Source organism: Meles meles, chromosome 9, assembly GCF_922984935.1.
Source record: "Meles meles chromosome 9, mMelMel3.1 paternal haplotype, whole genome shotgun sequence".
Taxonomy (NCBI): domain Eukaryota; kingdom Metazoa; phylum Chordata; class Mammalia; order Carnivora; family Mustelidae; genus Meles; species Meles meles.
The window spans coordinates 104,173,038-104,290,097 of record NC_060074.1 but is presented as its reverse complement, the minus strand read 5'-3'; the positions used below and the strand labels follow the sequence as shown (position 1 = coordinate 104,290,097).

Here is a 117,060-nt window from a genome sequence, read left to right as displayed (position 1 = left end):
CAGGGCACTTCTGTTATCCTGTGGTTTGTGGTCTACATCTTTCAGGACAAAGATGGTGTCTGAATTATCTTTAAATCCTAGGTTCCTGAAAGAGCTTTGCTTAATTTGTGGTCTGTTCTTAGCTTCTCCATGTTCTTTTGAAAGAGATGTCATGTACAATCACACAAATAAATAAGAGAGGAAACAGTCTGATATCCTCCTTGGGAGCTCCCAAGGGCAAGAGGCATTGTCTTGCCTTGACCCAGGCCCCTAGGGCACAGCTCCCCTAAAGCCCACCTCTGCTGGTTATTTTTCCTGGCCTGTCCTCAATAACAGACAACTGTAATTTAATTTTAAACACCTTTAATCATCTGGCTACTTTAAACCACCCCCTCACAACTTCCCAGCCTGGCTCCCATCAAGCCAGCCATTTCTGGGTCCTTCAGTTTCCCCTCCTCTGGCTTTCCTTCTTATCTACACAGGTCAATGACCTGCTGCTCAACCCCATTTTACTGATGAAGAAACTGAAGCTTACAGAGGTGACCTAACTTGCCCCATGTCTGTGGCTGAGCCAAGTCCCCTAGTGGCCCCTGCTTCCCAGGACTTTGGCTCTTGGAATCACTCTTGTGTGGGGAGAACATTCTAGAATGATCCGCATTTACTTCCATGGTTGACTTCCCACCTAATGGAGCATGGCCAAGGTAGGGAGCAGCACTTTGTGACTCTGGGCCAGGACCTATCTGGCTGGTGGGGAAGGAAGTCTCGAAGGTGAGGATGCACAGTAGGGAAGGCCCTCAGGCTGCTAGGAAGTTGTGTTTGCCAGGCATCGTGGGACGCTCTTTACCCATTTTATCAGCCCATTTTCTAGCTGAAGAAAATATGGCTTCCAAGAAGATCCATGATCTAGCACCTGAGAGACCGCAGTGGGATTCACAGGGAAGTTTGTCACCAAAGGCAGACTGGAGGTAAGAAATACCACAGGGGTGTTGGGGATGCCTCACAGGGGAGAGGGTGAGGTCGGGTGCCCTGCCCTGATCACCCCTGCCGATCTCATTTGTTTCCAAATGACAGCTTGTGAACAGTTCCTGGGCTGTATGTGCATTTCCTAAGGAGCCATTGGAGCGGGCATGGCCCCAGAAGCCACTGGTGACATGTCAGAACACCATAGCTTGTGGGATGCCTGGGTGGCTCAGTCGGCTTCAGCTTGGGTCATGATCCCAGAGTCCTGGGATTGAGCCCCGTGTCAGGCTCCTTCCTTGGCAGGGAGTCTGCTTCTCCCTCTGCCTGCTGCTCTCCCTGCTTGTGCCTTCTCCCTCTGTCAAATAAATAAATAAAATCTTAAAAAAAAAAAAAAAAAGCAAGAACACCGCAGCTTTTTACTTTTGGAGAAACCGGTACCACTATTTTATAGTGTGTGTGTTAGGAGGGGCGGGGCATGCTCCCAAACCTGGCAGAGCCTCAGAATCACCTGAGATTCTTAAAAAATTATGGCTAAAAAAAGAAAAGACAAGAAAAGAAAAAGTGTGGCTCATTGGGGGCCCCCACTCTGGCCTGGAGGATATGATCTGCTTCCCTGAGCTGCTCCTCAGGGAGACTGGTCCAGTAGGCAGGGGCTTCACAGCACCTTCTGCCAGCCCAGTGGGGCAAGGGTCACCCCTGTCATTGGATGGACAGGGGCACCACAAAGCTGAGCGGCCGCTGGTGGTCCTGAGAGAGAATGAGACAGAAGGGGACAAGCAGGGCCTTCCTGGATAGAGCCCTGGGTTCGGATCCCTCCTCTCACCTGAACCTTAATCCCCTCATCTGAATAATGGGTCCAGTCACTGCCATCACCGAGCACTGAGGTGTAGCCTCCACTTCAAAGCACTGCAGGGTTAAATCCACCAACTGAAGTGACGGGCCTGTGTGGGAGGCTTGCCCCACAGGTTCTCAGCAAGTGACAGCTGGTAACTGGAGGCCACGCCAGCTGTGGGCCGATGGGCCTTTCCGCACCCATGGTGGTTCTCTCCCGTCTCATCCACACCTGCATCTGGGGGAGAACCAGAGTAATCCTAACACAGTCCCAGCGCACTTACCACGGATGGCCAGGCTGTACTGTTTTTATCAGGGCTTCTCTGGGCTGAGGCCGGTTCTCCAAGTCTGGCCGGCAGCTGGGCAACAACACGGACCCTGAGCACACATCTGCCTGGCTCCGGCCTCCTTTCACGGACAGGCTCCAGTACCGGACGGGCTCTTCTGCCCACACCCCTGCTGGTGTGGCCACAGGGAGCGATCATTCGCTTCTGGGCTGAGTCCTTGACTCGGATGGCCATTGCAAGGGATGTTGCCAAGGGACGACTGTTGCTTGAAAACTGGCAGGAGAAAAATTTCTGATGCAGGGTCACGCACCGAGCACCCCCGCTGGAGTTTCCCACACCATTTTCTATTTCACACTGACTGCCGCCCTCCAGGTTAAGCGAGCAGAGGCCTGACTCTGGAGCCAGGTCTGTCTGGATGAGAACCACACCCGGACTCGTGTAAGGTGCTTTCTTCTTTGATTTACCCCTGAAGCGGCCAAGAACGGATCAAAGGGGAGAAGGCAGGTATGGGTAGAGTTGAGTGGCTCTGGCTCCCTAGTGCCTCCCTTCGGGCTCGGAGATGCCTGGGAGTGCCGCGGCCTTGGCAGGCTGGGTACCGTGGGGCCGGATGTGGGATGGGGGTTGGAGGGAGAGCAGAACAGAGAGACTGGAAGGACTCCTGTCTCATAGGCCCTCAGTCACCTTAGTGCCCAGGGAAGGCTAACTCCCATGTAAATGACATTGTTGCTCAAGAAGTCACTTCACTCAGGTCACAGGTCTAGGTTTTGAACCTTCGTCCCAGTGGGAGCACTCCTTCACCTCCTGTCTACACCTGAGCTCCTGGGGTTCGTTTTCCACGAGCAGGCTGGGCTGGCACGGGACCATCACCATTCTCATCACCAGGGATGGCGTCAGGCCCACAGTCTGAATGCATCTGACTGCATCTACTTCCTAGCAGCCGCCTAGTCCCTTCGTGACAAATTCTGTTCTTTCCAACTTCGTTATCAAGGTTTCTATCGGTGCTACCTCACGCTGAAGGTATGCTGCCCTCCCTGCTGTTCCAGCTTCTCCTGTTCCAGCACAGGGCACACCTTTGAGGCTACCTTGTGTGCGGCTAGCATCCGAGTCAGCGGGATGAATGCCGGCTCTTAGGTTATTCACCAGCTGAGTGGCTTTGAGCAAGTCACCGCAACTCACACCTCCCTGTTCTGCCGGCTGAACTAGGCCTAAGCCCAAGGCATAGGCTTCGGAGGGAACAGACGGCTGTCTGGCTTTAAGGGGCTTCTCCCTTGACCCCCTTCAGCCTCAGTATCTGGCAAGGAGGGCCTGCCAGCTATCTTTTTTTCTTTCTTATTTTTCAATCCTACAACTCCCAGGGTCAGGCTCTAGCCGTTCTTCTCTATAACCTTACCCCTTGCCTCCTGGGTCCTGATTTCCTGTCTCCCTGCTGAGCACCCACATCCCTACTCGGTTTTACCTGCCCAGCCGCACGTGGGCCTGGGACCCTGCGGTTGCCCCGTGGCAGCTGAACATTTCATTCCTGACTGGGGCTTCTCGCCTTGCTCCTTCACTCTGGAACCAGGGACAGGAGGGACTTCAGACAAACCTCAAATACCTGTCAACTCCACTCTCCCTGGAGCTTGAGGCCAGCAATGTCCCCAGCAGAGGGTTGGCAGTCCCTGCGGCCTGAAATCTCAGCCAGCCCACCGGGTCAGTGTGGCTGGAAGGGGGAGAAGGAGGACGTAGGAAAGACTGTTTCTGAAATCCTTTTCCTCGCCACCAGGGGCGTGTTGCCTGCCTCGCACCCTAGCGGATTAGAGGAGGGTGAGCTCCAAGGCTTCCAAACAAAATCTTTAGAAAAAGGAAATGAGGAAGAGCACTCTGAACAGAGTAAGCTGTTTCAAGAACCCAGATTACCAAAGATTTAAAGTAACAAATGCACTTTTAATAGGTCTATGGATAAAAACTACTCAGCGCAGGTCAGGAACCCAGGGCAGCCCCTACTTCTGTTGGAGCCATGCCCTGCACGGTCTTTGGGTCCGAGGTTAACAGGCTATTTGCATTATTTCACGGGATCCACAGTATTAGAAAAACAAGGCAGTAGATCAGTTTTGATGAAATGCACTGCTGGCAGCCGAATCGGTCCATTATATTCCATATTTTTTCTTTAGTTCTCCCACTTTATTGATGTAAGCTTTCATGGCGTCTTCCTTGGAAGTCCCTGGAAGCAATCAACAGGATTATCTGTCAGAGAGGCAGCATGGTTAGAAGAGCCGCAGCCTGAAAGCCCTAGACAGCCCCAGTTTCATGCTCAGAGGCTCAGTTTCTCGCCTGGAAAGTGGGGTTTCTCTTACCTGCACCTCACAGGCAGTGGCCAGGATTCACCTTGAAATACTGAATGAGCTCGGCCCACAGTGACCGCTCCCTGAAGCACCGAACCCCTAATGTGTGTGCAGCTGTCCTGAGGCCCGTCATTGGCCTGCTGGCCATGTGGGAAAGGCTGGACGCTCCAGACACGTCAGAAAGCCTGTCCACAGGGAGCCACAGTGACTCTCCTGGCCCTGCTGCCTCAGACTCTCATGGTTGGCTCTGCCCTATCAGGCGCTCTCTGTGGGGCTCTTCTCTGGCGGAGCTGCTACGTTGGCAGGGAGAAAGCAGAGCCAGGCACCCTCTTCTCCCCAGAAAGGAGCTGTGGGAAAAGTTTCGAGAATTCTGAGCAAAAGCGGCTGGGCCGAGGAGGGGAACAAGGCAGCTCTCTGCCTTCATGCTGCCATCCAAAGGGCACAGACCATACCCCTCAGAGACAGTGAACCCCGGGTTCCTGGACGCTGCGGTGAGGGAGAGATGCTGGGAATCAGGGTGTTTTCTGAAACACTGCAGAGTGCCTGGGCACTGGTATCTGAATGGCCAGTGACAACGGGCAGTCAGCCGGGCATTCCTGCTCCTGTTCCTTGCAAATCCTAGGAGTGTATTTCTTGTATGTTGGCCTTTTCTGAATCCGAGGGTTTTTCACTCGCAGGAAGACAGAGAGCTTATTCAGAAGCTAGCTAGGCGAGAACACAAAAGCTGGCGGGCCCTTCAGTGCCAACTTGTGGGTCTTGCTGCTGCAGGTGGCACGTGATGAAGTCGGAGCTGGGATACTTCCTGCCTGCTGTTGCTCAGCATAGAAAAGCTCCATTCACGGGGCCTACGATGTGCCAGCAGCTTGCCATGCATTAGCTCATTCCTTTCCTTTATGTGCCTTTCTGGCTGGAAGGGAGCTGGGGAGGGCTGCTTGGGCTAGGGGATTGCTGCCTGCCCTTTCGAGGAAGAGGAGGGTGCGGGCAGGAAATGACTCCTTGTGAAGGTGTGGGCCATGAAACCACTCCAGACCAAATATTCACACCCCCTGCCCCTAGTCTCCAGCCCCTCCCCTCCAGAAGATACCATTGCTCAGAGACAGTGCTCTTGGAGAAGGCATACACGGTATTAGGAGAGAAAGTAGGTGGCCCAGTTTTTTTCCATTTTGGCCAGGCCAGGCTGGTTTCAAGCATGGGCCTCACCCACTCTGTTTTCTTGCCTCACCCCTTTCACTCCATAATGAACAGTATTTCGTTACTGGGCTTCACAGACTAGGGACACTGATTATGAACAATTACCTTTCAGCTGATTCCAGGCATCCCACTTGGCCTTGCCTTTGAGATCCAACAGCCCAGGCCGTTCTAAAACAGGGGAAGGAAAGACATTAGATCTGCTTCAAGTTCTAATGGGGAACGTCATTGACTCTCTTGTCCTGAACTCATCTTTCATTTCCCTGGTTCCATCCAGGCCCTGCTACGGAGTTAAATGGGTCTAGCATATTGAGTTCTGCCTCAGAAACCCAGATGTACAGAAACTGAAACTTTAAGATTTTATTTTATTTTTTATTTATCTGACAGAGAGAAAAGAGTGAGAGAGGACGGAGAGGGAGAAGCAGGTTCCCCGCTGAGCAGGGAGCCCAATGCGAGGCTCAACCCCAGGACCCTGAGATCAGGACCTGAGCCAAAGACAGAAGCTTAACTGGCTGAGCCACCCAGGCCCCCCAAGAAATCCAAACTTAAGATCTAGAGAAAACAGGAAGAAAATTGTTCTCATGACTGCGCAGTTGTCTTAAAGTTAAATAACTCCAAAATTCCTCCTTTTAAAAACCATACTTAAAGTTTTTTTGTTTTTTTATTTTTTAAACAAGCACTACATCCATTCAAATGGCTTAACATTCAAATGCTGTCAAGGAGAATACTATAAAGTTTCCCTCCTACCCCTGCTCTCAGTCACGCAGTTTCTCTCCTTCATGTGATTATTGCTATTGGTTTTCTGGGCTCCTCTTTCTGTGAACAGTCTGTTCATATCCTTGCCCCATTTTTCTACCAAGTTGTTGGTCTAATTCTTGTTAATCTGTGGGTGTTTTTTCCCCAAAGGCAAAGCACTCTTCAAGTCAGGCCATGATTTTGTGCTTCCAGACCTGTCATCAGCTGCGCTTGAGAGACACACTGGCTGCTTCCCTGCTGACCTATTTTACTGCCACACTGAGAACAAAGGCAAGAGGAGCAATCCTGGTACCCAAGCCATGGGCCACTGTGCCTGAGAAACCTCAAGTCTCCTCAGAGCCTTTCAGAGCAGCATTCCCGGAAACGCAGGAAAGGAGAAAAGGGCGCCTACGGAGTCATCACCCAGGAAGAACGAGCACACTCCTGAAGCCCTTTTTGTGATGATGGACATGTACATTTGCACTAACTCAGGAGTTAGTGAGATGTGGCCTGTGTGATGGAGGACTGAGCTCTGGATTTTATTTAACTATTTTCAATTTAAAACTCAATGTGGCTAATAGTGACGATCTCTGGGACAGCTGTCCCAGAGACAGCAGCCCTAGAATGAACTGACGCCTCCCTACTCAGGAAGCAACAGATTCCCAAGCCAGTCTACATAGTCATGTAAAAGCAGGGCAGAGACCAGGGAAAATCCTGTATGGCAGAAAAGCATGTCAGTCCCTCTGGTCACCCCCACTTCCTCTTTCCTTTCCTGCCCTGGGAGGATATAAAGTTTATAAATCCAGCGCAGAACTCACCTTTGCCCCAAGACTTCTCTCAGCTAAGCCCTTCCTGGGAACTTTGATTTGGCACTGCGCTGGGCACCATTTCCTGCTTCCAGATGGCTGGCAGCCACCGACCTGCTCCACTGCCCACCCCAAGAGCAGTGGAATTGGCCATGCTCATCCTCCTGAACAGAGGAGGGGGTGACCTCTTTCTGTGCGGCCATGGACACTGCTTCTGAGTCCCTGCCTAGACTGCATTGTGCTGTTGCCTCAGTACACATCCGAGTTTCAGGGACAGGGACTCAGGGGCAGAATAAAAACTGTCTAAAGCCGGAAAGACTGTATCCAGAATATGGTAGTCTAAACTACCACCTCAAAGCTATACCAAGATTTTTTTCAACAGGGAAGAAACGGTTAGCAGGAACCGTTGTCAGCAAAAATGCTTCTGACCGGCCACAGAAAGCTAGCTGCTTCTCTGCTCCTGCTATTGGGCTTGGCCTGGCTGCCAAAGGCTCTGACTTTGATTCTGCTGGTCTGGGGTGGAAGCAGTATGATTCAACAAAGCTACTACTGAGCTGAGAGCTTGGACTAAGTCTCTTCCACGCTGGGGTCTCTGCTTCCAAAGATGGAAAATGTTAGTGATAACCAGTAAAGTCCTTCCAAAAACTAGGATTTGAATTCTGCTCCCCGAGCCACCAGGAACAGTGCAGGGTCTGTGAGCCCCCATTCAGGGGCATGATCTTAGCCTGGTGGGGGTGGGACCCCCAGGAGCTATTACCATGTTCCATCTAAAGAGTAAGGCTTTGGGTGGTTTTGAGTGTGCAGTTCCCATAGATTAAGAGTTCCAGCACCCATCAAGGCTGCTGAGTCTGCCTTGATGAGTAGGGGCCTTCCCAAGCTCATCTCAGCATACCTGTGCTTTTTCTTTTTTTTTTCCTAAAGATTTAACTATTTGACAGAGATATAAAAAGACCCAGAGAACATAAGCGAGGGGAATGTCAGAGGGAGAGAGAGAAGCAGCAGGGAGCCTGACATGGGACTTGATCCCAGGACCCTCCTGGGATCATGACCTGAGCTGAAGGCAGATGCTTAATTGACTGACTGACCCAGGAGCCCCATACCTGTGTTTACGTCACCCACAGTTACTTGTTTGTAGTGGCCATAGATGAACAACATCTCATCATCTGTTGGCTTGGTCTTCAGGTGCTTAACATCCTCCGCAGCTTTTTCAAACTCAGCCTAAACATAAGGGAGAGAAGAGGCCTAAATAGAACTCAGTAATGGGGAGACACAGGTTGGAAAGGCAGCACTCCTGGGATGCCTGGGAGGAAAAGCAATTTGTTTTCTCAGCTCCCCAACAGGGCAGCCAGAAAAACTCAGCAAAACAAGGAGGGGAAGCACAGGCGTTCACTGGTTCGATGGACAGCTACACACTGGACACATCACCATAACAGGTATTGGAAACACAGCGGTGAAGGAGGCATGCTACGAGTGCCTGTAGTAGGCATACAAGTCACCAAAAAAGTGTGGTCAACAGCCTGACCATCCCTGGGTCAGGCCGGCGTCCCAGCAGAGCCCCGACTTGTGGAGCCAGCGTGTTTGAAAACGGTGAGAGACCGGGTTTGAGTGCGGAGGTGTGGGCAGTGGTGTTTGTTGGACCCTCCACCCCCACCCGCCCTTGGGACTGGGCATTCAGCACCGACCTCTATTTCAGTGTTCTGATTGGAGAGAGGTGAAAGGAGTCAGAGGTCATCCCACTCAGCTCAGTCTCCGTAAAGCGGCTACAATCGAAGGAGGGAAATGGCCTCTGGATCACCTCCCCCCAAGCCCTCCTCTTCCCGAACGTTGGACACTCAGCCCCTATGTCCCCTGACCTCTAAGTTGTCAGCGACGGCTTCCTCGCTTCCCCATTCTGCGTGGCGTCCCTACTCCTGCCTGACCTTCCGCATGGGGAGCTCGGTCTCTGCTTCTTCCATCCACTAAACCCTCTACCTGCCATCCTTCTACCTAGGACCCTAGCCTCTGCCCCCCGTTCCTGCTTCATCGCGAAGTACACCCCACGGGCAACTTTCTGGCAGTTGCGGGTGGGTAGCAGTGTCCAAACGCTGTAAGTTCCGCTCACAAGGTTCTGTGCAAAGAGTCAGAGCTCGGCACGAGTCCAGGAGGCACAGCGAGGCCGAAAAGGGAAAGTCCCTGCGGAATTCTGGCTGGGAGATCCCCTCTCCCCCAGCCTGCAGCCTCGCCATACCTCTGCAGTCAGGAGAGGTACGCTTTATACCTGAGACATGTTGGCGGCGTTTCGAGAAAACTGGCGAGCCCGCGGAGGCAGCGAAGAGCAGGAAACAGTAGCACACCACTCGACCAGCAGAGCCTTTAGAGGCGCAGCCGCAGGCGGCTCCAACCCCTGCCAGGCCGGCGAAGGGCAGCCAATCAAAAGCCAGCTCTAAGCTGCGGGGCGTGTCCAGCCGTTGCTGCGCCGCCAAACCCGCCCGAGCCCACGTGGGTTTGCTCGCACACGCGCAGTGAGGGACCGAAGGGGACGCCGGGTACAGGTGGGGCCCGCGGAGGACGGGCGTGTTTGTGGGGTTAAGGGCTCGGCGGCTGTGGGGAGTGGACTGCAGGGGTAGAGGGGACGGGTCTGGCGGCTAAAGAGTAGAGACTAATAAACTTGTTTCAGTCTTGTGTCTGGAGTGAGGATCCCGGAAGTAGAGCCTCTGTGCAAGTAACTTCTCAGGCCCGGGAGGACGAGTGGGCTCCGCCCGTCACGGCGGTCTAGAGGAGACCTTGCAGGTCCGGTCGGTGGACAGCCGCGCGGTGGTGGGATGCTGGACTGGTTCCCAGAAAAGCGAAGCCGAGGCCTCTTTGAGCTTTTGGCCCGTTCTTTGACCTAGTAATCTTAAGTTTGCAGTCCTACACTGCGCATTTTATTGTGGTACATTTCCTCCACCTGGTGCATGAAAGGCAATGCCAGTGCCTTATTTGTCTTTAACAAACTTGCCCTGGACCCGGTACCCAGCAAATGTTTGTTAAGTGAATAACTCTTCATTCATAAATGTTTACTGAACTCTTAGCTACCTAACTTGGTTGGACTAGCTTAGACATTGATACAGCAGCGTAGGAAACAGATAAATTCCTGCATTCCTGCTACTTATATTGGGGATAATAGTTAACAAAATAAGTAGAAAATTTGTTAGGGGGTTAGGGAGTTGGAATTTTACAGTTTTACATGGGAGGGGGAGGGTAACATCTGAGAAAGGTCCTCAGTGAGAGGAAGGAGCATTCCAGGCAGAAAACAAGTGTAAAGGTGTGAGCAGAGAGTGGAGGGAAAGAGTAGAAAGAGATGAGACTGGAGAGTTAAAGAAGTGTCAGACTGGCTAGATGATGCAGAGCTTGGCCTTTATAGGAACTATAGGGATTGGGACTTTTTTTTTTTTTTTTTTTTTTATTTATTTGACAGAGAGAAATTACAACTAGGCAGAGAGGCAGGCAGAGAGAGAGGAGGAAGCAGGCTCCCTGAAGAGCAGAGAGCCCGATGTGAGGCTCGATCCCAGGACCCTGGGATCACGACCTGAGCCGAAGGCAGAGGCTTTAACCCACTGAGCCACCCAGGCGCCCCGGGATTGGGACTTTTATTTTGAGATGGGAAACCAGAGGCTTTTAAGCAGAGGTTGATGAGATCAAGGGGAAGCACATGTGCAGAGTTGTAGAGGCTGATGCTCCTCGTGGGAACAGAAAGGAGCAGCACAGATGATGGGCAGAATTTAAAGTTGATGAGAATTTTCTGGTGGTTACAAAGCTGGGTTTAAGTGAGGTTGATTTGTTGCTTGCTTGTTTGGAATATACTCCACTTTCCCAAAAAACAAACAAACAACAACAACAAACCAGTTTTTTACATGGTAGTTTTGTGAGCCAGTAAGTCCACAAAAGTTGCTTAATGGAACTGAAGTATTTAACTGGTAAGGATTGTGGGTCTCATGGAGCATGGTGCTAAGTGGTTTTCCTTGCTACAGGGACCACTGTAGGCCAGGTTTTGAAATAACTGAAGACATGCTCTTCAGCCTGTGTCCTGCTTTCTTTCCTCATTCCTCAGGGACCCATTTTTTGTGATTTCCACTTAACGAAAGTGCTGCCTTAAGGCCTCCATTTACTGTTTCCCAGGCAATTGGCACTTAGCTTTTAAAATAAAGAGATAAAAAAAAAGAAAATTAAAGAGATAACAAGCCAGCATCTGAGATTTAATTTTTTATAGTAAATTTTAGAGAATATTTGGGGATCAATACATTGCATGAATTTTTAATTCTGTATTTCGATAGCATTGGAAAGGTAATTGCTCTTCATATCCCCAGAAAATGCAGCTATTTTTCAGCTTTTTTTTTTAAAGATTTTATTTCTTTATTTGACGGACAAGAGATCACAAGTAGGCAGAGAGGCAGGCAGAGAGAGAGAGAGGGAAACAGGCTCCCTCATGAGCAGAGAGCCCAATGCAGGGCTTGATCCCAGGACCATAAGATAATGACCTGAGCCAAAGGCAGAGGCTTTAACCCAGTGAACCACCTAGATGCCCCCTCAGCTATATTTATATCCTTGCTAACAACTAGCACGCTTCATAATAATTTTATTTACAATCATTTTTATTTATTTATTCTTCTGTCTGATTTTTCTCCCCTACATAAGCCCGGGAAAATAGGGATCATCTTGTATTGGTCTATCTATCTCCAAGTGCCAGGAACTTCTTAGGCACTGAGCAAATGGCAGGTGATGAAGGGAGTCCTTTGCTCTCTATGAGATGTTACTCTGATTAGCCATGACCTTGGAAACTTTAGTTTATGGAACTGAATGTGCAGCTAGGCTGTAGTAAAGTAGATGAATTCTGATGCAAGGACCATTAATCTCTTTGTATCACTCCTAGCTGGGAACAGAACACAACACAATTATTTAGGGAAGATGGGGAACCTGATAAGCCACTAATCAGCCTACTTGCCCCTTCCCTTTAGTAGAAAGGCTCTTGTCATTGCTGTAACCTGCCCTCACATCCTTGGGGTGCCAATTTTGACTACTCCCAGGCTACACTTGCTGGGTCTCAGTGTAAAGCCAGATGGGCAGCATACATTAACAGGTGAAAGCTGTTCTTACTCAGTGGGTGTGAATAGTTTTTTAATATTGGGTTTCTTGGTATAAACTAAACCTCTAATTTCTAAAAGCAGCCTATTCATTAAAAAAAAAAGTACTACAGTTACAGTGAAGCTTTACTAGAAGGCAAGGGCTAGAATACTCACAGATGATGAATTTTATCCCTTCGGTACTTATTTTCACTTCTTGGAATGTGATTCCTGAGGCATGGCTCAGTCGAAGGTGGGAGGAGATTAGTGTGTTTTAAAGGGAAGGAAGCACTTGGGAAATGCTTCTGGGATAGGGGGTGAGCAGAGCTGAGGGCATTTGTTTTGTGAAGGTGGAGGGAGTTAAGAGCTGAGATGGGATAAGAATGCAGCACGGCTTCCCTCTCCCCATTCGTTTCGATTCCTCTGTCTCTTTAACTTTTCTGATGGTATAATTCCTTTTCTGGCAGCTGCGACTCTTTTTTTTCTTTTTTTAAGATTTTATTTATTTATTTGACAGAGATTACAAGTAGGTGGAGAGGCAGGCAGAGGGAGAGGGGGAAGCAGGCTCCCTGCTGCGCGGAGAGCCAGATGCAGGTACAGGGCTCGATCCCAGGACCCTGAGATCATGATCTAAGCCGAAGGCGGAGACTTTAACCCACTGAGCCAACCAGGCGCCCCTGGCAGCTGTAACTCTTTTTTTTTTTTTTTTTTTTTTTTTTTTTAAAGATTTATTTATTTGACAGATAGAGATTACAAGTAGGCAGAGAGGCAGGCAGAGAGAGAGAGGAGGAAGCAGGCTCCCAGCCAAGCAGAGAGCCCGATGCGGGGCTCGATCCCAGGACCCCGGGATCATGACCTGAGCTGAAGGCAGAGGCTTTAACCCGCTGAGCCACCCAGGCGCCCCTGGCAGCTGTAACTCTTAACCAGCCCCTCCCATCTGCCATTCTCTTGTTCTTTTGGGTGTTTCTTTCAGAGGAATTGTAGCAAGCCGGGTGTGAGAGAAGAGTGTGTGTGTGTGTGAGTGTGTGTGTGAGTGTGTGTGAGTGTGTGTGATCTATGTGTGTGTGATTCGCTCCTTTCCCAAGTACTCTTTATGTCCGGCTGACATGGCGGAGTGGTCGTTTGGGCTGAGGTGAGACTTAGAGACCAGGGCTTGGGAGCAAGGGAGCAGGGAACAGGGACACTTGGGGGAAGTGTCCTGTGTTGGAAGGTGAGAAACTTCTTTTTTTTTAAGATTTTATGTATTTGACAGCACAGCCAGGGGGAGCAGCAGGCAGAGGGAGAGGGGGAAGCAGACACTCCTCTGAGCCCAATGTGGGGCTCCTCCCAGGACCCTGAGATCATGATCTGAGCCGAGAGCAGATGCTTAACCCACTGGGCCACCCAGGCACCCTGAGAGAAGACTTCCTGAAGACTTACTTAAACATAAGTAAAGATAAACACTGCTGAGACGACTCCTGTATCCCATTTGGAAATACGATTATGGACAGGAGTAAGGAAGCACCTTAGGAAGATATCTTGATAACTACAGTCGGTTACTCTAGTTCTTACTCAACCTCATTAGAAGTATAAACTCTTCTAAATCTGTTTTCATTTTGCCTGTTTCCCTGGCTTCTGATCGCACATGACAGACCCTTGGTAAAATGCTTTGAAACTAGGTTGTTAGGTGACCCGAGCCGAAGGCAGCCGCTTAATGACTGAGCCACCCAGGCGCCCTGACAATGTCATTTAAAAAACTTTATTTTTGACATGATGCACTAAAAAATGAAAACAACAAGAACAAAACAAAACAACCCAGCACCCTAATTTTTAGTTTGAGGCAATTGTAGGTTCACATGAAGTTTTTAAGAATACATAGATCTCTTATACCCTTTTCTTTTTTTTTTTTAAGATTTTATTTATTTATTTGACAGACAGAGATCACAAGTAGGCAGAGAGGCAGGCAGAGAGAGAGGAGGAAGCAGGCTCCCTGCGAGCAGAGAGCCCTATGCGGGGCTTGATCCCAGGACCCCGAGATCATGACCTGAGCCGAAGGCAGAGGCTTTAACCCACTGAGCCACCCAGGCACCCCTCTTATACCCTTTTCACATTTTTCCCAGTGGTAACATCTTGCAAAACTATAATATGTACCATAATCAGTACATTAACATTGAAATATTTAAGATAAAGAAACTTTCCATCATCAAGAAGCCCTTATATTATCCTTTGCTAAGGAAATCTGTGTGATTTTAAAAGGTTAAAGCTTTTGCAGGTGCCTGGGTGGCTCAGTTGGTTAAACGACTGCTTTTGGCTCAGGTTATGAACCCAGAGTCCCGGGATTGAGTCCCACATTGGGCTCCCAGCTCCATGGGGAGTCTGCTTATCCCTCTGAACTTCTCCCCTCTCATGCTTTCTCTCACTTTCTCTCTCAAATACATAAATAAAATCTTAAAAATATATAGTATTTTAAAAAGTACTTAAAAATAAAAGCTTTTGCAACTTTATTATTGGTTACATAAATTTGGCCATTATAATGTCCAAGCAGTTGGGGGAAAAAATCAAGTAAGTGCTTGTTTTTATAGTAGTTCTCATTAAAAATATTCATATATAATGTCTATAAACATCATCACTTTGATTATAGTAGATGTAGTATTGTGATAAATTGTTTAATGGGGGGAAAGCTTTTCCTTATTGAATATGATGTTAGCTATGGGTTTGTTGTATGTGGTCTTTACTGTCTGCTCTCTCCATTGAGAGTTTTTGTTTTAAACATGTTGAATTTTGTTAAATGCCTTTTCAACATCTATCAGATGATCCTTATTTTTATCCTTCAGTTTATTAATTTGGTTTATCACATTGATTTGTGGATGTTAAACTATAGTTGGATGCCTGGAATAAATCCTACTTGATTGTGTCGTCTGGTCTTTTAATGTACGGTTGAATTGGGTTTGTTTACCATTTTGTTTGGGATTTTTGCATGTGTGTTCATCAGGGATACTGGCCTGTAATTTTCTTTTTTGGTGGTGTCTGTCTGGTTTTAGTATCAGGGTGATGCTGACTTTGTAAAATGATTTTAGAAATATTCTGTCCTTTCAGTTTTTCAGAATAATTTGAGAAGGAAATAATTTAAGTCTTTAAATGTTTGGTAGAATTCATCTCTGAAGCCATCTGTCCCTGGACTTTTGTTTTTTGAGAGTTTTAAAATTAACGGTTTAATTGCATTACTTGTAATCAGTCTACTCACTTTTTTTTTTTTTAAGATTTTTATATAGTTATTTGACAGAGAGAAAGAAATCACAAGTAGATAGAGAGGCAGGCAGAGAGAGAGGGGAAGCAGGCTCCCCGCTGAGCAGAGAGCCCGATGCGGGACTCCATCCATCCACTGAGCTGAAGGCAGAGGCTTAACCCACTGAGTCACCCAGGCGCCCCTGTCTATTCACATTTTCTATTTCTTCATGATTCAGTCTTGGAAGTTTGTGTGTTTCTAGGAATTTACCCATTTCTTCTAGGTTTTCCAGTTTGTTCAAAGTATTCTCTTTGATCCTTTGTATTTCTGTGGTGTCAATTTTAAGTCTTCTTTCATTTCTGAATTTATTTGGATCCTCTCTGTTTTTGTTTTGTTTAGTTTTTGAAGAGTTAGTCTAGCTAAAAGTTTGATTTTATCTTTTCAAATAGCCAGCTTTTAGTATTGTTGTTCTTTTGTTTTCTTATTGCTATTTATTTTTGCTCTGATCTTTATTAGGTACTACTAAATTTGGGCTGTGTTTGTTCTTTTTCTAGTTCCTTTAGGTTTAAAGTTAGACCATTCATTTGTGATTTTTCTTGTTTCTGAAGATAGGCCTGTATTGCTGTGAAATTCCCTTTTAGAACTTCTTTGCTGCCTCCCATAGATTTTGGAAAGTTATGTTTCCATTTTCATGTGTTTCAGATATTTTTTGATTTCCTTTTGATTTCTTTGTTTGACCCATTAGTTATTTAGTCTGCATGTGTTTGTGTTTTTTTCCAGTTTTCTTCTTGTGATTGATTTCTAGTTTCATACTGTTGTGGTCAGAAAAAATTCTTGATATGACTTTAGTCTTGAATTTTGGAGACTTGTTTTTTGGGCCAACATGTCCTAGAGAATGTTTCATATACACTTGAAGAGAATGTATATTTTGCATTTGGATGGAAATGTTATATATATATCTATTTAGTCCATCTGGCCTAATGTGTTGTTTAAGGCCAGTGTTTCCTTATTAATTTTTCTCTCTGGATGATATATTCATTAGTGTAAGTGGGATATTAAAGTCTCCTACTGTTATGGCATTATTGTAAATTTTTCCCTTTATGTCTGTTGATATTTGCTTTATATGTTTAGGGACTCCTATGTTGAGTGCATTAATACTTATGAATGTTATATCCTCCTGTTGGACTGACCCCTTCATCATTATGTAATATTCCTCTTTGTCTTTTGTTACAGTCTTTGTTTTAAGTTCTTTTGTCTGATACATGTATTGCTACTCCAGCTTTCTTTTCATTTCCATTTGCATGGAATATCTTTTTCTATTTTTTCACTTTCATTCTGTGTGTCTTTAGAACCAAAGTGAGTTTCTTGTAGGTCACACATAGATAGGTCTAGTTTTTTTTTTTTTTAACCCAGTCACCCTGTCTTGATTGTTGCATCTAATCCATTTACATTTAAAGTAATTATTGATACCTATGTACTAATTGCTATTTTTGTTGTTTTTTGGTTGTTTTTGACGTTCTTCTCTGTGCCTTTCTTTTTCTCTTGATCTCTTCCCTTGCAGTTTTTTTTTTTTTTTAGTATATGTGCTGCCGAAGCGAGCACTTCCCTTGCAGTTTGATGGTTTCCTTTAGTGTTATATTTGGTTTCCTTTCTCTTTATTTTTTTGTGTGTATCTGTTGTAGGTTTTTGGTTTGTTGTTCTCTGAGGTTCATGTTTGAGATATGTTTGTTTTAACCTGATAGTGCTTATGTTTGAGTGCATTCTATAAGTTTGTTCCTTTTTATTGTTAAGTAATATTCTATTATATGGATGAACTAGTTTAACAATCATCTGCTGAAGGGCATCTGTATTGTTTCCATTTTTGGCCGTTACCAATAAAGCTGCCACTAGTCACTTATGTACAGATTTTTGTGTGAACATATTTTCATTTTTCTGAGATAAATGTCCAGGAGTACAATTCTGGGCCACATTGCTACTTCATGTTTGGTTTTGTAAGAAGCTGCCATTGTGGCTGCACCATTTTACATCCTTACTAGCAACAAATGAGAGATCCAGTTTTCCCACATCCTTGCCAGCCTTTGGTGTTATCACTCTTTTTTATTTTAGGTATTTTGATAGATTTGTAGCAGTATCTCATTGTGATTTTAATTTTCATTTCCTAATGGCTAATGGTGTTAAACATCTTTTCATGTGCATATTTTCCATCTGTGTATCTCTTCTGTGAAATGTCTCTTTGTGTCTTTGTACATGTTTTATTGTTATTTTTTAAGATTTAGACACGGCAAGAGAGGGAACACAAGCAGGGGGAGTGGTAGAGGGAGATCAGGCTACCCACTAAGCAGGGAGCCCGATGCGGGGCTCTATCCCAGGTCCCTGAGATCATGACCCGAGCTGAAGGCAGATCCCCAATGACTGAGCCACTCAGGCGCCCCTCTTTGTACGTGTTTTAATTGTGTTTTTTCAGTGTTGAGTTTTGAGAGTTCTTTATGTATTCTGGGTGCTAGTCCTTTGTTGGATATGTGGTTGGCAAATATTTTCTCACTGTTTTTAGCTTATCTTTTCATCCTTTTCCAGAGTCTTTCATAGAGCATACGTTTTTTTTTTATTTTGACTAAAATCCAACTTACCCATTTTTCCTTTTATGGATTGGTCTTCTGGCATCTAATAACTCCTTGCCTAATTCTATATCCTGAAGATTTTCCATTTTTTTTATTTTCTATTTTTTAAAAGTTTTATAGTTTTGTATTTAATAAATGCAAATAATACTAATAACATAAATTTTGTATATAGTTTAAGATTTGGGTTTTTCAAGTTTTTATTTAAATTCCAGCTAACATACAGTGTGATACTAGTTTCAGATGTAGAATTTAGTGATTGATCACTTCCATACAACATCTAGTGCTCATCACAGCAAATGTACCCGTTAACCTATCCCCCTCACCCACCTGAGGTTCTTTCCTTTCTTTTTTTTCCTCCTGCTGTCTAATTGCTTCAGCACCATGTTGGAAAAATATCTTTCCTCTATTGAACTGCTTTTCACCTTTATCAGTAGTCTGTTGGGCATATTTTTTTTATACTTTTTTTTTTCCATTTTATTTATTTTTTCAGCGTAACAGTATTCATTCTTTTTGCACAACACCCAGTGCTCCATGCAAAACGTGCCCTCCCCATTACCCACCACCTGTTCCCCCAACCTCCCACCCCTGACCCTTCAAAACCCTCAGGTTGTTTTTCAGAGTCCATAGTCTCTTATGGTTCGCCTCCCCTCCCCAATGTCCATAGCCCGCTCCCCCTCTCCCAATCCCACCTCCCCCCAGCAACCCCCAGTTTGTTTTGTGAGATTAAGAGTCATTTATGGTTTGTCTCCCTCCCAATCCCATCTTGTTTCATTTATTCTTCTCCTATCCCCCTACCCCCCCATGTTGCTTCTCCATGTCCTCATATCAGGGAGATCATATGATAGTTGTCTTTCTCCGATTGACTTATTTCACTAAGCATGATACGCTCTAGCTCCATCCACGTCGTCGCAAATGGCAAGATTTCATTTCTTTTGATGGCTGCATAGTATTCCATTGTGTATATATACCACATCTTCTTTATCCATTCATCTGTTGATGGACATCTAGGTTCTTTCCATAGTCTGGCTATTGTAGACATTGCTGCTATAAACATTCGGGTACACATGCCCCTTCGGATCACTATGTTTGTATCTTTAGGGTAAATACCCAGTAGTGCAATTGCTGGGTCATAGGGTAGTTCTATTTTCAACATTTTGAGGAACCTCCATGCTGTTTTCCAGAGTGGTTGGACCAGCTTGCATTCCCACCAACAGTGGAGGAGGGTTCCCCTTTGTCCACATCCTCGCCAGCATCTGTCATTTCCTGACTTGTTAATTTTAGCCATTCTGACTGGTGTGAGGTGATATCTCATTGTGGTTTTGATTTGTATTTCCCTGATGCCGAGTGACGTGGAGCACTTTTTCATGTGTCTGTTGGCCATCTGGATGTCTTCTTTGCAGAAATGTCTGTTCATGTCCTCTGCCCATTTCTTGATTGGATTGTTTGTTCTTTGGGTGTTGAGTTTGCTAAGTTCCTTATAGATTTTGGATACTAGCCCTTTATCTGATATGTCGTTTGCAAATATCTTCTCCCATTCTGTCAGCTGTCTTTTGGTTTTGTTAACTGTTTCCTTTGCTGTGCAAAAGCTTTTGATCTTGATGAAATCCCAATAGTTCATTTTCGCCCTTGCTTCCCTTGCCTTTGCCGTTGTTCCTAGGAAGATGTTGCTGCGGCTGAGGTCGAAGAGGTTGCTGCCTGCATTCTCCTCAAGGATTTTGATGGATTCCTTTCTCACATTGAGGTCCTTCATCCATTTGGAGTCTATTTTCGTGTGTGGTGTAAGGAAGTGGTCCAATTTCATTTTTCTGCATGTGGCTGTCCAATTTTCCCAGCACCATTTATTAAAGAGGCTGTCTTTTTTCCATTGGACATTCTTTCCTGCTTTGTCGAAGATGAGTTGGCCATAGAGTTGAGGGTCGATTTCTGGGCTCTCTATTCTGTTCCACTGATCTATGTGTCTGTTTTTGTGCCAGTACCATGCTGCCTTGATGATGACAGCTTTGTAATAGAGCTTGAAGTCCGGAATTGTGATGCCACCCACTTTGGCTTTGTTCTTCAATATTCCTTTGGCTATTCGAGGTCTTTTCTGGTTCCATATAAATTTTAGGATTATTTGTTCCATTTCTTTGAAAAAAATGGATGGTATTTTGATAGGGATTGCATTAAATGTGTAGATTGCTTTAGGTAGCATAGACATTTTCACAATATTTATTCTTCCAATCCAGGAGCATGGAACATTTTTCCATTTTTTTTGTGTCTTCCTCAATTTCTTTCATGAGTACTTTATAATTTTCTGTGTATAGATTCTTAGTCTCTTTGGTTAGGTTTATTCCTAGGTATCTTATAGTTTTGGGTACAATTGTGAATGGGATTGACTCCTTAATTTCTCTTTCTTCAGTCTTGTTGTTGGTGTACAGAAATGCAACTGATTTCTGTGCATTGATTTTATATCCTGACACTTTACTGAATTCCTGTACAAGTTCTAGCAGTTTTGGAGTGGAGTCTTTTGGGTTTTCCACATATAGTATCATATCATCTGCAAAGAGTGATAGTTTGACTTCTTCTTTACCAATTTGGATGCCTTTAATTTCTTTTTGTTGTCTGATTGCTGAGGCTAGGACTTCTAATACTATGTTGAATAGCAGTGGTGATAATGGACATCCCTGCCGTGTTCCTGACCTTAATGGAAAAGCTTTCAGTTTTTCTCCATTGAGAATGATATTTGCGGTGGGTTTTTCATAGATGGCTTTGATAATATTGAGGTATGTGCCCTCTATCCCTACACTTTGTAGAGTTTTGATCAGGAAGGGATGCTGTACTTTGTCAAATGCTTTTTCAGCATCTATTGAGAGTATCATATGGTTCTTGTTCTTTCTTTTATTAATGTGTTCTCTCACATTGATTGATTTGCGGATGTTGAACCAACCCTGCAGCCCTGGAATAAATCCCACTTGATCGTGGTGAATAATCCTTTTAATGTACTGTTGAATCCTATTGGCTAGTATTTTGGCGAGAATTTTTGCGTCTGTGTTCATCAAGGATATTGGTCTGTAGTTCTCTTTTTTGGTGGGATCCTTGTCTGGTTTTGGGATCAAGGTGATGCTGGCCTCATAGAATGAGTTTGGAAGTTTTCCTTCCATTTCTATTTTTTGGAACAGTTTCAGGAGAATAGGAATGAGTTCTTCTTTAAATGTTTGGTAGAATTCCCCTGGGAAACCGTCTGACCCTGGGCTTTTGTTTGTTTGGAGATTTTTGATGACTGTTTCAATCTCCTTACTGGTTATGGGCCTGTTCAGGTTTTCTATTTCTTCCTGGTTCAGTTGTGGTAGTTTATATGTCTCTAGGAATGCATCCATTTCTTCCAGATTGTCCAATTTGTTGGCGTAGAGTTGCTCATAGTATGTTCTTATAATTGTCTGTATTTCTTTGGTGTTAGTTGTGATCTCTCCTCTTTCATTCATGATTTTATTGATTTGGGTCCTTTCTCTTTTCTTTTTGATGAGTCTGGCCAGGGGTTTATCAATCCTATTGATTCTTTCAAAGAACCAGCTCCTAGTTTCATTTATTTTTTCTATTGTTTTTTTGGTTTCTATTTCATTGATTTCTGCTCTGATCTTTATGATTTCTCTTCTCCTGCTGGGTTTAGGGTTTCTTTCTTCTTCTTTCTCCAGCTCCTTTACGCGTAGGGTTAGGTTGTGTACTTGAGACCTTTCTTGTTTCTTGAGAAAGGCTTGTACCGCTATATATTTTCCTCTCAGGACTGCCTTTGCTGTGTCCCACAGATTTTGAACCGTTGTGTTTTCATTATCATTTGTTTCCATGAATTTTTTCAATTCTTCTTTAATTTCCTGGTTAGCCCATTCATTCTTTAGAAGGATGCTGTTTAGTCTCCATGTATTTGGGTTCTTTCCAGCTTTCGTCTTGTGATTGAGTTCTAGCATCAGAGCATTGTGGTCTGAAAATATGCAGGGAATAATCCTAATCTTTTGATACCGGTTGAGACCTGATTTGTGACCCAGGATGTGATCTATTCTGGAGAAGGTTCCATGTGCACTAGAGAAGAATGTGTATTCTGTTGCTTTGGGATGAAATGTTCTGAATAGATCTGTGATGTCCATCTGGTCCAGTGTGTCATTTAAGGCCTTTATTTCCTTGTTGATCTTTTGCTTGGATGATCTGTCCATTTCAGTGAGGGGAGTGTTAAAGTCCCCTACTATTATTATATTATTATTGATGTGTTTCTTTGATTTTGTTATTAATTGGTTGATATAGTTGGCTGCTCCCACGTTAGGGGCATAGATATTTAAAATTGTTAGATCTTCTTGTTGGACAGACCCTTTGAGTAGGATATAGTGTCCTTCCTCATCTCTTATTATAGTCTTTGGCTTAAAATCTAATTGATCTGATATAAGGATTGCCACCCCAGCTTTCTTCTGATGCCCATTAGCATGGTAAATTGTTTTCCACCCCCTCACTTTCAATCTGGAGGTGTCTTCGCGTCTAAAATGAGTTTCTTGTAGGCAACATACTGATGGGTTTTGTTTTTTTATCCATTCTGATACCCTGTGTCTTTTGATTGGGGCATTTAGCCCATTAGTCTGTTGGGCATATTTATGTGGTCTCTTATTGGGTTTTCTCTCTGTTCTAGTGATATATGCATCTATTCCTCCATTAATACCACAGAGTTGATTACTAGAGCTAGGTATTAAATCTTGAAATTGGATAAACAGATTCCTCCAGCTTTATTCCTCTTTTTCAAAATTGTGCTAGCTATTCTAGTTCCTTATTTTTCCATATAAATTTTGCAATAATGTCTATGTCTACAAAAACTTTTTATGATTTTGATAGGAATTCAATTAAATTTGTATATCAGTGTGGGGAGAATGGATATATTTACTCTCGGGTCTTCTGATATATGAACTCCATATGTTTTAGCTTTTATTTTGATCTTCTTTAATGTATTTGATCAGTAGTTTGTACTTTTTAGCATGTAAGTCCTGTACACATTTTGTTAGATTTATGCTAATTTGCTTTTGAGTGATTGCAAATGGTATAGTATTTTTAATTGTGTGCATGTGTTCATTGCTAGTATATAGAAATACACTTGGTTTTTATATGTTTATCTTGCATCTGTGACTTTCCTGAGCTCACTTATTCTAAAAAAATCTTTTTTTCTTGTAGATTCCTTTGGATTTTCTCTATAGATAATCGTGTCATCTGCAAATATGTACAGTTTTATTTCCGATTCATGTGTCTTTTAACCCCCTCTTTTTTGGGGGGGGTGTCTTATTGCACTGGCTAGAACTTCCAGGATTGTGCAGAATAAGAGTGATGAGAGAGAAAAAAAGTGATTAGGTAGATATCCTTGCCTTGTTCCTCATCTTAAGGAGAAGGCATTTAGTCTTTCACCATTAAATATAATGTTAGCTGTGGATTTTTTGTAGATATGCTGTATAAATTTGAGATAGTCTCCCTCTATTCCTATGTTTCTGAGAGTTCATATCATGACTGGATGTAGACATTTGTCATGCCTTTTTTGTTTGTTTGTTTTTTGCATTGATTGATGTGATTATGTGATTTTTCTTCTTTAGCTTTTTATTGTGGCAGATTACACTGATTAATTTTCAAATATTGGACTAGCCTTGCTTCCTTGGAAGAAACCCCAGTTGGTCATGACATATAATTTTTTGTATGTATTGCTGAATTCTGTTTGCTAATATTTTAAGGATGTTTATAACTGTATTCATAAGGCATATAGGTCTGTAGTCTTGGAAGATTCTGTCCCACATAACAAGCCTGGCCAGATCCTGACTTGAATGCCCTTCATGGCAAGTGGGGGTACCAATCACTGTAGCTGAAACTGGGGACAGATTTCATACCACCTTTTCTAATTGGAGACTCATTATAGGGAAAACTCCCCTAGGGGACACTTGACATAATGAGCCACTTAGTCTTCCTGGAAGGATCCCCCCCAAGTAATTAAGATTAGTTTTGGAGTGATTGCCACTATCGGCCTGCTTGTTGGTTACTCAGAGCTTGCTCATGGTGTTTTTAAAAATACCTGCAGGTCTAAGATGTGAATAACAGTGTTTGGGGAGGAGACACGTTAATACTGACTTCCACAAAAAAATCACAGGCCCAGGGGTGCACATGGTGTCCTTGGAAAGAAATTGCTTTACAGTTTGTGACTGGGACCCATGTAGCTCAGAGGCCACAAGGCGTCAAGACCTCCGGTATAATCTTCCGCCATCTGGTAGGCATGACGGTTTTCACTTGAGTACACATCATTGCATTTTGAACTTATTTTTGGAGGGACTGTCTAAAGGCAGTCAGTCCGGTCTGCCTTGTCTGTGCCACTAGCTGAGAGGTGTTTGTCCATTGGGGTAGCTATGGGAAGTGGGGGAGGCGCAGTGGTGAAGAAGACACCTGGAAATGTGGGCAGGTGTTTTGCGTGGGAGCCACAGAGGCTGGGATATGTTTCCGATAGACTGTTCTGGTAACAGTGATCCTATTGTGATCACAACCATCTTTCAGGAATTGGGGGATTCAGGTATCAGTAAATTGGAGGTGCTTAGAATCGTTTGGGGGAAATTCAGCAGGGTGTTTTGCTTCATGAGGACTTTGGCAGGGGCAGGTAGTTTTTAAGACAGGAGACCTCTAATGAGTGACCCCCCCCCCCGCCCCGCCCCGACCTGCATCTCCTGGGGTAGAAGTTGTTCTCTATGGACATGTCCTAGATGTTAAGTTTGTTTCCCTCCCTCCACCCAGACAAAAATCTGTGTTTCTCATTCCAGTGCTGTAACTTTACCTTTCTTCGGATCAGCTTCTATTCCTTGAAGGGATTTTTTTTTTTTTTAAAGATTTTAAGCCCTTCACCCCCAACGTGGGGCTCAAACTCATGACCCCAGGATCAAGAGTTGCACACTCCACCAACTGAGCCAGCCGGGCTCCGCACCCTGCTGAAGGGAATTTTTGTAAAACTCACAAAGACCTGTTATGTCCCCCACTTTGGCCTGCAGTGTGTTTGCATGGTCATTATGCTTGTGATCTAGGACCTGGTCTGTTCAACAAGAGAATCCAGAATTCAAGTCCCCCAAGCCCCTTTTGGCTCCTTGTCACATGGAGGGTGTAGCAATTCAGCTGGCGGGGGGCTTCTGTAGAGGAAAGAGAGAAGCATTATAAGTAATGGCCAGGGTGGAATCCCAGGATTTCACATTAGTCTGTATAAACCACTCTCCGCTGCCCAGTCCTGTTTGTTCAGGTCATTACTGGGAAATGGCTGCGAGAGGATGGTCCTTTTCTGGGGGCAGCCACATTCGGAGCAGACTGCTGCCCCACCGTATGTGCTCCTGGAGGTTGCGCAGGTAGATGGAGAAATCTTTTAGAGTTGGTTTTTCAGGAGGTTTTTTCAGTGTGTCATGATGCCAGATGGCTGTGGATGGTGGAGGAGGGGAAAGTCTATGGACTACCTTGACTTTTAGCCCATTGTTCCTTGGCATTGGTGAAAAATGTTGAACCATGGTCAGCCTGCAAATAGGGTGGAAAACCAAACACATGGCACGGACTCATTTCAAGGGTCATAGTGGCATTACTGGAGTCAGGTGATTTGGAATATTAACCCAAACCTGGGAAAAACTGCCAATCAGGAGTGTGGCGTCCCGGGAGGAAGTCGGAGGTTGAATGTTATACATCTGCTGGGAGCGGGTCAGGGCAGCAGTGTGTGCCGTGTGGCCTCCCTCACTGTGGGACCAACGCTTCAGCTTCTGGCTGGAGTCCCAAGTCTGGCGGAGGCCCTGCCTTGGACGTAGAGTTCTTCTTGTTGTGCCCATGCCTGAGGACAGACCAAGATGGCGGCCGTGATGGGTCTGGGCGGTGTGGGCTCCAGCAGTGGCCGGAGGCCAGGGGGTCTCATCAGAGAATAGGCCCTTGTGTGGGCATCTAGGGGAGTTGCCCCTGTGGTTCAGCCAGCAGCTGAGAGTTGTCACAGTTCACAGCCCAGTGGATGGTTTTCCAAGAGGCAGATCAAACCACTAGGCCCTTGGTGACAGCTCAAATGTCAGTAAAAACGCAAGTTCCATCTGTGGGAACATTAGCCAGGGCTGTGGGAACGGACTTGAGTTCTGCCCACTGAGCAGAGGGACCGTGTGCATTTTTGGTTCATCACAGGGAGGGGGGGAGGGGAGCTTGTTGCAGTGGCGTTTCTCTACCTGTAGCTCTTCCCGATGTGGGGAGAATCCCCTCAGGTACCGCATATAGGAAAGTGTAAGCAAATGTAATATACCGTTCATAAGGAAGAATGACAGTACTTTGAATTGGCCTGAAGGGCCCCATCCACTGGGTCATGTTAGTCTCTTTCTCATTGTGAATCCTGTCCAAACTCCGTGGGCTGAATCTGAGTACTTCCTCCCAGCACAGGACCAGGTAGGATGGTACCTGGGTGCCGGTGTCCACAAAGCCCTGAAAGTTTGAGCCCCTCCCCTCCCGGAAGTTCCCCAGCACTCTTGGGTATAAGGCCTTTGGTCTCTCTTAGGCACAGGGAGACCCCAACCTACCCATAATCCTCCTACTCCTTAAAACAGATGTCAGGGTAGAGGGTGAGGGGAGGGGTTGGGAATACATAGCAGGAGAGCAGCTCTGTGCCAATCAGCGAGGCCCACTTTTAGTTCCAAGTGCCCTGGTGGCAATTCGTGGCTCAACTTAATGAACTTTTCAGTCACCCAGTCTCTAGATCCTCATTGCTACCCGCCGCTTGGACAAGAGCATTTGCTACCAGATCTCAGGGGATCTTCTTACAGCCCCTAAGCCCACGAGACCTTTGCCTGGTCCAAATAGTCATGTCTGTGGCAGCATCCATTCTTGTCAGCAACAGCTGCCAAGAACTGTGAAGAACCTGAGATTTTACCCTACTTGAAAGCTGACAGTCAGCCCGTCACAGTTTGCCAGACACCGGCAGAAGAGAAGGCACTCTGGGGTCAGAGACAAAGGATTGTCTCTATACAACATGGCCAGCAGCAGGATTTGCACGTTTTTGTCCGTGCTTCTTGCCTCACAGATCCCATGGGGACAGTTCGAAGGTCCCAGAAGGATGCTGTCCACGCAGTGGGTTTGAGTCAGGCTGGAGAGCCCTGAGTTCAGGTAGTCCTAATCTCTTATAAAGTGCTATGAACAAACCTGCCCAACCTTAACCGGGAGGGAGACACAACTTTTTATAATGGACAACCTTCTCCTCTGGAGGAAGAGGGAGAGGATATCTCTGTGTTTCTAGGCTGTTTGCTAGACACACCCCTGTGCACAGAAAGTTCAGAACCAAAGCAGCCATTTCCTCATAAGAGATGCAGATGTGTGAGAGATCTGTGGAGACTCACCTCTCAGCATATGGTACAAAGATTAACATTCTTACTGATGATTGTGAATCAAGAAAACTAGAATTTATATTCCGTACATCTTGTTCAAGAAGGAAAGTATGTGAAGTATTCTTTCCAAAGAGTTTAGTGTCTCACTCCTTTGGAAAACTCAACTGTCCAGGATGAGCCAGTGCTCTGGGTCTTTCTTGCCTTGAGCAGCGAACACAAATTGTGATTTTGTGTATTTGCCCCAACTTGAGGGCCACAAAGGCAGGTCTGTGGGATTATAGTTGTTGATTTTTCAGGGGGTAATATACTGAGAGTGAACAGCATTCAACAGTTTGTTGATTAGAATTGCTTATGACCCTTCCTCAGGAAAGGGCAGCTGCTAATGGCATTATGCAATGAAGTACAACACTGAGAAGCATTTGGTAGCCGTCAGATTTAGCTAATATTCTAATACTTACTTTGTATGTATTGTGCTATGTGAACACCTAAGGTGGAAGACTGTTTTTCTTAACCTGTCTAAGAAAAGAAAAGGTTGAGGTTAAAGACTTTAAAATCACTCATAAGTTAATAGATTGAAAACGACTTTCTCAAAAGTTTTCTGTCCATGAAAGATGCGTAAACTAAATTTTCTTTTTTTTTTTTAAGATTTTATTTATTGATTTGAAAGAGTGAGAGAGCATAATCGGGAGAGTAGGAGGGGAGAGGGAGAGGCAGGCTCTCCACTGAGCAGGCAGCCTGATGCAGGGCTCAATTCCAAGACCCTGGGATCATGACCTGAGCTGAAGACGGATGCTTAACCGACTGAGCCACCCAGGCGCCCCTGAATTTTCTAATAGTGATTTGATTTGAATTATACAACTAAACACTTAGAAAAAGGCGAAGGGGATTTCAAATGTTTATTTAATCCTCACATGGTCTCAGTTTATAAAGGTATACTTAATTTCATATTTTAAAAATTATGCTTTTGAAAAAATTTAAAGCAAATTCCTGTTCATTTTTCCCCATTTGTATTATAATGACCAGCTTTTACTATTTCATTGTCACTGGATCTATTTTTATTTTTTAACTTAATTTTTTCTTACAATTTCATTTATTTGAGAGAGAGAGAGAGGGAGCACAAGACGGGGGAGGGTCAGAGGGAGGAGCAGACTCCCCACTGATCAGGTAGCCTGATATGGGACTCCATCCTGGGACTCCGGGATCATGACCTGAGCCAAAGGCAGACACTTAACCGACTAAGCCACCCAGGTGTCCCCGAGATCTGTTTTTAGAATAAAATTTTGTTCTTCCTCTAAGAGTTAAAAAAACATAAAAAATGCTTTTCAGGTAGGCCAGAAGAGATTAAATTAACATTTCACTTTTAGTCATAATCTTCAATGTGATGTGATTTAATTTACAAAGTTCTTAAATTAATCTTATGAACTTTAGTTATATAGAAATGTGAAGTTAGTAATTGGCCAAGGTTGAGTTCTCTTTAAAAGGTGGACATTTATCGTTCACCTACTTAGCAGAATGCCAGGTGCTCAGTATTTTTAAGAGTAATAAAAATAATGGTTTTTATCCTTTCCTTCCCTGGTCTTAACTTTTTTTTTTTTGGTAAAATGACCTATTTAGATGATCTTTAGCAATAGATATGATTATTTACTCCACAATCAGTAAGGTGCAATTTTGGAATCATTTGCATTTCAGTGACTGTCATCTTAGCAGAATTCCTTCTTTATTCTACCTTTTTTTTTTTTTTTTTTTAGATTTTATTTATTTATATGTCATAGAGAGAGAGCACTGGCAGGCAGAGACAGAGAGAGAAGCAGGCTCCCTGCTGTACAAGGAGCCCAAGGCGGGACTCTATCCCAGGACCCTGGGATCATGACCTGAGCTGAAGGCAGCAGCTTAACCAACTGAGCCACCCAGGCGTCCCTTTATTCTACTTTTTTTTTTTTTTCCTTTATTCTACTTTTATACCTGATTGTCTGTGCCACTTTAGTTTCCTCACATAAAGGAAGAATAAACTGAATTTCTTACCCTCTTTTTATTGATTTATTTCAAAAGGAAGACAAATGGACTTTTTGCCCTGTAATATTAGTTCCTAACTCTAGAGGAAAACTAGGCATTTGGTGCAATATACATTTATATTCTTTGTATTTGGTTAGAACAATACTTTTTTGGAAGTTGTACCTTTTCGTGTGGGCAACAGAAGCTTTTCAATTTTACTTTTAATCTTTTTTTTTTTTTTTTTTTTTTTTTTTTAAGATTTCATTTATTTCTTTGACAGAGAGAGAGACCACAAGCAGGCAGAGAGGCAGGCAGAGAAGAGAGGAGGAAGCAGGCTCCCCGCTGAGCAGCGAGCCCGATGCGGGGCTCGATCCCAGGACCCCGAGATCATGACCTGAGCCGAAGGCAGCGGCTTAATCCACTGAGCCACCCAGGCGCCCCTCAATTTTACTTTTAAATAATCTCTACACCTGGCGTGGAGCTGGAACTTACAACCCTGAGATCAAGAGTCACTGCTCTACTGACTGAACCAGCTGGGGCCCCGTATTGGTAAGACAAACATTGAAGCCAACTTGTTATATGGCAATTTGGGTTTCATAATATTTACATTGAGGAAGGAGATACAACTTTACAAAGATACTTAGTTTTTTCCAAAATGATTTACCCTAGGAGTCTGTTAAAATTCAGGTCCTATCTCAGAAACCTCCGGGTTGCAGGAGGGAAGGTCACCCAGTGCCCTCTTCTTTCTGGTGGTTATAGAATATTCTCCATGTTAACTGCTTGAATGTTGAGTGCTTTCTTACTCTTACAGCTTCTAATACTTAACTCATTTTGGATTCCATTCTCTTACAAAAAGGTCAAGAGCATGCTTTCTTCAAATGCTTTCAAAGGCACATGTCCTTTTTTTGGGGTGATAAAGTCGGTCTTCCTTATTAATCGCACATTCTTTGTGAATTCACCTACTACTGAATTTTATTAAATTACTACTAAAATTTATTTGTAGCCCCGAAAGCAAGATTCAGAGTACTTTTTTGGCTGAAATGTGCAGAACAGTGAAAAGTTTGAGTTCCCAACATTCCCAGCTAAGGTCAAACCAGAGAACCTGCTTGTCTTAGTTCTCATCCTGGAAACAAGTTTCTGGTTTACACTCTGTGTAGTGCCATGCTTTTCATATTTTTGTGCTTTTTGTTGGCAATCTCACTATTTAAAATGGATCCTACCTGGAGTGCCGAAGTGCCCAGAAAGGCTGTGATGTGCCTGAAGGAGAAAAATACACACCTTAGATAAAACTTTTTTTCCAGACCTGAGTTATAGTGCTGTTGGCTGTTGAGTTGAATGTTAATAAGAGATCAGTAATATATAAAATAAGGCATCTTCAAACATAAACACACCTAAAACAAGGTTACGCATTGATCAGTTGATGAAAATATTGTGACCAGATACACCGGAGACTCATGAGAACTTCACCCTGTATTTCCGCAGGAGCAGTGGTTCACTATTCACTAATTCAGTGTTCACAGCCACTGGATAGGTCTTATTTACTGCGAATAACCAGAATTGGCTGCAGTTAGTTGTTTCATTTATTTTCTTCAGGCTGATGGAAATCGGTCTGATGTCAGCAAGGGAGTGTTCTGTGAGTATGCCCGTTTTGTACTTGTCATCGTGGTGGGCTCAGAGCCTTTACATACTGTGCTCGATTTTTTTCACCTCGGGAACCTGTGCCACCTGATTGACAGTCCTTCAACTCAGAATTTTGCAATGAGGAGAGGAGCCAACTTGGACTGAGCACAGTTGGGTCTTTAGGGAAGCTGGCCTGCAGCTTGACTTGGCTTTTCCTGACCATTCCATGCTGAATTTCCACCTCAGCCATCCATGCTGCTGGGGCCTGAGCCATAAAAAAAAACAGCTCCGACCTGTCCTGAAAGGACGAGGGAGTTCTAGTCCAGGAGGGGAGGCTGCTGGGCTGCATCCATTCTTGGTTCTGATGAGGCACTGGTTACCTGTCAGGGACCTGGGAGCTCCGTGTGAGGGCTTTCCTACACAGATTTTATGTTTCTTTGTTTTCAAGAGTTGAGTTTTTTTTGGATATGGTGGCTTCTTCATTATCCCAAACCAGTTGGGTAAGTATCAGCTAGAACAGGTTTTTTTTTTTTAGGCGGGGAGGTTTAGAGAACTTCCTAACCCCTAGGCACTGTCACTTTCTCTCCCTCTCTCTCTCTTTTTTACACCTCTCACCCCTCTACACTGTTTCTTTTCAAATCGCCACCCTACATCATATTATATATTAAACTTAACATATAATTATGAATAGAGTTGAGTTGTTGTTGAAATGTTATATGGTGTAGGTATTTGATTAAATGTTAATTTTGATTTTTCAAAATTTTCATATTCTGAAGCAATAAGCCTTTTCTTTACGGTCTCAAATATTTTTTTCTTTTTAAAAAAGATTTATTTTTGTAGGGGCGCCTGCGTGGCTCAGTCGTTGGGCATTGCCTTCAGCTCAGGTTATGATCCCAGGGTCCTAGGAACGAGCCCTGCATTGGGCTCCCTGCGCAGCAGAGAATCTGCTTCTCCCTCTCCCACTCCCCCTGCTTGTGCTGTCTCTCTCTCACGGTGTGTCTCTCTCTGTCAAATAAATAAATAAAATCTTTTAAAATATAAATAAAAAGATTTATTTTTGTGAGAGAAATCATTTGCCTGCACAAGCCGGGGGAAGGGTGGGGAGAAGGGGCAGAGGGAGAAGCAGACTCCCCACTGAGCGGGGAGCTCGAAGTGGGAACTCGACCCCAGGACTCTGGGATCATGATCTGAGTCAAAAGCAGACTCTTAACATTCTGAGCCACCCAGGCTCCCTAAGATCTCAAGTATTCTCATGGGCAGTGGAAAAGCTCATAGACCCAGGTACTGTGACTGCGGTGCAGGAAAGGATGCAGGTTTTCCGCAGTCCGTTAGCTGCACTCGGTTCTGCTGACATTGCTGGGGGCTCTGGTGTGCCTCAGGCCATACATGTTGCTGGGTGTCCCAGATAAGCCGCAGAGCATTCTTTCTCTCAAGGGGCTGATAGGCCAGACCCCTTCAACAGCTGTCTTCCTTGTGGCACAACCAGGTGCTGCGGGCAGCCAGAGGGGCTGGTCGCTGAGCCTGGGGCCGAGGAGGAGCTGACGGCAAGGGTGTCCTGGAGCAGGAGGTCCCGACTGAGTTTTGGAGGCTGCCTGCGTGGTGGGGCAAAGGGGTGCAGGACAGCGGGGGTGCGGGGTAAGCGGGGGCCAGAAGGGTATGGCTGAGGCTTGGAAACACTGTGGTATGTGTTGGGGACTGCGCTGTCTTGGCTGCTGGGGTGTGTATGGAAGGTGGGTGGTGGTGGTGACAGAGAGCATCAGAGCGGAGGGAGGGGCTGGCAAGGGAGGGCTTCTGTGCCATCTTAGACAAGATCAGACCCGTCCTGGGGGTGTGACCTACTTCTGGGACCTCTGACTGCTGCATGCATTTGAGATTTATTGGTATTCCTTAACTGCATGTCAGATGCATCACCAGATTTCTCGCCCTCTCCATCCTTAACAGCATTGATAAATTCTGTCCTGTTTACTTTTGTCCTGGTACCTCTTCTTAAAAGGAAATGGCTTGCTTTTATTTTATTTTTTTAAGATGTAATTTATTTATCTGAGAGAGGAAGAGAGACAGAGAGAGAAAGCACGAGAGGGTGGAGGGTCAGAGGGAGAAGCAGACTCCCCACTGAGTAGGGAGTCTGGTGCGGAACTCAATCCCGGGACTCTTCGTTCGTGACCTGAGCTGAAGGCAGTTGCTTAACCAGCTGAGCCACTCAGATACCCTGGAAATGGCTTAGTTTTTAAAAATAACTTTTTGTCCATGCAAACCACACCAGGGAAGCACACATGTAAGCGTACAGTGAAACAGCTTAACTGAAAAACACATAATCGTTATTAAAACATCAAGCGGTATTAGAAGTACATAAAACCGAGAAGTCTCTTCTATTTCTACCATTCAGAGATAGCCACTGTTAACATTTTGGTAAATGCTGCTCTGGATGTCTCTCTGTGTTTATGGAAATACTGCCTACCTGTGGTTTTCTAGCTTGTGTTTTCGTTCACTGGTGTGTCGTAGCCGTCTTTCAAAGTAGTGACCGTGGATCTGTATTTCCCATTAGTGACTGCAGGGGTTTTGTCTTATGGTAACTGTGTGACGGAGTTTACCTGAGCAGATCTTCGTTGATGGGCATCTAGACAGATTCTAGTTTTTATTAAGTATTAGAAGCACTTCAGTGAAAAACAAGTTCCTTGAATGTCTTTGTGCACTTTTCTTAAAATGATTTTATTGTGAGAAATTTTAAACATATTAAAAAAAATAGGATAGTATGGCAAGTTCCCGTATAAACCCAGCTTGAGCACTTAACAATGTTCTGCCATTCTTTCCTTTAATCTGTACTCTCATACTGCTTTTTCCTCTGCCAGGGTATTCGAAAGCAAATCATTCATACCGTTTCACCCGTGTATACCTTACTCTTTTAAGATAAGAGCTCAAAAACATAATAATATCAAATAAAGAGAACATTAATTCCTAATATCATCATCATACTCTTTTTTTATATATTTAAAATTTCTCACAATAAAAACATTTATGCATATCAGAATCCATCTAAAATGTTGCATGGGTTGATCTCTTTAAGTCTCTTTTAATTTCTAATCTTCTTCTCCTTCTTTATTTATTGTGTTATTTATTTATTGAAGAAACCAAGTCAGGGATGCCTGCCTGAGTGACTCACTCCGTTAAACATCTGCTTCGGCTCAGGTCATGATCCCAGGGTTCTGGGATCGGGTCCTGCATCAGGCTCCTTGCTTAGCAGGGAGCCTTCTTCTCCCTCTGCCTGCTGTTCCCCCTGCTTGTGCTTTCTCTCTCTCTCTCTGACAGAAAAATAAAAAAAGAAAGAAACCAAGTCATTTATTGAGCAGAATTTTCTAGTCTGAACTTGGATGCTGACCTTTTTTTTTTTTTTTTTAAGATTTTATTTATTTATTTAGATAGAACACAAATAGGCAGGGTGGGAGGCAGTGGGAGGGGGAGAAGCAGTCTCCCTGCTGAGCAGGGAGCCCGACATGGGGCTCGATCCCAAGACCCCGGGATCATGACCTGGGCCAAAGGCAGATGCTGACTGAGCCACCCAGGTGCCCCGAAGATACCTGATTACCTTTACCCATGTTTCTACTAAGGTGTTGGCCTTTTCTTACATATTTCTGTTATGCCTTTCAGCCTTCTTCTGGATGGTTGCTGATTTTTATTCACTTAGGAAGGCCTTTCTTACCTTAAGATTATAAAAATATGTGCCCCCTTTTCTGGTGCCTCTCTGTGATTTTACAGTTAAATGTAAATATTTGTGCCATGTATGATTGATTTTTGTATAAGGGATGAGGTAAGGACCTAGCATTACTTTTCTCTGAATATCTGACCATTTTTTCCCAATGCCATTTATGAAACAAACTGTCTTTTCCCCACTAATGTCAAACACCACTTTTATACTCAGTTCTCTAATCTTGAGTCATTTCTGAGTTTTCTGTTGTGTTCCGCTGATTTGCCAGTTTTTCGTGCTTCATTATCACCGCTTGAATTATGACAGCTTAATTGTCCTTTAAAATTTTTATTATTGACTTTTGTGAATATATGAATCATACCAGCTTATTCGTGTAAACTATTATATGTCTGACTATTGCTTAATAATGTGTTTTAAAAATTGATGCTGCCTTTTTTTTTTTTTTTTAATAACTTTGCTGACTAAGCTCACAAATTTATTCTTCCAGCTAGATTTTAGAAGTATTTGTGATAGGTCTCCCAGGGCACCCTTTTATATTTTGACTGAGATTTCATTCAGATTCTAGATGAATTTAGGGGAGAGTTGATTTCTTTACAACTTTGAGCCTTCATAGTTAACAACATGGTCATTTCATTTATTAAAATTCTTGTCTGTCCTTGAATTTTTTAATTAATTTAGTCCAAAGTTTTTATTGGTTTTGGCTTCTCTGTTGCTTCGGTGGGATGCCTTTTAAATTTCACCAGATTTTTTTTTTTTTTTTTAAGTAGGTTGAAACTCTGGGGAAATATCACATTTTATAATCTGTAATATGAGCTTTCAAAGCTCTCTTCAGTATGCCTGCCTCCCTGAACTAACAAGCTTAATTCCTTTTTTTTTTTTTTTTAAGATTTTATTTATTTATTTGAAAGAGACAGAGTGTAAGAGAGAGTGAGCGGGAGTGGGAGTGGGGGGATACGGGATGGGAGGAAGGGCAAAGGAAGAGGGGCAGAAAGAGAAGCCGCCACCCTCCCACTCCATTTGGGGCTGGGTCCCAGGACTCTGGGATCATGACCTGAGCCAAAAGCAGACCCTTAACAGACTGAGCCACCCAGGCGCCCCTACAAGCTGTGATTCCTGCGGTCCTTAAGACAAATCAGATAATGATTGCCTCCTGTAGCTGTTATTCTTCAGTGACTGAGTACAAATTATAACAGATTTCTAGTGAAGATGACAATGCATCTCTGGCCAAAATTAGATATTAATGCAAATTCAAAATTTCCACTATTTGAGTATGACATTTGGTCAGCTTTTTATTAAGTGGAAGGAACAGATCTCTAATTATACAGGTTTCATAAGGCATGCATGTGCTAGTCTGCCCAGACTCCTTAGACTATTTACATGATTTATTTATTGCACCTGGGAATCTGGGATCTTCTGCCTCCGTGAGCTACCCTTATGCCCAAACTTGTTTATCCCAAGTTGACTATTGCTAAAGGCAGCTACTATTCATTAAGGGTCCATTATGTGAGATCCAGCTGTGTGTTGCCACAAAGAGGTGGAGTTGATTTCTAGGTAGATCTGGCCATGTCTGAACTCTTTGGGGACTGGGACTACGCAACAGGGCTTCCTAGCAGGTGTGCCTGGGTGTGTGTGCGTGTGTTTTGGAGGACTTCTTTGTTGTTGTTGAGCACCGTGACAGGAGGAAGAAGTGGTCATGATTTTAGCAAACCTGTAACACTGTTCTGAAGTCTTTCACAAAAATCCTGTGCAGTATCCCTTTTTCAAGAAGTTTGCTTTATCAAATACTTCAGTATATCTTACATTGTAATTATGTACGTGTCTGCTGAGCTGCTATTACTAGATAGATTCTAGGATCGGAATTTTGGGGGAGCGTCATAATCCAAATTTAAGAAGAAATAGTGTCATCACTAATATTGGAAGTATCCATTCCAGTTGTTAATTTGAGGTCATTAAGTACTTAGCAAGATTATAAGGTGAGCCCTTACTTTGTTTTAGAGGGGGAAAAATAACAAAGTTCATTAAGAACCATTCATCTAAATATAAACAATAAAATTACAATTATAAATTTTTGTGTTAAAACAGTGTGAATCTTTGCTTTTCACGTATAATGAGCCATATATTCTCTCAACCTTAGTAAAATATTTGTTTAAGCATTCTATGATAGAGAGACCCTTTCTAGGCCAAATTAGTGTGGCTTGTTTGTGTATATTTTAAATAGTCCAGACACCCTGAAAGGCATAAAGAGTAACACACACAATATAAAGAGTAACACTATCCATGTACCTAACATCCTGCTTAAGATACGAAATTCTACCAATATAATTGTCCCATGTGCTTCTAATTGCATAATCCTTCCTTTGCCTCAGGAATAACAATTATCTCCTTTTAAAGGTCGTAGAAGCTGCTTTTGAACTTTAGTCTAAGTGGTGGGGTACCCTGACTCTTCTGCAAATTGCTTTTTTTTTTTTCATTTGCCATAATATGTTTGAGATTCATTTATGCTGATGCATAGGTGATTGTATGCCATTAAAAAAATTTCCTTATCTCTTCTGTTGATGGAAGTGTTTCCAGTCTTTGCAGTTAATAAACAGTGTTCTTCTTGTGTGCCTATTTCACAGATTCCCTAGCGTACCTTTGACTGAAATTACCGGATCAAAAGATACTGTTGGGGATGCCCACGTTCCTTGATTAAATTCTCATTGCTCTATATGCTTCCTTGCTAACACAAGGTATTATTAGATTTATTCTTTGCTTGTTAGTTTGGTGATAGGTCTCATTATCTTGAATTCCTCTGATTACTAGTGAGGTTGGACATCCTTTCTTATGTGTGATAGTATTACAGGTATTTTTTCCTGGTGTGATTGTATTTTATGGCAGAAAATTATATGTAAAGTTGAAAGTACCATGAAGTAGTTCCTACTAGATAGAAATATACCATGATTGTATCTTTAGAACATTGGCAACTTTGCAGATTTTCTGGGAGGAAATAATGTGGCATGATTTTCTGATAGTATATGAGAGCATGAACTTGGGAATTAAACCGATGCTTGAATCCTCGCTGCATTGTTTTTTGTTTTTAAGAGGGGAAGGGAGGGACAGAGGAAGAGGGAGAGAGATTTATCCTTTTGTGTCATTCAGGACATTAGCGACTGTGACAAAGCTGTCCCGGGTCACAGTGGATAGGTGGGAGTAACCTTGGGACCCTTGTGGGTGCCCGGGATCTGGCCTGGTTTTGGGGACTGTCACTAGCTGTACGATGCGGGAGAGATGGCTGGGTGCCCTGGAGTTCATAATGGAAAAGCAGTCTTGTAGATAATTGTGAAGTGATGTTATTTAGAGTGTTCTCATGTCCCTTGCCACAGGAATAGCTCCACATGGCTTCCAAAGATGTGACCGTTACAGTTCGCCTCATTCGTTCATTCGAGCATCGCAATTTCAAGCCTATAGTATATCACGGAATTGATTTGGACCAAACTACAAAGGAATTCATAGTATTTCTAAAGCAAGGTATGAGATGTCTTAGTCATTTTGCTTCATTAGCATTTTGAAAAAAGAGCTAACTATTACATAGATGGTAATCTTTTAAAAATACTTTGGAAGATAATAATCTAGGTTCTAAGCCAGGGACTAGGTCAGCTCCTGTTCTGTTCCTTGGCATCAGCAGGAAGTACCTTCCTGAGGCTCACTTAGCCTGTGTGTGCCCACCGCAGGAATTATTACCCTCATGTTTGGTTTCTCCCTTTTTTTCTCCTTTTTTGATTTTTAAGTTATTTTTTATCTATTAAGATTGTATTTATTTGAGAGTGTGAGAGGGAGAGCATGAGCATGGGGAAAGGGGCAGAGGGAGAAGTAGTACCCCCCTCCCTGCCCCGCACTGAGCAGGGAACCCAATGTGGGACTTGATCCCAGGACTCTGGGATCGTGACCTCAGCTGAGGCAGGTGCTTAACCATCTGAGCCACCCAGGCACCCACCTTTTTTTTTTTTTTAATTAAAAACAATTAAGATCTAGGTTTTCTTATAATGAGTTTTTGTATTTGGAGATTGATTAACAAGGAAATGCAATGTGGCTAATTGTGTGGCCTGGCTGAGCACACAGAGGGCCTTACAGGGAGCAAGGCAGGAAAGTGGCAGACCTCTGTAGAGCCAGAAAATCATGAGGGCTGTTGGTCATTGAGATCACAACCAGACCAACTGGTGCTATTTTATCATTTCGAGCTTAAAATTCAAAAGACATAAAGTGAGTGAAGTCTTTTTTTTTCGCCTCCCCAAAGATTTTATTTATTTATTTATTTATTTGTCGGGGGCTGGGGTGGGGGTAGAGAGAGAGAGAGAGAGAGAGAGTGCAAGCACACACGTAGGTGGAGCAGCGGGCAGCGGGAGGGGCGGCCTTCTTGCTGAGCAGGGAGCCTAACGTGGGACTTGATCTCAGGAGCCAGGGATCATGACCTGAGCCAAAAGCAGACGCTTAATGGACTGAGCCACCGGGTATCCCAAGTGAAGGATTTCGAAAGGACCTCAATGATGATGATTTTTGCAAAAATCCGACAAAGAATTCCAACTTTGGGCAGTTTACTGCTCAGTATTACCTAACTAGGGAGTAGGCAAGGTAGGCAACCTATAGAGAAGACAGACCAACACTGGACCAGATGGACATCACATGCCCCTTATTTCATTTTTCTAAAGTAAGAACCATTTTGTTTATAGGTGAAGAAACTAAGGAGCAGGGAAGTTAAGAAACTTGCCTGAGGTTACATGGCTAATAAAAGGCAAAGCTGCAATCCAACCCAGACAGTTTAACTGTACAACATGTTCTCTTTAAAAATTTTTTAAATTTTAAATCCAGTTAATTAACATATAGTATATTATTAGTTTTGGGGTAGAATTTATTATTTCGGACAGAGATCACAAATAGGCAGAGAGACAGGCAGAGAGAGAGGAGGAAGCAGGCTCCCTGCTGAGCAGAGAGCCCAATGCGGGACTCGATCCCAGGACCCTGAGATCATGACCTGAGCCAAAGGCAGAGGCTTTAACCCACTGAGCCACCCAGGCGCCCCTGGGGTAGAATTTAGTGATTCATCCTTTGCATATAACACCCAGTGCTCATTCCATCAAGTGTCCTCCTTAATGCCCATTACCCACCTTCCCTCCAGCAACTCTTAGCTTGTTTCCTATAGTTCATAGTCTCTTATGGTTTGTCTCCCTCTCTGTTTTTATCTTATTTTATTTTTCCTTCTCTTCCCCTAGGTTCATTTGTTTCTTAAATTCCACATATGCAGGAAATCATATGGTATTTGTCTTTCTCTGGACTGATTTCACTTAGCGTATGTACTCTTTTCTTAAAATTTAGATTCAATTAGCCAGCATATAGTACCTCATTAGTTTCAGTTGTAGTGTTCAATAATTGATCGGTTGCATATAATACCCAGTGCTCATCCCATCATGCAGCCTCCTTAATGCCCATCACCCAGTTACCCCATCCCCCCACTCCCTCCCCTCCAGTAGCATATATATTCTACACACCACACTAAGTTGCCTCTCTTCTGTTCTATTGCCTGACTAGCAAAGTGGGGTCTCTAAAGTAAATGGGTTCACTCAGTGTCAAGAGTCTTTGCATTGAGTTCCTCTTGCTCTAGTGTTTTGAACCCTGAAAGCTAGAAGAGTGATGTGACCCTGTGGCCTAGTGAATTTTGCATACAGCCAGAAATGACCATTGTGATGAATCATCTCTGAGTGGAGGGCGGGGATGTTTTAGATGCCTTCTTGCCTTTCTATCTGTTCACCCTTTGCCATCCTTAATCTAGCTCGTCTCCTCTCAATAATTATCTGTTTCTCCCTCAGCAATGGAACTTTGGTTAAACTGGATTCATACTTACTGAGAATCAGTTTCTCAACATCATGCTATTAAAATTTTAAGTTGTATAAATATAACAAGTGTAAACACATCTATAAGTATAAGTAGAAATATATAAGATTATGTATCAGTATGTAAATATAATAAAATAAACCCATTATTAATAAAGGGGGAATGGGTGTTACATAATCTGATCACAGACGTACTGTGTATACCGCCTTACATAGATGACTAATTTTCTAGATTCAGAATAGTGTACAAACCAATTATCTAGATAATATAAGACATTTTAATTATTCTTTGATTTGGAAGCATTTAAATATTTTGTAATCCTTCAGGTCTTGATTCTGAATGTAAAATCAGTCCACCCATGAAACAGAAAAAGACTGTAGAGGATTTGCCAGGCCTTCTAGTTTGGAACCACTTCCTGTCCCTCCTTACTTCTGGTGGTATGTTACTCTGTAAAGCAGCTGTTCCATCAGGTGAATACTAGAAGAGTTAGTTTCTTTATTTTCTTGTTTCTGATGCTCCTGTCCAGACTTTCCACTGTTACTAATGTCTTACCTTAGTCTGCTACTCTTATTGCAATGAAATGAGCAAATAGTGAGGCATCATTAAAGTCCCTGGTTTCTTCTGGTTTCTGTAGTTTTTACCTTGTATCTTTATTCAGTTCCAGGATCTCTTCTAGGATTCCACACTACGTTTAGTTGTCACGTCTCCCTAGGTTCCCCCAGGTCATGTGGGTTCCTCAGATCTCTTTCCCGCTTGATGGCTTTCACAGTTTTGAGGAGCACTGGCCAAGCTCCTTGGAGGACAGCCCTCTAATGGAATTTGCCTGCTACATTTCTCGTGATTAAACTGGGGTTATGGGTTTTGGGGATCAATCCCCTTCAATCCATGAAGGTGAAGTGTCAGTTTTATCTCATCATATTGGGGACATATACTTTCTACGTGATGATGGTCACTGCTCTTAGCTCCCCGGCTGTGGCAGTGTTAGGTTTCTCCACTGGAGAGTTAGCCTTCTCTCTCCTCATCTCGTGCTCTTTGGAAGGCAGTCACTGTATAGAGCTCACACGCATCATGAGTGGATAGTTCTGTTCCCCCTTCTTTTTTTTTCCCCCTAAATCAGTTTATGGATTGTATTCATTGTAAGCATGCAGTTCAGTAACTGTTCCCCCTTCTTTAGGGAGGAATATCTACATCATTTATTTGGAATTCTTCTGCAGGGGAGATGTCGTTTGGTTGTGCGAGCTCTTCTGGCTCTGGCCTTTGGGGACTTTCAGTTGTCTTCTGTGCCCCTTTGATGCGTGCCTTCTCTGTGTGTCTGCTGAGTACTGTCTCACTTTCTGGTGCTGTAAGATGCTTCAGGCTTGTCGTGTGTGTATCCTGCTCCAGTCCCAGAATCAGCCGTTTCGCAAAGGAGCCCTGGTTCCTGAGAGCCAGATCTGGGTGCTGGGTGTGCTCCCATTCCTAGGGTATTGTTCTTTAAAGCTCTCTCAGCTGGAATAGCAAAGAAACAGATCACCCTGTGTACACACACATATCTGTGAGTATCTTCATGTCACCATCTGTATCTGTATATTAAACCTGAGTCATTCCTGATGTTTTCCAATCCTTTCCAACATGTATCCTTCTGGCTTCCTCCCCTTGCGTATTTGTAGTCTCACTCTAAGTATGAGAAGTTTCGCTCCCATCCTCTGCCATCCATTTACTTAATTCTTTAATTCCAGTATACAGAGTCCTTCATCTGTACCCTCTTGGGAAGCAACTTGATATCAACTAGAGCACAGTGCTCTTGTGCAGTTCCTTTTGCCTTAGACTTAAAAATGTCTTCATTGCCATAGTTCCTGAGGTCAGCAGCTTTGCTTCCACTGCCCTTAGGAAGGTCGTTTCATACATTTGCAGTATGTCTAGATTCTCTTGTCACTCCCTGCATTCTTGCCTGGGATCCTCTGTCCTCATACATGGTGGTGTTTTTTGTTTTTGTTTTTTTTTACTTTGCGCACATTGAAGTCCACTCTTCGTGCTGTAAAGTTCTGTGGGTTTCAACAAGTGAGTAATGTTGGGTCACAGTACGCTGCGGTACAGAAGAGTTTCAGGGCCATAAAAATCCTCCATGCTTCACCTCTTCATCCTCCCCCGCAAGCCCGAGGCAATGGCTGATCTCTTTATTGTCTCTAGTTTTGATTTTTCCAAGATACCATGTGCTTGGATTTGCACAATATGTAGCCTTTGCACAATATGTAGCCTTTGCAGACTGGTTTCTTTTACTCAGAAACGTAATGAAGGTTCCACTGTGTCTTTTCATGGCACGTCCTGTCTTCTTAATTCCCTTTAACCTGGAATTTAACCTCCCCACCCCGCCTTTTGTCTGTCATTGTATTGATTTTTTTTTTTTTTAATCCAGGTCTGTGTTCTTATAGGATGTCCTACAATCTGGATTTATTTGATTGTTTTCTCATGAGAAGATTCAGGTTAAACATTTTTGGTTGGATTACTCTGTGGGTTGCAAGTCCACGAGCTCTGACAAGCTAAGACTGACCTGGCACCTGTTTCTGTAAATGAAGTTTGTTGGACCACAGTCACAGTTGGGACCCAGACTGTATGGCTTAATAAACCTAAAATGATGATTAGCAGGCCTTTACATAAATAGTTAGCTGGAATCGGTGGAGATGATTCCTTGCTGTTGAATCACGTCAGGAAGGGTTTGCTGTTGCTTTGCCTTGTTACTGGTCGTACAGATTTCAGATATTTGGTTAAGGCTCCATCTGTCGGATTGCTCCGTTATAAAAGTATCTTTCTGATTAATAAGTAGTGTGTGGAGTGATAAACATTGAAAACATTCACATATCTGGTTTCCAGTAGTTTCAGTGTCTCTCGATGAGCCTTACCTGAATCATTGATGTTTACAAAAATCAGGGTTTGGGGCACCTGTGTGGCTCAGTGGGTTAAGCCTCTGCCTTCGGCTCAGGTCATGATCTCAGGGTCCTTGGATCGAGTCCCGCATCAGGCTCTCTGCTCAGTAGGGAGCCTGCTTCCTTCTCTCTCTCTCTGCCTGCCTCTCTGCCCACTTGTGATCTCTCTCTCTGTCAAATAAATAAAATCTTAAAAAAAAGGTCAGGGTTTTTCTTCTTCTGTGATTCCTTCTACATTTATTATTTTGCATTCTGCTGTAAAGAAGCAGGGCTCCCATGCCCCTCTTTTTTAGAAAGGAACAGGGTAACTTTTCAGTGGCTAAGTCACATTATCCCCTTATCACAAAGAGACTCTCCCTTCAGTGTTGTGTTGAGGCAATGTTCTCCTGTTTGTACTATAAAATACACTGTAGATTCCTTAGTTTAAATATTTAACTCTATAAACTCAAAACACAAACTAACCCTCTATAGTAATGGGGGGAGATAAGGGGATTAGAGAAAGACAGAAGGTTTCAACTGTATCATATCGTTTTTATTTAATAAAAAATAGTAAAGGATCTGAAGCAGTCATGACCATATATTAAATGTGGTTGGTGGGTTAAATGAATTCTGTTCTATTCTCTGCACTTTTTTTTTTTTAAGATTTACTTTTTTTTTTTTTTTAAAGATTTTATTTATTTATTTGACAGAGAGATCACAAGTAGGCAGAGAGGCAGGCAGAGAGAGAGGAGGAAGCAGGTTCCCTGCCGAGCAGAGAGCCCGATGCGGGACTCGATCCCAGGACCCTGAGATCATGACCTGAGCCGAAGGCAGCGGCTTAAACCACTGAGCCACACAGGGGCCCCTAAGATTTACTTTTTTAGTGAGAGAGAGCAAGCAGGGGAGCTGGGGGCAGAAGGAGATGGAGAGAGAATCTGAAGCAGGCTCTGCACATGCCCAGTGTGGAGCCTGACATGGGGCTCGATCCCACGATCCTGAAATCACAACCTGAGCTGAAACCAAGAGTTGGACTCCTAACTGACTGAGCGCCCCAGGTGCCCTTATTCTCCACACTTTTTATGTTTAGATTATTTCATAATTAAAGTGAAAGATCTTGATAGAGCTTAACCTTGGAATCTTACTATAGTATCACACAGGACCCCTTATTAGATTATAATGTTGGCACATTGTTCTGATTAATGGTGGGTATTTGGTATTCTTGCTTGTACATATTTGTCATTAAATTAGTCAATTTCTATTTTTCCTGTAGGTGTTCATGCTTTCCTAAAAGTCTTCAAATATAGATATAGATCTAAAAATAAGTTACAAATTGTTTCCCTTCTATTTTTAGAGGCTTTACTATGAGGTAAATAATTATTTTATTGCCCATCAATATTTTAATAATTTTCAAAGCTTTATTGATTTTTACATTGAAATATGTGTTATAACATTTCAGACTTTTTTTTTTTTTTAAGATTTTGTTTATTTATTTGACACAGAGAGAGAGATCACAAGTAGGCAGAGAGGCAGTCAGAGGGACAGATGGGGATGCAGGCTCCCCAACGAGCAGAGAGCCCAATGTGGGGCTTGATCCCAGGACCCAGGATCATGACCTGAGCTGAAGGCAGAGGCTTTAACCCACTGAGCTACCCAGGTTTTGGTGGCATCCTAACTGCCAGCAATATATTTATTAAGTTGCCTTATTTTGCTAATTAATTTTTCTATAGATGCCTTTTATGGTGACCAAACTGAATGAGTTCAGCTAGTAGTTACCTTCTTGTGAACTTCGCAATAATGAAATATTAAATTGATTTTTTGCAGAATTCATCCTGTAATCCCAAAATCTTCTGTAAAGGTTCATTAGGTCTCAAAGTTAAGTTCAAAGTTGGGGAAAGATAAAATGAAAGGAAAACTCTGTGCAAAGGGGGAAATATTTTCCAGAATGTCATAGATTTGCCACAGACTTTTCCTTTCAGCCAACATGAACAACAGGGAAGAAACTTACTCTTCCATCTGAAACAACTGAAAAAACTAAGCAAAATTTATGAAGCAGTGGTTTTCAGATATTGGGCATGAGGGAGCATGAGACAGTGGTCCCTGGGGTAGGAGAAACAAGGTGGTTCCTGTGATTGTGCCACCTTACCATCTGGAGATAGTCTTTAGGCCACAGAGCAGGGCAAGGGGAACGCAGGTAGAACTTGGTTATTAGTGTCATGAGTTCAGGAGTCAGAGCTGGCAGTTGGGAGTGGCGCCTGGAGAGTTCATAGGACAGAGAACTGACATGGAGAGGACTGTATAGAGAGAACACTCTGAACATATGCAGAGCATCTTTGAAGATGGGCAGAGCATGTATCTTTAGTGGAATACAGTCAGCACAAGTGTGTGAGGCCAGGTAAAGAACAACCTGAAGGGAGCAGAAGGCAAAATGCTCAGAGCTCATATAGGCCTGGGAATAGTACACCCCCACCCCCGCCCAGCCTGCAAGAATGGAAGACCTTGTAATTTACAGGTTATCAGGCAAGGTATCTAGAAGGGTATTGCCGAAATTGTGAGGCAGAATTAACCCTAGAGTAAATTCCACCCTGCTGTCATTTAACAGTGCTCAAAAGCAAGACTCAAAAGGATCTAACAGTTTCTAAATAATTTAACAAAGCTCAGGATGTTTATAGAAATACACGAATATCCAGCCCTCAAGCAAGATAAGATTCACAATGACCTGCATCAAATCAGAACTTACCAGGCATGCAAAGGAGCAGGAAAGTATGGATCATAATTAAAAGAGAAATCAATCAGTTAAGGCTAGCCCAGAAATGTTGCAGATGACAGAATTAGTAGACAAGGACAACTGAAAGTTATAATTACATTGCAAATGTTCAAGAAGGTAGAGGGACCATTGAACATGTTAGAGATCGAGGCTATGAAAAAAAAAAAAAGACCCGAAAGAGCTAGAGATGAAAAATATGAATTTGAGATAGCTACGTACTGAGTAGGATTAATGAACGTGTAGATCAGATGGGGCAGAGGAAAAGATTGGTGAACTTGAAAACAAAGCATCAAAAGCCATCAAAAAGCATAGACAAAAGACTGAAAGAAAGATAAATAGAGCAGTAGAGAGGGGCAGGGCAACTTCCACTAGCCAGATACACATGTAATTGGAGGCCGTGAGGATGGGAGCTGGAAACGGGGGACAGAAGACATATTTGAAGAAATGGTGCTTGAAAATTTTACAAATGATGAAAACTATAGACCCACATATTTGAGCAGTTCAACGAATCCCTAAGCAAAAGAAACATGAAGAAAGCTACACCAAGGCATATATAATCAAATTGTGTATAGCTGGTGATAAAGAGAAAGTCTTAAAAGCAGCTGGGGGAGAAAACCACATTACATAAGGAGGAACAAGGATAAAGGACATCGGACTTCTTATCAGAATCAATCCATGTCAGAAGACAGTGGAGTGACATCTTTAAAAAAATAGTGAAAGAAAGTCAGTCTAGGATTCTATTCTGGTCTTTTAGAAATGGAGATATAGGAAAGACTTTCAGACATGCAAAAACTGAGAGTCTATCACCAGGAGACATGAACTATAGGAAATGCTAAAGGACCTTCTTCCAACAGAAGGGAAATGATACCAGATGGAAATTTGGAAATGAAGAGTACAGGAAATGGTAAACATGGATAAATATAAAAGCTTTTTTTTTCTTCTTATTTTATAATTTTTCTTCAAATAGATTTCATCATGTAAAGAAAAACAGTAACACTGTGTTGTGCGGTTTATGGAAAATACATGAACTAGCACAAAGGCTTGGTGGGGAGAAACGGAAGCACAGGATTCTTTTTTTTTTTTTTTTTTTTTTCATTTTTTTTTCCCTTTTTATTAATTTTTTCAGCGTAACAGTATTCATTCTTTTTGCACAACACCCAGTGCTCCATGCAAAACGTGCCCCCCCATCACCCACCACCTGTTCCCCCAACCTCCCACCCCTGACCCTTCAAAACCCTCAGGTTGTTTTTCAGAGTCCATAGTCTCTTATGGTTCGCCTCCCCTCCCCAATGTCCATAGCCTGCTCCCCCTCTCCCAATCCCACCTCCCCCTAGCAACCCCCAGTTTGTTTTGTGAGATTAAGAGTCATTTATGGTTTGTCTCCCTCCCAATCCCATCTTGTTTCATTTATTCTTCTCCTATCTCCCTACCCCCCCATGTTGCTTCTCCATGTCCTCATATCAGGGAGATCATATGATAGTTGTCTTTCTCCGATTGACTTATTTCACTAAGCATGATACGCTCTAGTTCCATCCACGTCGTCGCAAATGGCAAGATTTCATTTCTTTTGATGGCTGCATAGTATTCCATTGTGTATATATACCACATCTTCTTTATCCATTCATCTGTTGATGGACATCTAGGTTCTTTCCATAGTCTGGCTATTGTAGACATTGCTGCTATAAACATTCGGGTACACGTGCCCCTTCGGATCACTATGTTTGTATCTTTAGGGTAAATACCCAGTAGTGCAATTGCTGGGTCATAGGGTAGTTCTATTTTCAACATTTTGAGGAACCTCCATGCTGTTTTCCAGAGTGGTTGGACCAGCTTGCATTCCCACCAACAGTGGAGGAGGGTTCCCCTTTCTCCACATCCTCTCCAGCATCTGTCATTTCCTGACTTGTTAATTTTAGCCATTCTGACTGGTGTGAGGTGATATCTCATTGTGGTTTTGATTTGTATTTCCCTGATGCCGAGTGACGTGGAGCACTTTTTCATGTGTCTGTTGGCCATCTGGATGTCTTCTTTGCAGAAATGTCTGTTCATGTCCTCTGCCCATTTCTTGATTGGATTGTTTGTTCTTTGGGTGTTGAGTTTGCTAAGTTCCTTATAGATTTTGGATACTAGCCCTTTATCTGATATGTCGTTTGCAAATATCTTCTCCCATTCTGTCAGCTGTCTTTTGGTTTTGTTAACTGTTTCCTTTGCTGTGCAAAAGCTTTTGATCTTGATGAAATCCCAATAGTTCATTTTCGCCCTTGCTTCCCTTGCCTTTGCCGTTGTTCCTAGGAAGATGTTGCTGCGGCTGAGGTCGAAGAGGTTGCTGCCTGCGTTCTCCTCAAGGATTTTGATGGATTCCTTCCTCACATTGAGGTCCTTCATCCATTTGGAGTCTATTTTCGTGTGTGGTGTAAGGAAGTGGTCCAATTTCATTTTTCTGCATGTGGCTGTCCAATTTTCCCAGCACCATTTATTGAAGAGGCTGTCTTTTTTCCATTGGACATTCTTTCCGGAAGCACAGGATTCTTTCACTCTAAAGTGTTACAGTATAATTAAAGATGTATTACTACAGACTTTGAAGCAACCGCGTTTGCACGCATACACACATCACCTCAGAGTTACAGATAATATGCCACCGAAAAGGTTAAAATGGAATCATGAAAAATTGTCAGATAGGTTAATTCAAAAGAAGATATAGAAGAGGAAATAATAACATATGGAGAGAACAAAAGAAAACCCAAATAGCAAAGTGGTAGATTTAAATCCAGGCATATTAATAATCACATTAAATGTAAATGGTCTGAACACCTTAATTAAAAGACAGATATATAACAGGAAGTCCTAAATTATATGTTGCCTATAAGAAATGCACTTTAAATATAAAGATAAAAATCAGTTAAAGGTAAAAGGATGAAAAAATTACACCATGCTAAAGAATGAATACTGTTACACTGAAAAAATAAATAAAATGAAAAAAAAAATTACACCATGCTAATACCAATCAAAAGAAAGCTGGAGTGGCTCTAGTAATATCAGATAAAGTAGATTCCAGAGTAAGGTATATTACTAGGGATAAAGACTATCATTTTACAATGGTAAGGCATCAATTAATCAAGATGACATGATTCTAAATGCTTATGCACCTGACACAACAGAACTTCATTCCAATTTTAGTATATGTGCTGCCGAAGTGAGCTCTACAACAGAACTTCAAAAATATGAGGTCAAAACTAACAGAACTGCAAAGAAAAATAGATGAATCTCCAATCACTGGGAGATTTCAGCATCGCTCCCTTAATAATTGATGGAACATGTAGATAGTAAGAACACAAAAAAATTTGAACACTATTAGACTAACTTGACCAAAGTGACATTTATAGAACACTCCACAGACAACAGAATACCCATTCCTCTCAAGTACACACACAACATTTACCAACAGACTATATTCCAAGCCGTAATACAAGTCATGACAAATGGAAAAGGATGAAAGTCCTACAATCCATGTTTTCTGACCACAGTGGAGTTAGATTAGAAATCAGTGACAGAAGAATTTCTGGAAAATTCTGAAATATTTGGAAACCAAATAGCATACTTCTAAAAACCTGTGTCTAAAAGCAGAGATCAAAAAGCAGAGTATTATGAACTGAATAAAAATGAATATGCAACTTTTCAAAATTTGTGGAAAGCAGGTAAAACAGTACTGAGAGGAATAGTTATACGATTAGAAATGTCTAAAAAAGAGAAGAGGTCTCAAATTATTGACTTCAGCTGATGTGTTAAGGTAGAAAAAGAAAAGTAAATTAAATCCAAAGTAAGCAGAATAAAAGAAATCATAAAGATTGTAGTAGAATATAGAAAACCACAGAGAAAAATCAAAATCAGTCAAAGCTGATTCTTTGAAATCCATGAAACTGATTAAGCTCTAGCTGGCCTGATTGGAAAAAAAACAAAAGAGAGAAGATGCAAATTATCAGTATCAACACTGAGTGTTGTTACATTACCACAGAATCTTTATAGACACTAAATGAATAACAAAGGAATACATTTAACAACTTCAAGCCATAAATATGTTATCCCAGGATAGTGGACAAGATCCTTGAAAAGACCCAGACTACCAGGGCGCCTGGGTGGCTCAGTCGTTAAGCATCTGCCTTTGGTTCAGGTCATGATCCCAGCATCCTGGGATTGAACCCCGCATCAGGCTCCCTGCTCAGCAGGAAGCCTGCTTTCCCTCTCCTAGTCCCCCTGGTTGTGTTCCCTCTCTCTCTGTGTCTCTCTCTGTCAAATAAATAAATAAAATCTTTAAAAAAAAAAAAAAAAAAAAAAGACCCAGACTCCCAAAGCCCACTAACAGGCAACTTGAATAATTATATATTTTAAAATAAACACTAGTTAAAACACATTTCCACACACAAAACTCTAGTCCCAGTCCAGTCACTGGTAAATTCTAGCATACATTTGAGGAAGAAGTAATTCCAGTTCTACAGAGACTCTTCCATAAAACTCAAAAGGATGGAAATATTTATCACCTGATTTTCTGAGGCTATCCTTAGCCTGATATCAAAACCACAGAATGTAATTAGAAGAAAAAAACAGCTACCAACATCTTTCACACAAAGAGATAAAAATTCATAACCAGGGGGTGCCTGGGTGGCTCAGTTGTTAGGCGTCTGCTTTTGGCTGGAGTCATGATCCCAGTGTCCTGGGATTGAGCCCTGCATCTGGCCTCCTGCTCAGTGGGGAGTCTCCCTCTCCTGCTCCCCCTGCTTGTGTTCCCTCTTTCCCTGTGTCTATCAAATAAATACATTCTTTAAAAAAATTCGTAACCAAACTTTAGCAAATCACATCCAACAATATTTAAAGAAGAATAATATGACTATATGGAGTTTATCTTAGGAATGCAAGAATGGTTTACTGTCAGAAATCACCGGGGGTGCCTGGGTGGATCAGTCGATTAAGCGTCTTGTCTTCAGCGCAGGTCAACGATCCCAGAGTCCTGGGATCGAGCCCCATGTCCGGCTCTGCTCAGTGGGAAGCCTCCTTCTCTGTCTGCTGCTCTGCCTGCTTCTACTCTCTTTGTCAGATAAAATCTTGAATAAAAAAGTCAGTGGAAAAACAAAAAAAGGCAATCAATGTAATTCATTATATGAATAAATGAAGGAAGGAAAACCAGATGACTATTTCAGTAGATAAGGACAAAATCCAGCATCCATTCCTGTTAGAAACTCTCAGCAAAGTAGGAATAGAAGGGAACTTACTCTACCTGACTAAGGATATCTATGAAAAATGGACCTCCAACATCATACTTACTGGTGGAAGGCTGAGTGCTTTCCTCCCAAGATTAGGAACCAGGCTCATGATCACTTCTATTCAACACTGAGCTGGAAAATGAAAAGACAAGCTGTGGACTTGGAGAAAATATTTGTAAAACATCCAACAAAGGACTTGTGCCTAGGGAAAAAACCAAAACTCTTCCAACTCCATAGCTAGGACATAACCCCATTAAAAAGTAGACAGTAGGGTCTGAACAGACACTTGAGAGCAAAGAAGATACATGGTACTCACCATCATTAGTCTAGTGAAGCGCAAGTCTAAGTCACAATGAGAACACAATACTCTCGCTGAAATGGCTAGAGTGAAAAGGGTTTATTAATTAAAACCCAGTGTTGGCTAGGATGTGGAAGGACTAGAGCTCTGATGGGCTGCTAGTAGCAATGTAAAGAGGAAACCCTTTAGGAGGTGACTTGGCAATTTTCTTAAAGAGTAAACCAACCTCTACTTACAACCCAGCCATTCCGCTTCTGGGTGAAATGGCACGTCCACATGGGAACCCACAGCTTAATTTGTTGTAGTGCAGAATGAGAAACCGCCTCTTTCGTAAGGAAGGTGTTTGTTCTTTTTCTTTTCCTCCTCGGGCCTTTTTATATGTTTGTATACCAAAGCTCTTACCTCTCACCATAATGGGTTGAATGGCTGGTCTCTTTTTGCCACTGCAGAAAAGAACCCCTTCTTGCTGCAGAATAGGGGGATTGGATTCTAGCTCTTAGCTCAGCCGCCCTGGGCCCACTGGGACCTTGGAGTTCTTAACTGCCAAATGGAAGGCTTAAGTTCTATTTATTTATTCCTTTGTGAATATTTTTGAGCACCTGACATGGGCCCTGCACTCTTTTTGGTACTGGTAACACAATGAGGAAAATCGGCTCTGGTCCCTTGCCCTCCTGGAACCAGTTCTCTGTTAACCTCTAATGGGCTGGACACTGTCTTCAGTTTCAGGAGCTTAAGGCCTAGAGTCTTACTATCAAGGAACTTATGAATTAGGAGAGCAGGGAGACCAACTTCACTGAACAGATGAACTATAGTTGTAAGGAATGTTATGAAGGAAACTATTGGAGGGAAGAACCCCTTCCCCCACATCCCCCTTCCCTTAGCAGGGCTGGGAGGGAGGGCCTCTCCATGGTGTGGCTCTTGAGCGGACACCTAGAAGAAAAGAGAAGGCGCCCTCAATTGCCTGTCACTATCTCTTCTCTCAGAAATCCAGACTGAACGGAAGACAGTGATTTGATTTCTTCAAATCTAGGCGCCTCTGACGGTGAGCAGTTTCTCCAGGCCCTCCGCGCCTTACCGCACGCCTTTGCAGGGCTGCGTTGTCTTGTTTGGGAACTATAAGTGCTGATAAAATAACAGATCTAATTCCCCTTTCTGGTGTTTAATTAACACTTCCTCAGCCCAGAATTCATAAGTGAGACACAAAAAGGAGAAAATGAAGCTTCTGCACTGTGGCAAGCCTAAGCCAGAGTCCAAGTGTCTGGCGGGTGGATCCGGGCTCTCTGACTCTCTTGTGTTCTCCCACCAGTGCACTGTGCTGTCCCCCACTTCATGAACATATAAGCAAATGCAAACATACATTCTTTTCCCCCGTCTTACTTGAAAGATGGCTGGCTTTAAAAATAATGGTCTGCCTTATGCTTCCCTTTACCTTTAACATATCTTGAAGATGTTAGTAGAGCACTTCTACTGCCTCTTTTTTTTTTTTTCCGGTTGAAAAATATGTTTCATTTTTGAGGCATATTATTTATTTAATAAGTCCGCCCACTGGAGGACATTTGGATTTTTCTGAGCATTTGCTACTGTAAACAGTGCTACAGTTTGTTTGTATGTCATATTACACACACACGTGTGAGAATGTATGTCTGTGATCGAGTCTTGAAGTGGAATTGCTAGGTCTATGCATACGTAATTTTGATACATATCAAATTGCCCTCTGATGTGCATGCCCTCTCAGACATTTGAAATTCTGTTTGAAAAACAATATTTAATTTGTTTTTGTTTTGTTTTCTTTGCTAAGTTAGTTATATTGTAGGTTGGGTGAGTTTTGCTAAGAGTAATAACACTCATCTAGATCATTGATTTCCACTACTGGCCTGAACGAGTTCTCAGGTTCATATGTTAAAGGAATATCAGCTATATAGAAAATAATATCTCACACATGAATGCTGTATATTTCAAATGTACATAGATGCTATTATATTTAATAAAATGACAGTTCATTTAATAGTGTTACTGAATTCTTAGTTCAGCTAATAACAGCTCAGCATTTCCTTAGTGGTCCCATTGTTTTAGATGACCTTTGGATTTTGATAGCATGTTAGTTTCATTTTGTATTCTATCAGATTTCTCAAAGTAGCTTAGTCTGGAGATCTAGGAGAATGTAGTAAAAGACGATGCATATGCTACAAGTGTCTATTTGAATATAATAAAAATCATATTTCTCTTATAGATATTCCTTTAAGGACCAGCCTGCCTCCACCATTCAGAAATTACAAATATGGTAACTAATTTTTCTTATTCTTTAAACATGTATATTAATATTATTTTGTTAGTTTTGTGTTGATGGCAGTTTGAATTTGGTTTTCAAAAATGAGTTTATTATCCGTAAATAAAAACCAATATGGAAATTTACTTAGAAGTAGAGGAAAAAATAAAAATTAAAAAAAAATAGAGGAATCCTGGTGTATCATTGAAGTAAATTGTAATAGTGTACAAAAGTGGCCTATTTGTGAAGAACAAATAACATGTTTGGGAAATAATGTCTAAAATGAATTTCTTTGTCAGGTAACCAGGAAAGAAAAATGATTTCAGACTAGGACTTAAAAGAAGAGATTAAACATTTTAAATGCCAGTAACTTGAACATAGTATTTAGTAGTTTTGTATGTTGCAGTGGTAGATTAAACAATGCAGTAATGAGGCAGGAAGTTGGGTTTCATTACTTGGTGTAATAGATGGTACAGTTATTAACCTTCAGCTTAGTGACACTCACCAAACTTTGAGTTTGAGACCTCACTTGAAAATTATGATGCATCTAATAAATATTTCTGTTAATTGGGACAGACATTTTTTGAAGTATAAATTTTTTATTACCTTAGATCATTTTTTGGAGTGGCTTTTAATTCTGTTCCCATTTGGTAGAGCAACTTATGACCTAAAATACTTTGAAATCACAATCTTCACCGTGTGTATGCATTTTAATATCCAGAGACTAATTGTGAGGTCATAAGGGGTAGTCAAGCAGAAGCTGAAGGCGCTGAGTGGAAAGTACTTTGATTTATTGGGCTTAAAGAATTTACATACTAAATATTGAATAAGAGAAAGGAATAAAAAGCATGATTAAGTAAATATGAATCTTCTCAATTTTGGCTTGCGTGGCTTTCAGAGTATAATGACTTGCAATAAAACGTTGAACTTGAATCAACCTACAGATGCCATTTCCTTTTCGTCACGGTGTGTGTGTGTGCGTGCACGTGCGTGTGTATGCACACACATTCTAACTTGTGTTCCTGTAAGTCATTTTGGAAGATAAGTTTTAGGTACTGAACGCGTTGGAATATCTGACTGTTAATGATCACAGTGGTAGATAGTGTACCTCTTACATTTTCCCCACCGAATTAACACTGTTTTGTCCTAGGATCTGTATACTGTGCAGGTGAATTGGCAAGAGAAATGAACACATTTATCTGGGAGATGAGAAATTGGAGAACCACTGGGGTTTTGATAGACTTTCAGTGACTCAGTCTAGGTTCGGCTCTGGAAAAATCTGCCGCTTTGTGTTCAAGAGGGAAGGCCAGATGTTCGTTTCTGACCTGTCCTCGTCCTCCGGTATTGCTACCTGCTCTGTGGGAATAGAATACACTGGGTGCTGCGGAGTGGAAAGGCTGCGGCATCAGATTTCAGCTTTGCTAGCTGAGGTCTCCGTGCCCTTGGGCAAAGGGCTGGCTCGCTGGCCAGGCCACAGAGAGTCCGAGATCTCTCAGGGCCCTTCCTCCCGTTTAATTGGCATCTACCTCTATGATGGATTTATCCTGACCAGACTATGTTCTGAAGCACAGTGGATGTGGTCTTATTTTTAAATCCTTATCACCTAGACACTGTGTGTGTGCGCAGTAAATACTGGTGGATGTGCAGTGTGGGCTGCTGATCCTGTTTGTTTCATAAGGCCGGTGAGACTAAAGCACGCTTGTGTGAACACGTCAAATACCCCACAAATATATTCTTTTTATTATTTGTTTATTTATTTTTAACGATTTCATTTATTCATTTGAGAAAGGCAGAGAGCACAAGCAGGGAGAACAGCAGGCAGCGGGAGAGGCAGGCTTCCCGTTGAGCAGGGAGCCCAGTGTGGGACTCGATCCCAAGAACCTGGAATCATGACCTGAGCCGAAGGCAGACGTTTAACCGACTGAGCCACCCAGGCAACCCTATTCTTTTTATTTTTATGAGGTTACATTCCTGTGAAAGAGCTTATTCAACAAGGAAAAGAACATTATTAGTACAATATTTTTTGCTAGCTTGTTTCCCTGACCCTCTTACCAAGTGTGGCTGGTTACTGTTGGAGGGAAAAATCTGAAAATTTCTGTTCAAATCATTTCTGCTGCTGCTAAAAAATTATATATATATATATATATATATATATATATATATATATATCCTTTTTATTGTGGGTTTGCAGGACCCATCAGAGCAAGGATATTTCTATAAAGGCTCATTAGCAAAATATGTAGAACATGACTGATAATTGGTAAGGTCAAACCACAGTTTTGCTTGTTAGTTGTAACAGACTTTAAGCAGGATCCTTTTACTTAAAAAAAACTGTTACTGGCTTTTCTAACTTGTCTTTTGTATAAACCAGTATCTATCTATAATGAGAAAAAGATAATAAATAACTCAGAATAATAGATAATCCAAAGCCAATTTGTTTATTTTCTTGTGTACATTCTGAGCTTATTTTTAGCAATTGTGGTATATTTACATCCCTAGGATGCATTTTTTCACCTAAATTAGGTTTATTTTTAGTTCTTAAGAGTATATAGTTGCAGTCCTAGAATTAGGCTGACCTTGTGTTTAAAATAACGGGTAATTCAGAGTGCCAGTTCTTAACTCAATAGCTACCCTATTCTTTTGTAGTATTAGAACAGAGTTAAATCAAGGCCCGGTTTTAAAATAGATCCTTTCATTTCATTTTACTATTGGAATTCTTTATTGAATCGAACGGCCTGGTTGATAGGAACGTTAATTTAAGGTTAGGAGTTTATCCAGATATAATAATACATATCATAATATGTTAATTAATAGTTAAACAACACTGAGTGAAGAATTGGAAACTTTCTGACTTGAAACCCGTCGAGTGCTGAGCCCCTGCTGTAATTAAGAGCTCACTGCTGCAGTCGGACTGCACCCAATGTGGAGAAATGACTTACTGGAAAAGCACAGCGTAGCCTGACATCAAGACGAACAGATTAAGGAGTGAAGGAGGATGGAATAAAGCAGATTAGGTGGTGTGAGTCTGTGCAGCACGTGAAAACCAGGAGGCAAATACTGATACTCTTTTGGCTTTAACCGCCGTGCTCACATTACCAGTGAGCCTGAGCTCGGAGCGTGGTAACAACTTGTCAGGATGGTCGTTTGACCTCCTGTCACTGCATGTATTCTGAGAGATCACTAGGCTTTTTGAACTGCTCATTTTAACGCCTGACATGTTTTACGTTATTTGCTAACTATAGCCTTCTGTGACTCCAATCAGCAGGATCAAGTAATGTCCACCTGTCTTCTATTCTAAGGGAAGATGTGCCAAGTTCACTGCAGGTTATGGCACCCAGTTTTGTGTGTCAAAGACCAAGACTTTGAGATATCTTTATACAGCAGTGACCTTTAAGGTGATGATATATAAAAGTAATTTTTTTATTTACTGTACACTAGATTTTTAAGTGAATGGATCATAAGGCAAGGACTTGAAGTTTCTTACTGTGACCTCCCGTTTCAGATAATTCAAATAAAGTTTTAAAATAATCTTTTACAAAAACTTCTTTTTTTCTTTCAGATAAGTTAAAGATTGTTCATCAGGCACATAAAGCAAAGGTATGTTTCATATGTACAGTATCTGGCACATAGCGAATAATCACTGTTGTCTGTCTTAGTGAATAAATGAATGAACACAAGTACTTCTAAAATATTTCCCATTACAATAGCATTTTTTATTTCATGAGTACCCTTCCTACAGCCATTAAGGGGAAAAAACCCACCAAGCCCCTATTAGTAGTAGATCCTTTAAAAAAGTGTTCATTTTTTTAAAAGCATGCATTTTCTATATCAAGCAAAAATATGTAATATTACTGTAAAAATATATGTGCAAAAATGTTTTTTGAAGTTACTAATTCACAGGCGACAGCCATACCCTCATGGCATTTTCTTCGTAATCTCTGGTGTACAGTTATTTGAAGGCTGATTGAGTTTATGGTGGGTATCTAAGACGAGGGAAGACAAGGAAATTAGGTGAATTCAAAAATAAATACTACTTGGGGTACCTGGGTGGCTCAGTCGGTTAAGCATCTGTCTTTGGCTCAGGTCATGATCTCAGGGTACTGGGATCAAGCCCCGCTTCGGGCTCTCTGCTCAGTGTGGAGTCTTCGAAATGCTAGTGAGGGTCATTCAGTTGTCCAGACTCATTGAACTGAACTCCCCTTAGGACCTGTGCATTTTATTTATGTGAGATTCTACCTCAATTTCACAAGACAGTAGATGTGCCAAAAGGGAGCCAACATAAGACTTAAATGGAAATGCTTAGGATATTTGGATGAAAAGATGCGCCAGCATTAGGGTGTCCATTTTTTCTTAGTTTATGAATTTAATGCCACCCCATATATATAAATGAAAGAAGCTGATTATAACCCTAATATGCAAAAAATAAATAAGAATAGTTAGGAAAAGGAAGAGAAAGGAGAGTGACTAGCCCTGACATATATTAGCCATATCATTAAACTCTAGTAAATGAAAACGTGTGGTGCTACTATATGAACTCTTAGGTCAATGGCACAGAATTAAAACTCCAGAAATTGACCCAAATATATATCAGAATTTAGTGTATAATAAGTATAACATTTTAAAGCTATGGAGAAAACATGAGGATTCAGTAAGTATTAGTGGGACAGTTGTGAGACATCCAGAAAACAGTGAGCTGAATCCACATTCTTTTCTTTATGCCAAAATAAATAGCCATGGATTAATGATGTAAATGTGAAAATGAAGCCCATAGGTGAGGACGGAGATGAAACTGATTGAACATGGGTAGATCGTTTGTTCAAGCCGAATGATGGGTGTGTGGAGGGTTCATGGTGCTGTTCTGTATGTTTTAAATTCTCCATAATTAAAAGCTTAAAAAAAAAATGAAATTGACAAAAACATTTGAAGAGAAGGTAGAATTTTAAAAGTAATCTTAGAGTGAAGGTCTTCCGAAGTATGGTAGAAAACCCAGAAACTAAAAAATTGATAATTTTACTTATTTATTCAACCATTCAGCAACTTTTACTAGAAAAAAAAAACACTAAGGAAAATTGAGGAATGAATGAAAACGGGGGAAATTTTCTAACTTACATTACAGAAAAGACCTAATTTTCTTAGTATATGATGCTATTTTATAATTCCACTTAAAAAATGATCCTTCAAGTCCATTAAAAAACAAAATATTTACAACTTGACTCAAAAATGAATGCAGATTAAGACCACACTTAATCTCCTTCTGTTAGGTTGGCAGGGATCAGACGGTTTTGATAAGACATGGTGTCAGTGACGCTGTGGGAAACAGGTACTCTCAGCGATCAGTAGCGTTCCTGTAAAGTGGTACACGACTACTCGGGAGCATTGTTTAGTGATATCCGCCAGAATACAGTTGCACGTGCTCTCTGACCTAACGATTCCGCTTCTAGAACTTATGTAGAAAACTCGTCCATAGGCAGAATGACACAGGTTATGAGCATGTTTGTTGCTGGGTTTTTTATGGTAGCAAGAAACGGAAACAACCTGAACGTCCATCCGTGGGGACAGAGTGTGCGTATGTGTGTGTGTGTGTATCCCTTCAGTGGAACAACCCACAGCCTTGGTAAACTGAGGCAACTCGTGTACTGATTTTATGAGATTTTAAGCTATATTTTAAGAGGAAAAAGTCAGGAGTTAGAATATAGCATACAGTAGGCTGCTATGTGTTTGAAGAAGTTTGCCTGCACATTTCTGCCTACATGAAAGTGTACAGAGACAGCCGCTGGAAGGATTCGCCAGAATTAGCCCAACTTCTCTGGGAGAGAACTAGACCACCTGGTAGATCGGGCTTGTGAGGAGACGTACTCTTCACTCTTCCCCATGTGCTTGGAGAATTCTGTGTCATGAGGATGTGCTACCTATTCCAAAATGATTTTTTGGAAAGATTTTATTTATTAATTTGACAGAGACTGTACAAGCAGGAGGAGCAGCAGGCAGAGGGAGAGGGAGAAGCAGGCTCCCTGCTGAGCAGGGACCCTGGTGTGGGACTCAATCTCAGGACTCTGGGATCATGACCCGAACCGAAGGCAGATGCTCAACCAATTGAGCCGCCCAGGAGCCCCTAAAATGATTTTTTTAAATAACGTTCTCCCCCACCTTTAATCTGTGTGCTCTAGAGGTCAAGCCCCTGCGCTCTCTAGTGGGTGAAGTTGTGGACTGCGGAGCACGGCTTCTGGGCCTTCTATTTTAGCTGCTGGAGTGGCCTTTCTTTTCCCTCTTAGCCATATTCTAGAAATAGACGATGTTGCTAAGCAGCTGCATTCTGTTGACAGGTGGTACTGTGTGTCCAACTAGTGGTCACCTCTCTGTGCTTTTTAGGGGCAGATATCCACTCAGAATCTTCTCCTATACTTACGGTGTTTAACTGGATTTGTAAATTTCATTGGAGGGCCAACTCATCCACTCCCACCCCAAACCTCATAGAGGAAGGTTACAGTCAGTATGACACGGGATTAAGTTAATATGACGTGAGATCAAGTGTTTACTAGGTAGGACAAGGTTTTTAGATAAATGGGTTTTCAGCCATCTGGGTGAACTTGCTTTTCTCCGAAGTCAGGCTGGTCAGAGCTCAGGGGCCTCAGTTCTGTGTACTCTGGGCTGGCTGGCTGGCTTGCTTTCTTTCTTTCTCTATCCCCTTCCTTCCTTCCTCCCTCCTTCCCTTCCTTCCTTCTTTCCTTTCTTTTTAAAGTGTCACTTATTTATTTATTTATTATCATGCACTTTGAGAGTGAGTGGGGGTGGAGGGAGGAGGGAGTGGTAGAGGGAGAAGCCCACTCCCTGCTGAGCAGGGAGCCCGCCATGGGCTGGATCCCAGGACCCTGGGATCATGACCTGAGTTGAAGGCAGGGGCTTTAACCCACTGAGCCACCCAGGTGCCCCGTCTAGGTCTGGTCTTAACCTCTCTGACTCCTGGAATATTGTGAGGAAGAGACAACGACGATGACGATGAGGGCAGCAGGCACGGCAGAGCAGCAGCTAACACGGAGAGGCCTTGCTCTGTGACTGACGCTCTGTTACGGTTTTCTGTACTTCATCTCATTTCCTCCTCACCACAGGGCAAAAGAGAAGATTCATACCTGCCCCCCTTTTTTTAGAGTGAGAGATTGAGGGAGCAGCAGGGTGTCAGGAGGGTGACAGGGACAGGGAGAGAAAGAATCTTAAGCAGGCGCCACGCCTAGCACAGAGCCTGCCATGCGGCTCCATCACACAGCCCTGGGATCATGACCTGAGCCGAAATCAAGAGTTGGGTGCTTAACCGACTAAGCCACCTACACGCCCCCTCGCTTTTTTTTTTTTTTTTTTTAAATGGCGGAGGAAACTGAGTCTTGGAGACTCTGTGTGGTTTGTTGAGAATACAACATTTGTATTCATTTGAAGCGGGACATCAGTGGAACCCAAATTTCCATCCAGACCTGGCCCCAAAGCTCCGTGCTAGGGCGCTGTCCCCCCAGCACTTATGGAGTGTGTGCACGTGGTCAGCGCTCACATCCATTTGCTTCTGTCCCAACGATGATGGGAAGCGTGTGTGACTTTGGTTACTGCTGTCACACAGGGTAAGAATTCTGGGTCTTTGAAACTTCTGAACCAAATACAAAGCACATACAAGGACTGATAAGATGCAGGTTTTCTTTCTTCCCAGACCAACGAGCTTGTGTTGAGCCTGGAAGACGACGACTCGCTCATGCTGGAAGAAGCCTGCACGCTGCGAGCTGCGGGAATCGGTGAGAAAGCATGCCACACGCTGCTGGAGGGACACTCACGTCCCCGGCCACCCCACGGTTGCCCGACGCCCGGCTGATTGTGTTTGCATAAGTCGCTGCTAAGTAAATGCTACCCTGGGTGCCCTTTACACTTGCTGATAATTATTCAGAGGAGGAGGACGAGAATGATGTACATTCAGATCATTTGACTGAGGGCAGGAGATAGCTGCTTTCCGAATGTGCAGAATGCAAATAGTTCTTTCCTGCAGGTCTGCTCAGAATCCTGCGGGGGGTTATTTTAAGTGATTGACAGGCTATTACTCACTTAATAACCTTCTTACTCTTATCAGCATCATTTGAATGGATGGTTTGAGAGAAATGGACCTGGTAGAACTAATAGGGAATAACGAACTGAGATGTTGTTTGTAGAAGGTGTAGCGCGGTTTCTAATAGTCCTCCCGACCGCTCGGGGCCGCCCCGTTGTGGGATTTCAAACAGGAGCCTCGCGTGGGCGCTTGAAAGGGGGCCCGAGTTAGCTTTTCAGCCTAGGCTGTGCAGGTAGTTCTATTTTAAAGAAATGGCGTGTGTCGTGTTTTGTGACCATTAGATGTCACTCTAATTCTGTGTATGTGCATCTGGAGACTCTGGTGGCTGGGAGGAGGCTTTCAGGGAGGTGGGACTGTTGAAGGTGCTATGCCTTTGTCGTGGTACCTCTGTGGTCCGTGACTCCAAGGAAACAGCACAAATCACACTTACTTTGTAATTATCCAGACACACTGGTTAAGGGGCACTCTAAGTGAGGTCCATGTTAGGAAACCTGACTGTTTTTTTCGTTTTGTCTTGTTTTTTTGGACAGGTGTTCTGTTGAGTTGTTTTAATGACATCTGTCAGGAATCCAGTTTTGAGTGACACACGTGCCTAAAGTGAGTTCTTGGCAGGTCTTATTTATTTATTTTTAAAGATTTTATTTATTTATTTGACAGAGAGAGAGCATGCACGCATTAGTAGGGGGAGCAGCAGGCAGAGGGAGAGGAAGAAGCAGGCTCCCTGCTGAGTGGGGAACCCAGTGCAGACTTGGTCCCAGGGCCCTGGGATCATGACCCCAGCCCAAGGCAGCTGCTTAACCGAGTGAGCCACCCAAGCGCCCCAGGTCTTCCAATTTAAATAGGATCCTAAATATTACATGTTGCATGTTACAAATCTTAGGCTTACTTTCCTTGTTTGTCTACACTACTGGCTACATTTAGTGTCTTTTCATAGCATAAATATGTAAGGTAACTATTGCTCTTATTTAAGAACACAGTTTTTATTTTGCCATTTATTTCTTCACATGCTGTTCTGTTATTATGGCGAATGGCACCTGTGTTATTGAGGCATGGGGCACCTAGAAGCTAGCCCCGCTTGTTGTTAAAACATAAAGCTATAATTATTGTAACAGACTGGTTTGGTATTGATGGAGGGATTAAAACCTCCATGGCAAAGATCAGAAAGAAACTAAAAAAAGTAAGATCTCACAGTATGATAAAGTTGTGACCTCTCAAATAAGCGGGGTAGGAATGAATTAGCCAGAAAATGATGTTAGGCCCATTGCCAAGGCATTCGGGAAAATAAAATTTAAATCCTATCTCGACCTTTATTCCAAAATAAATTGTTGATTGATTATATGTCATAGTGTAAGAAAAATCTTTTTTAAATAAAATGTAGCTTAGTAGCTTCATAATCTTGGAGAGAAGAACTCTTCAAGCATGACCTTGAAGACAGAGCCATAAAGCAGGGAGAAATGGTAGATTTAATTCTGTAAATAGAGTTCAAGGAGAAGCACCAAACAATGAAAAAAATACTTCATATATGACAAAAAGTTATTAGCCTGAATTTATAAAAAGCTCTTATAATTAGCTTGGAAAAAGGTAAAAAAAAAATTCTACTGATAAAAGAAATGGCTAACCTATGAAAAACAGTTCAGCCTTATGAGTGCAGAGAGAAATGCACTATGAAAGTAGATGCTATTTTATATAGTGTACTAGGCTAGTGGTTAAGAATTAGAGACGAGAGCCAGAGTGCGTGGGTTTTCAGCCTGATTCTGCCACTTACTGGCTGGGTGACCTTGGACAAGCAGTCATTTGAAGACTAACAGACGTAAAGAATCCAAGAGAGTGTTGGGAAGTGGATACCTCTGGGTTTACTGTCAGGAATGTATACTACCTCTAACTTCCGTCGGTCAGTTTGGCCAGTAAGACTTCCTCACTCTTAACTTCCTGTCGCATCTATTACCAGGCCAACAGGAGTATACTTCCTCAAGCTCCGTGACTCCCTCAAGATTGAAATGTGCCTTCAAAGGGGTGACAGGGGTCTCTCACCTTCCCCATTGGTGAATCACTGATGTAGAGCTTTCTTTATTGCATGGAAATAGAATATAGTATGTGATACCATTATTGTTCACAAATGTATATATTTATGCATCCATATGTGTATATGAAGAAAAGATCATCTAATGAAATTATAGCAGTATTTCTGTGGCTGGTGGCACTGCAAGCAATTGATTTCTTTTTTTCTTTCTTGGTATTATCTAATTGTTCTTTTAAAAATTTTCTATAGTTCCCATGTGCTCTAAATTAAGGAACCAGTTTTTTTTAAAGAATATACTCCTACTACAGTTGGAGAAAATTGGTTTGAATGAGGGCTGTGTATTTTACTTATTTTGTGACTGTACATAAGCCATTTAGTATTATTGAACTTCTGTTTTGATTTCTGTAAAACAAAACAGAAACCATTAAACCTGTTTCAGCGTGTTAAGAGTTGAGTGAAAAAAGCTTATGAAAACATCTGGAACGATGCATGAGGAGACCCTCAGAAATACGTATTTGGAAATCATTTTAGAGAAGGCTGGCAAATGTTTTTAATTTATTAAGATACTGTGAGTTGTTGGTTTAACTGTCGTGACTTTCAGACTCGTGTAATGAACGATCTGTAAAGGTAAGAATCAAATCCATCTTTCTGTCATTCTTGTTGTAAGGCCGTGGGTCTTTGATGAGCATCACATTCTTGTCCCAAGTTCCCCACTGGTTTCAGGGTGATTCCAGAACCTCACGCTGCACACCCACCCCCCGCCCCAGGCCCCGGCAAGCCCACAGCCCTGGTCTGGGGTGACTCTTGGCCCGAATGGAGTGGCTTCCTCTCCGTGTCACCTGGAGCCGCCATGCTGTGCCCTGGCGAAGCTTCACTTCCACACAGGGAAGGAAGCTGTGCTCCCTGGAGAGCCACAAGAAATTAGGAGTGGGAGTGGAGTTGTAAAAATGACACCTGCAGTGTGTGATTTTTCTGGGGAATTTCCCCTCTCTCAGTGCCTTGTCTGGTTAGGTTTTTAAGTGGTTGAAGAGAAGAATCCCAGGTTCTCATGCTCCCTTTTTCCCACTTGACCTTGCTTAGAGCTGTCACTCTGCCATCACAGCCAGTCGCCATGGGAACAACGCCAATGTAACAAATGTATCATTATGACTTTTCTGCAGAATTCATGAAAGGAAGAGAAGGACTGTGAGGGGAGGGAAATTAGGGGAACAAACTTGTTTGAAGATCTCTTCTCTCACAGAGAAATTCTCCAGTTCCTGCCCCGGCCTTTTAACTGCCTTGCGGATCCCAATTGTATATTCTGCGCCCGACGTCAGGGCACACGTTAGCTTGTGGACTCTGAGCTAAAAGACCTAAGGAAAAAGATGTGGGTTTTTTTTTTTTTTTTTGGAAGGAAGAAGAAAGCTTTACTTAGAATTGTTATTTGTAAATGCAAACGTTTTTATCTTGTCATTAATGATTGTAGTTTTACGGACTTGTTCCCCTAAGTGGTAAATTTGCATGTCAGTAATTTTGGGGTGCTGTTTTATGTCTTTCCTTCAGCTACATTCTACTACTATTATCTTTTGAATCCTCTTTCCTTAGGCAAAAAATGGTGGAGGGTAACTCTTTTCAGGCCCGATGTGTTTTACTGGAACTATTTTAAAACAAGATATAGTGGACCAAACCCTAAGGGCTTATCTGAGAGAAGAGATTGTGTCAAACCAGATCCCGTAATCAGTGCAAAGCTCCCCTGTGGTCGGTTTTCGTTTTCTGTGTCAACTCATGCTGTCTGCCCACAACCAGAACCCTAACTTTGTGCCCAGCACCTTTTGATTCTCTCAGATGTATAGCTAATATTGCAGGATTCTTGGGCTCTCCCTTCTTTATCAGGATCGTGTTTCATTTGTGTTTCCTGAATGTTCCAGGTGCCTTTCCTGTTCTCTTTTGAGTGTAATATCCTAGGGCATACATACTCTCCTCCCTTAATGGCATCTTACCGGGGCTGTTCCTTACCTTAAACATCAAAGCCGTGGTAGTCTGGTGCTCAGGAAAGTATGTGGGGGAGCAGGGAATTTGGGATTCCAGAACAGGAGTATGGATTGTTCTTCCCTTTTTACCCTCCCCTTACGACCGTGGGAATCACAGGCCTATGTCCAGTCCATCAAAGATCAGATTTATTTTATTTTTTATTCTCTTCGAACTGTAGCTTGAAGTCCTCTCTGCCAGCTGATCTAAAAAACAGATGCTTGAAGCAAATACAAAATAAAGCACTGTGTTTGGGAACCTTTGGCTGGAGATAACTTTGGTGCAAACTTAGAAATATAACTCAGTTGTGAGCACAGTTTTAATGATTCATAAATTCAGATTTTGGGAACCTTAGAAAGATAGGATATACTCTTGGACCAGGTGAGAAGGTGAAACTTTGTCCTTTGGGTCTCAGGTTGCTGCAGAAACCAGACCTCGGTCTTCCTGTATCTTTTCCCCCCAGTAATCTGTACTTACTGTCACATTACAGCTTGCCTGATCATTAATTTTCTGTACCATAGAGTCCGTGCACATGTCTCTGTCTCTCTTCTCAGACAACAGTTGCTGTGCCGTATACCACTTTGGTGCCACCTCGAATAGGCTAGGGACTTCGAAACTGTGTGAAAGTCCTCACGGAGTTTTTTGGAATAAATTAGTTAGGAGCTTAAGTATATTGCCTTGAATTTTTCTTAAGCTTTTACCTTTAAAATTGGTTTTTCTTACATTCTTTTATTTAAAGTCATGATTATTTTCCTGTTAAAGGGGTGTATATATGTGGCTGACCTGTTTGGACAGATTATAAAATTATTAATTTCAGGGGCGCCGGGGTGGCTCAATTAGTTAAGCATCTGCCTTTGGCTCGGGTCACGATCTCAGGGTCCTGGGATCAAGCCCCACGTGGGGGCTCCCTGCTCAGTGGAGAGTCTGCTTCTGCCTCTGGCCCCGACTCATGCTCTCTCTCTCTCAAATAAATAAGATCTCAAAAAAAATTGTTAATTTCATTTTCAGAGTTTGAAGGTCCTGGCTTGTGTTCATTGCATTAAACTTGAAAGTCAGTATTAAAATGGTGCACCGTATTTGGAGGGTTCTCACTCGAGTTCACTTGCTAGTAAGACAAAGGGATGAACTGGCAGTGTATTTATTGGATTTTAGATTTTACATTCATTTCGGATTCACACACCGAGGCACTCTGCACCTGAGTGCACTGCGCCTGCAGCACATTTAATTTAAAATCAGGTGCCCTAGGGGACTGGCACACAGTAGACGTCCTCGGGGTTCTTCCGGAGCCATTTTAAATAGAATTGGGGCAGCAACAATTTAAGGGATAATGGTCAAAAGGTTGAAGATGCCGAGGTTCTGGAAAATCTTCTGTAATTTGTTTTCACTCCAATCGACAAGCAAATGTGTGGCATAAATACAGGAAATCAAACATTTTCAACCGAATTTTGCAGATTCTAAAAAGCGTTCTGTTCGGTTTCTCCGAGGACCACATTACTCGAGTTTCAAATACATTTTGTGTCTGACTTTTGAATGTTTAGAGTAACCCATATTGAACCTGTGTGCTATTTTCCAGTTTTTGAAGGGTGTCAATTTTACCAGCCCTCACAAAGTGTTGGGACTGGAACCCATTTGTCAGTCTTGTCTTCTTGTGTTTGAAAAAAGTATTCATCTGAAAATCTCTCACTTAGGGGATCTCATTTTGAGCGTGTATGAGAGATGTATAAAAATACTTGAGAAGTAACGAATTGATCTATAAGTTAATTAGACCCAAGAAAACCTGCGTGGCAAAGCAAAAATGCTTTGTCGGTCGTTTCTTTCCTTCAGCTTATGCTGAACCTGTTATTACCATACGGAGGAACTATACGATATGTTCGTTTCTCAAAAGGGGTGCAGATAAATGTCAACAGCAGTAAGTGAAAAGTGTAATTACAGTTAGTGTGTGTTGAGCAAAGTGCTGTGTGGGCAAAGCACTGTGTAAAGTTCTGTATGGAAATAGTAGCACATCGTGGATAAAACCCCGCATTGGGATTCTGAAGAACAGGGTGCTTTTAGCTCATTCTCCATTTGGAGGATGATTAGAATCACTTGCAACTGATAGAGGTCTACCTTTGGGCTTGCTTCCCTTCAAAAAAGGAAACCCAGGGGGCACCTGGGTGGCTCAGTGGGTTGAGCCGTTGCCTTCGGCTCAGGTCATGATCTCAGGGTCCTGGGATCGAGTCCCGCATCGGGTTCTCTGCTCAGCAGGGAGCCTGCTTCCCTCTCTCTCTCTCTCTGCCTGCCTCTCTGTCTACTTGTGATCTCTCTCTGTCAAATAAAAAAAAAAAAAAAAACTTAAAAAAAGAAAATAAAAAAAAAAAAGGAAACCCAGAAGCTCTTTATAGATAAAGGAATAGATCTTAAGATATCTTCTCTCTGAATATTGAGTTTCCTGCAGCGCCCCCGCCTTTCAACATTTTACTCATTCCAAGTGTGGAGCCTCTTAGCCATTCTTTAAAATACTATCTTTGTGTAAAATTCAGCTGTACATGAACTTCCTGTTTGCCCAGGGTTCATTTGTTTCCAGCCCCTCCCCACCGATTCTCAGCTTATCACAGCCCTGTCTGCCACCCTCCCACCCCCAGGCTTATTGTGCTGAGAGGTTTGCAATCTGATTTTCATCCAGATGAATCTTCATTTTAATCTTGAAGGTGCAGTGGTCCTGGAATCAGGATCTGAGACTATGGGCAACTTTATTTTATAATTTGAGCATTTCTGTATTTTCTGTAATGAACACGGTAACTCATAATTGAGAAACAATAAGTTTGAGATTTTTTTTTTTTTTAAGATTTTACTTATTTATTTGACAGAGAGAGACAGAGAGAGAGATAGCACAAGGAGGGGGAGTAGAAGAGGGAGAAGCAGGCTCCCCGCCGAGCAGGGAGCACTACGCAGGACTCGATCCCATGACCCCGGGATCACAACCCCAGCCAGAGGCAGACACACAACCAACTGAACCACCCAGGCGCCCCTAAGTTTGATATTCTTTTTTTTTTTTTTATTTGACAGAGAGAGATCACAAGTAGATAGAGAGGCAAGCAGAGAGAGAGAGAGGGAAGCAGGCTCTCCGCAGAGCAGAGAGCCCGATGCGGGACTCGATCCCAGGACCCTGAGATCATGACCTGAGCCGAAGGCAGTGGCTTAACCCACTGAGCCACCCAGGCGCCCCTAAGTTTGATATTCTTAAAACCAGCAAAAACCTTTTTTTTTTTTTTAGCTGACATGTCATGCGAAGCTCCTTAATTTCATTCTTTTATGACAAATTCTAGTGATGAGATGAGTTCGGTAAACTAAGAGACCAGGGGTAATCCTTGGCATCTTTCCCTATTATCCTATTTATTTGCCGTGAAGAGTTTTTACTTGTGTGTTTTTAGAGGATATGTTAATTGAGTGATCAGTATTCATTACAAATAATCTCGTCTGTTTTCCTGTCGAGAGTCTGCAGGCCCTTTTGCCCTTTCAGTAAGAGCTAAGCAGACTGTATTAACTTCTGGTTTAATTTAAAAAAAAAAAAAACTTGTTGGCACACACCTTAAAGAACTGCATGTTTAATAATTGGAAGGCTCTCCATCAGATTTGTCTCCAGTCTGAATTAATAATGTTGCTGACTTATTGTTTTAGAAGACGGAGTCCTTGACCTGCTAGGTTGAAAGAATTGTGACTGCTCTGCTCCTTTGCGGGTCCTTTAGCTGTGCCGTATCCCCTGTGAATAATTAGAGGTGTTTGAAGGTATTGCGGGAGAAGCCAATTTGTGTCTTTCACTTTGCATATTGTTGAAGCCTCATGAATTAGTCATAAGCAGGCAAAAAATTAACTTCTTCAGACACATATTTTGATGGGTCATGAGGGAGAATGTAAAGTGATCTGTAAAGTATTCTACTGATCCTCTAAGTATTAAATTATTATACCTACAGGCTAATTTCAAAGAGAAAAAAAAAGCGTTTTTCCCTCCTCCTTCAGAACTGAGCAGCACATTTGGAAAAAAATAAACGTTTATTTTCTAGGATTGTTAAGAGGACTCTGACATGAGTAATTTTATGGTTTCCTGGAAACCAGTCTTGTACTCATTCTTGTTTTTAATTTCTTTTTGTATTTTTCTTTTTACTTTTAAATTATTTGAATTTTAAGTTCTTACAACGACAGCTGATACTTCTTGTTGATTTGGTGAAATGTGAAACCAAACAAGTAGTTCATCTTTCTCACTTTAGGCATCTGAAACACTGAATCAGAGTAATATGGATTTTAATGCTTGCTTAAAATCTAGTTTTACATTAAAATTTTTTTCCATTGTCTTTTTTTTTTTTTCAGCTCATGAAACTGAAATTGCATTCTTCTGTGAAGAAGATTATAAGAACTACAAAGCTAATCCCATTTCATCCTGGTGAAAACCTCTTGGGGGCTCTCTTTTTGCATACCTGTATTAAGCTCTTTATTCCACTAGTGAGTTTTGGAAATTGACAAATAAACTTAAAAATTAATCTCTGGCTCTGCTATGTGAGCTCAAGTCTGTGGTGTTCTCTCTTTCTGCAGGTCTGCCCTTTTTCTTTCTTTCTTGTTGTAAAATAATACATTTATGAGAATAACTTTTTTTTAAATGAAAGAAATAGTTATTCAAAAATTATCATGGAGGGGTGCCTGGGTGGCTCAGTTGGTTAAGTGTCTACCTTCAACTCACCATGATCCCAGGGTCCTGGGGTGGAACCCCAAGTTGGGCTCCCTGCTCAGCGGGGAGTCTGCTTCTCTCTCTCCCTCTGCCCCACCCCCAGCCCCTGTTCAAGCGCGCTCTCTTGCACGCGCTCTCTCTCTCATAAAATCTTAAAAAGTCATCATGGAATGATGATTGGTTCTTTAGTCATAACTTACTTTTCTGAAATTAGGGGCTTCTTGGGTGGCTTACCTGTTGGGTTCTTTAAAAAGATTGTAAGACTAAGGTCATTCAGTTCATTTTGTATTTTTTTCACAGTTTCTCTTAAAGCCACTGTGCACTCTTACTGTCCGTGGTTAGCAGAGATTCTGAGTCTCTGATGACCACAAGTGCTATCTTTTTGCTCACAGTGATATGCTGCCCTGCATGCATTGAATTGTTTTATATTTGGGGGAGGTTTTCTGATGTAAGAGATTTTCTTCTTTTCATATTTCAGCCCACACAGATAACGTGGCTGAATTTTTTTTTTTTTTTCTTTCCCCTGAGCTCTGTTTCCTTACTTTAGGAACAGGCTATAATAGAACCAAACTCATTTCTTTGGAGAGAGAAGGTAGCAGGATGTTTGCACTTCTGGAAGAAAATTGTTCATTGAGAACAAGTCTAAGTCATGGAAGATACATTCTTTCAAAATAATACAATACTCTTGATTCCTGATAAAGGCCAAGACCAATACCCGAAGACTAGTGATTTCAAAGGGGCCTCTCAGCCAGCGCGTCTATCTAATCAGAACTCCTACAAGGTTGGTTGGCTCTAGAATTATTCTAAGAACCCTTAAAATTGCTAGTAGGGCAAATTGGTTTCATTGTGGTAGAGGCTAGCTTAAGAAAAAAAACCAGCTTTGAAAGTCTGGTTAACATAATCAGAATATGCTTTTTTTGCTTTGTTAAAAGATGTAGTAGAGCCTTACTTAAAACAGAAGATTTATTCAGCATGTCATTCATTAAAAAAGGACCAGTGCCCAGTCTTCTGGGGAGTTAAAGAATTAAATAAGACCCAGTTTTTGCCTCACTGAATGGGGAAAGATACTTAAGCAAGGGCTGTAATGGCAGTGAGAACTGCTGTGGGAGCACTGACAGTGGGGTAGGTAGTTCTGTGTGGGGTTAGTTTTTATTTTAAAAGAAGTATCAGTTGAGCTTTTTCTTAAAAGGTTCAGTAGGAATGTTTGCTTAGTAGAAAATAAGGGAAAGGCTTTTAGGAAAAAGGACCAGCATATGCAAAGGCAAAGCGCTGTGAAAGAGCTTGTGATTTTCTGTAAAGTACAGTTTTCAGTGTACTGGCATGGAAAGCCATTAGACCAGAGAGGAGGAGGAGAAGGCCAGAGAGGAGGTTGAGGTGGGCCTTGTCCCTCATGCTAAGGAGTTGGACATTTATCTAGTATTTAGGTAGTGGGGAGCCAGTGGAAAGATTGAAACAGATAAAATCATGTTGATTTGTGTTTTAGAAAGGGAGCTTTGACAGCCATGTCCCAATGGCAGAAAGAGAGTTGTCATGGGCCAGATGAAGACTGGAGGGAGGGCCTGACCTAGGGCCCGGCACAGGAAAAGGACAGGGGAGGAGACTTTTATGAGATTGTGTCAGCATTTGCTGGAGCATTATACAGCAGGCATCGTGTTGGGTAATCTACATATATTATCTCATTTAATGTTGACCACAACTCTTTAGTCTTGAATAATATCCTATCTATTTATAGATTAAAAAAAAAAATTGGGGCCCAGAGAGGTAAAGTGGTTCACCAAAGCAGGGCAGGCATGTGTAGTGGGTTTGGAGCTGGGTGTGTCTCAAAGTCCTCACCTTGCCCCTTCTGCCCTGGTCTCTAACTAGAGGCATGGGGTGGAGGGGCTGGTGGGTTCCTGGAACCCGGGGAATACGGTGTGCAGAGGGTATAGCGGGGGGCAAGGGGGAAGGCTTTGGTGATGCTTGCTCGGGTAAGTGCCTGATGGTGACGACATCAACCCAAATGGGGAATTTAGTGAGTCGACCAGGTTAAAACACACACCATTTGCTCATTTTGCACACATTCAGTTTACACACACATTTTTCTTTTCTAAGAAAAATTAAGTCTTAACCTATATGTTTTCTTTTTTAACAAAAACCAAAAAAAAAAATGCATATATAACCCTTTGTTCTGTTGTCTCTTTTCCCTATTAGACAGTTACATATAGTTTTAAGCCCAGGCAGGAAAATAAAAAACAGACCTATATTATGACTAAAAAGGGCTATTATAAGGAATGAAAGATTGGTTCAAAACTATTGAACTATTGGTTCAGAAAACTGATCAGAGTAATTCGCAAAACCTACAGATTAAAGGAGAAAGAAATTACGGTTATCTCAATAGACGCCAAAAAAGCATTTAATGATCTGCAACCCGTGACAGGAATAGAAACTAAGACTAGAAGAGGATGCCCTTCACCTGATGAAAGATACCCACAAAAACTGCCTAATGGAGACGTGTTTTAAGCAGACGGGGTATTAGAGAAGATAGGGGACCAAGATGACCACCGTTGCCAGGACTATTCAGAATTGTTCCACAGGTCTTATTGTAGCCAATATAATAAGAAAAGTCACAAGAAGCACAGATCCTGGGAAGGAGGCTGTAAGCCATTCCTTTGCAGACAATAGGATTGCAAGAGGATCAATTGACACATTATGAAGAGTAGTGAGAGACTTCCAGAGGGTTTGGTAGCGAACCTACATGTGCACAAAACCTACAGAAACGTTACTAGAGGATATAAAGACCTAAATAAAGAGACCTCCCATGCTTATAGATGGAAGCTTTGGTATAGTAAAAACCTAGATTTATACCGCATCTGTAATTTAGTGTGATCTCCATCAAAATCCCAAAGGGTTTATACTGAAATTTGACAAACTGATTGAAAGATTCATTTGAAAAGTATACAAAAGGAACCAAGATCACTTGGAGAAGCAAGAAGGAAGGGGGATTGTGTACTACATTGTCAAACTAGATCTTAAATGTGTAGTAATTAAAACAGTGGGGAGTGATACAGAAATAGGAAAAAAAAAAACAAACCCCAAAACACAACAACAACAACAAAACCCCAAAGGGATAGAATAGCAAAGCAAGCTGACTAATGTATCTAGAAACATTATGTAATAAAGATATTTGAGAAAAGAAAGATATTTAGCACCTGGCTAGGCATTAAAAAAATGATTAAGAGTCCTACTTCCTACCATTCACTAAAATTTCAGATGGATTAAATAACATGAAAAATTAGATGATGAGCTTATTAGAGAAAAAAATGTGGATTATATTATGACCATGGGATAAAGAAGTCCTCCCTAAAACAAAATGCAAATACTTGAATTGACTAAATTTGATGTATCTGTATGAATAACGAGCTCCCCCGACCCAAAAAATCAAAGGCTGAAGGACAAAGATGGGGGGAAACTACTTGCACTCATAAAAGAGACAAAGGATTAGTTTCCAGAATTTGTGAATGACTCTTACAGTAGTCTATGAGAAAAGGACAAACATGCAGCAGAAAAAGACACATTTTATAGAGAAGTAGTTTATAAAAAAGGAAGCTATATGACTTGTAAACGTGAAAGGATGCACATCCTGTTGTTCAAGGAAATTCAAAACAACAGGATACATTTTCATTTTTCAAGTTGGCAAAGAGTAAAAAGGGTTTGGTAATAAGTATTGGCAGTGATGTGTGCCCACACTGCCAGTGGGAATATAAATTTGTGTACAGTCACTTAGGCAAGCAATTTGGCGTGCTATGTACTAAAATAACAAATGTGCAGATTCCATTGACCCAGAAGTTCCACTTCTTAGAATCTGACCCAAGGAAACCTCTCACCCACAGAAGGAGGCATTTTATAAGGGAATACACCATGGTGTTATTTGCAATAGAAAAAACACTGTAAACATCCTAATTGAAGTCAGTAGCAGAGTAGCCAAACAGACAATGGGATATCTATGTTCTCAACTAATTAATCTGAAACATTGAGGGACATATATCTTATTTGTGGACATGGGACCATCTTTGAGACATCCTGATGGATGGAATTGCAGAGAGACTCAAACTGTGATATCATTGTTTACAAGCACAAAATGTCTATAGGTGCGCCTGGGTGGCCTAGTGGGTCAAGTGTGTGACTCTTGATCTCAGCTCAGATCTTGATCTCAGGGTTGTGAGTTCAAGCCCCATGTTGGGCTCTATACTGGGCTTGGAGCCAACTTTAAAAAAAAAACCACTATAATGTGTATATATGTGTACATGTATATGAATGTACACATTGTATATATATCTGTACATATACAATAAAGCATATACACCAAATTGATCACATTGGTTACCTCTGGGGAGGGGATTAGTCCTGGGAGTGACAGTAGAAAAAGCCTCCTCTGTAGTGTTTGTAAGGAGAATGTGCTTGTGTTAAAAATTCATGAAAAGTAATACCTGTATAGAAGTTAAAAGAAGCAAGAAAAAAAAAATTAGGCGATGGCCATTACCATTTTGGCATAGTCTATCTAGGTTATTTCTTCTATGTATGTTTTTCAGTGTTTCTGATCTTTCTGGTGTGTTTTAAATTACACAGGTCACATCTGCTTTTTATTTATTTATTTTTAAAGATTTTTTTTAAAAGATTTTATTTATTTATTTGACAGACAAAGATGACAAGTAGGCAGAGAGGCAGGCAGAGAGAGAGGGGTGGAAAGCAGGCTCCCTGTTGAGCAGAGAGCCTGACGTAGGGCTCGATCCAGGACCCTGGGATCATGACCAGAGCCGAAGGCAGAGGCTTTAATCCACTGAGCCACCCAGGTGCCCCTTTAAAGATTTTTTTTTTCATACATCTTTTTTTTTTTCCTTAAATACTTTATTTATTTATTTGACAGAGATTACAAGTAGGCCGAGAGGCAGGCAGAGAGAGAGGGGGAAGCTGAGCAGAGAGCCTAATGTGGGCCTCAATCTTTAATCCACTGAGCCACCCAGGTGCCCCTTTAAAGATTTTTTTAATATATTTATTTGACAGAGAGAAAGAAGTGACAGAGGGAACATAAGCAGGGGGAGTGGGAGAGGGAGAAGCAGGCTTCCCGCCAAGCCTGGAGCCCAATGTGGGACTCGATCCCAGGACCCTGGAATCATGACTCGAGCTGAAGGCAGCTGCTTAACTGACTGAGCCACCCAGGTGCCCTCACCTCTGCTTTTTAAAAACCACCAACTCTAAGGTGACATGAAAATCCCCTTCTTCAAAGGTCACTGTTTTGCATACCTGATGGTCCATACATTTTTCTGCACATGTCATATTTAAAATTATTTAGCATTCTAAAGCACTGTCCTTTGATATTTAAAATGTATCATTAACTATAGTTCAGGTGTCTCATTTCCTTTTGAATCTCTCTATGTGAGACGTCTGGGTGGCTCTGTTGGTTAATGAGTAGCTGCCTTCGGCTCAGGTCGTGATTCCAGAGTCCTGGGATTGAGCCCTGCATTGGGCTCACTGCTCAGCAGAGGGCCTGCTTCTCTCTCTCCCTCTGCCTGCTGCTCTGCTTGCTTGTGCTCTCTCTCTCTGTCAAATAAATGAATAAAATCTTAAAAAAAAAAAAAAGAATCTCACTATGTACAGGACACTGCATGTGCTTTACTATTATCTCATTTAAGTTGTCTCTTTGGAAAGAACGGGAGCAGTCCCATCTGTAAAATGGAGAAGACAGTGCCCCCCTCCTAGAGTTTGGGGATCAAGCCAGACTACCTACAAGGCCCTTCGTAGACAGGGCCTTGCGCGAACTTACATGCTCAGTAAGTATCTTAGGATGCAGCATCAACTTCATTTTGGAGCCAAGAACCTTGACGCTGTTGGGCATTAAGGCACTTGGCCAAGACCTAAAATTTGGTTTCTTTTGGCTTCAGATCCCACATTCTGACACTCTTTGGAGACACGGGGTGTCAGGCCCTTGGAGAAACGTGGTAGGAAGGGCGTCAACCACAAGCCAAGAGACCGTGTCCCCCGGTTGGTGGTTGACACTCCTATGTCATTTTTTTGCCCTTTTCATTTGAAGAGAACTTACTTTCTCTTCTGGCGCCACAAGAACATACAGGCCCTGGTCCCGCTAACCAAGCCTGGTTGTATGCCTACTTGGACCCCTCTAGAGGCGGCCTTACCTGGGCCCCTTTGAAAAACTGTCACTGCATGCAGAGGCAAGGAGGGCGTGTCTGAGGGCACCTCCTTAGTGGGAAGAGAAGACGTCCAAGTATGAAGGTGTCCAAGGATCCTCATTCTTGTCATCTTTTCTTCGTTGTGTGTGTTGGGGGCAGGGCCCTGATTATTGGTTCTTGGCAATTGCCCTTCATTTTACTTAAAACTCTTACGATTCATCAGATTAGCAAAGGTAACTGAAGTCAGCAGAATAGTTCCTTGATGGGTTTGAGGTCAGTATTTTGAACTCCACTATCAAGACAGTGATTCTTGGGTTCCGCAGGCTCGGACAGCTCCCATCTCTGACATTGGATCCACAACATAAAACTCATTGCCACTCTGCATGTTTCACTCGGCACGGCCAGCCCTTATGTGTGAGAGGGGGGCTGGTGGTAGAGGAGAGGGCAGCTTTTGTCATTTCTTTCCATCAAAGGAGATCTATTTATTCACTGAATTAGGCCCGAGACTATTCCGGTCCCCCCCATCCCCAAAGGTGCATTTTGGGTTATAATACTAACGTTGACTTTAGATAATGGCCTTTGGAGACTCGTTTTTTGATCATTAGTCAGGGAGAGGGCTATACCATGTGTAATGATTTAAAGGAAACATACAGGATGAGTGTCATGCAGCTCTGTCTGCTGTGTGGTTTTCAGAGAGCGGTGACCCCGCTCTGCTGGGTGTTTCTGGTGCTTCACGGTGGTATGCAGTAAGTAATGTCATTCACTGGGTGGTGAGATTTACGATGGAGCACATCCACCGCAGGTCCCAGGTTATGCCCTACAACTCTGGAAATAAAGGCAGATGGTTTGGGGAATGCTGCCTTAGAGACTCAAGCTTTTTGGTTCTAGCCTCATGTGTAGGGAAAGATACCACTGCCAGAGACGCTGTTCTTGGGGTCAGAGCAGTGACCAGAGTATTCTGACGTTTCCATTTCTTCAACAGGACCAAGACAAGTGGGGAGGATGAGGATCATGAGGACTTCTTCCCCCTCCATTTCTCACTTGGTGGGCTGTCTCCTGTCCTTTCGGTGTTCAATTCTCTTTAGCCAAAAACAACTCGTTTCATTGCCTAGTCATTGCCTTTCCTCCTCCCTATACCCCCCCAGCTTCGCTCCTTATGCCATCTGACTATGCACTGCTACCTCCCGACCCCCTGTTGCAGACACCTGCAGGCCCCCAGGCCACTCCCCCTTATTCCTTCACCATGTTAGCTCCTGGCCCACTTTCACCTCTCCAGTCCTGCTTCTGTTGCAGTTCAGCAGAGACAAGACTTTCAGTGCCATTGGGGCTTTTAGGCCACTGACCAGCTCGACTGCGATGTTGTGACCATGGACTCGGTCTCAGCCGCCTGCTCCTGCAGTCACACCTTAGCTGTAGTCACCACCAGTAACCACACCCCAGTCTGCAACCGGATCATCTTACCATGCCGCCTGCCCTTCTCTCTCCCTCAGTCTGGTGCCCCCTCTAGCAGTTCTTCAGCCTCATCAGACCTGGAGTTTACAGCCCTGCTACCTTTTCATAGTTCTTCCCCTAACCCGAGATTCTCTGGTCCTCCTTCTCATCCCCTCACTGCCCCCATGCCCCGGGGTTTCATCCCACTCTGTGCCTGGAGGAACAGCACACGGCCGCCGCATACAAGCGTGGAGACTACAGAGCTCTGGTTCATGACTGTCAGGCTCGGGGAAGTCCCTGACCTTGCCCTGCAGCTCTGCACTCCCCAGGTTCCTTCATCCTCCAGGTTCTCTTTGGCCATTGACCCTGACATCTCTCTCCCTCATTCTGGGCTGCAGCCCTTTCTTCCTATTTCACTGAGAAAACGAGGCCATTGGCAGATGGCTTGCTGCTGCTCCGCTCCCGTATCCCCCCGCTTGTGACAGTGGTGAGCCAGCCGTGCTTCTTTCCCAGTCCGTCCTCCGTCTGGGCATCATGTCCAGAGCATCACCGCGGGGCTGTCCTCCCCATCTCTTGCAGTTCATTCCCAGTGACGGCTCCCATCTTGACCCCTGCACCAGTTGCCTCCTCTTCCCTTAATAGCAAACCCTTAACAGAGTTATCCACACCTCCTTTTCCCCCTTTCTTCTTGTTTTCTCTTGAACTCCCTCTAGTTGGGCTCCTGTTCCCGTCAGTCGACTGAAACAGCTCTGGTCTGGGTCACAGTGGTACCCTTGTCATCAAAGGAATACGATTCTCCATCTTCAAATGAAGCAGTCAGGAACATTTTCCATGAACAAATGGACACCTTCCTTCTTGCAGACACTTTTTCTTTTCTTTAAAGATTTATTTATTTGAGATAGACAGAGCACAGGCATGAGCGGGAGGGGCAGAGGGAGAGGGAGAGAGAATCCCAAGCAGATTCCATGCTGAGCACAGAGACCAACACGGGGCTCAATCTCATGACCCTGAGGGCAAACACTTCCTTTATGTGGCTTCCTCATTCTCCACTGGCCACTCATCCTCATTTCCTTTGCTGGTCCTTCCTCATCTTCTCCAACACAGGAACATCCAGGGCTCGGTTCTCGGGCTTCTCCAATTGCGTGGAACCCCTGTTGGGGTCCGGTCTGTTATCAAAGGAACGAGACTGAGACAAAGTGAAAATTATGCAAAGCCTTATTCTATGCCATGCATTAGAAGTTAGACTGACCGACCAGGGCCACCTCCGAAGAGAGCGACCCAGTCCTGATCTCACAGGTTGCTTTTATAGGGCATAACAGCAGACCCAAGTTACATGGCTTCTGTTGTTAAGGCGTTCACTCCTGGAATCGAATCCTGGAATCGACTCCCGGAATCGACACCGGGAACCAACTCCAGGAACTACTGGGGCGTTTATTCCCGGAATGAAGTCTTTAGATGTAAACAACAATACGGCTACCCGGGTAATATGGAGTCACTCTGGCTAAGCAGGCCCTAATAGTTAAACAGGTTTTAACATTAAATTGGCCCTAACACCCCCTTGATGAGCTTGTGCATCTCATAGCTTTAAATAACAATGCTATGCTGTGGACTCCTGATTTTATCCCACAGCCCCGATCTCCTTGCTGAATCTAGCACTCATTCATCTAACTGGCTGCTCTTCATCTCCATTAAGGTAGCTAATCAACTAATAGATCTCTCAGATTTTAACATGTCCGGAAACAAGCTTCAGAACTGTTGTCCCTCACCTGGTCACTTCTCAGTCTTCCCCACCAAAGGAAAGGACTCTCATCTGTTTGTGTAGGCCAAAAAATTTGGAGTCTTCGTGTCTTATATGCCATACGCGGTCCATGAGCCAGCTCTGTTTGTTCTGCCTTTGAAGTATATCCAGCATTCAGCCTCAAATCACTTTCGTCACTGTTACCACCTGGTCAGAGGCACCACCGTCCCCCACTGGGATTATTGCAATAGCCTAACTGTGATCCCTGCTCCTGCTCCTGCCCCGCCACTGTTTTCCACCCAGCAGCTACAGTGATTGTTCTAGAACATAAATTATGTCATGCTTTACTTTGGACAAAAGCTAATCTCTTCCTGAGTCTTGCAAGGTCCTGTATGATCAGCCTCTGCCACCTCCGTGACTTCATCCCATATGTCTCCTCTCTCTGTTTGTAGCCACCTTGGCCTCGCTCCCCCTCCTGGTGCATGCCAAACACATTCACACCCCAGGGCCTTTGCACTTGCTTTCCCCTCTGCCTGCAGTGCCTTTTCTCCTAGTTGTTTTTGTGAATTTCCCTCATTTCTGTCAGGTGTCTGCATAAATGCCATTAGGAAGACTTCCCTGGTCACACTATATAAAATAGCAAATGCCTGCCCTCTGCAGCACTCCCTGCCCCTCTAACTGTAAAAAAAAAAAAAATTCTTTTTCCGGTCTCCTGCTATTAGAATGCCCCCAGGGTATAGAACAGTCTCTGGCACTGAACAGGCCAGCATAAGTTCTTCTTGAATGAATGAGTGACTTTGAGATTGTATTTCCATCTTAAAGCAAAATCTTACAGATTCTCGGAGCTCGTTTTAGGGCAAAGTAGACCCGTGCAGATTGGATGAACTCTAGAAGCTTCTGCCCTTGAAGAATGTCATCCAGATTTATATCCACGGCTGTAGACTAGGCTCTGGAGTAATTGGTCAGCAGCCCAGAGTGCATATGTGTTTCAAATGGAGTTGAGGAAATGAGATTAAAGAGCTCATCCACCGTTTGTTTTTACTGGTCTGAAGCTGACTGCTACGGCACCCCTGTATTCATGGAGCAGGCGGCTGCTCTTGCTGTGTATGCCTGGAGGCCAGCCTGTGCCTCCTGAGGGCTTTTTACCAGGTGGAAAAGGCACCGTGTGGTTATTCACAATAGGCAAGATAAGTGGCCTAGTTTGTCGTTTGTTTCTGTTTGAACTGTCCCTGGAAAGCCAAGCAGAAAACCAAGCAGTGGATTCTGCAACCGTACAAATTGCAGCTGGATTTCCCCGCACCCCCCCCCCAACACACCTGCCTTAAAGCAAAGTTGCTTGTAAAAGTGACCTAGAAGTGAACTTGTGACATTTAAAATTACACCAGTTGAAAAAAGGTAAATGGTGTATTTCTGCATGTATGGGGCATTCTTTTCTCCTTGGTGTTTGGTTTCCGGAGCATGTGGGGGAGGAAAGCGGTTGGGTTTTGAAGTCAGATGGCCCTGGGGTTGGAGGAATGCACACACTGTCACTAGTTTGCAGCTGTGACCTTGAGCCACCTGGTCTCTCTGCATTTCTGTTTCTTTCCCCGTCAAATGTGGGTAACAGCCCAGACTTCACAGAAGTGCTCTGAGGTTTTGGTTAGATGACCGGGCTCCGTGCTGAGCACACACATATTCTGTTTGGGGACAGTTGCCATGTGGCTGTTGCACAAAGGAGATACCCCTGTTGCACAGGGGGAAGGTTTAGGCACAGAATGAGACATTGGGAAGGTACATCAAACACTGGGGAGCAAAGCCAGACCTTTTCCTTTAAGTCAGGTGTTTCCCACTGCTTGTCAGCTCTCTCCCGTCCACGTGCACCTGTCAGCCCCACAGCCCCGCCCAGCACTGCTCCTGGGACCCAGGGAAGGACTTGCTTCTCATTTTCTAAGAAATCCTCCATCCCCATTCCCTTGCCTTGGGTGCCTTGCCCTTGGGTGCAGCTCACCCTCAGCGTGTTACCTGTCAAATGTTTCCTATACATGTCCTCTTTCTCCTGGTTGGAATTTTTCCCAGTGAGGGCCGAGTTCATTAACAGCAGCAAAATAATGCAAGTTTCCTTTTTGTAAGAGTAAGGCCATCCCTTTCTCTATTTTCTGGGTATAACTTGCTTAACAGGAGTGGGATGGGATGGTAGAATGATTGGATATGGAGATGGATTCAGAGGCTATTCAAACAAATACAATCTTTGGGAAGAACAATCTGGCAAAGGCAGGCTTTGCAGTGCAAATCTTCTCAACATCTGCCCGGACTTCTTCAGTGGTGTTCCTGCCTGGTCATTAATCTTTAAATCTTGTAGAACAGCTCTTCCTCCAACAGAACACTTTTCCTGCTGTTCTGGCCGGTACTCATTACACAGACTAGAAATCCAGGCGGCAGTTCCCGTGGAGGGTAAATCGGCTTTGGACTCAGCCCTGTCTGACTGCTCTCTGCCACCAGGTGTCAGCAGAGTCTGCCTGGGCCTCAAAGTCTCAAGGGCGAGTGGGCAGGGCATTTGTCAGTGACTCTGCCGGGTGGGTATGTTTGTCCACCTGTCCAATCAGTGTTTAGCCGGACTCCGTTAGCTGAAAGTCAAAGCCTTCCGCCTGTAAATGGTATGGAGTTTTGTACTTTTGTTTAAAAGTGATCATATGGCTGCTGGTGCCTTAAATTCACATTTATTTCAAAAGTCAGTGCCTAATTATTTCAAAGCCAATGCCTTTCTTTAATCGGACCTCAGTCATCCTACTTATTCCTAAAAAGAATACTGTAATGTGTCTTCGCTTTTGCAATATGCCCCTGCTTATTTTTCGAGCGTTACTTTTTTCTAAGTTTTTTTGTTTGTTTGTTTGTTTTTTTAAAGAGAGGTCACTAGTAGGCAGAGAGGCAGGCAGAGAGAGCGGGAAGCAGGCTCCCTGCTGAGCAGCGAGCCCGATGCGGGGCTCGATCCCAGGATCCTGGGATCATGACCTGAGCCGAAGGCAGAGGCTTAACCCTCTGAGCCACCCAGGTGCCCCTCGAGTGTTACTTTTTAAAGCTCACGATTGACAAGTGACAAGCAAGTTTTGGTAGGTCCTTTGTTACAGCTACCAAGGATACTACATTATGTGCAACTTCCTTTGTTTAGCTGAGCTTAGATGGTTAATCAAATCCCTTTCCAAACCAGTGATATTAGACAAAACACCCTGCTTGGCGGAAGGGCCTGGAAGTGATCCTTCTGCCGGTGATAAGGTGAGTTGGCCGCAGAGCCCAGAGCCTGGGAAGCAGGGTGACGTGCACCTCAGGGGCATGGCAGTTGTTTGCATGGGGCATGTTTCTTCCCTTCTGCAGGCTGTAAGTGTTCACAGGCTGTAAGTGCTCACAGGTGACCTCCCATTAACTCTCCGAGTAGTTTATAAAAAGCCTTGTGTTTATTTCTAGGTTATTTAATAAGTTAAGAAATAAAGCTTTAAGGTCATAAATGGAATAAAAAAAAACCAATCTACCAGAGTGCAGAAATGCCTTTGCAGGCTTTCTTCATGATTCCGCTCAAGTCTGGCCGATGGAAGCAAATTGTAGGGCAGAGAGCTGGTTTGGCCCAGAACCAGGGCCCAAGATGGTAGGATCTCTGTATAACTTTGGGGACTCTGTTGGGGTCTAATTTTGGCCCCCAGTCCTGTCAGTGCCTCCTTGCTCTTTAAGATGCCAGGGAGAGACTCGGTCACCCTTGTGTTGAGAGGCAGGAGCTGGGAAGGAGAGAGGACAGTCCCAGGAAGGCCTGCACAGGTGGGAGCTCCCCAAAGTCCTCCCCAACTCTCCCTTTCCCAAACTGTCATTCTGCCCTGGGTAGAGTGGGGATCCCCTGACCTCGAGAGCATTCTGTGGTCTTAGGTCTCCTCTGTGTGATGGAAATGGGTTGAGACCTGTGTGCAGAGGTTTTGTTAACTGGCCTTTCTCAGATCTCCAGACCAAGGGGACAGAGTAATTTATTGAGATGAGGGCTTGTATGTGATTCTCTGTATTCTCTTCTTCTCTCATTCCAAGGTAGTCAAGGCTCTTTTGTTTGTTTTTAAGATTTTATTATTTATTTGACAGAGAGAGAGAGACAGCAAAAGAGGGAACAGAAGCAGGGGGAGTGGGAGAGGGATAAGCAGGCTCATCGGAGAGCAGGGAGCCCGGTGCAGGGCTCAATCCCACTGAGCCAAAGGCAGATGCTTAACAACTGAGCCACCCAGGTACCCCCAGGCTCTTTGGTGTTTTTAACCCAGGGGTGCTTGAAGACTGAAAGCAGAAGCAGCTTGAAGACAGATTCTTTCCATCTCTCCTGGAGTCTTAGCTGGTCAGGCAAATTTTACTTTGAGGCTTGAGGTGGAGGGAAGGAGGAGCAGATTGGAGGGCTAGAATGATTCCACAAGGCAGGTTCTAATCCTGACATGGGTCTTTGTTCTGGGGAGGAAATAGCTACCCCCAAGGAGGTGAGCCCCCCAATCTACCCAAGACTCTGGGCCTCCACTCTGCATAGGAGCCAACAGGTTGCTCAGCTTCCCAAGATCACATGAATGGAGACTGCAGGCAACACTGGGAGAGCCAGTGTGAACTGAAGACTGAAAGAGTCTCGTGGAATACTTTGCCCCAGGACCTTTGTGTAGCCTACAGGTAGAGGAAAAGAAGCTCAATAATGACTGAGACTGAATTTCAAGCCAGATGGAGACCTGGAATCAGACTTAAGAAAAGAAAGAAAGAGGATATTCCCTGAAACTAATAGCAAACTGTATATTAACTAACTGAAATTTAAATAAAAACTTTGAAAAGTGGGAAATTTCTTTCATACGTGTTTGCACTCACAAATTTATATACAACATGCTTAGGGTTGGTCTAACCTAGTATTTAAGGAAGGACAATGTAGCCTGGAGAACAGAATGAAATTCCACTTCCAAATTATCAAAAGAACCCTCCCTTCTTTGCTGAGATTAAATTATGTGTAACTTTTTACCAAGTTAAAAAAAATATCAATCATACTAAAAGACTTCTACCAGTTTCCTGACCTAACTTCTCTCTCTTCGGTGAAGGATGTGTTTTAAATTTGGTGGACAGATTTAACTTAGAAACTCCTGTCTTTCAGTTTGGGGAAGTTTTCTTGTGTAGGTTCTCTGATGATTTCTTTCTTCTTTTTCTTCCTCTTTTCTCTCTGGCATTTCTATTAGCAAGATATTGGACTCCTGGGATTGTTCCTCTGAGCCTTGATCTTTTTTCTTTTGGTTTCCCTTCCTGGGAAGTGTACTAGGTTTTATCTTCCCATTTTTTTCTATCATTAAATATTTCTGCTATCATATTTTCAGGTTTTTTTCTAATTCTCTATTTCTTTTCTGTAGTATCCTTTCCTTCTTTTATGGGTGTAATATCTTTTCTCTCTAAAGATATTATTAATTGTCATTTTATCTAAATATTTTATTCTGCTGTCCATTTAGCTCTCTTTCCTCTGTGTTCCTTTTCCCAGTGGTTTGTTTGTGTTCTTTCTTACCCAAATGGTAGAGGCATTCCCTAAATGTCTCTCCACTTCTATTTAAACTTGAGGTGCCAGAAAGCTGCATAGTAGAGTTCTGTGTCTGGGTGGGACCTGTTTTTCCATGACATTCTGGGTCCCAGAGCCCAGAGAGTAAACTTCCATACTGTCCTGGGGCTCCCAGGATTTGGAAGGGTGAGTGAGCCAGGTTCTTAGGGATGTCCCTGTCCGTGAACACTCCAATTGGAACTTCTTCCAACTCAGTTCTACCGTGGCAATTCTTCCTCCTTTGTCCACTTTCCATCTCCAAAATGGGATGAACTCTCTTGTCCTTTTACCTTCTGGTCTGTCTTCAAGGGCTTATTATACCTATATTATCCTTGTACTTGTATCCTTCTATCCTTGTACTCCATTTTAGTAGAGTTTCCAGAGATGATATAGTACATATGGTCATTCTATCACGCTTAACTAGAAATCTCCCTCCCTCCTTCCTTCCTTTAAAATAAATTAAGTATCATTTACATGCATTAATATGCAAAGATCTTAAGTGTGTATAGTTCAAGGGTTGTGAAAAATGTGTACCCTTTAGCCCAATCTGTATTTTTATAGAACGTACCCATGACCTCAGACATTTCCTTTGCATCCCTTCCCAGTCCCCTCCCTGACTCTCTGCCACCAGCAGCCACTGTTCAGATTTCTGTCACCATAGGTTAGTTTTGGGGCCTCATTTTTGGGTGTTTGAGGGAAATATGTACACAGTCTAAATTACTCTCCCAACTTAACTCACCGAAGAATGGCTGTATTACAAGAAATTGGAATCAAAGAGAGAACAATGCCATTTTACTTTTTTAAGATTTTATTTATTTGTTTGACAGAGATCACAAGTAGGCAGGCAGAGAGAGAGGAAGGGAAGCAGGTTCCCTGCTGAGCAGAGAGCCCGATGCGGGGCTCCATCCCAGGACCCTGGGATCATGACCTGAGCTGAAGGCAGAGGCTTTAACCCACTGAGTCACCCAGGGCCCCCATTTTATTTTTTTAAAAGCACAAAATTTGGCCAACTCTCACCTCATCTTTTAGGAGTGAAGAGAGATTTATTCTCTCCTAGATAGGGTTATGGAGAAATCTGTTTCCTTCATAACCAACAGAACTTTATATCTCATATCTATTAAAAATTCAGTAATCAAAAAAAGATCCTTAATGTCTTGGAACAAACATCATGCCCCCTTTATAGATCTTCAAGGTCATACTCTTCTTTGTTCTTCTGAACAAAAAGTGAAATTTCCCTTGTTTTCAAATGTGTATCTGGCCTCTTATCAAAAAATATATGATTAAGATGCCTGGGTGGCTCCATTGGTTAAGCGACTGCCTTCGGCTCAGATCATGATCTTGGGGTCCTGGGATCAGGTCCCCCATCAGGCTCCCTGTTCCGCAGAGAGTCTGCTTCTCCTTCTCCCTCTGCCTGCTACTCTTCCTCCTTGTGATCTCTCTCACTGTCAAATGAATAAATAAAATCTTAAAAAAAAAAAAAAAGAAGATGAGAGTGTCAAAGATGACCAGTGACTCCCTGGTTTAAAAAATATATATATGGGGACGCCTGGGTGGCTCAGTTGGTTGGACGACTGCCTTCGGCTCAGGTCATGATCCCGGGGTGCCGGGATCGAGTCCCGCATCGGGCTCCCAGCTCCACAGGGAGTCTGCTTCTCTCTCTGACCTTCTCGTCGCTCATGCTCTCTCTCACTGTCTCTCTCAAATAAATAAAATATTAAAAAATATATATATATGTATCTGCACATACGTATAGATATATATATTCTAGTACCTTCTCTATTTTTTTTAAGATTTCATTTATTTATCGAGAGAGAGTGCACAAGCCGGGGGAAGGGACAAAGGGAGAAGCAAACCCCTCAGCTGAGCAGGGATCCTGATGTGGGGCTCAATCCCAGAACCCTGGGATCATGACCTGAGCCAAAGGCAGATGCTTACCCAATTGAGCCACCCAGGCGCCCTCTTCTAGTACCTTTGGAAGTGTGTACACTCATGGACATAGCGCTCTCACAGTGGGGGTGGCAGTGAGGGGTGGATCTTGGGGGGGTGCCATGTGTATAGAGGTAGCCTATGGTATTGCTGTGTTAAGAACTGGGGTGTGCCTGGGTGGCTCAGTGGGTGAAAGCCTCTGCCTTCAGCTCAGGTCATGATCCCAAGGTCCTGGGATCGAGCCCCGCATCGGGCTCTCTGTTCAGCAGGGAACCTGCTTTCCCTTCCTCTCTCTCTGCCTACCTCTCTGCCTACTTGTGATCTCTGTCTGTCAAACAAATAAATAAAATCTTAAAAAAAAAAAAAGAACTGGGGTGTGCTAGTTGCTCTAGCACTTCTGGCTGGTAGTTGCTCCCTTCATGTAGACCTCCCGTGAATGGCAGGAGTCATATTTTAAAAGACCATGTCTAAGTATCTTTCCTATGGCCAAGTTCACCAACCTCTGCAGGATGAGCCAAGTCATGGGAAGGGAGACCTCCCGCATGCAGTCCTGCAAGGACAGGAGGTGTTTAGTGAGTGTGGTCTGTGCGGGGCCTCACCAGAGCACATTCTGTAGGTTTCCTCACTCAGTTACCCTGCCAGGAAATACAGAGGGGGTATTGAGAGCCTGCGCACAGCCAACTACACACTATCTTTGTAAGGAAGGCAGGAGGGGTCAAAGGGAGGCTCCTTTTACTCGCCCTGGATGTGCTAGAAAAAAAAAAAAAATCCCTAACTGTAGCTACCGTGAGTGATACCTTCTTTGTTTTTTAGCACTTTCTAATGCCTCATCAGGATGAGTCAGCTCAGAATTCCGGGAATTAACACTGCACAAGAACGCCCTTCCTTCTCTTTCCACGGCTCCTGCCCTGGTTTGGGCGCTCATCGTTTCTCATCTTGACCATCGAGACACTCTCCTGTCTGGTGTCCTTACCTGCAGACTCTCATCCATCGGGTCCGCCTGTCATACTTGCTGCTGGAGTGATCCTTTAAAAATGTAAGTCTGACTGTGTCCCTACCTGTTTAAAAGCACCTGATCATCCCCATTTCCTTCAGGATAAAGTACAGACTCTAGCATGGCCCTGGGGACTTCTTGGTTTAATCTCAAGGCACATCTCCAGCCTTCTGCTAGGGATTTGGCAACCCCCTCCTCTCTCCCATAGCCGTCTTCTGTCCCTACCACGTGTTCTCTCTGGACACCCCACGTTTCCATATACCTCAGGTTTCTCACCCTGTTCTCTGGAACGTTCTGCCCCCTCTGCACCACACTACCATTCATCTTAGAAGACAGTCAAAGACCATCTGTCTCTAAGATCTTTTCTGACCCACCTCTCCCACCGTCTCACAGCCAGTAGACTTCGATTATGCTCTCCTTTGGGTCCTCGCCATGTCATCATGGCCAGTGTTCTCTAGCAGTTAGAATACACTGTTGCCTTGCTTTTTTACATGTGGATCTTCCCCACAAGATGGGGCTCTCTCCAAGTCTGGGGATCAAGTCTTACTCACAGTTGTAGCTCCACTGCTTGGCACATATCAGGGCTTAATAAATGTCCAGGTCTGTTTATTTACATATGAACGAATGGGTTTCACTTTCCCTATTGCATCTATATTCTTCTGAAAGCTGCTGGGCTTTGTGGAACGTGTATTAAGGAATTCACATTCACATACCAGCAATAACAAGCAGATGACTCAGCCTGTGCCCAAACTGCCTGACGAGATTACCTGTGTCTCACAGCTAGGACCACAATTTCTGCTGCTTTTATATTCTCTCCATGTCCCGACACAATGCTGGATGTACACTATCTGTTTAAAATGTATTTGTTGATTTGAGTTGGCTAGGCTAGGGGATACGAAAGACAGGTAAAATGTGGTCCCCACCATTGAGAACATGACACCTCAAAAGGGAGACAGGACAGGTCCTGGGGGGCGGGGGGAATGCCTCATTAAAACCAATTACTGAGGGCTCCTGGGTGGCTCAGTGGGTTAAAGCCCCTGCCTTCGGCTCGGTTCATGATCCTGGGGTCCTGGGATTTAGCCCCGCATCGGACTCTCTGCTCAGCAGGGAGCCTGCTTCCCCCTCTCTCTCTGCCTGCCTCTCTGTCTACTTGTGATCTCTCGCTGTCAAATAAATAAATAAAAATCTTAAAAAAAACAAAACCCAATTACTGAGACTTTCTCCCAAAGTCCCCAAAGATGGCTGCACGCATCCCCAGAGACGCCCTTCCGAATTGCGTGACCCTGACGAAGGTCTTCCTTCACGCTATGATTTGTTGCAGGAAAAATAAGGAAGGAATTTTGAAGCAGTTAAGGTCACTTTGTACTAAGACAGTGGCTCTCGATCATGTTAAATAAAATGTCAGTTGATAGTTACTATGTCATTCTTTTCACATGATTTTATGCACAGTGGATAATTTTATTATATATCGGTGTCTATATATATGAATTGGATTTGACTAAATTATTGATTTTTAAGAATTTAGTAAGAATATGCAAACAAATGTACGTCCCTTATTTAAGGAACCTGAGAAGGAAATAACAAGATACTGCTGTGCTGTGAGGACTGCCAGGGTTTTTTTTGCATATGAATGCCTTTATCTGATCTTGTGCCTAACACTGGGACATAGATATTGCCTCCCCTCCTTATGGATGAAAAGACGGAGGCTCAGACACACTCATTTGCCTCTGATCTCTACAGCTGGTATCATAGAGCATAGGCTTGAAATTTTAGAGGTTTTCACTTTATGTTCCCTAAGATACTCAAATCTAAATTCATTCTCATGAAATTCTGGGTTAAATCCTTTAGCAAATTGTCAGCCATAAGATTCTCTTGGTGACTACCTGTGATATATATAGAGAAAATAAATTATATAGATATATAATAAATCATATACATATGATTTATTTATTTACTTCTTTATTGAGAGAAAGTGTGCATGTGTGTACACACGGGCAAGAGCGAGGCGTCTGCGAAGGGGGTTGGGGGAGGGGCAGAGGAAGAGGGACAGCCGATCCTCAAGCAGACTCCCTGCTGAGCAGGGACCCCCGACTTGGGGTTAGATCCTATGGCCCTGGGATGGTGACCAGAGCTGAAATCAAGAGTCCAGCGCTTAACTCACTGAGCCACCCAGGAATCCCTGTGTATTTATTTCTTATATGTGAACATGTATTTAAGTTTTAAACATGAGAAAGATCTTAGCTGCTAGATTGCAAAAAAAAAAAAAAAAGATGCATAGTATATGAAATGAACACGGGCTGCTATACCTCAGTATTTCTGTGTAGTAACAGCATGAGCATGAAAATAGTATTTTCAGTGTGGCGGTAATTTGACAATATACCTAAATCAGTATCACACAAACCCAGTGACGCATTGAAATCTCTTTGGGATCCTCTGGGCACAGCGACACTGTGGTTAAGAGCACAGCTTCTGGGGTGTGTGAGACTCTGGGCAGTTTACTTTGAGCTCCATTTTCCTCACCTGTAAAATTGGGCCAGCAGTGCCGATTGCAAGGGTTGTCATCGGGATTCACTATCAGGATGTCTGCCGGGTGCTTAGTGGGGACCTGTTCACAGTATGGCTCAGTGATGGGTAGATAGCCCTTGTCGTTGGCTGGGTACACACTCTCCTTAGCCACCACCTGACATCATGCCCTGGGATACAGACCAGGAATGGGCTGTACATACTCTGGAAAGTTCTGGAAAGGCCAATAAGATATTAGTGAGATGCGCTCTCCTGGTCATGAATATTGAGAGGGCACGGGGAGGCTGATGTTGGGAAGCTTCTAGGAACCCCAGTATTTGGAGGGAGAAAAGGATGTGGCACAGAGGAGGAGTTAGTACAATGGCCGAAACCGTTTTCATATCACTGTGAGCAGGGTGACCAAATCCGGATTCTCCCAGGTAGCCAACTTTGAATGTCTCAGCTGTGCCCTTGAAAGTTTGTGGGCATTTCATCGTGCAGTCGCATAGAGCTTGTATTCTGGACTTTCTGGGAAGTCTTAGTTTCCAAGATTCAGTTCCAGTGGCAAAGCCCAATTTCTGATTTTTGGGTTTGGGAGTATGGAACCTAGAAATGGGAGAAACCTCCAATCTCAGTCTTTAAACGCTGCAATAGAAATGAGGCATGGGGATGCCTGAATGGCTTAACCAGTTAAACGTCTGCCCTCAGCTCAGGTCATGATCCCGGGATCCCGGGATCGAGCCCCAAGTGGGCTCCCTGCTCTGCGGGACGTCTGCTTCTCCCTTTCCCTCTACTCCTGGCTTGTGCTCTCTCTCTCTCTCTCTCTCTCAAATAAATAAACAAAATCTTTCAAAGAAAAAAGAGAGAGAGAGAAGAAATGGGGCATGGAGTAGAGATGGGAGCAAGAGGAAGAGGAGGGAGGCATGTAAGGACAGAGGGAGGAGAAAGAGCCTATGCAAATTCGGGGCTCACACCCAGGCAGCAGGGCAGGGCAAGCACATCGCATAGAGCAGAGCATGGGAGGGCTGGCACCATGCTGGGCGTGAAACCCCGTGCATGCGTGACCCCCACATGCCCATGCTGTCCCTTGGTGCCACCACTGGCCTCTACCCAAAGCCTGGAGGGAAATGGTTGCCAGCATCTTTCAGGGACCCTGGGCCTCCCGCCAAGGGCCCCGTGGACAGATTTCCCGGGTTGGGAGAGGGGCCACAGCTTCTTGCCACACTGTGAACAGCCCAGTGAATTAGTCCCGACAGTCCCCTCAAGTGGCCAGCTTCTGCAGTGTCTCCACAAAGAGAGGACCTCAGAAGTGGGCGCTCTTGCAGAGGGACTTAAGATAATTCTCCCAAGAGCAAGGATGTTCTTTCCTACCTTACCCCTGATGTTTTAAAAGACTCAGATGAGAGTATTTTGTGATTCTGGGCTTAATGCTTTCACGCTATTTCCCATTCCATCACATCCCTCCGGGCTATGAAATTTGGATTATTTTTTAATCTTCCCTTCCCATTTCCATTGTTCTGGTGTTGAACTGATTATGCAGAACTGTGTGTGGATGGCTCTGTGGCCCCTTCCCTCTGGGGATGGAGCTCTGCTTTCTAAACATCACTCTTAATCCTCTTATTGGCGGTGTTGGGGGAGGATGGGGGGGGGTAAGGTACTCACCCCATCCATCAGGGCCCACAGTGACTGAGCTTGACCGGCGCAGGGAACGCCTGCCACACAGAACAGGAGGTCGCTGGGTGCTGGGACTCCATATCTCCCGCCCTCCCCTCCAGCTACCCTCTCAGGTGACGGTGGTTAAAAGAAGACATACAAGGCAATTGAGCCGGCTCTGCCCACGAAAGGGAATAGGAGGCAAGCTGGCTGGGAGCTGTCACCTGGAATCACTTATTGGTAAGTGCTGAGTCACCCTCAGACGAAGGACAGCGAGGAGGATAGGTGAGTGACAGTCCCACCCGCGGTGGCGGACTTGTACAGCAACACTTCAAAATTCAAAGTGAAAACAGATTCTTTGCCTTGGAGCCAGCCTGGCCCAGTGTAAGGTCTTTTGCTCCCAACTCGGGGATGTTTGTGATCAACGGATTGACAGAGGGGTGCCTGCTTTCATTGTTCATTATATGGGCTACTTGGGACACCTCTCCCTTTCCTGAACTTTTACCTCTGATTGACCCTTCCAGAACTTTCCAGAGTCGGTACAGCCTACTCCTAGCACCCCAGGGGATGATTTCAGGGAGAAAGTTAGTCTTTTACATTTTTAAGAAGAGACCAGGGCTACTCTGCTAAGTATTTTAGCAGGCAACTATCTCGCTAGAATTTAATAGCACCATTTTGTTTTTCTTTTTAATGTTTTATTTAAGAAGCGAGTGATCTAGGTTTCCCACTGATGTTAGAGGTCTCAGCCGACTTCCATAGTACCTACTCTGTGGGAGGCTCATTTTAAATGCTTATAAAGACAGATTGCTGGTTCTTATAACCTAATTCTCGTAACCTAATAAACCTCCAGGATAAGAACTATAATTGCCCTCATAGATGGGGAAACTGAGGCACAAGGCAGTTCAACTGGGTTGAGAAGTGGGGGGAGGCAGCCAGGGGAGGCAGCATGAGGGGGTTAAATCAGGTTCAGAAGTGGGGGGAGGCAGCCAGACCTGCCAGCCTGGCTCTAGATTCTGTGTCCTTAACCTCTGTGCTATGTTGCTTCTCCACAGCAGCACATTAAAAATTAATGCATCAAGGAAAAAAGTGAGTCGATTTGCAGGAACCGTTGCTATAAAGACAATAGGCCTCCTGCACCCTCTGGAATGACAGAAATAGGGAAAGGGGAACTAAAATGAGTGCAAGCTGTGGGCTACCTTGGCTAACAGAGTCAAAGAGTGCCTAGCCAATTAAGCACCTGACCTTGGACAGGACACACTCCACCCAGAGGCTCCTTGGAGCCTCAGATCCAACTCCTGGCAGGCTGGTTGTGCAATGGAGACATCTCGCAGGACCGGCTGTATGTGTAATAGTATGCGCATGCGTACACGAGTGTGTGTATACACTCACGTGTAAGTCCACACACTGGTGCTCTCGGGCGCCAGGAATCGAGCCAACCAGTGCTCTCATCACATGCGTTCTCTTCTTTCCCATCCATGTAGTAGTCCCTTAAATTGTCAAAACAGCCTGGGGGATGGCTTTCATTCTCGGGGCTGGATGCAAGCGCTAAGCCCAGGAGAAGCCGCTGAGCTTGTCCACTCTGGTGGGCGGTGCTGGGAGGTCAGCCCAGGCGGCTCCTGAACCCAGGCCGGATCTCTCCCAGCACGTGACACTGCCAGTTACGTGTGATTAAGGGATGAGTGCACTTTCTCCACATCTCTTTCCTAAAAGAAAGTGTGGGGTTCAAATATGACTCTGGACAACGATTCTCAGACTCTGAGATTTAAATAATAAATAGTTTATATCTTAGAGATTGATTTGGCTTCATCAGCTTTCTTTTTTCTTTTTTTTTTTTTTGAAGATTTTATTTATTATTTGACAGACAGAGATCACAAGCAGGCAGAGAGGCAGGCAGAGAGAGGGGGGAGGCAGGCTCCCTGCTGGGCAGAGAGCCCAATGTGGGGCTGGGTCCCAGGACCCTAGGATCATGACCTGAGGCGAAGGCAGAGGCTTTAACCCACTGAACCACCAAGGTGCCCCTGATGCTTTCTATTCTACTGAGTAAGGACATTTAAAACAAAACAGTACTTCCCAAGAGTGAAGCAAAGCCCTGTTTTCATCCATCCTCACTGCGAATACATAACTGAAAGGAGTTCCTAACCCAGCAGCAGGGGGAGGACATAATCTCGGAATAACCTGGGTGCGTGCCTATATGTGTATGTAGGAATGTATGTATGTGTATGTGTATTCTATTTTTAAGAAAGTTAAAATTTTCTCATGGCGCTGAATCAGCAGGGTTGGAGTGCGGGACTGCCCTTTCTGCTGTTTCCTGTTGCCTGTTTAATTGCCTTAATTTTAAAATCGCCTCCTTCAGGGGATACCGAGAAGGGATCTCCCACTCATCCTAACCCCGACCGTGCTCACTGTGGATGTTCCTGGCTCTCACCCTCTATGGACACGTGGCACCATCTCCAGCCCTCGGAGCTTGTGCTCTCCCTGAGGGTAGCAGTGGGGTCTGTTTTGTTCACTGCTCTGCTCTAGAGCCTCGCCCAGTGCCTGGTGTACAATGGCCACACAGCAACTGTCTGTTGAGCCACTGAGTAAAGGAGCGGACGGATGGCTGATAAAAGGGAGAATTCCATTTTCATTTCTTCCCCTGGTTCTGTGCGGATCTGATAAGCTCTTTACGGAGAATATGTTTGTAAATTATGAAACGGTAATGGGAAGTACACTGCCAACCCACCATATCGCCTAAGAAGAAAGTTCATGAGCACCTTCCTTATCTCATCCTTGTTGCTTCCCTGGGAATGAAAACCATCCTGAATTTTGGATTTCTCATTCCCTTCCCTTTAAGCCTATAGTTTTAAAAATCCCATATGTATGTATTCCATCCTAAATTTTGTATTTACCACCCTTGCTTCCCTAAAATAGTTTTTAAAATTACATATGTATGTAGATTCTCAACAATGTATAATATAGCCTTTGCTTAGTTTCTGAAGTTTACAAAAATGGTATCCTACAGCTTTTTCTTGATTTCTTTTCTTTCTTTTCTTCTCTTTTCTTTTTTTTTTTTTTGCTATTGGCTTTTTTCAGTCTATATTTTGTTTCCAAGTTTCACTGGAGCAATGGTGGTTTATTTTCATTGCTGGATAATTGGCCATCGTCTGAATAGTACAATTTATTCATGCGTTTCCCTGTCAGTGGGATTGGTGCTGTTTCCATTTTGGAGCAATTATGAATAATACTCTGTGAACATTCTTTTCTAAAAGAGGTTTCGTTGTTAACACAGCATTATATGCTCACACATATACACGTGTATAGAGCATAAAACAAAATGAAAGTTAATGACTTAACAAGGGAATGCCCTTAAAGACCCCCAAGGCAAGGAGACTGGCTCTGACCCCATCAGCCTGACTTGCTCTCTTTTCCAAACACAGTGTTCTCCCTCCCCAGCCTGGTTTTTGTGCCGATCACCTCGGTTGTGTCCGTATTGTCATCAGTCCAAAATGCTAACAGTTTAGCTTTGTCTGTGTTTTCTTTTTTTAAAGTGTCATTTAAATCTCCCTTGACCTGTAGGGTCTCATTCATCTCCTTTCTCTTACCATTTGAAGCAGGAGGGCTCCAGCGGCACCTGGGTGGCTTAGTTGGTGAAGCGTCTGCCTTCGGCTCAGGTCATGATCCCAGAGTCCGAGGGATTAAGTACCCCATCGGGCTCTGTGCTCAGCGGGGAGTCTGCCTCTTCCTCTGACCCTCCCCCCTCTCATGCACGCTCTCTCTCTCTCAAATATATAAATCTTTGAAGTATTAGACTACAGTTTGCATCTGCGCGTTTCTCCATCATGCTTCCATTATCCACAGGAATGTTATTCTGCTCCTTACTCTTTCCTTGAATAACAGTATGAGATTTCACTTTAATTTTTTTACTGACTTATGTTTCTTTTTTTTTTTTTTAAATATTTTTATTTATTTATTTATTTGACAGACAGAGATCGCAAGTAGGCAGAGAGGCAGGCAGAGAGAGAGGAGGAAGCAGGCTCCCTGCTGAGCAGAGAACCCGATGTGGGGCTCCATCCCAGGACCCTGGGATCATGACCTGAGCCGAAGGCAGAGGCTTTAACCCACTGAGCCACCCAGGTGCCCCGTGACTTATGTTTAATACTAAGTTCCCTGAACTTTAAGAAAGGAGGTCTAGGCATTGTTCTAATTTCACAAGCGTAGAGCCCCTTCTTCTGTCATTTTTGTTAAGCAGTGAAGGACTATAGCACCTCCCTTCCTGAGATCCCCTGAGTCTCTTTGCCTCCCCTGCTTTTATCTGGGTCCTTTTTTTCCCTCTTCTCTTCTCTTCTGTTCTCTCTTCTCTTCTCTTCTCTTCTCTACTCTACTCTTTTTTTTCTCTTTCTTTTTCTTTTTCTTTTTTTCTTTTTTCTATGTTCCTGACCTGCTCCCTTTGGATTTTGTTTTAGGCCATTACTCCTCAGCTGGGATTTGTCCTGGTTGAGAGCCTGGCCTGGTCAGTTCTGAGTGTTTCCTGGGCCCAGTCTTCCCTGGTCGCTTCAGGCTTTTCCCCTTGAACTCACCTGCTGTCAGAGGGAGCAGATCCCTGCCCGGGTCAGGTCGCCTCCCCAGCTGGCCTGCTGGCTTTCCCGTGGTTGCTCATTGTTTATTTGAATTTCTTAGGTCTGTTGCCGACTCTGTCGTTACCTCTGCCTCAGCCGCTCTGCCAGGAAGGTCTTGCAGGTGTGTTTCCACCCGTTCCGTTTTAGGGGTCACGGGATCTGTGGGGTTAGTCTGTCCTAGGTACTGCCCGTGGGATTTTAGTTTTGCAATCCTGGCTGCTCCGTATATCTGTGGGGGATCTGGAGAGATTACACACCTACAACACCAAGAGTGTTGTCTTCCCAGAACGTCCAGGAATACTGGGATAGACATGGACTGTTGTACACCTACAGGAATGTTTCTAATATCCCTGGGGGGGGGGGGCACGAGAAATGATACATTCGTAGAGCAAATATTTGGCATTACAGGATAGTACTAAATTGTTTTCTCAAGTTGTTGCATCTTGGAGTCCCTGGATGGCTCAGTCCACTAAACAGTTGCCTTCGGCTTAGGTCATGATCCCAGGGACCTGGGATCAAGCCCGTTGGGCTCCCTGCTCAGTGGAGAGCCTGCGTCTCCCTCTCCCTCTGCTTGTCCCCCTGCCTGTGTGCTCTCTCTCACTATCTCTGTCGCTATCGCTCTCTCTCTCTCAAGTAAATAGATAAAATCTTTAGAAATAAATAAAGTTGTTGCATCAGTTTATGGTGTCCTCAGTCCACTACGAAAACCCTCACAGATTCACAGGTGTGATGATACTTGTCAGATTTCTGAATTTTCCACATCTGCCTGGTGGAAAAGTTTGTTATAATTTTTTTTTTAAATATTTTATTTATTTATTTGACAGACAGAGATCACAAGTAGGCAGAGAGGCAGGCAGAGAGAGAGGAAGGGAAGCAGACTCCCTGCCGAGCAGAGAGCCCAACACGGGGCTCGATCCCAGGACCCTGGGATCATGACCCGAGCCGAAGGCAGAGGCTTTAACCCACTTCATTTGCATTTTCCTTCATTTTCATTTTCTCTTCATATGCTTACTTCCCCCTCATATATCCTTTTCCATGAATTGTCTGTTTGTGTCTTTTTTCCAGTTTCCTTTTGGGGTATCGGTTTTGTTTTTGTTCTTGTTTTAATTGACTTTAATTCTTGCAAATTATTTTTCTCTTATTTTTTTAAAGAGAGTTTAATTAATTTAAGTTTTTATTTTAATTCCAGTATAGTTAGTATTTCGTATTATTTAAGGTGTCTTTTGGTAAACAAGAGTTTCTCCTGAGGTGAAATTCATGTAACATCAAGTTTACCATTTTAACATGTACCATTCAATCACATTAAAAAGTTTTAATATAGTCAAGTATGTTTTTTCTATTATGCTTAGTGCCTTTTGTGTCTTGTTAAAGAATTTTTCTCTGCCACTTTGTCATAAAGATGTTCTCTCTTTCTATAAGTGTTAGTGTTTTACCTTTGAAACTTGAGTCTTTATTTGGAATTGTTTTTAATAAATGGTGTGAGGTGGTATTTGTTTTTTTTCCCCACATATGTAATTGATTGTCCAAGAACCATTTATTGATTATTACCTCCTTTTCCCCAGTTACCTGCAACGCCACATCTGTCATTCCATATTTCATTGACTAAGAAGCCATCTCTGTAAGAGGTAACCTTATTTTGGTGCAACAATAAAAGAAAAAGTACTTATATAATGCTTTCTTATGACTTAACATTTTGTGCTTCTTTGAAACGTCTTTTCATCATAAATCTTCTGTATCCACATCAGGAGAATATATGTGAATTAAATTGTAATCAAGTATCTTTTTATTGTTGGATTGTAAGAGCTCTTTATATATTCTGGGTACAAGTTCCTCATTAGATAAAGGATTTCAAATACTTTTTCCCATTCTGTGCGTTGTCTTTTCACTTCTTGGTGGTGTCCTTTAAAGCCCAAAAGATTTTAGTTTTGATGAGGTCCATGTCATCTATTTCATCTTTTGTTTCCTGTGCTTTACATGCCATGTCTAAGAAGTCACTGCCTAATCTATAGTCATGAAGATTCACATCTATGTTTGGCTGGACCAGTTTTGTAGTTTTAGCTCTTACAATTCAGTTGTGTATCCATCTGATTGTGTATCCATCTGATTGTGTATCCATCTGAGTTAATTTTTATATATGGTGTGAGACAGGGGTCCAGCTTCTTCCTTTTGTGTGAGACCACCAGTTGTGTCAGCACCGCTGGTTGAAAAAAATCATTCTTTCGCCATTTGGTCTGCACCCTTGTTGAAAATCAATTGATCATAGTTGTATGGGTTTATTTCTAAACTCTAAGGTCTATTTCATTGATGCAAATGGCTATATTTATATCAGTCTTGTTTATTTATAGCTTGTGTAAGTTTTGAAATTGGGACATGTTGAGTCCTCCAGCTTTGTTCTTTTTCAAAATTGTTTTGGCTATTCTCTGCCCTTTGCATTTCCATATGAATTTTAGGATCTCCTTATTAATTTCTGCAAAAAAAGCCCAGATGGAATTTTGAAAGAGATTACACTGAACCTGTAGATCAATTTGGGGAATGTCATCTTAACAATATTAAATCTTCTAATCCATGAAGATAGAGTGTCTTTCTGGTTGTCTTCTTTGATTTCTTCAATGATGTTATAGACTTTTCAGTGTATATATGTATATCTTGTTAAATTTATTCTTTTTGTTTTACTTATTTTTAAATTTTTTTTTCATTTGCATAGAGCCGATACACAATGTTACATTAGTTTCAGGCATGCTACATAGTGATTCAGCCTCTCTATACATTATCCTGTGCTCACCACAAATGTAGCTACCATCTGTCACCATACAATGCTATCATATCATTGACTGTATTCCCTATGCTGTACCTATTATTCCCATGACTTCTTCTTTCCATCACTGGTAACCTGAATCTCTCACTCTCCTTCATCCATTTTTCCCATCCCTCTACCACCTTTGGCATCAGCTTGTTCGTTGTATTTGTAGGTCTGATTCTGTGTTTTGTTTGTTTATTTATTTACTTTTTTAGATTCTACATATCCGTGAAATCATATGGCATTTGTCTTTCTCAGCTTGACGTATTTCACTAAGCATAATACCCTTTAGGTCCATTCCTATTGTTGCAGATGGTAAGATCTCAATCATTTTTTGTGACTGCATAATATTCCCAAGCGTGCGTGGCCGTGTGTGTGTGTGTGTGTACACTTCACTCTTCTTTACGCATTCATTAGTCGATGGACACCTGGGCTCTTTCTATAGTTTGGCTATTGTTGATAATGCTGCTATAAACATCGGGGTGCATGCATCCCTTTGAACCTATATTTTTGTAGTCTTTGCTATTTTTCTTTTTGTATCCTAGTAGTGCTATTGCTGGATCATAGGGAAGCTCTATTTTTAACTTTTTCAGGAAACTCCATACTGTTTTCTAGAGGGTCTGTACCAGTTTGCATTCCTACCAACAGTTTTGTAAGAGGGTTCCCCTTTCTCTGCATCTTCACCAACACGTGTTGTTTCCTGTCTTAATTTTAGCCATCCTGACAGATGTGAGGTGGTATCCCATTGTGCTTTTGATTTGTATTTCCCTGATAATGAGTGATGTTGAATATTTTCCCATGTGTCTGTTAGCCATCTGGATGTCTTCTTTGGAAAAATGTCTATTCATCTTTTCTGTCCACTTCTGAACTGAATTACTGTGTTTATTTTTTTGGTATGAGTTTGATAAGTTCTGTATAGATTTTGGATACTAACCCTTTATCAGATAGATCATTCGCAAATATCTTCTCCCATTCTGTAGGCTGCCTTTTAGCTTTGTTGGCTGTTTCCTTTGCTATGCAGAAGCTTTTTATCTTGACAAAGTCCCAACAGTTCATTTTTGCTCTTGTTTCCCTTGCCTCTGGCAACATGTCTTCTAAGAAGTTGCTACAGCCAAGGTCAAAGAGGTTGCCGCCTGTGTTCTCCTCTAGGATTTTGATGGATTCTTGCCTCACATTTAGGTCTTTCATCCATGTCGAATTCATTTTTGTGTATGGTGTAAGAAAGTGGTCCAGTTTCATTCTTCTGCATGTTGTTGTCTAGTTTTCCTAGCACCATTGTTGAAGAGACAGTCTTTTTTTCCATTGGATATTCTTGCCTGCTTTGTCAGGATTAGTTGACCATAGAGTTGTGGGTCTATTTCTGGGTTTTCTATTCTGTTCCAATGATCTATGTGTCTGTTTTTGTGCCAGGACCATACTGTTTTGATGACTACAGCTTTGTAATAGAGCTTGAAGTCCAGAATTGTGATTACAGCAGCTTTTCTTTTCTTTTTCAGGATTGCTCTGGCTATTTGGGGTCTTTTGTGGTTTGGTACAAATTTTAGGATTGTTTGTTCTCTGTGAGAATGCTGGTGATATTTTGATAAGGATTGCTTTAAATGTGTAGATTGCTTTGGATAGTATAGACATTTTAACCATGTTTGTTCTTCCAATCCATGTCTTCTCTGATCTTTATTCTTTCTTTCCTTCTTCTCACCTTGGGCTTTCTTTGATATTCTTTTTCTAATTCCTTTAGGTATCATGTTAGATTGTTTGTTTGAGATTTTTCTTATTTCTTGAGTTAAATTTATTCTTTTTTTTTTAGATTTATTTATTTATTTATTATTTGAGAGAGAGCGAGAGAGCACAGTGGGAGGGGGAAAGGGAGAGGGAGAGAGAATCTCAAGCCGACTTCGTGCTGAGCCCAAGGCCCAGTGTGGGGCTTGATAGCACAACCCCAAGGTTATGAGCTGAGCCAAAACCAAGAGTTGGATGTCTAACCAACTGTACTACCCAGGCACTGTGAGTTAAATTTGTTCTTAAGTATTTTAGCATTTTCAATGATATTATTAATGAAATTGTTTTTGTTTTTAAAGATTTTATTTATTGGGGCACCTGGGTGGCTCAGTGGGTTAAGCCTCTGCCTTCGGCTTGGATCATGATCTCAGGGTCCTGGGATCAAGCCCTGTATCAGGCTCTCTGCTCAGTGGGGAGCCTGCTTTCCCCCTCTCTCTCTGCCTACCTCTCTGCCTACTTGTGATCTCTGTCAAATAAATAAATAAAAATCATTTTATAAAATCTTTTTATAAAAAGATTTTTATTTATTTAGTTGAGAGAGAATGAGAGAGAGCACAAGTGGTAGGGGTAGGGGAGAGGCAGAGGGAGAAGGAGAAGCAGACTCCCCACTGAGCAGGAAGCCTGATTTGGGGCTTGAACCCAGGACCCTGGGATCATGACCTGAGCCTAAGACAGATGCTTTAACTGACTGAGCCACCCAAGTGCCAAGCGCCCCATGGAATTGTTTTCTTAATTTCATTTTTGTATTGTTTATTGCTTGGATATAGAAGTACAACTGATTATTATATATTGATTTTGTATCCTGAAACCTTGCTGAATTCACTTATTCGCTCTAATCTTTTAGTAGATTCCTTAGGATTTTCTATATACAAGATCATATCATCTGTAAACAGAAATACTTTACTTCTTCCTTTCCAATCTAGCAGTTTTGTTTTTTTTTTCTTTTCTTACCCAATTGCCCAGGGTAGGACTCCAATACAGTTGGGTGAAAATGATCATCCTTGTCTTCCTCTTGATCTCAGGAATAAGGCACCCAGCTTTCACCATTAATTATGATGTTAGCTAGAGGTATTTCATATAAACTCTTTATCAGGTTGAGGAAGTTTCCTTCTATACTTAATTTATCATATAGTTCTATCACAAAAAGGTGTTGAGTTTTTTCGCATGCTCTTTTTTTTCACATCTAGTGAGATGGTTATGCGATTTTTTGTCCTTTATTCTATTAAAATGGCATTTTAAATAGATTTTTCCACTTGGCCATGAGGTGTGACGTTTTTTAATATGTTACTGGGTTCAATTTTCTAGTATTTCATTAAGGACTTTTTTTTGCATATCTATATCTATAAGGGATATTGAGCTGTAGTTTTCTTATGACATCTTTGTCTGGTTTTATTATAAAGATGATAATGACTGCATAGAAGGAGTTGGGAAGTATATTTGTTTGTAGTACATTGCTGTAATAATGGACTACAACCTCAGTGGCCTAAACAATAAAAATTTACTGCCTCATAGTTCTTGACTTATATTATCTCATAGTTCTCATAGGTTTAGAAGCCTAGAGTCAAGGTGGCAGCAGGTTGGTTCCTTCTGAGCCTGCCAGGGAAGGAGCTGTTCCAGGCCTCTCTCCTTGGCTTGAGATGACCATCTTCTCCCTGTGAAGCTTCACATCATTTTCCTTCTGTGTGTACATCTGTCCAAATTTCCCCTGTTTGTAAGGACATAAGTCGTATTAGATTAGGGCCCACCTTAATGACCTCACTTTAACTTACTTCCTTTGTAAAGACCCTAGCTCTAAATAAGGTCACATTCTGAAGTACTGGGGATTAGAACTTCAACATGTGAATTTGGGTGGGGTGGGGGGGTTGTGTGTGGAGGAGATCCAATTCAACCTATAACAGGAAATGTCTTATATTTTCTATGTCTTGAAAGTGTGTGTGAAGGACTATCATTGATTGTTGTTGTTTTGTTTGTTTGTTTATAACTTAGGTAGAATTTACCAGTGAAGCCTCTTGTCTAGGGCTTTTCTTTGTAGGAAGTCTTTTTTCATCACTAATTCAATCTTTTTTGCTTATTATGGGTCTGTTCAGATTTTCTTCTTGACTTGGTATTAGTAGTTTGTGATTTTCTAGGAATTTGCCCTAGAAATGCATCTAATTTGTTGGCAGACAATTGTTCATTGTATTCTCTTATAATCCAGTTTATTTCTGGAAGGTTGGTGGTAATGTGCCCATTTTTTTAAAGATTTTATTTATTTATTTTACAGAGAGATAGAGCACAAGCAGAGGGGGCAGGGATGGCAGAGGAAGAGGGAGAAGCAGACTCTCCACAAAGCAGGGAGCCCCTGGCACCTGGGATCATGACCTGAGCCGAAGGTAGATGCTTAACCATCTGAGCCACCCAGGCACCCCAAAGTGCCCACTTTCATTTCTGATTTTATTCCTTTAAGATTTCTTTCTGCTTTTCTTCATCAATCAAGGTTTGTCAATTATTTTGATATTTTCGAAGAACCAACTTTTTGTTTTGTGAATTCTTTGTATTGTTTTTCTCTTTCTGTTTCCGTAATTTCCACTCTAGTCTTCATTATTTCCTTTCTTCTGCTTTTTACGGGTTTCATTTGCTTTTGCTTTTTTAGTTTTTTTGGGTTATTGATTTGAGAAGTTTCTTCTTTTTAAATATAAGTATTTTAGCTATAATTTTTCTCTAAGCACTGCTTTTGCTGTATCGTACAAGCGTTGGTATGTCATGTTTTTGTTTTCATTCATCTCAAAATATTTTCTAATTTTCCTTGTTATTTCTTCTTTGACCAACTGGTGTGTTGTTTAATTTCCACATATTTCTGAATTCCCAAAATGTATTTCTGCTGTTGTTTTCCAGTTTTATTCCACTGTGGTTGGAGAACATACTTGGTATGATTTCAGTCTTTTAAAATGTATTGGGACTGGTTTTATAGCCTACTGTATGGTCTGTCCTGGAGAATGTTCCATGTGTACTTGAGAGTGTATATTCTGCTGTTGTTGGATGGAGTGTTCTATAGATGTGTGTTAAGTTTAGTTGTTTTATAAGGTTGTTCAAATCTTTGATTTATTGATCTTTTGTCAAGCTTTTCTACCTGTCATAGAAAATGGACTATAGAAGTCTCCAAATATTATTGTCAAGTGGTCCATTTCTCTCTTCAAACCCAACAGTTTTTACTTAACGTATTTTTGTTCTTAGGTGCATATATGTTTATAACTGTTAGATATTCTTGATAGGTTGACACTTTTATTGTTATAAAATGTTATTTCCAGTAACAAATATTGTCTTACAGTTTATTAGTCTTTTATCATATAGCCTTTTATGATATAGTTCTCTTTTGTTACTGTTTGCAGAGTTTATCTTTTCCCATCCTTTTACTTTCAGGCTTTTTGTGACTTTGAATCTACAGTGTGTCTCTGCAGCCAACGCATAGCTGGGTCGTTAAAAAAAAAAGTCCATTCTGCCAATCTCTGCCTTTTAATTGGAGTGTTAAATCTTTTTACATTTAATGTAATTACTGGTAAGGTAGGATTTATGACTGCTATCTTGCTATTTGTTTTCTATATCTTTTTCTTTGCTTTCTTTTTGAAGAGAGGAAGGGGGAGGGACAGAGGGAGAGAGAATCTTAAGCAGGCTCCACACTCAGTGCAGAGCTGGACACAGGTCTTGATCTCACAACCCTGAGGTCATGACCTGAGCTGAAATCAAGAGTTGGGTCCTTAACCGACTGAGCCACATATGTGTCCATATGTCTTCTTTTTCATTCCTCAGTTTCTGCATTTTTTTTCTTTCTTTTGTGTTAAATAGGCATTTTCCAGTGTGCCATTTCAATTCCCTTGTCATTTCTCTTACTATATATTTTAACTCATTCTCTTATTGTTGTGTTGGGACTTATAATTGATATACTAACTTACAACAATTTAGTTTGGACTTAATACCAACTTAATTTCAGTAGTAACTTAATTTCAGTAACTTTGCTCCTATTTACTCTATTCCATCCTCCCTCCTTTGTGCTGTTCTTGTATGAATTACATCATTATACACTGTGTCCATCCACACAGATGTGTAATTATTGATTTGTGTTGTCTTTTAGATTGTAGCCGAACTGACATGAGTTCATTCACTGGTGAGTCATAGATAGAAACTACACAAGGTGAGTTTTGCACAAAGGAAATTTTATTTGCAGCAAATAAGAAGATGATAAGGAATAATTTCCAAAGCCATGAGTCCCAGAGCAAGGGTGAATGGGTCCCTTTTATTTAGGGTAACAGTGAATATGTAGGTAGGGAGGTAGGCCTAAGTCGTTCAGGCACTTTAAGACCTATGCATACATTTTATATTATGTAAATGAGGCTTGTGTTCCTTGTTGGGTGGAGATTTTAGTATTATAATAGTATTATAATTATAATGAGATTTTAGTATTATAAATAATTATAATTATAATGAGGTAAAGATGACTATTGGTCACTCCAAGGGGCACTCCCTGGTCCAATTGCCCTGGCATGAGTTGAGGGTTAAGCTCAAACTGGTCTGGGTGGTCTGAGCCACTAGAGCTCTTCCTCTGAGCCCTGTTATTGCCTGAGGGGTAGTTTTGGTTTCCATCACTGGGATGTTACACCTTTAGGGTCTTTTGCCTGAGTTAAGAGACAAGCTAGGAGGAAGAACTTGAGGAACAATGTGGGACAGGTCAGTGGGTAGAAGCAGGTGAGCAGTAAGTCAGGTCTGGGGGTCTAGATTGTGATATGATGGGAGAAAGAGTTATAAATAAAAATACACATATATTTATGTATTTACCTCTGTGGTTACCTTTACCAATGTTTTTTATTTCTTCATGGGAATTTGAGTTACTGTCTAATGTCCTATTAATTCAGCCTGGAGAACTCCCTTTTGTATATCTTCTAAGAGTAGGTCTGCTAGTGATGAATTATCTCTAATTATATTACATATAATTAATATATGTAATTATATATAAACTAATCATATTAGTTTTTGTTTACCTATGAATGTCCTCCTTTCTCTTTCATATTTGAACACATTTATAATGGGTATTTAGAAGGCTTTTTCTGTGAAATCTTTTATCTTGTCATTTCCACAGGCAGTTTTTGTTGCCTTATTTTTTTATTTTCAGTGCATGGACTTTATTTTCCAGTTTCTTGTGTGCTTCATATATTTTTGTTGAAAAGTACACATTTTAGATAATATATTGTAGCAACTCTGGGTACCTCCCTCCCCACCAGGGTATGTTATTTTTATTTGCTTGTTTTGTAGTGACTGGGTTATTTTAATGACATCTATTTGCTCCCTCTTATACAGCGTTAAGCTTCTGATGTTGCTCCTCAGGGAGATCCAACTTGGAAATACCCATAGTTCCCTTGGGATGACAGTGGTATTGGTAGACTTCTCATTCTTTCCCTGACCATACCTAGCTGTTTAACTCCACTAATTGCTAGCTGATTGTGCTATCATTTCCAGTAATGCCCTGGGGCATAAATTTTTCTACGGACTAATCTAGTCAAAATGTGGCTCCTTGGAAGGAATAGCTTCTTAGGTCTGTGTTTGATCCTTGTTCTGATCCTAGGAGGGTTCTTTCCAGCCGTCTTATTCCATGGTTCTCCTGTAAACTACCCAGCTGACATCCCAGGCTGTGTTTTTTAAGAATCCATGAACCTGGGGCGCCTGAGTGGCTCAGTGGGTTAAGCCGCTGCCTTCGGCTCAGGTCATGATCTCAGGGTCCTGGGATCAAGCCCGGCATCGTGCTCTCTGCTCAGCAGGGAGCCTGCTTCCCTCTCTCTCTCTCTCTCTGCCTGCCTGTCTATCTACTTGTGATCTCTCTCTCTGTCAAATAAATAAATAAAACATTAAAAAAAAAAAAAAGAATGCATGAACCTCTGGGCGCCTGGGTGGCTCAGTGGGTTAAGCCGCTGCCTTCGGCTCAGGTCATGATCTTGGGGTCCTGGGATCAAGTCCCGCATCAGGCTCTCCACTCAGCAGGGAGCCTGCTTCCCTCTCTCTCTCTCTGCCTCTCTGTCTACTTGTGATCTCTCTGTCAAATAAATAAATAAAATCTTTAAAAAAAAAAAAGAATCCATGAACCTCCCCATTGCCTTTGTCCAAAACCTCTAGCGTTCTTGACAGTGCCCCTAGGTTTGAACTTCTCTGTGCTCTGTTGAAAATGACGTCAATTCCTTGGGAAGAGATTACTATTTATAGCCTGTGTCTGCACTTAGGCTACTCTCTGAGTAGAGCGCAGGGAGGAACAATGGCAAGCTTCTGAGTCATACCCCAGCTCCAGCAGGTGAGTGGTAGAGTATTGGCAGCAGCCTGACATCCCTTTGGTTTGGCTCTCCTGCTTGGAACCCCTACCTGATGAGCTGGAACAAGGGTAGTTGGGGCCCCACTATTCTTAGCATGCCACACCCAAGGTAGGGCCTCTGTTGTACGAGGGGGGACTAAGCAGAAGAAGGGAGCCCAGAGCTCTCAACAATACTTGCTTGGAATTTGCTTCAGCAGTAAGATGCTGGGGGTACAATGATAAACACTGAAGTTGTTTCTCCTAGGAAGAGAGTCCTTCAACTGGTGGCTTGGGAAGAGGGAGCTCTGGGTTCTTGGCTGTTAGCATTCTCGAGTCTTCTGAGCTGGAAGAGGGAGGAAAGGAATGGTCTTAGTTCAAATACCACACACTCTTGCCTTTCTTATCAGTTTTTGGGGTAAGTTTTCTTAATACCATTTTTAGAGGCTTTAAGTGCTTGTTTTCAAAATTAATTTTCACCAGTTTCACTGGGGAGTGGTCAGTGGAGCGCCTCATGCTATCATATTGGAAGTGGATCTCCCTGTCCCTCATTTTACAAGTACAGTTTTGCTGGATTTAGAGTTCTTGGTTGACTCTTTATCTTTCAGCAGTTTAAATATGTCATCTTTCTGTTGCTGGTCTCCATGGTTGTCCCTGTTGGCTCAGACTTCCATAACAAATACCATAGACTGGGTTGGCATAAATAACAAATTAATTTCCTCATAGTTCTGGATACTGGAAAGTCCAAGATCAAGGTCCAGCATGGTCTGTCTCTTTGTTGATACTCTATTTGGTAAGGCATCATTTTCATGCTTTCCTATAGTTATTTAGAGATGGTCTCCTTTAGTTCTTTGAATATGTTTAAGAATAGCTAGACTCTCTTAGTACTTATAAAAATGTCTATATTCTTTTGGGGTTCCAGTAACGGAAATTACTATTATTCGTTTTTTTCAAAAATTTTTATTTGTCAGAGAGAGAGAATGTGCACAAGTAGAGGGAGCAGCAGGCAGAGGGAAAAGCAGGCTCCCTGCTAAGCAAGGAACCTGATGTGGGACTTAATCAGGACCTGAGCTAAAGGCAGATACTTAACTGACTAAGCCACAAGGTATCCCAAGAAATTATTATTATTTGTAAGTAATCAGTTTTGTGTCTTTCTCTCCTGTTCTACATGTATATAGATAGATAGATAGATAGATAGATAGATAGATAGATATAGATATCTATATATGCATATGTAGATATCTATATATATCCATATGTATAGATATCTGTATCTATCTATGCCATACATCTATATCTATCTAAAGATATATATAGCATTTATTTCATGTGTTATTTTCTTCTTTTGCATTGGCTAGTACCTCTGGTACAATCTTTTTCTTCTTTTAAAGATTTTATTTATTTATTTCAGAGAGAGAAAGAGAAAGAACAAGTAGGCAGAGCGAGAGAGAGAAGCATGTTCTCTGCTGAGCAGGGAGCCCACTGTGGGGCTTGATCCAAGGAACCTGAGATCATGACCTGAGCCAAAGGCAGCTGCTTAACCAACTGAGCCACCCAGGAGCCCCCTCTAGTACAATATTAAATAGAACCAGTGATCATGGGCATTTTTGTTCTTCATTTTAAGTGAACTGCTACTTACATTTCATCATTAAGAACTATATATGCTGTAAATTATTTTCTGTAAATTTCAGATAGATTATCAGGTTAAAGATGTTCCCTTCTATTCCTATTTTGCTATGAGATTAAAAAAAATTAAATCATGAATAGATACCGCATTTTACCTTGTCTTTTTCTGTATCTATTGAGATGATTAAAAATTTGGGGGGTCCCTGGGAGGCATAGTGAGTTAAGCATCAGACTCTTGGTTTCAGCTCAGATGGTGGTCTTAGAGTCATGAGATTGGGCCCTGGGCCAGGCTCTGCACTCAGTGCAGTCTGCTTGAGATTCCCTCTCCTTCTCCCTTTGTCCCTCCTGCTTGTTCTTGCTCTCCCTTAAATCAATAAATAATCTTCAAAAAAAATTGTAATGTAGTGAATATTTATAGAGTTTCTTATGTTAAATTATACTTGTATTCTTGGAATATGTCAAGCAGTCATGGTATTCAATCTCTTTATATATCACAAGATTAAATTTGCTGGTTATCTTTATTTGGGATTTTTGCATTTATGTTCATGCGTGAGATTGGCTTATAATTCTCCGTTCTCATTTAGTTCTTGTCTATTTTTATTATCACTCATTGCCTCCTAGAATAAGTTGGAGGATAGTTTATCTTTTTATAGTTTTTGGAAGAGTTTATGTAAGATGGAATGATTTGTCCTCTAAAGGTTTAGTATAATTTTGCTGCTCAACCATCTGGGCCTTGGGCTTTGTGGGAATTTCTGGGGGGGGGGGGGGGTGTGGGAAAACTTTAAACTGTAGACAGAATTTCTTTAATGACTGAGGAATATTCAGACTTCTTTTTCTGAATCAGTTTTGCTAAGTTATATTTTTGTCCATTCTAACTTGTCCAATTTAATAACATGAATTCATGTGTAGTATTCTCTTACTATCTTTTAAATGTTTCATCTGTAGTTTTGCCTTCTTTTTATACCTAAGATTATTCCTCAGTCTTTTTTTTTCCCCATGAGTGGCCCTACAAAGATCAGTTTGATTCATTTTACCATAAAACTAGCCTTTGACTTTGTCAGTTCTTTCTACTGACCTATTTTATCAATTTCTGCTCTTACATTTAGTATGCTCTTCTTTTTACTTTTTCTGGGTTGATTCTTAGTGTTATTAATTCTTAGTGCATAATTGAGACTATTGATTTCCTTCTAAGAAATATTTTTGCTGCATCCTCAATTTTTTTTTGCATCCTCAAATTTTTGATATTTAATTACCATTCCATTTTAAGTTTTTGAAAAAAATTTCATTCTCATTTCCTTTTTGATTAATGATTTATTTGGAAGTCTATATTTTAAATTTCATAATGTATGGGCATTGAAATACAGCTTTATATTCTTGGTTTTTAACTTCTTTTGCACCAATTTTAGAAAGTATATTTGTATGACATTTTTTCTTTGAAATTTTTTGAGATTTGCCCAGGTCTAATATATTTTCAATTTGTTTTCTTGAGAAGAACATCATTTCCTTATTCTTTGATACCAAGCTTGTTATGTTATTATAAACAAACACATTGTTTCTTGAGATTTCCAAGTATAATGATGAGTTTGTCTACATTTTTTTCTTGCTTTATGTACTTTGAAGCTACATTATTAAATGCATACAATTCTAAAATATTTAAATCTTTATCATTAGATAGTGACTCTATCCCTAATAATGTCCTTTGTCATAAAATATACTTTGTATAATTATCTAGCTACCTCAGCTTTCATTTGGTTTGTTTTTGTCTAACACATTTTTTTTTAACACATTTTTTACTATTGTTTTATCTTTAGGTTTTAGGTAGGCCACTTTTAAATAGTATATAACTATATTGAAAAATCCAATCTGGTAATCTCTTTAATTCGAGTTTAATCCATTTGCATTTTTTGTGATTATTGATATTTTTGGATTTGTTTCTAACATTTCACTTTTTTGTTTTTGATGTCTTCTGCTTTTTCTATGCTATTTTTCTCTTTTCTTGCTTTTTGAGAATTGAAATTTTCGTTTGCTTTCTTATTTCATTTTTTCCTCTCCTAAGGATTTGGATTTTATATTTTTAGGTTTTTAGTGGTCACCCTTGGCATTTTTCTAGGCTTACTTAACAAAATCTGAATTAGTTCATAATTTCTCCCACCCTCAAACAAATACAGGAGTCTCAGAACTCTTTTTTTTTTTTTTTTAAGATTTTATTTATTTATTTGGCAGAGAGAGACATGGATAGAGAGGGAACACAAGCAGGAGGAGTGGGAGAGGGAGGAACAGGCTTCCCGCTGAGCAGGGAGCCCGATGTGGGGCTCCATCCTCTGGATCATGACGTGAGCTGAAGGTAGATACTTAACGAACCGGGTACCCCAAGAGTGTCAGAACATTTTAACTCAATCATTTACTCAGTCACCCTACATGTCATTGTTGTCTGGTCTTTCAGTGTGCCCTTAAAAAAAAAATCATGTAAGTAGACATTATTGTTATTTTATATAGACATGGCTTCTTTAGATTTATCTTCATGGTTACTATTTCTTTGTTTACCATTCCTTCTTGTTTTTTGGCTTCCCCTGGGGCCACTTTCCTTCCATCTGAAGTATAATTTTTAGAAGCTCTTTAGGTAAGAACTATTGGCAAACTCTCCAATTTTTCCATGTCTGAAATGTCCTTATTTTGCCTTCTTTCTTAAAGATCAGTTCTGCTAGATTTACAATTCTAAGTTGGGAATTATTTCCTCTCTGCACTTTCAAGATGTCAGATCACTATTTTCTGATTTCCATTGATTTGTTAAGTTTGTTACAATTGTGAAATGATTTTGAGCTTCCTAGTGTGTCTAGCTGTGGTTTCATTTTTCAGATTTGCTTTCCTGCTCAGAGGTATACATTATACTTTCTGCTTTTCCAGAGTCTAGTTTTTCATACCGTTTTTTCTTTCTGGAGTTCCACTTACTTGTATGTTAGACTTTTTCATTTTAACCTCTATCGCTTTTTTTTTTTCCATTTTATTTATTTTTTCAGCGTAACAGTATTCATTCTTTTTGCACAACACCCAGTGCTCCATGCAAAACGTGCCCTCCCCATTACCCACCACCTGTTCCCCCAACCTCCCACCCCTGACCCTTCAAAACCCTCAGGTTGCCCCAACCTCCCACCCCTGACCCTTCAAAACCCTCAGGTTGTTTTTCAGAGTCCATAGTCTCTTATGGTTCGCCTCCCCTCCCCAATGTCCATAGCCCGCTCCCCCTCTCCCAATTAACCTCTATCGCTTTAACCTCTCTTTTATATTTTCTGTCCATTTGTCTCCTTTGTTTTTCTTTTTTTTTTCTTTCTTTTTTTTTTTTTTTTTGCATTCTGGGTAATTTCTTCAGCTCCATTTCAAAATTCACTAATTTTCTCCAGTCAGGTATTAAATCCATCAAAATAGGTTTGTTTCCAACAATCTCTCATTTCTGAATTTTCTATTTTTCATCATACCCGGTCCTTTCATTGTGCCTTATTTCTTACTTATTTTTGTGACTCTATTTTTTAATCATTTAGTATATCATCATTTTCTATTTGATAATTCTGTTCTTTGAAGTCTTTGGGCATTGTGTTTCTGCTGACTCTCACGTGTGGCTCGTTGATCTTAGATACTGAACTCCCACTTGGTTGGTCTGAATTGAGGCAGAAAGGACTTAAATTTGCCTCTGTCAGGAGCCAGGGACAGCATTGTCTGGTTTATTCATATGTGCATGCATGTCCCCATTTATTTTCTGCCTTAGTGTTTCTCTTATCTCCTGAGACTTAGCAGTACATTAAAAAGTATATCTTTCGTCCAGGAACTAATTGCTTTGTAGCATGAAGACTCCTCAGGAAGTGAAAGCTTTAAATGAATTCTCTAGTTAGGGAAGTTTTTTTTTGTTTTTTTTTTAAGATTTTTATTTATTTATTTATTTGACAGATAGAGATCACAAGTAGGGAGACAGGCAGGCAGAGAGAGAGAGAGGAGGAAGCAGGCTCCCTGCCAAGCAGAGAGCCCGATGCGGGGCTCGATCCCAGGACCCTGGGATCATGACCTGAGCGAAAGGCAGAGACTTTAACCCACTGAGCCACCCAGGCGCTCTAGTTAGGGAAGTTTTAACTGTTGGATGAATTAGATTTTTATGAGTAGGCTCTGCATATGATAGAAATGTTAGAAATTAAGCTAGGTTTCTGGTCTGGTAAATGAAATCAACACTCAGTAAACAAGGGGTCACTTTATGGGAGGATTGGCATAGAGGCTTTTGGTTGCTAAGTGCATCAGAAGCTCCATTTGTGGGGGCACCTGGATGGCTCGGTGGGTTAAGCCTCTGCCTTTGGCTCAGGTCATGATCTCAGGGTCCTGGGATCAAGCCCTGCATTCGGCTCTCTGCTCAGCAGGGAGCCTGCTTCCCCCTCTCTCTCTGCCTGCCTCTATCCCTACTTGTGATCTCTCTCTCTGTCAAATAAATAAATAAAATCTTTTAAAAAAAACAAAAAAACTTCCATTTGTGACTGTCCATTTCTCAACGGAGAAAACAAAAATGAATCGAAAGCATTTTGAGTAACTATCAGAGGTCAAACTGGGTAAGATAAAGTACCGGGAATCATTACAGAAATTGGTGGAGGACAATAGAATTTACCTAAGCAAAAACTCCACTTTGCTCCCCAAACAAAATTAGTACCTTTCACCTTACACACACAAAAAAAATGTTATAAACAAGTTGTTTGTTTCTTTTCATTTTGGCTAATCCTAGCAAGGTTCCCTGGACAGCTCCTTTTGCACTTTCTCCAATGATTATTTGTAACCCTTTCCTCCCTCTTCAGCCGTCAGAGTCAAGTCTTCCCTATGGTTACACTTAGCAGATGCCTCTGACTTTTGTTTACAAAGGATACAGCCATCATCAGAAGAGAACTTCTACACCTTGCATCACCAAAGTAAATCCTCCACCCGCTGGCACCTATCCTCTTCTCCTAATTTAATGTAATTAGTTAATTGGCGGGGGGCAGCAGGAGGGGCAGAGAGAGAATCCCAAGCAGGCTCCATGCCCAGCACAGAGCCCAATGTGGGGCTCCATTCCACAACCCTGAGATCACGACCTCGCTGAAATCAAGAGTCGGACACTCAACTGACTGAGCCACCCAGGCGCCTTTCTCTTAATATGAAAAGACAAGCTGCTCCTCCTCTCCTCACCGAAGCCGGCATCTCTTTACACATCCTCTGGGACTTTGATCCCCACTCTCTCTCTTCCTCTCATCTTCAACTACTCCAGCTCATCTTGTTCTTTTCCAAGAACACCTAAAACATGTTCAGGTTAAAACAATGGGGGAATAAAGCACAACAACCAGCTCTCCTCCTTCTACCCCCCTATTTCTCCTCTCTTTCTCCCACTTCATAGCCAGATCTCAGAGGAGTCGTCCACGGCTCTCCATTTCCGTACTTCTCATTCATCCCCAGTCCTCCAGTAGTCCACTGACATTCTTACTGTCAAGTTCCCATGTTTCCCGATCCAGTGGACATCTGTTGGTCTTTACCTACTGCTCCTTAACTTCTCCACAGCATTCAACACTTCAGACATTCAGGGCCCACTTGTACATGCACACACGCTCATACACTTCTTTAGCTCTTATTTAATGTCAGTTATAAAGACGACCAATAATGTTGAGTATCATTGTATTTCTCTTAAAACCAATTACTGGGGGCACCTGGGTGGCTCAGTTGTTAAGCGTCTGCCTTCGGTTAGGGTCATGATCATCGAGCCCCTTATCAGGCTCCCTGCTCAGCGGGAAGCCTGCTTCTCCCTCTCCTGCTCCCCCTGCTTGTGTTCCCTCTCTTGCTGTGTCTCCCTCTGTCAAATAAATAAAATTTTCAAAAAATAATAATAAATAAAACTAATTTTATTTATTACTATTCATTATTAGTGTTGTGTATGTTAGTGTAAATTATTTCTCCTCTATATTGTAATTAAGACCTTCTTGATTAACAAAGTATATGCATAGGTAGGTTCCATTTCTAAATTTCATTTTAGGTGAGGAAAAAGGGTTTTCAAATGATCTGTTAGCAAAAGTTGGTGCTGGCCTGGTGGGATTGAGAGTTTCTGCTCTACTTTCCTCTTTATAAAGAGAGCAGGGCACTGACCCAGTAGAAGCGAGCATCTGCACTTCCAAGGGCCCATGTCATTGCTTTTGAAAAAGATGCAGCTTGTCAAATAGCTGCGTGACAAATCTTCTCTGAAACTTTTATGAGTTATTTTGGGTGCTCCTTAGTTCTGGTGTGAGCCACCTTAATAATGGACATAATAGACATTCTTTCATCACTTTTTTTTCCCCCTTAAGATTTTATTTCTCTGACCGAGAGAGACACAGAAAGAGAGGGAACACAAGCAGGGGAGTGGGAGAGGGCGAGCAGGGAGTCTGATGCAGGGCTTGATCCCAGGACCCTGGGACTGTGACCTCAGCTGAAGGCAGATGCTCAAGGACTGAACCACGAGGCGCCCCTCATCACTTCTTTTAGTTTAACTCTCTCAGGATCATGTGTGGGAGGACACGGAGTCGAGAAACAAAACTCCAAGCATGAGATGCTTTTTGCTGTTGAAAATGATTTGTAGTGAAGTTGTTTTCTGACCATGCTTCTTTTCTTTGGAAGGCTCTTTCATGGGCTCAAGGCCGTCTTTTGGTTATTGTTCCCAAGAAATGGTTTCTAGCCACTAGACTGCTTTGTGCACATGGGTTTCTTTTTCCTTTTCGCCCCTATCCAGTAAGACAGCTCTGCTTTAGTGGAAAAGCTTGGCTACCTGATAGGTTGGCGTCCTGCCTTTCAGAGATGGGGGACTGTGACCACATCTGCAGTCTGTCTTTCTAGGGAGCTGACATCCTGGGGAGGGTTAACAGGGCAGCCGTGCAGCCCAGCAGGGACAAAGGAAGCCATATAAGCCCTTGTTACTTAGAGTATCTGAGGACCAACACCATCGCTGTCACCTGGGAGTTTATTAGAAATGCACAGGCTCAGCCTCACCCCAGATCAGTGGCTCAGAGCCTGTGTTTGAACACGGTCCCTCCTGAGACTCCTGGTGCACATTCTAGTTTGAAAAACACCACTGCTCTAACCTACATTCAAAGCCGCAGCCTTCCGACGGACCGCAGCACAGACGCTGCTTCCTCCAGGAAGCCTTCCCCTGACTCCCCCAGCTTTGGCTTGAGT

The 117,060-nt window shown here is 42.5% G+C and overlaps 2 protein-coding genes across 4 annotated transcripts; one reads left to right on the top strand and one right to left on the bottom strand.

Annotated features, from left to right (window-relative positions):
- Positions 1-3,959: 3,959 nt before the first annotated feature.
- DBI (diazepam binding inhibitor, acyl-CoA binding protein) lies at positions 3,960-9,502 on the bottom strand. Its single transcript, XM_046019900.1, has 4 exons — positions 9,365-9,502; positions 8,208-8,325; positions 5,675-5,737; positions 3,960-4,257 (listed from the first exon to the last, which is right to left on the bottom strand). The coding sequence occupies exons 1-4, from the start codon at positions 9,371-9,373 to the stop codon at positions 4,184-4,186; spliced, it is 264 nt and encodes an 87-aa protein (XP_045875856.1). The 5' UTR covers positions 9,374-9,502; the 3' UTR covers positions 3,960-4,183.
- An 82-nt stretch (positions 9,503-9,584) lies between these two features.
- C9H2orf76 (chromosome 9 C2orf76 homolog) lies at positions 9,585-70,650 on the top strand. Of its 3 annotated transcripts, none has more exons than XM_046019340.1 (6): positions 9,585-9,638; positions 38,039-38,183; positions 53,971-54,021; positions 57,566-57,603; positions 61,697-61,778; positions 70,455-70,650. In XM_046019340.1, the coding sequence occupies exons 2-6, from the start codon at positions 38,051-38,053 to the stop codon at positions 70,529-70,531; spliced, it is 381 nt and encodes a 126-aa protein (XP_045875296.1). In that variant the 5' UTR covers positions 9,585-9,638; positions 38,039-38,050; the 3' UTR covers positions 70,532-70,650. The 3 variants fall into 3 exon arrangements, with proteins under 3 accessions (XP_045875296.1, XP_045875297.1, XP_045875295.1); XM_046019341.1 differs by lacking the exon at positions 9,585-9,638 and adding an exon at positions 29,874-29,902; XM_046019339.1 differs by lacking the exon at positions 9,585-9,638 and adding an exon at positions 37,295-37,405.
- The last annotated feature ends 46,410 nt before the right edge of the window (positions 70,651-117,060 follow it).

Coding starts and splice junctions, on each gene's coding strand:
- DBI (XM_046019900.1), bottom strand. Junction 5,738..8,207: donor TGTGGGTGACGTAAACACAG/GTATGGGGCTCC, acceptor CCCCTGTTTTAG/AACGGCCTGGGCTGTTGGAT. Junction 4,258..5,674: donor TGCCTGGAATCAGCTGAAAG/GTAATTGTTCAT, acceptor GATTGCTTCCAG/GGACTTCCAAGGAAGACGCC.
- C9H2orf76 (XM_046019340.1), top strand. CDS start 38,051: ATGGCTTCCAAAGATGTGACCGTTACAGTTCGCCTCATTCGTTCATTC. Junction 38,184..53,970: donor CATAGTATTTCTAAAGCAAG/GTATGAGATGTC, acceptor TTTCTCTTATAG/ATATTCCTTTAAGGACCAGC. Junction 57,604..61,696: donor ATCAGGCACATAAAGCAAAG/GTATGTTTCATA, acceptor CTTTCTTCCCAG/ACCAACGAGCTTGTGTTGAG.